Source organism: Megalops cyprinoides, chromosome 7, assembly GCF_013368585.1.
Source record: "Megalops cyprinoides isolate fMegCyp1 chromosome 7, fMegCyp1.pri, whole genome shotgun sequence".
Lineage (NCBI taxonomy): Eukaryota > Metazoa > Chordata > Actinopteri > Elopiformes > Megalopidae > Megalops > Megalops cyprinoides.
Genome location: NC_050589.1, coordinates 13,980,570 through 14,124,748, shown reverse-complemented (window position 1 = coordinate 14,124,748; position 144,179 = coordinate 13,980,570). Strand labels below are relative to the sequence as shown.

General features: G+C 39.0%; 9 protein-coding genes and 1 long non-coding RNA gene across 13 annotated transcripts; 2 read left to right on the top strand and 8 right to left on the bottom strand.

Moving 5' to 3' along the window:
• The first annotated feature begins 1,945 nt into the window (after positions 1-1,945).
• oxtrl (oxytocin receptor like) lies at positions 1,946-13,406 on the top strand. Its single transcript, XM_036533222.1, has 2 exons — positions 1,946-2,867; positions 13,159-13,406. Exons 1-2 carry the CDS (start codon positions 1,946-1,948, stop codon positions 13,404-13,406), a joined length of 1,170 nt encoding a protein of 389 aa, XP_036389115.1.
• A 3,229-nt stretch (positions 13,407-16,635) lies between these two features.
• LOC118781251 (caveolin-3-like) lies at positions 16,636-19,840 on the bottom strand. The gene is made up of 2 exons (XM_036534198.1): positions 19,525-19,840; positions 16,636-17,354 (listed from the first exon to the last, which is right to left on the bottom strand). Exons 1-2 carry the CDS (start codon positions 19,633-19,635, stop codon positions 17,013-17,015), a joined length of 453 nt encoding a protein of 150 aa, XP_036390091.1. The 5' UTR covers positions 19,636-19,840; the 3' UTR covers positions 16,636-17,012.
• A 6,299-nt stretch (positions 19,841-26,139) lies between these two features.
• LOC118780088 (caveolin-2-like) lies at positions 26,140-28,339 on the bottom strand. The gene is made up of 3 exons (XM_036532399.1): positions 28,112-28,339; positions 26,791-26,978; positions 26,140-26,290 (listed from the first exon to the last, which is right to left on the bottom strand). The coding sequence occupies exons 1-3, from the start codon at positions 28,256-28,258 to the stop codon at positions 26,140-26,142; spliced, it is 486 nt and encodes a 161-aa protein (XP_036388292.1). The 5' UTR covers positions 28,259-28,339.
• Positions 28,340-41,625: 13,286 nt separating this feature from the next.
• On the bottom strand, positions 41,626-46,533 carry LOC118780955 (probable G-protein coupled receptor). Of its 3 annotated transcripts, none has more exons than XM_036533758.1 (3): positions 46,222-46,533; positions 45,924-46,033; positions 41,626-43,131 (listed from the first exon to the last, which is right to left on the bottom strand). In XM_036533758.1, exon 3 carries the CDS (start codon positions 43,029-43,031, stop codon positions 41,739-41,741), a length of 1,293 nt encoding a protein of 430 aa, XP_036389651.1. In that variant the 5' UTR covers positions 43,032-43,131; positions 45,924-46,033; positions 46,222-46,533; the 3' UTR covers positions 41,626-41,738. The 3 variants fall into 3 exon arrangements, with proteins under 3 accessions (XP_036389651.1, XP_036389652.1, XP_036389650.1); XM_036533759.1 differs by lacking the exon at positions 46,222-46,533 and adding an exon at positions 46,157-46,219; XM_036533757.1 differs by lacking the exon at positions 46,222-46,533 and having other exon boundaries at positions 45,919-46,203.
• On the bottom strand, positions 46,198-53,250 carry LOC118780343. The gene is made up of 6 exons (XM_036532787.1): positions 53,177-53,250; positions 52,133-52,312; positions 50,771-50,933; positions 50,350-50,510; positions 49,870-50,095; positions 46,198-46,463 (listed from the first exon to the last, which is right to left on the bottom strand). Exons 2-6 carry the CDS (start codon positions 52,298-52,300, stop codon positions 46,198-46,200), a joined length of 984 nt encoding a protein of 327 aa, XP_036388680.1. The 5' UTR covers positions 52,301-52,312; positions 53,177-53,250.
• Positions 53,251-54,744: 1,494 nt separating this feature from the next.
• Positions 54,745-62,756, bottom strand: LOC118780808 (serine/threonine-protein kinase Nek4-like). The gene is made up of 16 exons (XM_036533508.1): positions 62,564-62,756; positions 61,716-61,982; positions 61,308-61,505; positions 61,059-61,166; positions 60,553-60,707; positions 60,281-60,413; positions 59,635-60,165; positions 59,455-59,511; positions 58,623-58,763; positions 57,820-57,978; positions 57,333-57,399; positions 57,118-57,233; positions 56,413-56,507; positions 56,026-56,237; positions 55,556-55,689; positions 54,745-55,442 (listed from the first exon to the last, which is right to left on the bottom strand). Exons 1-16 carry the CDS (start codon positions 62,648-62,650, stop codon positions 55,335-55,337), a joined length of 2,568 nt encoding a protein of 855 aa, XP_036389401.1. The 5' UTR covers positions 62,651-62,756; the 3' UTR covers positions 54,745-55,334.
• A 1,483-nt stretch (positions 62,757-64,239) lies between these two features.
• On the top strand, positions 64,240-99,741 carry camk1a (calcium/calmodulin-dependent protein kinase Ia). 2 transcript variants are annotated; one of them, XM_036533083.1, is made up of 12 exons: positions 64,240-64,315; positions 68,274-68,388; positions 88,519-88,650; positions 92,069-92,143; positions 93,719-93,857; positions 94,703-94,829; positions 95,419-95,494; positions 96,056-96,168; positions 96,515-96,593; positions 97,784-97,871; positions 98,648-98,795; positions 98,885-99,741. In XM_036533083.1, exons 2-12 carry the CDS (start codon positions 68,303-68,305, stop codon positions 98,986-98,988), a joined length of 1,167 nt encoding a protein of 388 aa, XP_036388976.1. In that variant the 5' UTR covers positions 64,240-64,315; positions 68,274-68,302; the 3' UTR covers positions 98,989-99,741. The 2 variants fall into 2 exon arrangements, with proteins under 2 accessions (XP_036388976.1, XP_036388977.1); XM_036533084.1 differs by lacking the exons at positions 64,240-64,315; positions 68,274-68,388 and adding an exon at positions 87,792-87,842.
• Positions 99,742-110,752: 11,011 nt separating this feature from the next.
• LOC118781425 (coiled-coil domain-containing protein 3-like) lies at positions 110,753-118,654 on the bottom strand. The gene is made up of 3 exons (XM_036534468.1): positions 118,233-118,654; positions 114,456-114,630; positions 110,753-111,079 (listed from the first exon to the last, which is right to left on the bottom strand). Exons 1-3 carry the CDS (start codon positions 118,622-118,624, stop codon positions 110,783-110,785), a joined length of 864 nt encoding a protein of 287 aa, XP_036390361.1. The 5' UTR covers positions 118,625-118,654; the 3' UTR covers positions 110,753-110,782.
• Positions 118,655-130,302: 11,648 nt separating this feature from the next.
• On the bottom strand, positions 130,303-135,781 carry LOC118780342 (protein FAM3A-like). The gene is made up of 7 exons (XM_036532786.1): positions 135,733-135,781; positions 134,750-134,876; positions 134,167-134,225; positions 131,943-131,993; positions 130,867-130,951; positions 130,570-130,696; positions 130,303-130,389 (listed from the first exon to the last, which is right to left on the bottom strand). Exons 1-7 carry the CDS (start codon positions 135,779-135,781, stop codon positions 130,303-130,305), a joined length of 585 nt encoding a protein of 194 aa, XP_036388679.1.
• A 226-nt stretch (positions 135,782-136,007) lies between these two features.
• LOC118780221 lies at positions 136,008-137,246 on the bottom strand. The gene is made up of 3 exons (XR_005005075.1): positions 137,183-137,246; positions 136,194-136,242; positions 136,008-136,084 (listed from the first exon to the last, which is right to left on the bottom strand). It is a non-coding gene; the product is annotated as an uncharacterized LOC118780221 (long non-coding RNA).
• Between the last annotated feature and the right edge of the window lie 6,933 nt (positions 137,247-144,179).

Here is a 144,179-nt window from a genome sequence, read left to right as displayed (position 1 = left end):
CAAATCGTGCTTTTTGTTCGCTTTGGCCAGTATTTGTTTGACTATAGTTGCTGGACGATGACCAATAGCCTATATCAATATATAAATAAATAAATATTTCAGGAGATTCTGTGTTCCACGTGAATTGTGGAACACATTGTACGGGATACAGAGACCTCCACTCGTCTTTTAAAATTCCTCATCTAAAGTGCAGTGCAGTGCAGTTTTAATCGTGTGTGCTGGGTTTAAAATGAAGGAACAGCAAAACAGTATCATGATTTGCCGATATGACGTATCGCTGATATTACGAATGCTTATGTGAATAGGCTATAAAGAGCATTGAGATGTGGGTGCGTTTTTAGAGCTTGGAAGCAAAGCAAAACAGCTGTGATAATTACACGTTAGTATCATTAACTAAGGGGTAACTAAACAAGTGAATATATTCAGCTGGGTTCGGTGCGCAGTGCGTTGGTAGGCTAATAATTCTGCTTCACGAAATGTTGAAGTTCATATAAATGTTTATAAACTAACAGTGCATGTTTTATATCCAATCATTTATTCTCACTGAGAAAGGTGTTTAGCGTTTCTGGGAAAGCGTCTGCGGATATGTATTCACATCACTAATTTGTACCCTACAAAAACATACTACATGAGACAAACGGAGATAAATTAGCCTATAGGATGAGACACACTATGACGTCCACCAAGATACACCTTTATTCAATTAGTTACATTAGTATCTGCGAACCTACAGAGCCATATCCCAGCTTCGCTAAATATTAATTTGTCCTTGGTTTCTTCGTTAGCCTATACTTAAACAGTGCTTTCCCTGTTATGGATACATAATGACTAAATAGAATTTGTCACATAAATCAGATTATATATTGAAATATACCTAAGACCTGAAATTTGCAGGGGGGTCTGTGAAGGCTGTGAGGGCCATACCTCACTACAGAACAAACTGTATGCTTTAGGTGGAAGCGAAACTTATTTTCTGTTAAACTTATTTTCTGTTAAACTTATTTTCTGACGCGCTACCACTCGTTTGGGTTTAGTAAGGCGAATAGAGCCACCTTGCGGCTGAAATGTGTAAATCTTTCCTAATCTTTTGCGAAGATATACACGCCGAATGAACATCGAGATTCTGGGAATAAAATGCGAGAGAGGGAGGGTGGTGGTTTCCTTAGCTTGCTGGACTTGAGCCTAAGTGCTGCCTGAGACGTTTAGACGCAGCACTATCTATAAAAAGATATACATCTTATTTGTAAAATCCCTTCCTAAAACGAGAGAACCTTACAATGCAGAATTTAAAGACACAAACATGGAATTACTTACTGTGAAGCGAATTGCAGGTATGGTTCTTCTTCTTCTTCTTCTTATTATTATTATTATTATTATTATTATTATTATTATTATTGCTACTACTACTAGCAGTAGTACTGGTATTAGTACTACTACTATTTTTGTTGACATTTTGTTTACTTGATAGCAAATTGCACTTTAAATTTCGTTCAGATTTTCGATGTAATTCGAGTGTTACGTTCATACAGTTTCCATTGTTTTCGGCAACATACTATTATTTATGCTAGTTTTTTTTTTCTTTTGGTTTTGTATTATTCATCATTTTGCTTTACATTAATGGACTTCCATAAACTGGGCGACAAAAAAAGCATTGAATATGTGTACATTTCTTTCTTCTAGTCTTTCTGGTTGATCTGAGTGGGTGAAAGAAGACACACTTTCCTGGACAATCGGAATTAACTAGGTGATTGACATTATCCTACCATGTAAATTTCCAAAAATTATCCGACGGCTCTCTAAGTAATTACACAAAGACCAAAGGATGACAGTAAACCATTTGAATATGCTCACCAACGTTTGCGGGTGTATGAAGAATATCAGTTAAAGAAACAATACCGTTTGCTACTGGAGGATTTATATAATACAAGGACAACTTTTGAACGGGATGGAGAGTCTTACGAAAGAGCAAGATTTCTGGGCAATTAATGAATCCTGGAGAAATTCGAGTCTTGGCAGCGAGACCGAAGGGACAAACCAGACAGTGAACCCCTTGAAGCGGAACGAAGAGGTGGCCAAAATCGAAGTTACCGTGCTCGTTCTGGTCTTATTACTCGCCCTGGCTGGCAATCTGTGTGTACTGCTCGCCATCCACACTTCCAAGCACAGCCAGTCACGGATGTATTATTTCATGAAACACCTAAGCATCGCAGATCTGGTTGTGGCGATATTTCAGGTTCTGCCTCAACTCATATGGGACATTACGTTCAGGTTTTACGGACCCGACTTTTTGTGCAGGCTGGTGAAATATCTTCAGGTCGTCGGGATGTTCGCCTCGACGTACATGCTCGTTTTAATGTCAATAGACAGATGCTTAGCGATATGCCAGCCACTTCGCGCTTTGCATCGAAGAAAAGACCGATTCTATGTAATTGCCTCGTGGGTGCTTAGCTTGCTGTTCAGCATCCCTCAAGTGTACATCTTTTCTTTGAAAGAAGTGGGGAACGGAGTTTATGATTGCTGGGGAGACTTTGTGCAGCCCTGGGGTGCCAAAGCGTATGTGACATGGATCAGTCTAACCATCTACATAATACCAGTGGCAATACTAAGTGTTTGTTATGGACTGATAAGCTTTAAAATTTGGCAAAACTTTAAGCTGAAAACCAGGAGGGAGCAGTGTATAACTCTCACCCCGAAGGTATCCAACGGCACTGCGTTGACTCGGGTGAGCAGTGTAAGACTCATCTCCAAAGCAAAGATAAGAACGGTTAAAATGACTTTTGTGATAGTCGTGGCTTATATCGTTTGCTGGACGCCCTTCTTCTTCGTACAGATGTGGTCAGCTTGGGACCCAGCGGCGCCCAGAGAAGGTAAACTTCTACGACAAATGAACACCCTCAATACACTAAAGCCTCACGGTGTGAACATGTGAAATAGTTGCTCGTCTGTATGCGCTACTCTAAACCAATATGAGTGCAACTGGTTGCGGCTCATTATTTATTTCTTTGTTTTGACAATTTGTATCTATATCAATCATTCCCAACAATGATATTTTGCAGCCGCCGTTGCATGGACCCAGTATCTACCAATGACAATTTGACGGATTGTGAGTGTACACTGAGGCATAGAGTAGACTTCAGTCTTCGTATAATCACTTTTGATGAATGATTCACGTATTATTCACGTTGGATCTTGTATTCAGATATAATAAAATCACTATCTCGTTAAAATTAGATGCGGATGAAGACTTGAAGACGTGCATCTTGGCACAACGCAAAACGCAATAAAACTGGTATTTGGTAGCGTCTATGTCCCAAACTAATTTTAACTAATAAGTATTTTTTTTACAATATACAATATTCTACTCGTAAAATATACAATATTCTTTTGCCTAGTTGTTTCGAACCTAAATCGACAGTAGTGCATCAAAATATAAATAAACTGTAAATACGTCGCTTTTAACTAAGGATCCGGAAATCGGTATTTTACATGAATGAAACGTTAATTTAAATAATTTGTGTTGTTTGTGCTTCACTACTTACCTTGGGTTGACGACGCAGGCAATCCATCAAGGTTTTGTGTCCTTCTGTAAAATAAGCATGAAAGGCACCTGCCGTATTACAGCTCACTTCAGCATTAGCCACTACACAAGAATGAGATCCATAGCCTACGCCTGGAGCAGCCCTGTTTGCGAGAGACAGGTTTAACCGCAGTACAGGGAAAAAATGGTACCTCCACCATCACAGTGTAGAATGGCGTGTCTGAGTAAATCCAAATAAAGATAGCACTAACAACCATGGTAATCAATGTTGACCCTGAGAATGGAAGTATTGAGAAAACTTGACATTTAGAATATCATTTTTTTCACATCCATACATTGATACTCTCTATCTTAACCCAGAGAATTTACACACTCCTGACATCTGATATCACACTTTAATCTGTCTGAGACAGAGGCATCAATTAGTTTGAGTATGAGTTGAGGTTAGTCAAGTTTCTTTAAAGTGAAGCTAACAAATTATTTTTGTACAATAATGTTTTTTTCTTATTAGTATCATGTTTGATAAGTTCACCTAATCAGTCATTATAGCAAGTGTGAGTGTGTGTGAAAAGCAACCATGTAATTCTGTATGGTATATTCTTATTCTTGTATACTTTCTCTCTTGCTTTTATTTTTGCCCTTTATGAAACCCTGTTTTGGAAATGCACAGCAGGCTTGCAGGAACACAGTGTGAGACAAATGCAGTCCTCTGATACATCACTCACCAATGAGGCTGTTTTTCCGCACTGCAAGTCACACAGTGTGCCTCTAAGTGAAGTGGGCACTCATTGGAGGATGGGCATAACTCTGCTGAAGTCGCCTGAGCAACTTGCAGACAACAAACGATCTGCAGGATGTTGACAGAGTGCTCTGATCATGGAACCCTGGCCAACCCACCCACTCATATCCTCAGCAGAACAAAGTCAATATATTACGCTAATGTGAGCTCGCGATCATTATCGGCAAATGACATAGCTGGTTTCATAACCCAGGCCATAGGGCTCAGCCTGCACTCAAAGCAAACGCTTTGCCAGCCGAGCCACTCAAGACCCCTTATTCGCTTTTCTAATAACACAACTGGCACCTTGCAGTAGCATTGGTGAATCAACAGTTTATTTTTTTTGTTACAGAATATCTGAATTTTCTTTCAACTGGGCTTGTGAGAGGTACTTTACGCAAGTGAATAAATATTCAGAACAGCTGTTTTTAGAGTGTTAACAAATTCCATACTCAAGGAAATGAAAAGGTTCATCTCTGAGACTATATAAACCCTTTTGAAAACTCAAAGATAATACACAGCCATTTAAATCCTTGTGTAATCTATAACATCAAAGTTTTTTCTCCGTGTAAAATTTTATGTGCTGGTTTTTTTGGGGAGTTTCATTTCCATGTAATAATAGAGTGTAATAGAGAACTCAGGGGTCTGTCGGTCATTGAAACCTCTCACAGCCAGCAGCTGAGAGATGATAATTCAGAAGATAACATGTATGTATGTATGTGTGTGTGTGTGTGTGTGTGTGTGTGTGTGTGTGTGTGTGTGTGTGTGTGTGTGAGCGTGTGTGTATAAACAAATAAACATGAGTGGCCCATACTTAAGAAATCTAAAAATGCTGGTTAAGAAATATGATCGCACTTCCTCAGTACTACCATATCATTAAATCAGAAGCAAGGTTTTAGTCTTGACAACTCAGAGGGTTTAGTTGTAACAAGCCTCATGTCTTGGACAAGAGGCCAGTGATGGATGGTACAGTGTGCCTAATCAAGGGCAGTGAATATCATCATTAAAGACCATAAAGCCAAGAGGTATGTTAGCCCTCAATGTTCCACTACCAGGAGAGACAGGCACTTACCACAGGTCCACTCATCTGAGGCTACAGAAAAATATAAATGCCATAATATTCTGCTTGGAATATCACACCTTTACACAAAAGTTGTACCTACATTATATGATATGTAAGCTTTGTAAGTGTCATCACTTTTAATAAAAATGTAATAATTGCAGCCTTTGATTTGCTTTAACTATATTTTTCTTTACTTTCATGCCCTCTGGTGAGGAGTTCATAGACTTTAATCCTTTAGTTTAGAAGGCTGTGCAGAATATGTGCTATTATGATAGTTTAACAGTCACATTTTATGCCTTCCAGGTTAACTAGCTGTAGTTTTGGTCTTATTAAAGAGGATCATTCTGTTTTCCTTTTGATCAGAATTGTGTTATTCTCTCTGGTCTGTTAAAGCTGTTAAAATGCTGCATGGCGATACATACAGTATACCACTTTGCTGGCTCTTGAGAACCATGCTCACTGTGTCATGGAAAAGCATTGCAGCATTAGTGTGTCTGAGCAATGGTACTTAAAATGAGTTTGTCTCGAGTCCCTCAGTTACCTCTTATACTGCGAAGATAAAGAGACCATTAGCATCATGGTTGGTGCAATGAGCACACTAATGCTGCCTAGGAGGGATGTTAGTGAGGGAGGTATTATCATGACAGCCCTCTTAAGAGTGATATGAAGTGGTTGAGGCAGCCCTTATCTCGCTGACAGAACTTCATCCATGCTAATGGAAGCCCTGTCTCAGAAACAGCCCACAGATAGGGACACACAGTGTCTGGTTTAAAGAGCGCTCGTCAATCTTCTTTGCTGCTGTAGTGGCATTGAGATTTCTGATTGTCAATTCTGTTACATAATTTAAAACGTATCCAGGGATCTCTACATAGATACAGAGGAGGAAAACCATTAAAAGTGAATGGTGTAGGAAAGCAATTTTTAAAAAGTGAATTATTGTGTTGTTTACTTGCAAGAAATGAGAATACCTCTCCAGCCAGTGCAGTCAGACTCGGTCACTGTTGCTGTGCTTTCTTAATTATCTCACTAAACCAGCAAAAATTTGTCATGCTAACATTTGAAAGTGAAAGACTAGTCATATAGTTTCTGAGGCAATGTGGAGCTACTGTATGTTAGATAATATCTTATATATTTCATTTTAACTTTAGTCACATTGTTAATGAAATGAAAATTTATTTCATTTTCCTCTTAAAAACAATTACATTGTTAATTTAGTTTTATCCTACACATTTCTTCTATATTGTTGCATTATTATTATTTATATATAGTGATATATTATTATATAATTATATTTATTCACTTTTTTCTTATCTTGCATTGTACCAAGTACAGCACGGTTATTTTAATGTTAAGAACAAATTTATTTAGTGATGGTGATTTGAAAGATTAATTTGTTTGTTTTTTTTTACAATTTTATTTTTAACTGCCCTTTTATTGATAATCCCCTGTTACATCCTTATTTATGGGATCCAATGGGATGATCCTAAATTAAAGGACAAGAATCCTGTTTTTCTCACCATAATTCAAGAAGCAAGTTGGTGTGAAATGGTGTGAGAGTGGTACAAGGATACGCTGGTGGAAGTTGTGCCTTCCTGTCCTTGTCACAAACAGCCTTCTCTGGGTGTTTGGCATGGGCGGCAGTGTAGTGTAATGTTCAAACACCTGTGCATGTCTTCACCATCATTAGTGTGGATGCAGTATGCAAAATGTAGAAATGGGGAGCATATAAAATGTTACCCTTCCAGGATGAGCGGCACAATGCCCTAAACCAGTTTCTCAATGCTGATGTTTTGTCACTGAAGTACAATACTGAAGAGATACAAGTATGTTTCCTTTTCATGAGGCTCAGCTTCCTGTGCTTTAGAATTTCTTATAATCCATGTACAGCATACTACTGGTCTTTACTGTAAAGATATAGAAGGAAATAAAGTGTTGAATCAGATTAGGGATACTTTTTAATTTTAAGTAATTTCCTGAGAGAATTTTATGTAAGTGAACATTGTTACTCTCGATATGCACAGCAATTATTTGTATAATTTGACACACATACACCAGGAAATTACACCTTAGTAGGTGAAAACAACTTGACATTTACAGCTGTTGACATTTACAGCCACTGGCTGAGAGTAACTGGAGTGATTGCAGAAAACTTTCTTGCTCCAGGCCGGGAGGTTCCCGTTAAGCCTCCATGCAGGGCCGGCGGAAACACTGGGCACCAGATCACTAGGGGGCGCCGCACAATGACGAGCTTTACAAAAATTAAGAGCACGATCACTGAATAATCGATGGCTTTGCCAAGAGCAGGGAATTTTATGAACATTTTCATACTCTGAGCAGTGGTAATGGTCATCATAATGAGACGTTCAAAGCCTAGTGGTGCTGAATATAGAAGAATAGAAGAATGTGTGCCATTCACCCATTGACATGCTTAGGTACATCTACCAGGAAAATGTTTAGGATTTGTACCCAAATCTTAGCATTGCCCTGTGCTGACTGTTACCTGTGCCGGTAACCATGGTATCAGGAGAGAGGAGTTTTTCGCATCTCAAACTTGTAAAGAACTATCTGCGATTGACAATGTCACAAGATCGCTTGAATGGATTTGCCAAAATTTCTTTTGAGCACCAAAACTGTCGCAAATTGGATTACTCCAAGATAACTGAAGAGTTCGCAGCAGCCAAAGCAAGAAAGGTCCACTTAAATGATGTTAATATTATTAATTTGGTATTAATTCATTACACCTGTCTTAGTAGGGCTGTCACGATGAGCGCAATATTGTCGCAGTATTGGCAAGCGAACCACACAACCGCATGTGCACACGAGAAACTATTTCGGTTGAGCAAAAAAAAAAAGAAATTAAATAGTTTTTCATGAGCATGAGAAGCTTCGATAATTTTTTTCTCATGTCCCCTATTTTTTTTTTTTTTTTTTGCTCATGTCCCTTTAGGGGCTCCGTAGATATACCCTAAACAATTTGCTTTATTTATTTTCATTTGACAGTTTATAGCTAGCCTAGGCTATAGGCTAGGCTTAATCCCTTTTTTTCCATTAAGGAGAAAAGGCGTGTAGCCTACCTTGCATTCTTATTGTGCCTCATTGCCCTTCTGTGTTTTGCATTTAACAATAAACAAGTACCATAAAACTTCCAATAATAGCCCAGTCTCCAATAAACACAGGCCTCGTAAAATCGCCAGTGTGCACGACCCTTTCAGTGAAATAAACGCCTGCCTCAAGCAAACACCAGGGAAAATTATATTTATTTTTCGTGACTATAAAACGAAAGAGCAGCGGGTTAAAATGCTTACAGTAGTCCTATTTATTTTTTGTGGCTAAAAAACGAAATAACAAATATTTTTTTACATTAGGCTAAATGAGGTTGTTTTAGTGAATTCAATTTGCCTTATGCATGTTCATCTGTTCACGAATTAGATTAAATTCCTTCACTGCAACAGCCCTAGTCTTAAGTCAAAAACAGGGGTCAATATGTAATAAATTGGCAGCCTAGAGTGCTGGACTGTCTTCCCCCGACCCTTCCTCCATGTTCCAGATTAAGACAATGGTGGATTTAAACAAATTTCCGGATTTAACCCAGTGTTCCCAAGAGGAGGCCAAGCCTTCCTAGCTAGCTTGCTGCCTACGCACCATGACTCTTCTTTTAGCTGCACTGAATCAAACCGAATTGCCAGCTACAAATTTTCTTGATAGCACAAGAGACAGCAATTTTGTGTGATTTCTACCAGTAGAGGCAGAGGAATCATTGTAGGTATCTGATTAATGTGAAGTGGAATGGGTGTAATGATGTGGTGCTGGGGCTTAGGTTTCCATGGCACGTGCAGTTTGGGGCATAACGGCTGACTCCTGTGTTTTGAACTGAAAAATGAAGTGGGATTTCAGCTCCAGGAAACACATGGTCCCTGTTGCAGATCACTAGTCTGGCAATGGAAGAAACCATTGAAGCCATGAAGAAACTTCAAATTAGCCACTGGTAATAAAAGAAGATTCTTCACATTTGGTCCGGTTATCATCCTAATTCTTTGCAGCACTTTTCACCTTAGAGATGCGATTTTCCAATTTGTCCATTCATCATTCCATTTTTCCCCTTCTGAACCCTTTAAATGATGTTTTCTGCCTCAATAAATTGCAAAAGAGGCTGCGGTCCCTGTCAGACTGGAGCTATTTGTCAGCGTAATTCATGGTGGTTTCCTGATTTATTCATGTGCTGAAGAACACTAGACTTTATGCCGTCATTTTTGTGTGATTTATCCTCCAACTGTAAAACGATGCCATGAGCTCATCTTCTAAAGGTTACTCACCCGGGCCCTCACCTCCTCCCCCATGTGGTGGGTCTCTAGACTACGCATGACAATATGTTTAGGTTATACTTTAAGTTGTCTAGGATTGGAATAGGATAAGGGGTGTGAAAAAGATACGATCACATTTCTCCAAAGCAGAGATAAATGGAGGAGCTATTAAAACGTGCCTTCTCTTGTTTAACTGCTCATAAATTTAATAGCACTTTGTGCGTGTGCTCAAGTTACCATAATTTGGTCAAGACGTCATTGATTCAGACAAAGCTGAAGGAAGTGGTCATGCAACATACAAACAAGCAACATACACCGCACTGAATTTTCAAAGCTTGAAATAAATATCCTACAACAGGTACAGAGATTAAAGTTGAAGTTCTTCATTTAATGGTAGTGTTGCTCAGATTTTGTCTAGTGCAGTGTAATGACAATTCCACTGGAGTGAAACAGAACATCCCTGAACAGTAATTTCCTGGCGCAGAGGATGGAGAACTAACATGGCTGACCATTTAACTTCCAGGCATCTTAAATCCAAATGTTTCTATTCGGGAATGATATGTACATATTTTTAGCACTGTGCTGAGTGAGGCATATAGGGAGAAGCATTGGAGGAAAACCCCCCAATGAACTTTGTAAAACTTTAGAAAATGTATAGATTTGAACACAGTTGGTTTATAGTGTGATAATGGTTTTAGTGCATCTTAGTTAGATTATATTTTGACGTGGGATGCAAAGGGAATTAACATTAATTTGTCCTTGTACACGCTATTTTTGAGGGGTTGATAACTCCTGATAAGTGAAACACTGAAACCTAAAGCATGTATTTGAAGTATGTAGTAGGGAAAAACATTATCGATTTGTGAATATCTTATTTGGTTGTCATTCTGGAAAAATAAACTCAAAGTCAAGTCAAACAGTCTACATCCTGTTCATACTAAAGTAGTCTTTATGTTTTCCATATGATATTTTGCCCATATGATATGTATTTTTACAAATATTGAATCTGTTTAAAGTGGCTGTTTATTTTTATTTATTTCTTGAGCAGTTATACAATAATTGTAACCCACTGCAAAAGCATGTGGTGTATTGTTGAACTTCCCTGATGTGTATTTTTCCAATTACATAGGAACATGGAATGCTCTTCTTGGAATGCTCTACATACATAGGAAATGGAATGCTCTTCTTCAACCCTCTAGAAAAGTGATATGGGATATATGTTATTAGCGGAAATCTAATCCCTTGGAGTTTCAGTGAATGAGATGAGCCAGGAACTGTTTTTAGTGCAGTTTATCACACATGTATGTGTAGAGACTTAAGTAGAACAACACTCTCTCCTTTTGTTCACAAAAAGTATGAGTTGTTTCATCCAGAGTCCCTTATATGGGGATATTCCAGAAAGTGAGATTTGCCAATAATTGTGATCTGTTAAGAGAGAATTTGAAGAAGTAATTATCTTGAAAGAAACATGTTTTATTGACAAGCATGCGCTCTATCAGCAGTTTTTTCTGCTTTCTTTCCTTTGCTGCCGCCAAAGTATTGCTTTTTTGAGAATACATGAAGTTACTCATTGTACACTCTCATAATTGTTTCTTATGAAAATATTGAAAAGTAAGAGGTGCCCTGATTTGATTCAGTGTTGGAATCAAATATTTTTGTGATCAACAGGTGATAGCTTACTAAATGCTATGTGAATACGCCTGTTTTCAGGTCAACAGTTTCAGGCTACAGTTTAGGATTTCTTAAACCACCTTTCTGAAATACCCCCCAGCTCAACTCTTCCCATGTCTCATTGTTATCTGTTTATACTAGATGTAGCTGGGCATCTGACCATTAAATAACATTAAATACCTCTTAACTTGATGTCCACACCTCTTCTACACAACAGAGGCAACTGTCAGAGGCCCAGAAGTGAAAACAGCTTTCTTTTTAGAGTGCATTTCCCTTTCAGCCTCATCAATCTCACTTTAAATGCTGTGAGGTAAATTACAGCCATCTTAAGGAGCTTCTAAAAGCTGCAAGGGGACATGGAAGAAAGAAAATATTAGGAATCTGTAAGAAGAGGTTAAATGCAGGACAGAAGATAATTCTATTAATCCTGAACTAATTTTCAAAATGCCCTTTCACTACCAGCGGCTAGTCCACAGTGTAAATGTCAGCCCAACACCATAATGCAATGTGTTTTATGTGATATATCCCAGCAACCCACTGAAGCATTCAAATTGTGCTCTTGTTTGTGTGTGTGTGTGTGTGTGTGTGTGTGTGAGAGAGAGAGAGAGAGAGAGAGAGAGAGAGAGAGAGAGAGAGAGAGAGAGAGAGAGAATGTGTGTATGATTCAGTAAAACTTGTCACAACTGGAGAACAGCTTTTTAAATGTACAGATGAGGAAGATTTTTCTGGGTTCTGAAAATAACAAAAATAATTACAACACACGAATGCCTGCCAAATTATAAAAAATAAATGATGATCATCTCTAGTACTGTGTAACACAGAAGTCAGGGTTGTGAAAGTAATAATAATGTCCAACTACTGGCAGTACAAAATCATTGATGGTTGAACTAGATGAACAAATATATGTGTGTTTATTGCACTGGTAATCATCACTGAGCTTATTAACATCATTAACATTTAACTTGTTTAAAGATAATTCACTTGTTATTTTAAATGTTATGTTATGATAATGTTGTAAACAGCTTAATGTTAACTTGAAATGTATAGAAGAAGCACACCAGGCTGGGGTGCAGCCATGGTGAGGCTAGACTTGAGGGGAGGGGCAGAACTGTGCAAAGAGTTCCAAGAAGGCCATCTATTGAAATAAACTCACAGTGAAATTAGGAAACATAAAGTAAAAGACTAGCTTCTTCTCCAGACAGCTCTCATATCAGATTGGCGGAGGTTCGCTGGAATTGAGTTTATGGCCAGAGAGCGGAGGCTGGAAAAGTAGGGAGGTTCTCCTTGCGAGGACAGAGGAGAGAGGAGCACACAGGAGCTGTGATGGTTGCTCTCTGCTGCTCTGCCTGCTCCTGAGCTCCTCACGATGAGCCTCACATGGACGCAGCTGTGTTGCAGGTACTTGAGCTCAGGTGCTCCCCTCATCAGGCTCCTGGGGTGCTCTCCAAGGTCCTGTTGTGGTGGTGGTGCTGAAGTGGCTGCATTGGTGGATTTTTAAAATATCCGTCCCTCCCAGCACCACACAGACAATATGACAAACAGCAACTTCATTATCTTTTGAGCCACATTTATTTCAGTATAAAAAGGGGTCCATAAAAAAGCCACACCAGTGGCTTGGTCTGTTCAAAGTTTTCTCAAAGGCAGCTTTGCATAATGAATTGAAGAGGTACCATACCAATCCAGAGCTAGTTTGTTAGTGTGGTCCCTGGCATGAATGGTGACCAGAGGGTCAATCCGTCTTACCTGAGCTGGCTTTGAGGACACCTCCCAGACGTGCAAAGGGCTAAAGTCTTTCTCTCTCTTCTAGCAATGGCCTTCATCATTGCCATGCTACTGGCCAGCCTGAACAGCTGCTGCAACCCGTGGATCTACATGTTCTTCGCAGGGCATCTTTTCCGCGATCTGATGCAGTGCTTTGTGTGCTGCTCCGCTCGCTACCTGAAGTCCTCTCAGTGCAACTGCAAGCGCGAGACTAGCCGCCGGAGCAACTCCTCCACGTACGTCATCAAAAGCACTAGCAGTCAGAAGAGCGTCACACAGACCTCCATAACGTGAATCCAGCTCACTAAAGACTATTGCACTGCATTTTTTTTTTTCAGATAGTGAAATTAGACTTGTTAAATAGTACACAGATAAATAGTATCTACTGAGAGAGTGAGAGTGAGAAAGAGAGGAGTAGAGATGAAGGGATATCATTTTATGTACAAAGAGAAAAAAATATATACATATTTCATGTAATACACTGCCTACATACACTGATGAGCCAAAAGATTATGACCACTCACAGGTGAACCGAATAACGTTGAGCATCTCCAAGCAAGGGCACATGTCAAGGTCTGGGTAGATTAGATGGTAAACCAACAATCAGTTCTCATAGTCAACTTGTTGGAAGCAGGAGAAATGGGCAGGAGTAAAGACCTGAGCAACTTTGACAAGGGCCAAATTGTTATGGCCAGACGACTGGGTCAGAGCATCTCTGAAACGGCAAGGCTTGTAGGGTGCTCCCAGTCAGCAGTGGTGAGTACCTACCAAAAGTGGTCCAAGGAGGGACAAACCACAAACCTGTGACAGGGTGTTGGGCGCCCAAGGCTCATCAGTGTGCGAGGGCAACGAAGGCTATCCCGTCTAGTCCGAAACCGACAGAAGATCTACTATGGCACAAGTCACAACACACAGTGCATCGCACCCTGCTGCGTATGGGGCTGTGTAGCCGCAGACCGATCAGAGTGATCATGATGATCCCTGTCCACCGTTGAAAGCGCCTACAATGGGCACGCAAGTGTCGGAACTGGACCTTGGAGCAGTGGAAGAGAAGCACCTGGTCCGATGAGTCCTGTTTTCTTTTAGATCATGTGGATGGCCAAGTACATGTGCACCGTTTACCTGGGGAACTGATGACACCAGGATGTGCTGTGGGAAGACAACAAGCCGGTGGAGGGAGTGTGATGCTCTGGGCAATGTTCTGCTGGAAAACCCTGGGTCCGGCCATTCATGTGGATGTCAATTTGACACATGCCACCTACCTAAACATTGTTGCAGACCAGGTACCTCCCTCCATGGCAAAGGTATTCCCTGATGGCAGTGGCCTCTTTCAGCAGGATAATGCCTCCTGCCACACTGCACACATTGTTCGGGAATGGTTTGAGGAACATGATAAAGTGTTCAAGATGTTGCCCTGGCCTCCAAATTCTCCAGATCTCAATCCGATTGAGCATCTGTGGGATGTGCTGGACCAACAAGTCCAATCCACAGCGGCTCCACGACGCAACTTACAGGACTTGAAGGATCTGCTGCTAATGTTTTGGTGCCAGATACCACAGGACACCTTCAGGGGTCTTGTAGAGTCCATGCCTTGGCGGGTCGGCGCTGTTTTGGCAACACACGGAGGCCCAACAACATATTAGGCAGGTGGTCATAATGTTTTGGCCCATCAGTGTATTTTCCTTTAAAATAGAACTCTAATATAAACACAAATCAACAGTAGATGAGTTATTTATGTATAGATTCTTTAATGTTTCAAGAAATGGAGTGCAGAAGCAGCACTATAGACTAAGACTGGACTCTTGGTGTGGGGAACAGAGAATGTATGTTATGAGCACGCAAAGCACGTGGCCTTACAGCCTCTACAGTGCCCTGCACCTGATGGAGTCTGCAGATCATTTGATTGATATTTGCCTGATGCACTATGTGGCAGTTTGTGCCAGACTGAGGCCACCACTCAAGATAGTGCTGTACAACAGCAAACGCTGACGAATCTCTTGATTTCAGTTAAAGAATGAGCATTCTTTATTTGTTTGTGTCTCTATTTCACACATGCAGTTTCTTGTTTCGTATTATTCTAGTATGTTGTTGAACCTAAGTGTTAACAGCAGGCTAGACTCTAAGATTTTAATGGTTGCACATTTGATGTAATGGTTCGACACTTATTTTACAGAGGAAAGGCTCCTGAAGAAAAAGACACACAGAGCTCGCCCTATTTGTCTCTCTTAGAAGTAATTTCTGGAGTGTAATTCAGATTGAATACTTCTGTCTGTGTCTATGTTTTCATAGCATTTAAGAAACTGAAATCTGACCTCTCTCCTCAAGTATGAAAGCATAACATGCCACAGTGACATAAGTCGCTGGCCTTTGTTATACACAGCTATGCTCATAAATGTTGAGAAACACTACACGTAGAATAGATTTAAGATTGGTGATTTGACTTTGAACAGGAGGATGGTGTCAGGGTTACATCCATAATTTAAAAGAATTTAAAAACTGTATAAATGTCCCAGGTATTTTTCGAATGTATCAACTTTGAATTCTGTAATGATAATGCATACAAGAAAGAGTATTTTTGTCTCTGTTTTTCCTGCTAAAAAATCACTATATCAATTATTGGACCAGGAAACCTTCATACAGTAATGATGGTGATTTTGCTGATTTTCTTCAACTTTCAGTGTTGTGATTTGCATTGTGTCTATATGGTAAATAGAATTTTCAGTAAATATTCATTAAATACTTTTTTCATTTAGTGGTATACACTTCAAACGAATTTGACTGGTAATTTATTAAAATAAATTCTTCTCTCTGAGATGTTGTAAGAGTGTATATGTGTGTATGTCTCTGTTTTAGAGATTAGAAGTGTGCCAACTTGTTTGCCGCTTACAATGACCAGGCAGTGGAGAGCGTTCAGTTGAACGACATCATGATCACTCTTGGTACCCTCTAGTGGTCAAAATCGATACTGTGGAGAAAAAGAATAGAGAATACTGAATTTGTTTTTAGATTTGTTTTTCCTCTTGAACAGGGCTTTTTTAAATATTGCTGTTTATGTTGTTCATCTATTATGGACCAAAGTTTGAAACATTGAGCTAGCTGTTACTAAATTTAGTGAGATCCATTTGGAAGTATGGTTTTTCTTATGGATGTACATACAGCACCTGATCATAGCTTGTTGATTCCTTAATCTGTGTTTATTTCCATACACTTTTCTGGTTTTATATTGATATTTCTTGTGGTGTTTTCTCTTTAGCAGCCTTTAGCTGATCTCACTGTAGTCCCACAGATATTTCATTGTATGTGCTTTTTCTGTCAACACTCCCATGTCACTTACACAGATCATGTGAGTAAATGAATGAATAAATGAAAGATAGTAGTACCAATTCAATTGATAAGTCTTTAATTCTTCTACATGAACATAATACATGACATATTGCTATTATCAAATTTGAACAAAAACATTAGTTTGTACACACTTCGTACATTTGTACACGTTTACTTCAAGAAAAATTTAAAATGCGCCTCTAGTTAACTGGGGGAAATTCTTTTCTTCCATGTATATCTCAAAAACAGACTCCCTTAAACTTTCCTGGTATCTGTTGTCCTTTCACTAATGTATAGACACATGGTTTGGCAGAGCAGTCAGTTACCAGTTTCAGGACTTCACCTTTTGAATTACTGAGCAGAGCCAGGTCAATGAGGCAGAGCCCTGTCATTTGAGGGACCTGGTATTTTTCTTTGATTGAGAAATAACATCAAATCTCTGGTGTTCCTCTCACAAAGCCCCCGGTTGTGCTGAATGTTCCACGGCCATTGCAGGGCGGGCACAGATCTGGATTGGGGCAGTTAATTGGGGGCATGTGATATGGGGGGAGGGGGGTTGGGATTCCCCCAGAAATTTTACACCTCTTTGCGCAGGGCCACCCGAATGCTGCCGAAGATCTTCCCTAGTGCCTCGAAGAGAGGGTCGCAGAAGGTGTGGATGCAGAGGGAGTAGATGCGGCTGAGGCACTGCGTCTCGATCAGGTAACTCTTTATGCAGGGCATGACGGCCCAGATGTGGCAGAAGGAGATGAGTGCGAACAGGAAGCCCCACAGCAGGGCGACCGGGATGCCGAAGATGGCCGACAGCACGCGGTAGCACCAGTACTTGGAGACGGTGAAGGTGGTGTAGCTGGCCTTCCACACTCCGTCCAAGCTGTGGGTCCCGTCTGGCTCGGCAATCACATCCTCAAAGTCCACCTTGGCAGGTTGGGGGGTTGTGGGTGGGGGGGAGTCACAGCGTAAGCAGGTGGCACGTTGACGTGTCAGTCGTGTTACAAATAGCATCATTAATGTGTATTATCAGTACACCGGATGATAAATCATTGCTAATGCTATTGTACTCTGGTTTTTACAAACAAGGACTTCAGTAATGGCCCCAATAAAACATTAAAACTCACAACACAACACAAACACAAACTCAATAAGCACAAACTCTGAACCTGCGCTACCTGGCAGTTTGAGGCACATTTGCAATATGTAAATATAGTACAGTACTATGGTGCCTTGTCTTTCAGTTTGCTCATGATTCCAGGTTACTCAATTCATGTGTAGAGACTACTCTAAAAACCTAAAGAAATGTTTGTCAGCAGTAAGATGCAAACTGTTCAACAAGCTATCCACCCTGGAATGAGAGATACAGCCCATGCTCCTTAATCTCTAGATCTAATAACACTTAGATTCCTCTCTCTCAGAGGTAGGACCACATTGTAGAGAGTAATGAAAGCTACAGTGCAAAGTTTTATTGTGTGGCTATCCTAGGGAAGTTGACTTGGTAGTAGTGGTCGTAGGTAAATAGTCATCCTTATGAAAAAAAATAATGTTTGTCAATACATTGTTAAATACAGAATCAAAAATATAATGTATTGTTAAATATATGTTGAAATATATGCCCAGGCTCCTGAGTGGTGTGAGTTACGTGTGGTCTGAGAGTGTGTTTCAAACACAGGATGAGTTTTAGAGCCCAAATCCACACCAGCCATGTCATTTGATGACAATGACCAGCAGCTGACATTGATGCAACAGATTTGGCTGGGCACAGGGGCGGTGGGTCAGCCACGGTCCATTCATTGCTCCAGTGTCAGCAACCTGGGACTCATGTTAATATCAGTGACTTAATCAGGAGGATCCACCTGTCCTCTTGCATTATTTGCCTCCTGTTGAGCTATGGGACTTTTAGTGTGAAAAAGAGCTGCAAGAGGCCTCTTGTGTGTATCAGAGAATTGTACATATCTTGCCTCACACTCCTACATGGGTTAAGTGGTTGCTGCTGCAGTGATGACAAGATTAAATGCATGATTGGAAACTATGAAAAAGTTGGATGAAAAATGAAAGAAATACTGTATATATACAGTATATTAATTATTTTATTACTTTTATACAATTTAATGCATTGCTGCAATCAGCTATTATGGTAGTTAGTGTTGAGAGTAAGTAAAAGCATCAGACAACAATGTTCCTTAATTGTTATATTAATGTAAGTAATTACATTAGCAATTTTCATCACTCATTGCTATTAGTCATTACTCTTTATAAGTAAGAATAATGAATGCGATGTGATACAGTATGTTCCTCCACCAAACCAAAATACAGAAATATTCAAATATTCTGTGCAGTTTCAGTCAATGAACTCTGGCCAGACTATCTCATACTCCATTGTATTTACTGGCAATGTGTAATCATTACAGCAATATGATGGATAATATATATTGCACCATTAAAACATTTGCAATGTTTGTTTCTTCTAGATAAATGCATATACAGTTCCTCTTGTAGTTCACTAAGACCTCATAAAAATACAACAGTCAAAATCATTTTTCAGAATTATTTACATTTTTAGATTCCTGGCCTTGAAATAACAGCTAACTAAATTGCTGCACTCAGTCATGTTTTATGTACTGTATAAATTATCTGTGGTGGTAAATTACATCTGCCAGCAAGTATTCAATACTTAATAGAAGAGTCACTCAAATTTTCAGGCAATCAGAACTGTTACCATAACAGTTTTATATGTACTGCTATGTATCACAATATTTGCATTTCAACCTTCATCTTGCAGAATCACATCCCAGAATAACTTATAAATTCCCCTAATTAATGCTAGGCAATAGTCAGAAATCAAACAAACCCCTCTGAAAACCGACACACCCTCTCCCCTCTTCCAGAAATAAAACGTCTATCTCTTGCTGTGGCAGCAGAGTTGGCCTTTGACTATTTTAGGAACTGTGCAACAGGACACAAGTTATTGCAATGTACAGGATGCATGATACTGGTTTGCAAGCCCTGTCTTTGATCTACAGAGTTGTTGAGTTAGTGGATCCGTGTGTTGGAAATGTTTGAGGAGGGTGTGCACATGGCTGTAATGCTGTACCTTGACCACGTCCTCATTTATCTGTTTTGGGTCCCTGTTGATCAGGTCGATCTCCTTGGTGTTGCTGTCTCTCAGGATCTTCTCCTCGTTCGTGTTGTACTGATCCGCCATGACGGTGCGGTGGTCCCGGTCCCGGTGCTGGGGCAGAGGGTTAGGGGTACGCGGTGTGATGGGGGAACTTTAGCGGAGTGGGACACAATGTAGAGTGGGACGCTGAGCAGCAGTCCTACAGGTCTGATCCTTTGCCGTCAGTGATGTCACTCCTGGAATGCTGGTGGGCAGCTGCCACAGCTGACAGCCGGAGCCCTCCAGTCGAATTGGGCATGGCTAGCACTCGCACACCCCCACACACATGCACGCACGCACACACACATTCCCCGTCCCCGCTGGCCCATCCCACGCACGGCTCATAACTCACACCGAGACCAAAAGTGTTCCTTAAGGGGGAAACCAAGGCCGTGTTAGATTTCACACAGGACCGCCATCTCAACCAGCTGTAATTGTATATGACTTTTCTTACTCTATTTTGTACATGACCCAGAATGGGTGCACCTATACAGAACCTTCCCAGTGCTCTCCAGATCACTCAGACTGCCCTGCAATATTGTGGTACTCAAATAACACAAAGCTCCAATAAATTTAATGTAAAGCGCTTAGTACTAACTGTGGTAAATAATATTTTCTGGATGTACAATTGTAAAGTGTAAACATACAAGCATACTGCACCTGCAATTTCTTTCTCAGTCATCTGAAATTGAATCATGTCCTTTTTGAGCCAAGGCCAGTGACGCAAATATCATGTTTTTGAAAGCTGTTATTGTCTGTTGGTGACTTTGCTGTTGTTGCAGTAGTTTAATTTTATTGTTTTTCACTGCACAGACAGTAACTGCAGGATAATGAGTTCAGCTGAATTAAATGGAAATTTTACAAGGTGACAAGGGATGTATTTAAACAGATTCAAAAACATGTGGCTTTCACACCCATGCATAACTGTTTACGGTGCAAAACTGAATATATTGGGTGTAAATTTCAGCACCAGCTCGATGACCATATGTACAGAGAATTTTCCTTAACACCAAATCCTGCATGAGTCACACTATAGAGGAAAATAAAGACACCCAGTGCCAGGATATAGAGATGAACTCCTTTATATCCTTTCCTGCCTAAACCTGAACTGACTAAGAGCATTCAGTAGCTTACATACATGAAAATTTACCTACCAGATTTATCCTTTTTGATAAAACATAGTGAACTTAGTGAATAAAGGTCTGTACAAAAATAAATAAATAAATAATAAAATCTCACAATATGTAACATTCAACAGCCTAACAAAAGTATAATATAGTATAAGGCAGTACTTGCTGGGAAAACAGTGAATAAATTCTGCACAACAAATGAAAATGGGAAAATTCAGCTCAACAGTTCAACAAAACAAACAGCCCTTTCAGCCTAAGGAAGGGAACTTATGCAAATATAAGCTTTTCCTGTCTAAATAAATCAGTAAATACATTAATCTTCCAGTCAAGCTCAATATGCCTGGTAGTCTGAAAACGTTAATTCTCTTTCTGTCTGTGGCATTCATCCAAAATGAGCCCAGGTTTTAGACAGGAGAGTATTCAAAACCTGACACCCAGAAACACTAAGCCCAACCAAATTCAAACCTGAATGCTATAAGGTGATTATAGGCCAGAACCGGCCTGAACCCGACGTGTTTCAATGGGTCCTGTTGGATTTGGGTCAGGTTTCACAAATTTGGTTGGTATGAATGCTAAAGCAGTTCAGACTGCAGCAGTCATTATAAAGTGTAATGAGTCATCAAGGTTCAGTTTCAGTTACTCTTCCACATATTACCATTCTTGTTTTTATTCATCATAGTAACTAAGGGATGGCTTTTCATTAAGAAAGGTAAGGGAAGGCTCCAGAAAGCCATGCTGGAATGCAGATGGCCAACCTGACATCTTGAGTTAGCTCCTCAGCCAGCTAATTTTCACCAATCACAGCCTGCTGTGTGGTAAGCGTAGTAAAATGGACTGTATTAATGATCTGTGCAGTGCTGGGATGATTTGTTACCGCTGGCTGAGAAGATATATCAGCAAACTCCAACAGGCTTTGTGAATGCATTGCAGTCCAATCACTTCAGTGTGGTTCTTGGCATACAGTGTGAGAACAAATACATACATTTAAAATAGGGAGGCAAAGAGCTATTACAACCTAGTGAGATTTTTCATCTTTACCCTGCTTTCATTAATTATATTAGATAGAATATATGTTCAATGTGCAGCCAATCCATTGTATACATAATTCACGTGTATTACAAAAGGAAAATCTACGTAACGATGCATTAACAGTGTGTTCTAAGGAGAGCTATGTATAAAATGAATCTATTCCATTGTGACCATTTCAGTGACTCCTTGGTATTTTAATGCTTTTTCTTTATTCTCACCCTCTTTGGAAAAAGCCATTACACATTACAGCTCTGAACTTGTATGTACTGTGCATGCACAGAGTATGTAATCATCCGATAGGCTGGCACAGTGACGGCTATTTTTCACACTACAGGTCCCATAGTGCAGCAGGACAGCAAACACCAGATGGAGAACAGGCACACCACTGTGACATCATCTGAGTGCTCAAGAGTTGTAGGATGCAGAACTGGGTCTGAGCTGCAACACTCAGTCTGCATTCACAATTAACGCATTAGCCAATTGACCCACCCACAATTCTATCGGTGAAGAAATAAAGCGCATCTTGAGTGTCCCCATCTGCCCTTTTACTATTTGTATGAAGAATCCATCACCGGGATTGATTGTAATAGATTATTTCCCTGAAGGTCTCAAAAGGAACGAGAAGGGCAGTCTAAATGATGAGTGCTGAAAAGCATTTTTGGCAAGAGATCCAGAGCTTCAGATTCGTCTTCACGGAGTGTGAAAGAAAGCGGCAAGATGGAGAGAAGCAGAAGGGTCAGGCAATGCATTACAAAGAGCTGGGAGGTTTGCAGCCCATCTAACGTTGACATTTCAAATGAATTAACTTTAGAGATTGGTAATGCTTCAGGATAGTAATGATTTTTGCCATTATTACATCATTTACATTATCATATACTGACTCTTCCTTCATATTGCAGCTGAATATGGTTGTGAATTATCCCTGGCATGTATACAGCCTAGTGCAAACACAATATGGCTGCCACCATAGTTGCAGGGCAGACCCTCACTGGAAGCGAGTGGCCAAGCCTATTGCCATACTTTTTAGGAAACTAGGTGGCAGCAAGTTGTGTGTCTGATTGGGTGGTTTCCTAGTGATGCTGTGACATGTATCACTTCCATAATTCCATGTTCCTTGTTATTGGCAACTGGATAAGCAGTAAATACGGCAAGTGGCATTGAGTCAATGCACAACCGACACAACCCTGTCAATGAGGGTGTCCATCCACAGTACATTCAAGCGTGTAGACCAATTCATATCCTCAGTTAAGTAGTCACCAAAAAAAGGCTGCAAAACATTTTCAGTTCAGAAGTCTGTACCTGTTTTCTTCTAATGGGAGGAGAGGGGTGCATGTACCACAGAATTATGCAACATCAAAAGCCTGTTGCTAAATTTCACTCCTTTATAACTTGATCCTAGCCAAAAACACTACCCATTCGCTCACACTCTCTCTCTAACCAGATTGTTGGGTATCTCTGTGGGGTATATACAGTAAGGCAAGTTAGCCAAGGTTGCATTTTATGGTAGTAGCCACCATGATGGCTTGGTAAGGTAATGCAATGCTAGTCTGACTCTCTGCAGAGCGAGTGCCTGATACAGGTCAGAGTGTACACGGGTGGGTGGGGACCAAACTAATTAGAGAAGCATTCACAGTGTGCTATTAGAAGGGATGGATTCTTGCCCTGTGGGAAGATAGAAATAGCATAGGGCAAAACATCTCAGACATGGTTGTGACTCCTGTTTAAATCAATGCTGGTGCAGACCCTTCCCACATTCTTGTAGACAGAAGTTTGAGACAAAACCACTTTTGTAAGAATTTGTTAGGCTACTCATGGAAACATGGAATGCTTTCTGACATCTGCCACCTCATGACTCACTAAAACAGCTCTTGGCAATCTGAACACATTACACATTCTTACTTAGAGCCTTCTAATGTCTGTTTCATTTTAACAACCTAATTGTTTACAATTTCGAACTAATATATCTTTCTACCCCATTTGTTCTGCAATTTGTTCTACTATGTGACCAAAGTATGAATGATTTAATGACACTTGGAAAAAGAAAAATGCTAATATCCACAGTATTAGAATATCTATAGGCTGGTTTTGTTTAAACCAGAAAAATTAGGCTCTAAAAGTGCTATTGTAGTGACAGCTATAGAGATATTTTTCAGGTCAGCCATTTGGCTCCCTCTCTTTTCCTTCAGAGTTTTTACCCATTTGCTCTCAAACATCAGGCAGACAGACTGACAACTGTGCCTCCTGCCTGACTCACACAAGGCCACAAATTGCATCCATCTGGCTGTCCCCCATGTCCCCAGTTGGCCACAAGTTATACATAGACTATACTAAGAGATCCAAAGTATTGTTGCTCTGAGGGAACAAGAAAACCTCCCTTAGTGTTAGATGTAAGTCCTTTTGGAAGGACGCACACACACACACACACACACACACAGCTATGAAAAACTAATACAATCAAGTCTAACATCCAAAACATGTGGAAAACATTTCAAAATACATGACATACAATTCAAAACATACAACTTTATGCCTTTCATACACAGTTTGTAATTGCTTTCATATACCTTAGAATAACCAGGATGGTACTGTATATGCAAGATGTACAAGATGTCCTACAATATTACAAACTCTAAATGAGGATGACTATTTTTTTCATATTCTATGTTTTGACAAATATTAATAACACAATCCTTATGTGAAATTGTTTACTATTTACTTCTTCTTGGTGATGTACCCTCACCCCAACAAAAACTGCAGCAAGCCTAAGTAACATCATTTATACTGTTTTTAAACTGTCTCAGAAAATGTGAAAATACAGTACTTGTCTTCAGAACCATTTCCTATTCATCCAGTCCTTAGTAACTATTGTGACGTGTCTTGCTTCCCTGTCATGGTTTGATTGCAATGAGATAAACAACGAGACAATGACTTAAATCCAATTGACAGGTTGAGCTAAAGGTCATGGCCCCAGTCAGCAAGCCTTTATCAAAAGATCAGCTGTACTTCCTTACATTATCTCGAAATGTAGTTAACTGTGAAAGGACATCAGACGCCTACCCTGTTCCAACCCCATCTGTCTTCTGTGGTAAACAACTAACAACAAGGCAGTTCAACTGCTAGATGGTAGCAATATGGAAAATGGCCTGCAAAAATCCATCTGTATAAACAATTAAACACACCCTCTGTCAGCCACAAAGGAACCTCTTTACTAAATGTTTAATAACAAATGTTAGCTTGAACAAAGTGGAAGAACTGATTATTTACCCATCTTTGTCTTTATCCCACTTTCCTCCAGAACCAGTGAACCAAACTATTGACACAATGACTTCAGTTCAGGATCAGTGATGTTCATGCACATAGATTTAAGCCTTGGACCTGAGGTCTGCCCTTTTCTTGAAGATACACTGAGCAGGCCTAAAATGCATCTTGAAAAAAATGTTTGCTGCTGCTGCTGCTGGATTTCATTCTTTTGCTCGGAGTTCCGTGACTTACTTGTGTACGTGCTGTACATGTGCAAATGAGAGCAGTATAACATTTGTCTCCCAATGCTTCTTTCTATTTTAAGGGATGTAAATCGCTTAAACTGTAAATTGCTGTCTTTGAAATGGCCTTTATATTGCTTGTTGCTGTGTCTGTTTATACTGTTTGTACCTGTAATGACTGCAAGATTGTTCTGTGCCAGTATTTAAATTGCAAAGTCTCTTTAAAGTAGGCTCTAGTTTCTTCAGATTGTATCTAGTCCTTTTAAATTGAACCCAGTCCCTGTAAATGGGATGTAACAGTACTCTTAAACTCTGACTGTGCTATTGTGCCATATCTTAAGTCATCTTATGCTTGTGTAGTTTGTGTATTGATTTCTAGTGCATTGCTCTTTAGTCCTCTGTATTAATGAGACTTTAGTTAAAGAGATTTGCCTCGGGTTCTGATGTTTGGTAATTCCCTGCTCATCCCTATTCGGGCAAAAGCAACTTGTGTGGCATTAGTGGTAATGAGTTCTCCCTCTCATTCAAGAGGAGTGGTGTAGTCCGATCACAATACTCCTCTCTGTGGATTGTTGGGTGTCATTGCATCTCCTCACATAGCCAATGGTGACGCAGAAAAAAACACATCTCCATAATGTTTTCCTCTGTGCAGTTCTCAAGTTTTGAAACATGTAGTCAGTTAAGGTATGTTTACTTTCATTTCTCATGCATTTGGGTAAGATCATGTGTAGGTTTTTGTACTATACCCAAGTATAGCAACAGTATCAAGTTCCTGCACTGCAGCAATCGGTTGCTGACCCCACCCTCCTGTAGGAGTGAGCTTTCCTCCAGATGTGATATCAGTTCACGGGTCTCCCAAAATCCGAGGACTCCCTTGGAAAGTGGAACTGCTTCTGGTGCTGTCATTGTCACTCCCGTGTCAAGTAGATGCCAATGGCTGCACAGCACTTCCCAAAGCTCCTGAAGAATGGTGAGACTGCAATGTCCAGTACACTGCTCCAGAGAGTCTGCAGCCACTGTGTGTTTATTAGGAGGATATGGGCACATGGCATGATTAGCCTTGAGAAGGAACAGAAAAGAGTGTTTGAAGCATTCAGGGAGTAACACACAGAGCCCACAATTTAAACCGTGATAGTTCACACATAGCATCGAGAGCAACAGAGATTACAGGGTCTACTCATCTTCAACAGCCACATATATTATGTGATGTTTTGTTTCACAAAACATTTCAACACAAAACTTTGCATTCAAATAGAAAAGGGTCTTATGAAAACAAAAATAACAAAGTTCCTTGTGACACATGCTTTTCAATTATGCATCGCCCAGCAGCATCCAAGCCCCCAGGTTCTGCATTTACCCTATTTATTTTTCTACTTTGAGATTAGAGAAAATGATGAAACCCTATATTTCCACTTTTGAGCTCCATCATGCCTCCATCCCTCCATTGCGGAACACCATGTTCCTCACCATGTCAGGTGCATAACCAAAGAGGATCACTATTCAGATGTCCATTTACAAATCTTACTGAAGATGTGTCAGTCATGCTACAGTACGCATACCATATATGGAGGCAGGTCAGGATTGCAAAAAGTATCCCACTGATCAGAGACACAGGAACAGCAATCAGTGTGGTGATGATCCTGTAGAACCACACCCTGGAGACCTCAAACAGGGCGTGGCTGCAGATCCAAACCTTGTCAGTGCTCCGCACTGACTGTGGTTCAGCAATCACATCCTCAAAGGTGACCTGGAGGACGAGCAAGATGAATGAGAATTAATAACAAATCACAAACAAATGTAGGTGGCAGTGTAGCATAGTGGTTAAGGAGCAGGACTCGTGACCGAAAAGGTAATTGGTTTGATTCCCTACTGGGGCACTGCTGTTGTACCCTTGGGCACTTGGGTACTTAACCCACAATTGCCTCAGTAAATAGCCAGCTGTATAAATGGACAACATTGTAATAACCTGTAATGGAGGTTTTACATACTGATTCTGTAGTGCAGTGTAGACTGTTTGGATAATTATCCAGCCTTCACCTGCCCTTCTAGGTCTGAGAATTGTTGGTTATTCAAACAAAGGCTAAAGCTGCTGGACAGTATCCCACCATGATCAGTGCTGAAGAGGTCCAGTGTAATCATATTACAGGCTTCTGCTCAGTGTTGACTTGGAAATGAGACTAGAGCACCATGTAAACAGTCTACTATGTGTATTTTAAACTGGTGCACTGACAGAGAAGCTGCCTGGGAACAGAAATGATACACAGCAGGCTGTGTATTTCTACTGCAAACTTGTCCAGAGATGACATTGACAGTGTGGGTCTGGGCAGATCGGGGCTGCCAGACCCTGCTGCTGAGGACTTGCAGGTTCTGTTTAAGTCTACATACTGGGAGCGGTGCCAGCCTAAAGACAGTCCATTATTAAATCTAAGGTGGCATGCATCTAGAAAGTAGTTTTGTCATTTACAGAGAGACCTGTGAAATCTGCAGGGATGCAGCAGTCCAGTTGCACAGCTGACATTACTGTGAACTAAAAAAAGTACAAAACAACAAGAAAAATGAAGAGGAGTCTACAGAAAGCAGCACTTTACAATGTGCAATAAACTGCTCTTTACAACATCTCCACTAGGGAGCAGTAAAGCCTCACAAACCACAGGTGGTCTTAAATTTTTATTTTATCAAATAAATGACTAAAATGCACTAAATGATTTTTTCACATACTATTACCATACTGTGATTGACACAGTGATTAATCAGAAGATGTTCCCAGTTAAGAATGTCTTCCTCCAGCAATAAAAATTCAGTACTGTGGCCACTTTGGTTCCAAAAAGAGTGAACTGCTGCTTCACTCTGGTATATGCTGCAGCTGTGCATGCAAATTACCTTGAGGCATTCATTGATTCCTCGGGGGTCTCTCTCATTCAGCAGGGGCCTAGTGTCACTCTGTGTGGAGATGACATCGTCCTCCAAATGGGCCTCCACATCTCCCAGGTCCACCTGGGTGTCCGCTGGTGTATCCCCCCTGGTCATGGTGTCAGTCTATGCAGAATAGGAGCCTGAAACAAAGAGCCAGCATGCAGAAAGACCAACCCAGACTCCCCCTGCAAGCACAGAGCTCAGTCTGGCTCTATAGATAGAGCTTCTCACTTGGTGTTGCACTGGGATATATTAGGAAAGTGACTATGTCCCCTGGAATCTCCAAGCGGGAATGGATCGCCCCCACGTTGATAGACAGACAGTTCAATAAAGAGGTTATTAATACCAGGGTGAGAGATGTCCCTGAATAAATACTGCCCACTGTGAGGCCTGTTCATAATATGAGGAAGAAATAGGACATTTATGTGGAGAAACAATAAACCTGGCAAAAGGCCAGGTTATCAGTTATAGCATTTTAGGAAATGGAAATATTAGGCATTCACAATGATATAGTCTCATTATGATATAGTCTCATCTTTGAGTAGTTAAATAAGTGTATAAAGGGCTCAAGCAGCAAGCATAGGTCATTCAGACAGTGTCATCACATGCTCAGAATGTTGCACCAACTTTTACAGCACTTCTTACAGCAAGGGTATGGCAGCGTTGTGCATTAGGTAGGATTGCATTCATCTGCAGTTACTTCCGACTGGAAGCAGTCAGACAAAGACTAAACTCAAAGAGGACACAGTGGAAATTTCCATAGCTCTACATCACCCTCCTGTGGCCACATTTGAAACTCCATGCTCATTATTTCTCATTTTAGAAGGAACTTTTTCAGTACTCATGAAACATGATCCATTCAATGTGTTGATAGATAGCTGTGTTAAGTATGTTTCACTGCTGTAAACACAGCCTTGGTAACCACTGGATACTGCCTGTCATTCAAGTCTGCACTGCACTCCCCAGGGTAATATCCAACAGCAGCTTGTTTTAGCTTAGAGAGATGTTATTTCCAAAGCCGACATATAATTTTAAAATATACTAAGTTCTTATTTTTAATATAATTTCTGTTTCAACACTCCTCATTGCTGATATATGTTGCTGGTATATGTTGATGGTGAAAGACAAACAAGGTGCATTGTAATTTTCAACTCCATGTACTAATGTTCACAAGAGCAAGTGAGCGTATGGACACCATGAGTGCTGAAGGTGAATGGATACCTAGACAAATGAGAGCATTTTAAGCCTCCAGTAATCACAAGGGGAAAGGTACCAGAGTGATTGTTATGCCATTCACACTGAAAAGGAAAATTCAACTCACTATGCCAAAAAACAGTGGGTAGGTATGAGTGGCATGGACACATAGGAGTTTAAAAGAAAGCGAAAGAAGCTCCCCCTGCCAAAAGCTCTACTCTAGTAAGGTGCTTTGTGATTGCACCCAGCGTGGCAGAGATAACAGGCAGAAGTGTGCCGTTGTGCTGGTCCCCCCTGAGGTTTAATAATATGGAGAATGTCACCCAGGCCACTGTACCTTTCCCCTTACATGCTCCAGCACAGCACATTTCACAACATGCTTTTAGGAAAATCTGTTTTCCCCCAACCTTTGGACCCATTAACAGATCATCCTCTGACTGCTATTAATAGCTGGTGACAGCCTTGACCGTCTTCGTTGTGAGCTGTTTTAAAGCACTGGAAAGAAATAATCCATTCAGAAATAGGCCTGCACTGTTACCCGACGCAAGATGTTTAATGTTTGCATTTCAATGTTCATATCATTATTCAACATAGAACAGCAATAACTTTCATCGACCAAAGTATACTAATAAATTAGAAATGTGGGGCTCTGTGGTGAATGTGTTATTGCAATGGTTTTAAGCGGCATTGCCACTCACTTGAACCCAGCTCCTCTGGAAAAGTAATGACTTGGCATGATGCAACATTAGGAACACTAACTCTGAAATCCACTCATCACTGAGGACCTCCATGCAGTGAAATGGTGTCATCCATAAGCAGTGTAAACTAAACACTTATTTTAGATATGACACTTAATGTGTGATATAGATATAACATGAAAAATAAAAATATGTAAGAAATAAACACCCACTGCAGTGTAAAAAGTTTTATTATGATTGTATTGTTTCCTGCCTTACACATTTTAGAAATAAAATGGGTGCTGGAAAGATCATAGACTCAACCTGTAGTTTACGCATAAGGACTAGGTGGCACCTGCTTATTTCCCAATTCCCCTCTGTCAGGCAGAAGCCAGCACACTGACATGCTCATCACATAGCCAATATGCTCATTAGATAGACAAATGCTTTGCCATGTGCAGTTTTCTTGTTGATGGCAGTATGCATCACAGTACACCTTACTTTCCCATAGCTCTGGCCCCATGTAATTTCCACAGCCTGTTGTATGACTGCAAATGAAACCAGTTGAAAAGGAGGCAAGATAGGGATCAAGCTATTTCTTGCACTTTTTTTCGACCACACGCCATTGGTGTCCCTGATACCTGGACATGAGCGCTCAAGGCTGGATGACGTCAGGGAGACATCCGGTTGTGATGACAACACAGCTCATTGCTCCTGTCCTAGCAGGAGACAGAGGCACGCTAATGACTTCCTCTCAAAGGCAGGCGGTGAGGGTAGATGTGCTATGTGCGTTAGAATAGTTGGGATACAGAGGAGTCAGGGCCTGAACCAAAGCTCTCCCCCACACCTGTCCCGCTCCACCTGCCTCCACAGTCACCGCCTGCAAGGGAATATGAGGATTATTTACGCGGAGCAATGTGTTTTTGCTTGGGTCAGGCTAACATCCTCCTGATGTTCAGTGCTGCTCAGTGAGCTTTCATAACATCCCCACCCCCTCACTGCAGTTGGAACATTGGGAAGATAATGCGCTTTAACCTTGTGGAAAAGGGCCATTATGGGCACCCACCCGCTAATTGTTGTATAACCAGATTCCCTTCAAAAAAGGTATAGTGCAGAGGGTGGGCAGAGCATGGAACACTGGGGATGTAACAATCAGTCTTTGCTAATGTGGCATTGGCATATCATTAATATCAAAGAAGTTAAGCACACAAACTGTCACTGAGATCTATTAGGTTACTACTATCTGTCTAAAAGCAGCAGGTATGCAATTTTTTTTTTTAATCAGGAAAATGACAGCACCACTGTCACTGTCCTCAATCCCTACCCCACCGGCTTACAGTAAGTGGATGTTGGCAGTAATATACAGAGCTCGGTTCACCAGCCACACCTGGCTATCCAGCTGTTTCCGTGGTTACAGCACCAGGGCTTACAAACAATACTTTCTTTCTATAATCCTCTATTACCATGCTCAATGGACTGTCCTATGATTTAGCTGATCTGGGTACATTATTCTTATTATAACAATATATTTATTATATACTATAATAGGCATTTTTACAGTGGTTTACCTACTGAACTCCATGGGTCTGTTTCTGTTTAAATAAAGCAATGGTCAGCATTTTTGTAGAAATATCCAGACTGTTATATTTTTAATCATTTAATTTTAATGCTACTGTATTAGCACTTCCTTGACTCCATTCAGCCACTATCAACATCTAGCTCTGTTGTGATCAGAAACTCACACTTTTGCTATGAGTCCCTCATTGCATCACATGTGCCCATCCAGACAGGCTCTATTCAGTGACAGAGTGGTAGAGTTTATTCGGTGTTTGAAATGTCCTTTCTTGTGTTTTTGATTAGTCTGGGCTTTTTAAAATAATTATGACTCTGAATAGCAAATGTGAAGCATCCCTCTTGTGCTCCAAATAAGCTTGTGTCCCCAAGTGACTGCAGTTTTTTTTTCTTTTGGTTCTATTTTTAATGCATGAATTTGATGGCCGCTGGATGAGAGCACCTGGTGGTGGAGGTTGCCAGATTTACTCAAGCTGTTCTCAAATTTCATATTGACTTGCGGGGTGGAGAAGTGATGTTCATTTTGGTTTTGTACATATTAATTTGGCTGTTTCTTGCAGTTGACTAATTAAGTACAGAATGTCACTTGTTAGTTTTAACTTGACTTTTTTGAGCCATGAACATATTTTCTTTTCTATAGTCAGTGGTAACCTGGAATTGAGCATATTAGGTCTATTATCTGTAGCAGTGCATGGCCTCACCTAATTCTCTAATCCAAACCTTGCAATGTTTTGAGACAAAGGATACATTATTAGTGTAAGTACAAACTTGGTGCAAAACACCTCATGATTAATGTGCAGTAAAATCATTTTGTCCATCTCACAAAACACATACAGACTTTCATGCACTATTGCGCTGGAGTAAATTAGAGGAAGTTCAAGTGAAACACTGTCTGATCCACGTTTACAGCTACTTGAAAAAAACAGGACAGTATTTACTATGCTGTGACCACCATAGCTGAGCTCACTGCATTTGAGCACAGCAGGTATAATAGCAATAACATTATAGAGGTAGTTGTTATGGGCTATCAACACATTAGGCACCAGAGATTTGTACATTTGGTTCTGATAAGATGCCCAAGTTAATTCCACACAGCCACAACAGCTCTCTAAATTGTTAGTGTGAGTCACAAGGTATTGTGCGACATCTAAATTTATTTCACAGCCATGAAACACCCACCTAAACTTCTTTCAACATTTAATTTCAAAATGCTGTGCCATAATGGCAGTATACTGACATATGTATGTCCATATGTAGATGCGTTAAAAGTAGAGAACAAACAGTTGAACCACAGATAGTTATCTACTGTTGCAGAGGTGAATAAAGTTTTTGCCTTTATTCACTTTTTCATGAAAGGTTAGAGATTGACCTTGACATTTCTGTTATCCTGTTGTGATTGCGACGAGTCACTGAGAGCAAAGTACAAAGGTCACGTGCGCCAGGCAAACAATGTAAAAGCGCAGAGGAGGCAAAAACAAAGACAACGTTACGTGAATTCATCACGGTGAGCAAAACACAGTCACAGGCAACGTTAATGATTACAAATGATCGGTTAAAAAAAAACAAAAATACCAAAAGATTCCGTGCTCTGAAAGCTAACTGTAACAAGAAATGTTTCTGAAACTGTCGAACGGTGGTAACTGAGCCGTTGAAAAATTTCAACCCTTTCAAAATGGTATACATGGTAAACAGAGGCAGCCCTGGTTTGTTTTGGCCTTGTTCTTCTGCTGTGGAAACTTGTGTCTTTCAGAGGGAGTGTTGGACAATATGAACATATATAATAAGGCAGATGAACTAATGAAGTAAATTCATTTACTATATACGGTAAACTTAATTGAACTTAATTAAAAAACACGACACATAGGGAACATACGAGAGACAGTTTTTTGTTTCAGCCATTGTTGATAATGCAAGAATTACCCCTCGTCCCTAATGCAAACCTTAGGGTTAGACACAAAAATAATCTGAAGCCAATGGATTACACTACAAAAATAAGGACCAATAAGGTAAATTCACATCTTCACTATGCCTTTCTCATGGAGTCCACTGATGGTAATTCTGATAATCTGTGTGTCCATTGCAATGCTTCCTAACACACTTCAACATTAGAAATTAGAAGTTACCCGGGATGCTACTTTAACAAAAATACTAATATGGGGTTTTCTGTGTTTAATGGATAGGCATATCACCTAAATATATCATGACATATTATTTCACTGATTAATTTGATACTACTATAACATAAATGTACAAAATGAGTGACAATAAAACTAATTTTAACAAAACTTTTTGCACAGTTGTTCCATGGTGATGCACGCCAGAATATACATATTTCAGAGGAATTTGCATGTCTTTTAACAGCCACTACTTCAAATTCCATGAAATGGAATAGCGCATTTAAACATTTTAGGCATTTTAACAGTTTACGCATTAAGTTAACTATTTTGGTACAGACCGAATTTCACAAAACTTTGAACCAAATTTTAGGAAATTGCATCCTTCAATTTGGACAGAATTTGCTGGGGAGGAGTGATTTTGAAAAAAAATTTTTAATAAAGCTTAACCAAAGTAGTCAATGTGTTCAGATAAGCCACTTGTCTCCTTTCTAGCCTTACATAATGCAGCTTACATGCAGCTCATCCTAAATCCTGCCTGGCCGAAGGGGCATGGCCTGCACACCGCTTTGACAGTGAACACAGCCCCTCAGTCTGTGCAAAACACTTTCTACCTACCTGGAGTTCAGGTGTTCAGGTGGCTAACAACAGGCCTTCACAGTAAACACATTTATACATTTGTAATTGCAGCCAATAGTAAGCACACTACTAAGGATACACGTGTTGTAGGGACTATATTAACAGGAAATTGATAATAATGCTTATGTCATCATATGCGAACTGACCACTCCAGGTAGAAATTGTAATCTGGGTCCACACTTGTTTACCAGTGTATTTACTATACAGCTATTCAGGAACTGCCTACTTAAGGCATACATACTTTTTAACATACATACATACAGAGTCATACTTTTTTAATCACATAAATGTTTGCAGTTATTTTTGGTGCGATCATTTCATACTGTAATGATCTTACAGGTTAGTTTGTCATGCTCTATTTTGTTATAGCATTTAAAATACCAAAGTACCTCCTCTGAGCTTTCAAATAAAAAATGGAACATTAATTACAATTGTCTCTTACAAACCACAGGGACCAATTCTGTAGAAAACTGGAGTTACAGAGAGTGATCCTTCAAAGACAGGCCTAAATTCCCATTATGTACAGATGAGGTTACAAATGAATAAACTACTGCCGACACGACTACAACAGACATATTTACTTGCATTGTAAGATGCATGTAGATGTACAGCCAACATGAGTATAGAGTAAAGAACTGTACAGAAAGCAGACAACAGTAATATTAACAATTCAACACAGCCCCATTGTGATAGCAACACTGTCACCTTGTCTTCCCATAACAATGTAGCTCCTCATAGTGACCACAGGTGGGGCTATAGAGATATAAACACATATTTCTACACCCATTTGTGAGTAGAATGATTTTTTTCAAGTTTAAATTAATTTACACCACCATTCACATTAAAAATGCAATTTTTGCTCTTAGTCATAAAAAAAGAATAAGCATTTGTTCTAATTAAATGTCAAACCTTCAAGACAAAAGACTGATGTTAGTGAAATGGTACAAAGTTCATTATTTGAATGATTTCACATCCAGAAATGATGAACCTGCAATACCCCTACACAGCGAACCAAAGATGATGAAAAAGGTCATACATCTGGCATTAACGTTACATTTGCCTAGCAGATGCTTGTATCCACAGCAACTGAGAGAACTTACATTTTTTTTCCATGCAATCCATATGCAACTAGATATTTTGTGGAAATTTGGGTTAAGATATGAAAAATATCTGCTGCCATGAAGAGACAGGTAGTGGCACAAGTAGCACAGACGGCAAACAATGGAGATGCAGCTCCAGCCTGGGCTAGTCTGCATCTCAATATCCGCACACCCAGAGCTTTTTTACTGATCCCTCCCTCACCTCTACACAGGCAGGAGATGTACCACAGAGGATAAAGAGGTGATGGAGCCAATGTTGCATCTGTGTTCTTTTATTGCCACACTTGGTCCCTTCTTTGTGTTGCATGATCCTTCTTCTAATATTTAAGAGTGTACAACTGCCTTCTAGCGATTCTTCACTGGAAGGCTCAGGAGGAATCAATTTTTTTTTTGTTCACTTTAGCTGTTAACTTCTTAATTTAGCTACTAATAGTTATTTAGCTCAGAGTTTTTTTTTTTTTCAAAAATGTGTTATTCAGGCCCAATAAGTATGCCAGCTGCATAGGTTCTGCAGGTGCGGACCGTTACTTTGACTACAGACATACTGTGGAAACAGCATAGATATATTAATTTAGGCTGGAAGTGGTTTGCTCTGATAACTTGAAAAGGGACACAACTGACTGCATAGGAAAGTCCCCCTTTTCACCTAAGCAAATATAAGTAGGAGAACAATTGTTCAACTGCCACACATTCATGTTTGTCCCTGACTCCTTGTGCCATTATGGAGCAGCTCCCACAAAATGATGCATATTCCATAGCTGGAACATGTTTCATGATGTTCTGTTGATGTTTGGTTATTTAATATATTTTACTTAATTATATAAGTCTCAGTTAAGCTTGATTTACAAGCATTAGTCAAATATCACAGGGTATGTTTTATGAATTGTGGACCTTAAGATAGAAAGGGATCAGAAGTGATTTAGCATTGCACATCAACTGGTTTATAGGCTATGTATGTGTGTGCATGTGCATGTGCATGTGTGCGTGTGTGTGTTACAATAGATCCTTAATCCAAGCGCATATGAGTTTCCTTCCTATTTCATACCAGAGGACTGTAAATCCTCAGATGTACCATTAATCCATATATATTTGTGTGTGTGAGTGTGCATGAGTGAGTGTCTGGGTGATTATATGTATGTAGAGTATGTGTGTGGATTCCACATAAATAAGCTATTGCTGTTTTCAATATGTCCTGTGTCTGTACCTTACCCTATCCTATTCTATTCTGAGGTCTGAATTCTAAGTTAAGTGTCACAGAAGCTATTGACATATCATCTTTACACACCTCCATAATTCACTGTCTTTTAAAATACTGCAAAAGGATGCTGGGGATCGGTGAGGTACTTTGTGAAGGCTTTATGATTGTTTGTCTTGGATGATCCATCTCAGTAAATGCTTTCCTGTGTGTGATCATTCATCCTAGTGTTCCTGTAAACCAGACACACAGGCCTATAAAATGACACTGTGTTATCACTCGTTTAGGGTTTAACAACGGCATCCTTTGAATATGCCTGCTATAAATGTCCTTACCTTGTTATTCTGATGGCTCCTATGCTGCTAGTACACATGAGTGGAACTGAGATGCAAATAAGCCAGTGATGTATTTTCAAGGCATGCTCAAAAGCCCAGTTCTCTCAGATTCTGACACTAAATCCAAAGATCCCACTGAAAACCTACCGTTGCTATGCAAGAAGTCCATTTCTTGTGTAACTGCATTCCTACAAAAAGTAGGACAGATAGGATGAAGGAGCTGAATTATTTCACTTTTTCAATTTAGAAATCTATCTATTTTCTTGTCGTTTTGCTTATTTATCAAAATCCAGCGGTTGTAAGGCAGCATTCTCTCCCTGCCGTAGCTGGGTCAGAGCATTTAGAATATCTGCTCAGTGTTTTTTGGTCTATTTTTGTTATGTCTCAGGTCTGGGTCAGCTTTAAATCTGCATGATCCCCTCTCACCAGCCTGGCTGTCGTCAAATCAAATCAGTGCTTTCAGAAATGAGTTACCCTTAAGAGGAGTCCCCAAGGCAGTACAACAAATACACAGAGGAATCGCCTTTCACTTTCAAATCAGAAATAATAATTGCACTACTATAAGGGTACCTCCTTAATAACTACACATTGCAACAAATTAACTTCTCACTATCTCAAGCGTATGCTAAAACTGTATGCCCCATTCTTAAAAAAAACCAAAAACCACATAAATGACTACTCGACCATCCATTTATGCCTATTGACGTATCTGCACTATGTTCGAACTTCCCGGCCGCCCGAATCCCAACTTTGTTGTGTATCTACTGCACAGGCTCTACCATGGTATCTCTCCTGGGCTTGCTTCAGTGCCCACCTACACAGTTATTTGCCAATCTGCAATCTGCCCTTTCTGAACCAGAATTACAGCCTCCTACTGCTTATGGAAACAGCCAGGTTTTATAATCTGCCCATTTACTTCTAGCTCCTTTTTTCTTTCTGCGTCAATCCTCTTTGTGTAAAAAGCACCTGATAATAGACTTTGCTGCCCCTCACAATAGTTTCACACCTAGCATAAAGAGTTTAATTCTCATTTCCAAATACTCATTGAATTAATCCACTGTTGACCATACTATTTCTCTGAAAAGATATGTGAGTGGCTGGTTAAGGCAGATATCACCAGCAATTTCAAGGTTATGCCACTTCACCCAGGCTACTGGCATTTGTTCAGCCTTAGATGGAATCCACCTTTTGGATGACTTTCTCTGAAGCTTGATCACATTATTACCATCTGGACAGCTTGCCTAGCCTTCGCTCGCTGCTCTAAATGCAAATTACTGCCATTCCTTGGTCACCTCAACTTCGTCATGTGGATCCCCGCAAGGGAGGTCCTTCATTTCCTATCTCCTCTCCATAGCTTCCTCCATTACTACCTGGTCAGACTTGGTCACCCTCAATTCCTTCGATATGGAGGACTTCTTCCTCTGACAGTTCCACCTAACGTGTCTGTCCCAGATGGCCCCTGCTGCTCCATCAGTAGGATTTGGCAGTTTCAAGGCCGTTGGTTCATTTCCCCCTGGCCCAGCGAGATTTCCACCCTCTAAAGGACCATCACTTATTCAGCACTATGTGAACCATGGCTGGACTGGCCATCTGGTCATCTCCATCCATGCAGACCGGTGGGCCGATGTGCCTTTTGGGCCGACACAACTGTCTTTTTTTTTTTGTCTGACCAGCCCATAAAACAGGTAGATCGGCCCATTGGTTTTTTTCTTAATTGACACTAGGCTGACCCAATCACATCTTTAAACACCTCCGCCTTTTGGCTCAGTGCCTGCGTCATTAAACAGCACATCTGCAAAAAAAAAAAAAATGGGAGAGAAAACACAAGGGAGGCGTGGAGAAATTGTGGGCCAAAAAAAGACAGGTCCTTCAGGCAGATGCTGCCAAATGTGGTAAAATAACTGACATGTTTGCTGCAGGACCTTCTTCAGCACCCACGGCCGATGATGGCGGTGGCGGGCACAGTGAGGAAGATGAGGAGAGGGAGAGAGATGAGGGCGAGAGTGGAGTGAGTGTAGAACTTGCGGTAAGCTGCTTACCATAAGCAGAAGCTAACAATGGGCTGGCTGCCTGGCTCAACAATATGTCATGAGAGATGATGATGATTAGCATTAGGCTATGCTACTCTGGAGTCCAGGAACCCATTAAGATCCCCTTGATAACATTGAGCAAAAAAGAGCTGGTGGTGAACAAACTAGCTGGTGTTTGCAAAGTTATGTTGATAACATTACATTAAAACAAATTCTGCACGCTTTGCTTTACTTCAGTTTGGCTAGCTTGTTACTTTTATGAATGCAGGTGTAGATTGCTAGCTAGCTAGCCAGTTATAACATCAATGTTACCTTGTAAGGAGGTCACAGCGGTTAGCTAACACATTGTGCACGCTGGCTAAGACAATTAGTAAACAACATTTTGCAACGCCACGTTTTGAAGGTAATTGTCTGGTATCAGCTGAACAGGTTAATTGGTTTAATGTAATTGTCTTTGTCTATGTGAGCCAGCCATTGGTTAATTGGTGTCACCTGCCAATTAAGGGCAAGGAAAATTCAGGTGTGTGACTGGAGGAGGCTGACATTTGTTGGATTTGGGTTTTGGCTGTGTGCTCAAGGTTGATTCCTTTTGTTAGTGGATGTTAAAAACAAATTATGTGTTGTTTTTTTTTTCAAGTTTTCTTTTCTTCTGTTTCATTTTTGGTGAGAAGTGTTGGCCAGTTTCTCCACACCACCATTCCCAAACAAAGCAAATGTCAGCCATCAAAGTATATGCTAGTGGCATCCATTTTTTTTTTTTTTTTACAAATTGCTTACTGCAGCACCCTCTCCGACCCTCAGATAAACATACTTCTCAAAGGCCTTCTGCATCAAGAACCACACTCACCACCCTCCCTACAGCCCATCATAATTGAAATATTAAACACTTGCCTTGCACTTCTGTGATCTAGGTATCAATCACCATGTATCAATAAAACATTAGAAACACTATTTCAGCTAGCCTTTTTGGGATTTCTCCACTGCTCAGAATTCACAGCCCTCTCCATCCATGCATCTCTGGCTTGACAATAGCTTAACTCTCTGATCAGCCCGTATGAACACCTTGTTCATACGTATGTTCCACTCTGATCCCCTATTTATTACAGACACAGGACATATCGCCACCTGCAACTGATTCTAAAACATCTTATAATACTCCTTAAATCTGGTTATCCTCTCATTTACAATTGGATTTGCCACAATGCCCCTGACACAAGGTATTCCAGACCACACCATTAAGCAATTAGGCAGGTGGAACTCCGGTACTTACCACACTTACATCCATTTGCTCAAACATACAATCTGCAAAGCACATACAGCACCTCTTGAACAGACAGCCTTCCTCCTCAGCTGTTTACTTTTCACACCAATCCCTCTGTTCCTCTTCTACCTGTCCATTTACACTTGGCCACTAACTCCTCACGACACAGTAAAATCAGATCAATATGCCCTCATCCACAGAGTAAAGCAATATCTCTATCTCTGTTAACCATTATTTTTTTCTTCTTTTTTTTCAGCAGGCAGGCAGTGCACCTTTGGCTCGGTGACTCCTTTCATAGAATTTTTATGTTTTCCCATTAACAGTGGCTGACCCACCTTAACTCAAATTTTCCACAGAACGATATGAGACACCTACATTGTTTTGCTTATTTTGGTGCAATATTTTAAAAGCATTGAACCATACAGGAGAAATTTATTGCACCATGCAGAATAAATCAATCATTTATAAACTGTATATTTATCCACTCTGCTTGATTTGAAAGAGCTATATAGTATTTCAGAAACATATTTGAAAATAGATAAAAGTATATTAAAGTTATTTTTAAACTGTGCAAATATCTGTCTCAGTGCAACTACTGGTGAAGAATATTCTGCTTGTACATAAATATATTTAATAACAGCAGGGGTATTTTACATTAAAATCCAATTTTACCAACAATAGGACAAACTAAAAACATGTATTGTCTTCAGAGTCATCATTTAATATAATATATGTATCAAACAACATGCAACACATCTAACAACACTTGAAATGTAGTGCACTGCACACAATTATGGCAACATGTATTTTCTGAAGGTTGTTCAGCAGTTGTAAAGTATAAGATGCATTTTGCACATCTTAAAATACTGGTTTAGACCACTCTCATATTTTCATAAAAGACGAGTAGCAAAAGCATTACCAGCGGTAGCAGCACTAATCGTGGTAGGAGTAGTAGAAGCAGAAGCTGATGAGGAGCAGGAGAATAATGAAAATAATAATACAAGTGCTTTTGATTATAATATCAATATAGTATCAAAATGTTGCGCAGTTACAGGGCCAGACTAAATATACGAATCGAAAAAAAACATGCTCAAACATCATGAACTGAATTGTGAACCAGCATCTTTAACCAGAAACCAACACTATTACCATATGAGATGTACTGTAATGCATAATTAGCAGGCAGGTCAAATTTCAGACTTTTCTAAATGATAAGTAAGCTTCACAAAACAGGTTGTTTTAGAGAACAGCAGCCATTTGAAATGTTAACAATACACTAACAAGTATAATATATGTATAATATTAGTTGAACAAATAAATGAACATTTTACATTAAGTCTTTTCACTATGCTAAATATGGCTTTTTGAGGACAGCATTGCTGTTATGAGGTTTTGAACACAGAATTCACAGTGACTTGGTTCCTGTCCCAGGGCGGAACACAAATGTATTACAGAGCCATCTAATTCCATGTGAATTTTAACTGAATTCCTCTGGAATCTGCCCAGGAATTCTGAGACCAGTGACTTTTTGGTCCACTGTGTTCCGGGGGCTGGAGTTGATGCAGCTGGACTGGGTCTCAGCTGTGTAGCTGGTCCTCTGCAGAAACTGGAGGAAGTTCTCGTGGGGACAGCCATCGTGGCTGGAGGCCGGTGGCTCCATGGGCCGGGCACCATAGCACCTCCGCAGCTTGCATAGTTCCTCTCGGATCTGCCGGTTCAGAAGCCCGTAGAAGAAGGGGTTTACAGCGAAGGAGGAAAAGGCCAGCCAGGTGACGGTACCCTCCACGTCTTCAGGACTCCTGAGTGAGGCATTCAGGGAGAGGTGCAGGTGGAAAGAGAAGTAAGGCAACCAGCAGAGCAAGAACTGGCCCACGATGACGACAAGGGTCAAGGCGGCCTTGCCACCCCCGAAGATCCGCTCCGGGGACAGCCGCTGCGGGACGTTGCGTGTTGTGGTGATGATGGTGGTCTGGCTGTTGATGGAGTCTGAGCGACGCTTGGGCTTGGCAGCCCAGGCAGGGAGAGGACCATGCTGACGGGCGGCCATTCGGGCCACCCTGTATACCCTACAGTACACAGCAAAGATCACCAGGGCTGGGAGGCAGAAGCACACCACGGTGAACACAATGGCAAACACCTTCCTGTAGTCACTGTGACTCCAGTGTAGGGAGCAGTGGGCTGCACTGATGGAACTTTTGTTACCATACGCTGGCCAGCCAAACAAGGTGACCAGGGCCAGTGAGACAGACTTGACCCATATGAGGACCATCACAGCGATGGCCAGATTGAGTGTCATTTTCACCTCGTACCTCATGGGGTGCACAATGTAGTAGTACCTCTCGATGCTGATCGCAGTGATGGTGAAGATGGAGGCACAGATGAGGAACACATTCAGGAAGATGTAGACCTGACATTCTAGCACAGTGAAAGCTACTGTTCCAAAATAGGGTGAGCTGGTCACAATGCCCAGAGGCATCAGCAGTACAGCGCAGAGCAGGTCCACCACACACAGGTGACCGACAAACGAAAACTTTCTCAGGTGCGGGGCTTTGACGATGACCACCATCACGGCCGTGTTGGCCAGGAGAGCCACCAAGTTCAGAGTCACCATGAAGATCATCCCCACCAGGTCTTTGAGGCGGGATTGTGAGTTGGGCAGGACACCCAGCTGCATGCTGGGAGCTGTAGGCATAGGCTCCCAGAGACTGGATGTGTCATTCAGTGCTGTGCGGTTAGTTACAGGACTCAACATTGAAGCAGACTCTGCCATAATTCACAGAGAATGCTGGAAAACTCGCATTGGAAACTCCCCCATTTGTCTTCTCTTGTAGTCTCTTTTTGGATGTCAGGAATAATACTCCAGAATATTCCTGTGGACAAGAAAGAATGTGTTCTTCTTAGAACAGACAAGTTAACTAGCTTCTTTATATGACATTTTCTTTATTTTGTAAGCATGTTGCCAAGAAATCACCCTCCCACATTCTGTGCTTAGACATTAGAAGCCAAAAACACTTGCACAAATCATAATTCACTGTTAACATTTGCAAGCTGAGACCCAAGCATTTAATTTGGTCCATGACTATAACTTTAGTCTCAGAGACTGAATATTGAGATTTTGTAAGGGAAAACAAATAAGTTTAACAATCTCATGAGACAGCTGTTCTTTAAAATGAAGATCTAAAAATGGCATAAAGACATTTATGAGCACTTGAAGTTTTTCTATCACGTAGGACTATGTTTTCTCAAAGTAAGCCATTATCCCATTTATTATCACCCACTTCTTGTAGCATGTATGCAATTGCGTTTTTGCTTCTACTCGCTTTCCAGTTTTATGATTGCATGGAGGACCATAGTTCTGACTCCAAGGGCCATCCAAACCATCCCAATCACCACATGATGCGTACTGTCTCTCTAAGAACAATGCCTTTTGTAATTTTGTATTTAAAATGTTCAGCTGGAATTTGAAATCAATTAATCTTGGTCTTGGTATGACCAACCACACACATTCCATAAGCTCTGTTAAAAGCTCTTTTAATCCTTTCTCCTTAATAGTAAAGTGCCTAATAGTATAGTGCTATTTCTATTATTTCACAACATGTTGTGTATGCTGAACATTAAGTTTTATATATATATGTGTGTGTGTGTGTGTGTATAAAACATATAATGTAATGGCTGAAGCCAGTCCAAAGCAGGATTGCCCATCCATTTCCCAGAATTCTATGACTATGCATGTTTTTGTTAATGTTCTAAATCCATGCACTGCCACACGCTGCTAATGTTTTTGTGCTGTAATCTTCTTTGGTGGACAGCCTTTGACATCTAATGTTTGCTAATGAGGCTGAGCGCAGGGCATGATGCCACAGGAAGAAGTGGTGTACTCTCCGTGTTACATAAGCTTGTCCTCATTTTCATAGAGTGAATTACCTGCTGTGGCACCACGTTTCCGATAGTGCATTTAAAAAATTGACATTTTTCATAGTTTGTGAAACTGATTTAAATCTCCAATCTTTCAAATTACAGAGAAATACACTGACACTGTAAGTATATTTGTACTGAACATTAGTAAAGTGGCTTTCAAATAAAAGTTAGTAGAAACTGTATGTTTTTTTCTGTTGTAATCAACACACAAAAATAATCACAATAAGCCTTCAATATATAGTGTACTGTATTATTTTCAAATTGTATGCTGATGCTGACTGCTTTAAAACAATACTTTAAGATATCACGCATGATATGCTAAATGGAAACTTAGATTTTTCTCTCATTCAAACACCCCAGTGAAGGTTCTTGTTTAAATATCCCATCCACTCTTCAATCTGCCTGGCATGGACCATTAACTTATCTAAGACTGATATACCCAAGTAAATACTTTTCCTTAGTAAAAAAGTAAGAGACAGTACCAGGCCTTCAGAGGCGAGGTTTTCATAGAACCCTATATTATAAGGCTCTCATATACTCTAGATCAAAGCCTTTTTATAATCTCTGTAATTTAGTTTTGCAAATTGGGTAACAAATTCTGCTGAATTCTTCACCAACTTGGTTCTTGTTGAAACCCACTACCTCTACATCTACAATATTTTCTAGAAAATGACAGGTTTCCTCCAGTTTTTGACATTTTGTAAGGTTGTCCACAAAGCAGATATGCCATGCACTGCTAATAAGCTTCTTTTCTGTTCTTATATTCATTGAGACAACGGAAAACCCAGATCAAGTACTTTACAGAACAGCACTGGCATTCTGGCCTGGAGAAATGCAATAGCTCAGTTTTAATTGCTTTCATCGTTTTATTTCATTGAAATCTCATGCACGCAGATGCACCTAGTGGTGAAAGTGAATTGGTGAGTGTATTTCTCTGTGTGCTCCCTACTCTGTGCTGGTAAGGATGGGTTAGGGTTAATGAGTATACTATTTACTCAACCCACCCAGCTGTGGGCTGTGAGTGGTTATTATGACAGCGGATGTTCAAGGGGAAGCAGTGTGTGCTTCAATGTATGCTTTTATAGGGAGAGGTCACTACCCTTTTTCACAGTGCATTGGATTTACGTGCAATAAGTTTTGTTTCGTGTTTCACATGTGAACCATCATGGCTGCCACTTCTTTCAGTTGTTCTTTTCCTATTTCTCTTCTGATCCCTTACTCTTCACTCCCAGACATAAACTTAGTATCGTTCCAATATCAAGTGTTTAGACAGGACACACTTTTAATTGTTTAAGTGTCAATTATTAGATTATAGTCTTACTAAATTAATGAAAAATGCTAAATACTAGTTAAATATAGTGTAATGACAATGTATTAAAAGAATAAAAAAGGAAAAAACATATAAAAATACAGATTTTAAAGCAAATTGAACACCATTATATCTAAAATATCTTTTGGTACTTTTTTCTTCTTTCATGACCAGAATGGACATTCCATTTCATTCAAAACCAGACACCTTATTTTTTATTCAAATGGATAATTCTTCACTTGTACTCCTAACATATCCACATATTAGTTATCACGGGTGTCCTACTGTATTGCTGTGTGTACAACAATTCAGTGCAAGAATTTTAGTTGATTACTTGAAGAACTAATAAATATGCAAAATACTGTGCCTACTGTGCACCTTCTGTTGATTGCTCATAGTAGTAATACAATTTCAAATGTTTGCTTCATACCTCACCTCAGATTGAATATCTCCAGACATCAAATTCCATTGGCGTGATGATTGTTTGTGATTTCCCAGGTTTCCTGTTCTCTGATGTCCTCCCCAGCTAACCAGTGGTCAAATACCTTGTGCATGGAACATTCGTAGTATTTTTTAATAAAAGACCTACATAAATAAAGCAATCTTATTTGGATCACTTCCAAATACTTCCAAATTAGTGAAGCAGTGTTATCCTCTCATTCTCTCACCAAACACGTGCAAAGATAACAGGTAAATCCTCAAAATCCCATTAGACTGTCACTTCCACACTGACCCCTGGGAGCAGGTGGCAACGCCTCAGGACTGGCTCTGCTCTGCGGGAAGCTGGCAGCTGTTCTTTGCACATCTGCTCCGAACTGTGGGTGTCCAGCCTGTGCAGGTGTTCCTGAGAATGGCCGAGGAGAGAGCCCCTCCGTCCCTGACCAATGCCACCGTATCCACAGAAGTGAGAGTTCCGCTCTGGAGACTGGCAAGATTGTGTGGGTGCCGGAGCACGTTTGGCCGCGGTGCCAGTCACTGGTTAGGTTAGAGTGGACGATCCGTGGAGATGCTTTCCAAGCCCCCTCCCTCCTTTCCTCTCCCTCCTGTGCAGTGTATGGCTGTGACTGTCACACATTGTACGCTTTGCTTTTTTCTTCGAATACACACACACTCTTCTGTCCCTCCACAGCTGGCCTCCCCTGGGTCCTAACATCCCAACACTCACAAACACATTTCACAAGCTGCTCTGTTCCCACTGGGACAGATGTTAGGAGGGGGAAGTTTGTGCGTCGATGAACGACGACAGCACATGGACGCGAGAGGGCAAATGTGTACAGAAATACGTCATTTCAGGTGCACACTGACATTAAGTCATTATATCGAAAATGTTATTTTCTCTGTATATAACTTGTACATATAATGTTTCCAGTCTCCGAAGACTGAACTCAAGAAAGACAACAGATAATAATCTTTGTGCAAACCTTCAAGAAGTTTAAAAAATCTCTTTAAAAGCAGTAGGATAGGTGTGATATGCATCGATGCTCTAATATTTAGTGATAAGGACTTGTGATATTCTGAAAAGTTTCCAGAAACGAAGCTGGATATACACGCAATGGAAGATGTTAACACATTTGGAAATGCAACAGTTCACCTCAGTTGGCAGCAGCTGGACAAGAACAAGGCTGGACACATACTACTGCAGTGGCAATCCCAGAGAGAATATTGAGTCTATAAAAGATTTTCTTGACTATGCATAATTTCCAAAGCTTTGTGTGTCATAAGTTGTCCTTTAAGCTTTAATATCTAATGTACATCCAACATATTTGACAGATTGGTTCTGGGGAACATAGTATGAAAATGCAGATTAAGTCATCTGTCATTATTTGAATAGTGAAGGAGTAGTTTTGTTGAACTTAAATTGGTACAGTGACATCTGCTGGTTGAAAAATAGTTCTACATGTACCACACAATTATTTATTTAACTTACATGGTAAAGCTTAAGTTCTTTCAGTTGTCGGTTACCTTAATAAATGTTTTTACACCAAAGGTCATGGTACATTGGTGTGTGCATATGGCAAATTTATCCCCAGCCTCAGCACAATTTACAACATGTGTATATTAATACCTTGGCAGTTATGAATTTGGATATTACTGACTATTGAAGTAGTAGTTGTTTTCCATAGAACTACATGGGATTTAATGTTTTATTGTATCTTCAGTAAACACAGAGCCAGCTAAACAGAGACTGGCCTTAAAAATACTTCTTTGTTATTAAATCGGAATATTCCAACTTAGACTTGGGACAGGTTTTGGACAAGATTCCTTTTTAAAGTACCACTTGGGACCATATTTCCAATGCTGTGAGATAATGCATGCCACAAGCATAGTCTGGAAATGGCCAAATGCCTACTCATAACACAGAGAAGGTGAAACAACATAACTGAAGTCACACTCATTTTCATTAAAAGAAAACTAAAACATAAGAGCAGGGGGATTATTGCATTGGGCTATATTTCATAAATTGAAATTCCCATGCTCTTTTGGACATGAGTGGGTTTTCTCAGGAATTAGTCGATACAGAAAATTTGTCCTGCACTTGAAGGCATACTCCAGGCTCGGCGCCAGGAGAAAATACAGAGGGGTGCAACTGAAATCCAAGGGGGTGCACAAAAAGTCATAAATACTATGTAGTCAATGGGTTATAAGGAGACAACTGGGGGTGCACTGAGGTCCATCTAGGGGTGCAACGCACCCCCTAAGCACCCCAATAGTGCTGGGCCTGGCATACTCTGTGGTTGTTAATTCTGTTAATGATACAGCCACAGGTTGGGTTACGGTCTGTGAACTACTAAGAAAAAAGTGGGTGCTTTACATCAAAGGACTTCCTACTGAACTGAAATGTTCAGATATGCAGTATAATTTAGAAAACAATGGTCTCCAAGGAACCCCACCTCCATCAACATCATTAAGTGATGACAATCAGAAGTAAACAATTACCTATTGAAGTATGCAGAAGCAGTGTGAGATCCTACTGTGTGGATGATTAGCTAATTAAACTTTGTTCTTCAGAAACCCTTATTCAGGATGGCTTAGACCAGCCTAAGCAAAATTCTTGATGTTAATGTGTTTTAAAAATTCCTTTCAAAGGTAGGAGGGTAAGTAAGCTACAAATTGTAAAATCAGAGAGCATTATGCTTATGATTTATTTTAGACAAGCAAGCAATACTACAGATCTACAAAAACGTCTTCCTTTTACACTTCTGGTTTGTTTCATGTTTACTCTTTCTCAAGGCTCTTTGTAATTACTTCATCACGACTGGAAAAAGAGTATTTTGCTTGGCTCACTTCCCCCTAAGCAAGAAAAGGATGACAGATTTATACAACAGCTTCATGCCAGAAAGATTCTTAGGTCACTATTTTGAACTGACCAAACTAAAGCAGACTGTAGTGTATACTTCCCACTCCACCATTTAAATGCCATTTTTTCAGCTTCTCCATAGCAAACACTGAATTGTTTAACGATATTCCATACCTGATCAATGACAGACAAACAGTAATTCACAACCTCATCTTCAAGACCACTGACAACCACTAAAGGGGGTATTGCTATATATGACAAACACAAAGTCTGGATGAAGCATTACTTTATTCCAGTTGTCAGTTGACAAAACACACAATAAGATATTCCATATATCTATATCTATCTATCTATCTATCTATAAATATATATACCTAACAGTCATATACAATACAGTACACGTATATCATTAAGAATATAACTAGTGTTCCGAAGAATTTCCTGTCACACTCAAACTGTATTAGTAAAAGGCCATTTGCACGTTTTCACTTTGGAAAAACCTATAAAAAGGAAACAGACATACAATAAAAGTTCAATCTGTCCACACTTGGTGTTTATCATTGTGTTCTATATGTACCCACCAACTTAATTCACTGTGTTTCTGTACAGCACAGTATAGACAATTGTTAAAACACACATAAATAAAATGTATTCTCAGATCACAGACAAGTTGTTGAATCTGAAAGTTAAATACTTTGATTTGATGAAATCTAAAAAAAATCTTACCTACAATGTTCAAAAGTGGTTCAGTCTCTTCTTCATCATTTTATCTTCATTATTTAATTTGGTTCTGATTGCAGCTCGGATAAGGCTTGACTCTACACCAAATTTAATTTTCACATGTTCTGAAAAAAAAACATATTTTAAAGGGTCACACTAGAAATCATGGATGGTTGTTGTATTCCATATGACTGTGAATTTATATCAACCAAACAGTATGTCAACACCAGATCCAATGCTTACTGATGAATTCTTTTTGATTTTAGGAGGAGAAAATGTACAAAAATATAAACCTCGCAAGGGCCACCCAAAGTATGTTACAGTAGCTACTAGATTTAAAACAATATGGAGAAACTTAATTACCTATGATATTTGCTAACAGCTCCGATGGTAGGGGTGGCTTTTGAAAATCTTCTTTTGAATTCGAGGACTTTCTCCCCTGAAGTGAATGGGTGGCCAGAGTTTCTCGATTGAACACCAGCATCAACAATGCAGAAGTATATTTTTTGAAGTCTGTTGTCTCTGAAATTCGATTATATTGACTCTTCAGAACTTTTAGACCTCCTGGTAGTTCTGTGAATGTATCATCCTTTCAAAGAAACCATAAACACAGAAAACATTCATAAAGAAAATACAGGAAAAACCTCAATGGACATTTGAATTAACTGTTAGAAAGGAAACGCTGAACTAAATTCAATTACCTGTTTTAGGTAACATGTTTTATCTTAGCATCATATAATAATTATGGTTAAAGTATACTTCAAGTAGGCATATTATTAATAATTTAATTCACAGAAAAAATACATGCATGTCACTTAGTACATGGGCAAGTCAAGGACTTACCTGGGCACAATTTTCAGGTACTCCACTGAGGGCCTGCTCCATTACACACATGGGGTCCCCGCTTCCGGTCTGATCATCTTCACACTCTTGTCGGGCACGGTCCAGGACAGCCCTGAGCTCACAGACTGAGTCTCTCATTTGGGCCATAAGATTATTCATCTCTGTCAAAAACAGCAAAAATAATTAATAATGTTTACATACTGTGTAGTAGTGCAGGGCAGGGTTAAAAAACTGGAATACAGGTTCAATGTTTTTGTTGCAAGGTAGTTACCTCAACTAATATTGTAAGGATTAAGCTGTATAAAAAGGTTACAGAATGTATAAAATGTAGCTGAATGATGAGCTGTCGATGGATGTATATGTTAAACACATTTTGTAATCTCGTTAACAACGTTTGACAATCAGGGTTTGCCACTGACACCTTTACACTCTTTTAATTCCTTCTCGGCCATCATTCGGCAGTGTCGTTCATATTTGAGTTCGGCCTGTAACTTCTCAATTTTCATCAAAAGAGTTAAAGTGTCAGTTCTAAAGTCATGACTGTAAGCTATTTCCTCTTCATCCTCATAGTGAATCAGCTCATTCTGTGAACGACAAAAAATATACAATTATAGTTAATTCAACAATTACTGTATGAGAAAACATCATAAAGATACTTGTTACTGTACATACATTGAATATAGTTCCTTACATTGAAAATAAGGGGCAGGTAAATAAAGATTAACCTGTTTACATATTTAACCTATTGTTACATTATATTTATCATTATCACGTAGTTGCACAATCACAGTGCATAAGTATTGCAAAGATGGAAAGAAGAATCTGGCCTAATTTTGCTTACATTTTCCTCAGCAGACACTCTAACCCAGAGTAATTTACATAGGTAACAATTTTGTGTTATCCATTTATATACAGCTGGAAATTTACAGAAGTAATTCATGTTGATAGTAATTGTCCATTTGGTAATCTGATCAGCAGCCTTTGGGTCAAATACATTATATCTGAAAGGTTTTGGTCCACATCTGATTACATAATCATCAATGTGACTGAAAATTATAGGGAAACACACACAAGTCTGGAGTAATGACTCAGGAACCAGTTTAGTACAGTGAATTTTGGCTTTAAAACCACTGTAGTACCAAACCTGATTTACCAAAGCCAAATGAGTAAATTCAAAAATAAGTCAAATGCATTGCACATTGCATAATGTAAATAATGTAAAGAAAAGCATAACATTATATTGAAATCTAAGAATACTATATTTAGGCATTATTTGCTTCTTTGGTTCAATACATGGAAAACCTGCTCTTGTAAAAGAAAATATGAGATGCTTAAGAAATGATTAATGATTATTAATGATTATACGAAACTGACATGAAATGTCTAAAAAATAAGCAACACGTCAAAATGAAATGCGTTACTGCAAATAAAATACAGCCCAAACATAATACGGCTAGGGGGACAAATGCAAGAACAAAAGTGATTTCACTCCTAAATCACTCATAGGCTATATTATTTATGTCTCTGAATTCTGATAGGGGGGGTAAAAATCCAATAAAATACTGTTTCCAGTTAATTTCAAAGGACTTCGAAGACTAGAAGATCCACAAGTCTTGGACAACCTAGTTTAAATGTTGCATCTCCTAGAACTGCTCCTAACACCGCATATTGTGATGAGGTCATAACGATATTGAATAGGGGGATAATTTGCCCCAGTACTGTCCAAATGACACAGATATTGGAAGACATAAGAGATAAAACCGAACTTTCACTTCACTCTCACCTCCGGGGGCAGGTAATGTTCTTCCGCTGTGGTTTTGCCGTTCAGTGGTGCCATTCCTTTCAAAGCCTCTTCGCTAGACCAGTATGTATGCTCTGTCGTTTCAGGCTCTTCCTTAATCCTTTTCCCCTTGACCGCGATGGATGGATCTGCCATCCTCTTTGGCGGCATATTTTCCAGTCACTAAGTAAAGACCAAAGTAGTAGAACGCTGTTTATTTATTTAGCAAATTAGTTTATCTATCCATTTACCAAATCGAAAACAAAACCAATGACAGATTATCGCTGACATTTTCTCATAATGATGCTTTTCCGGCTATGTTACAACTCAGTAATGTGTAGCTTGCCTTAGCCTGGCCAAAACTGCATTCAGAAGTCCTTCTACAGATATTTTCCTGCAACACAGCAACATCTCTCGAATTGCTATAGACAACAACGAACGCATGTAAAAATCATTTAGTTTCCCATGCTTTTTTTAAAAGTCGCTAAACAAAATTCTTCGAAAAAAGAATGTTTTGGCATCTTTAATGCATCAGCGTAACTGCATTAAGACAATACACTCAAGCGATGACTTCATCCTGCTGCTCCACTGCATAGTACTGCATTGCTACTGTATCCCACAGAACAGTGTCCGTTCGATCCTGCGTGACATTCTACAGCGTTTATCAATGCGTTCTTCATAAAGTTAGGATTATAACGTTGATACACAAGAGCTGCTATATATCCACCATGAAGTAAATGAACGTTCAGCTACTTCTGAACCCACCTTTAGCAAAAAGCTAAAAAGATGCTGCTTTGCTGGTGTAGCCAAAGCGAACGTCGGACAGACGGCCCGGTGCTACAGCTGCACTATTTGTATTGTAAAATTTGTATTGTAAAATGCTCTGCCCTTGTTATCTAGCTAGCAAGAATAGTCGGCAACCCAGTTTTCTTTATACACTGTTTGCAAAATTTTCGGCTTCCGATGTCTTTGATAAGCATCAGAACTTTCCTAGATGCAATGGCCTGGAAATGTTAATGATAAGGATGATGACGATATATTGTTCACCTCCACCGATGTGTTCGTTCTGTTGAGTATCGACTTATTTCAGGTAATTCCTCCCGTAGTGCAAATTAAATTAGGTTTACAAGGAGAACGTGTCTGCTTTGAACATACGCTGCTCATCGATGTAAACGTCAAAGTAATCTTAAAGGCGAATGGGATCTAAGATGAGGAATGCCGTTTACCTGAATGCACGCATGTTGATCACTGTAGTTCTCATCGTTTGATTACTTTACGACAGAACGCTTATTAGGCTATTGCCTAAATCATAACTGTTTGCCCCTGAAGGAATAGCACACGTCGCATTATAGCAAACAATTAAAACTGTTAGTCCCGACCACTATGGTAAAGTTTCAGTAAAATCACGTATTTAAATTCCAACAAACTGTAGAATTGCAGCAATTGAAACGAACTCACTTAGCTCTTACCGGTTAAGCAAAGCCTGATGCTATTGAATATCCATAAACCAGCATACAACTGTCTGCAGGGTATAACACAGAATGCCATTCGCATACTGTTATACATCTGGAAAACTGTTTTTAAACATGAAAAAGGACATACCACGTGCTATTCACGTATAAACTAAAAATATCAATATCGATCTTTAACAGTCCAACCACTAATATTAAAATTAGAAGCAATAAAAATGTACTACTTTAACAATTTATTTACGACTTCAAGTTAGTTTTCAGTTTATCATGTTTGTATCTCACATCGGCTTTACCATAAATATTGGAAGAACTTTTAAACTGAAATTATGCCTTACCTTTAAATATATGAATCATATATAATTAATTATAGCATAAACAATATCAAGAATTACTGGTGGTAATTAGAGTACACACGACCGTTGAAGTTGGCAGAAACATCCATCAAAATTCTCCAAACCCGTTTAAAATTCAGCCTTGACATACACAGATGACACTTTTCCACAAAATGTAAACTGAGTGAAGATTTTTTACTAATATATAAGTTGTTTTCCCCAAATATACTCCAACCATCTATTGTACATAAAGAACATAATAAACATTTTTGACACATTTAAGAGTTTATGTAGTGTACTGTTGTAATACCAGAAAATGGAATGTGTGTAAGATAGCTGAGGTTAAAGATCAGTACTCTGAATTTTTTTCCCCTTTCTCCATGTTTGGAATTTGTAATCTGTAATTTACCCTATTCAAAAGGGGGTGATTTTTCTTGCATCCCCAGAGTACTTTATCTAATATTGTGACCTTTGTCAGTTACAGCTTTTTTTTTAACATTTATCCATACAGGCCCTTCTTTGGCCTGGGGATTCAGCATGTCACTCAAGTGCTTCTTCAGTAATAACACCTAGATACTGTTCAATGTTGTGTCCCAAACAGACACAGACAAACACAAATCAAACAATATAGCTGCTAAATAGCCAGTGTACTGTTTACTTGAAAATGTCAGAGATACTTTGCCAAGTATATTAAAACTTTTTTTTATAGTTTACCCTTACTAACCTGATTTCTGAGGAAACAGCCTTAAAATGATTCTTAGAAGGCAAATCCTCACAAAATTAAAAAAAAAAAAAAAGGTTTTCAGGGCACTCTCAGAAAAGGCGTGTAAAATGGGCAGTGATATGTAGGGGTTAATATTAGCAAACATTCCCACCAGGCGAATTCACAAAGGACTACTTACTGAGGTGAGTCTTTAAGAGTGGGATATCAGACAAACTAGTGCTGTGAATAGGGCTATTAAAATAATTATGACATATAAAAGGTCATTTTCTGGCTGCAGTTGGAAAAACCAAACTTGGGAATGGAAGTATCACCCCCTCACTCACTGACTGACTGACCAGTCAACTGAGTGTGGCTCCACCTAGTAACATTTTCATTGGCTTTCAACCACTAGAGGGCAAAAGGGCCAACATGAGCACTGTGGTTTCAGGTATTGAACAATTTACATTCAGTTCATTTTGCATATTTACTTTGTATAAAACTGTGTACCCTTTCAACTGTATACTCAAGTATAGAAGCATAGAAACCATATTTACATAAACAAAATTAAATATTTTGGGAAGTCAAACTGCTTCTTCATTTACAAAATTACAGCTCATTATTTTCACAGTTCTGTTGAGTTTGCAGTTGCATACTTGAAGGCACAACCGTTGCCAGCACCATAGCTTACGATGCATGAATTAGACACTCAAGTCTCTGAAGGCAACATCCTCAAAGAATTTCAGCTGTCGCACCATCACGGCATATGCCTTGTACTTCTCCTCTCCCATTTCATCTCGAAGTTGCCGCTGGAAAAATAAGTAAGAAATTACTGATAAATTATTGTTACACACCTAAGACACATATCACATTGAATTCTGGGGGTAAACAATCTACTAACATGCTGCCAGTGTTTACTTGCCTCTCGCATTATCTCGTCATCTTCTTCCATAATATCCAGAACTTTGTCTAAAAGCTTCACTCCCAGTCCCTGCACCACATCAGTCCGTAAGTGTTCAATTGCTCTCCTGATCTTTGCAGGGCCAGAGGGAGAGCCTGGAGAAAAGACAGACCAATAAAACAAGAGAACTACCTTCTGTTAATAATTACCCTTTCAACCTTTCCTGCCAAACTGCACAGGGCAGTGATAAAATTGTATTCAGCTACAGTGTTGAGGAATTTCAGGGATATTGGGTGGTACTTTGAAGCGTATGCATATGCGTAGAAAAGTGTAAACTTTTTTGGCAAACAGAATTTTAATAGTTCAAGTCCCAAGTAGGACTGCTGTTCCCACTGTTGAGAAAGATATGACAAATTTCCTAGAAAAGAGCCACTGCTGGGCACATTAAAACATAGATACATAAGCTGGCATAAGGCAACTAAGTGACAGACCTGAAGGGAACTCGCTCATGTGGAATCCATCCGGCTCCTCTTTAGCTTTGCCATGCAGTATCAGGGTGTCCCTATACTTCCTGTTCAGCCTAAATTCAGACAGTGCTTTGGAGCCAGAGCAGTCAGATCCACATGCTTTGTCTCTGGAATCCATTCGCAATGTCTGTGTCATCAGCTGAACAAGATCTTGCATTTCACCAGATTCGTTCTTCCTGAACACAAACAAGCCATCTTATTTTTTCAGAGTTTGTGAAGTTGCAATGAAATGAATGCTGTTTATATGCAATAACAATTATGTTAGGTATTAGACGGGATGATACAAAAAGTTAATTACTGTATGTATGTGGACATCTTGATAATACTGTCATGTTCAAGGGAAGGCTTTACCCGTCTTTGCAGTCCCCCTCCGAACGGTCCGTGGAACTGGTGGAGGAGCCGCAGTCATCGTCAACTGACTGTCGTCGTGATGACCCACCCTGCTGCTGAAAGATTAGAAAACTCACAGTGACACATCAATAAGCGCAGATCACTATTCTCTTTAAGGTATGAACTATTATCTTAGGTATGAACCATTTAGCAGCCCTTTCTTAGGGAAGGAATACATCTTACACCAGCAAATTGGTAACTCTGAATGGAGCCCTGTGTGGTTTTTTTCTGTCCTCCTCCAACAGTACTATTTTTCCCAGCACCCTCCAACAATGTTTCTATGCTGTGCCATCTCAAAAGAAACGGAAAGGGGATCTGAATTACAACGCAGGCTACTGCTCACAGCAAAGTAAATACTGTACCATTGTACTGGGGCAGACAAGGATGCATTGTGCAGACTGGAAGTATAAAAGTGGCAGTGTGGCACAGTGCTAAGGAACAGGGGTCATAACCAAAAGACTGCTGGTTCGATTCCCTGCTGGGGCACTGCTGCTGTACCCTTGGGCAAGGTACTTAACCCAGAACTGCATCAAGATCCAGCTATATAAATGGATAACATGTAAAAACTGTAACCTATGTAAGACGCCCTGGACAAGAGCACCCACTAAATGCCAATAATGTAATGTACAAGTGTTCACTGCATAGATTAAAGAGGGGCAGAATTACCGTATTTGATTTGATGGCAATATCAGACGTCGAGCGGCTGACTGCAGCATTCTGGTAGCTCGACTGTGTCCTGTCTGCACTAACATCACATGATGTTCTTCTTGACGCGGGGACAACTTCAAAGAGAACAGAATCTGTTACCTTTGCTGACTCTATCATATTTTTCTTTAGGTTTTCATGATGAATGGTTTCACATTAGGACTTGCAGGTGTCACCTGGGTAGGTGAAGTCTTCCTGGGACTGCTTCAGTCGCCTTCTCTCTCGGGCAGAAAGGGGACGTTCCTGGGGAAAAAAAAAAAAAAAAAAAAAAACAGTAAGTCCAATGTGTTGACTTAAATCATTGTGTGCTAAGAACATCTACATTTTCCTTCAAATCCAACTACTTAAAGAATTGTACAATGCATATACATATCCAGTATTCCTTTCACAGATGCTGTGCAATCATTGTATTGGATAAATCACAACCATGCACCCAACCAAGCTCTTTCTGAAAGAGTATTAATGCAGATATTTCAGCTTTGAAGATTCTATTCATGATTAGGTTCTCCACTGACTAGTCCATACCACTGATGTCATTCGCTATCTGATTGCTACCTCCATTTAACAATGTAAAGATGAAGGTACACTTATAAAATAAAGGAAAGAAACAACTCACTTCAACACACCAGTGAGTCCACTGAGACAACAGTGAACAGTGCTCACCTGTGAAACTGTAATGGCACTGTCCCCTGAGCTGTTAATACAAGATGGGGAGGATATTATTGCCTTAGACTTCTCTGCATGTAACTCCAGGTTCTTCTTTTTCACTTTATCAGTTTCACTGGGTGGGGATGGCAGAGGCCTGGGATGGACAGTTTGATACTGGGGAAAGAGATGATACTCCCATCAGTAATCACAAAAATGGTATTTCTATCACAAAACACAGACAGCCCTCCCAACAGAAATCAAAGAGATGACAGACTGCATAGAAAGACATTAGCTAAAAATCCTATAGGGTGACTTCACCACCAAACATACAGCATTATCAGCTGTGCCAAGGTTTAAATGCAGTGACAGGAGTCTTATTCGCTAAAGAAAAGCACCATAATGGGTCCGAATCATTAAATTTCATTGTGCAATTTGATTTGAAAATAGATGAGCTAAAATGGTTACACCTGGGCTTAATATGTTTCCAAAATTCTATATTTACATTATTATGACTATATTTATTTGACTTTTTTAAAGACTGAAGGCACATTAGTGTACTGTGCCACAATTAAATGTACCACAGTAAATATCTATGGTCCTTGGACAGCTCATAGAAAATTAACCAACGCATCATGGAACACAGACATAAATATACTACGCATTCTAAGTCAGTATGTAACTACACTAAAAACATGACAAGCATTTCAATAACATGCGATAAGAATTAATCTTGACATATTCAAGAAGGATAGCATCACAGTTGCAGATGATGGACCACAATCATGCACTGATGACGTCACCTCCCGCACTTTACTCACACTGCCATGGTTCTCCTGTGCCCTTTGCCTGTTCCTTTGCCTGCGCTGGCGGGATATGGAGGGTTCTGCAGATGAGGACGGGGGCTGCAAATGGGCGATATCCTGCTCTGGCAGGGGGGGAGTGTCATGGCTTGGGGGCTCCTACAATAAAAAAAAACAAAACAACAGTATTATCTCCTGATTATTTCAAACATCACCTCCGCCAGCTGTGCCAGATGTATGATCCAGAAAGAACCAATGAGGATATTTAAGAAAGAAAAAATGGTAACAATACCAATTACATTAAATTAGGTTAACTGTCTCACACATTCTCCCTGTTGAATGCCTACCTGACTACTAGCTGCTTTCAAAGAGGCTCATATCACAGCTTTGCTTAAGAAACCAAATGCCAAATCTCCCCTCACCCATAACTCACTAAATCTGTTAATTAGACAGTATTCCACCGTGCCATTTCCTCTTGTTACAAAAGATCTAGCTGACCCCAACTAATAATGTTTACTTAATCAAGGTTAACCACTCAACCGAAACTACTTTTCTCTTTTTAACTTATGCTGTCTAATCTGCAAACACAGCCTCCATGTCCTCTGTTCTGACCCGCTCTAGATCAATCTACTGCCTTTATCAAAGTTGAACACTAGGTCATCCTATTGATGCTGCCCTCGGTACTACCCATAAGGGAATTTCATCTTACCTGTCTGGATGTCCCATCAGATGGGCTGGAGACTCAGTGACTCAGTGACTGGGGACCAGTGCTTGGTCCCATTCAGTTCGTCCTTTACATTCATCCATCTTTCATATATGCACTAAACTACACGTTACACAAAAGTCTTACCTGTATTACAACAGGAACAAAAGGCTCAAGTAGCTTTTCTGTGGAGTCCAAGCTCTCCTGGAATGATGAGGCAATTAGGTGATAAGCTGGGAAAGAAAACTAAAAAACTCTTAAAGCTTGATTTATTGTTTTAACTGTAAATGTGGAAAAAAAATTACAGGAAAAAGAATCTATTTTCACCTTTAGTGGTGGAGTTTGTTTTAAGGTGTCCGCTTCCTGAAGCAGTTTAATGGTGCTGTCTTTGTCTTCAGCATCTACTAGATTAGCCTGTCCTTCTGTTGACGCTGGCGTCTCATCCTTCACTGCTCGAAGCTCAGGCTCAGGGTGAGAGTCCTCCATCACAGGTCCATTCAGCAGCATCTTGTCTTCTTCAGCGCTGATTACAATGCCCAACACCTGCTTCCTCTGGTATGCCTCTGAACAAACAGGGTTTGCTTTTCTGCTCTTCCTCTCCTCTGTGTGCCTGATGTCAAAATCGCTGTGCCCTGGGTCCAGATCAGGGAGAGATGGCACCTTTGCTTTACTGTGTTTTCTCTCCTTTTTTGCTGGCAAGATGTCGATATCAATATTGTTGACGGTTGCTACAGACACTTCAGTACTATTCAGATTGTCCTGTGTGGGGGATTTTGGGGGTGACTGTTTGGGGGAAAGAACGGGTTCCTGTGCTGCATGGTCGTTGCTCTTCTGCTGCTGCGAATGGTTTTTTTCCTTCTGTGAGGGAACAGCAACACCGATAAGACTGGTTAGAAAACAAACATTGCGAAATTTCCCCTGCCTCTCTGAATTGAATGTTGTTCTGTTAGCTTTTGACCTCTCTCCATCTCACCGTCTTTTCTCTCTTATATATATCTACAGAGGGCTGCGGGGGGCAATCAGGTCTGGAATTTGCCTGTGATCCAGAAACAGCAGCAGTCCCAGGTCTGCTATTAGGAACTTTCTTCTTTGATTTGGCTGTTTTCCTGGTAGAGAAAATAACAGATGCATTAACCACCGCTATCTACACAGCGGTGACTGGCAGTAAGGAGAACAGTATTGGAATAAGACAGGAGCCCCATCATGGCAGAAAGTAACAAAGTTACAGAGGTAATGGATACATACTCCTTTGTGGCCTCCAAAAAAATGGCGATCTGGCGTTTGATATAGGGCTGCCGAAGGATGTGTTTGACATCCGGACGATCCTCTGGTTTCTTACTGAGCATGCTCTTTATGAGCTCCCCAAGCTGTGGATTATACTTGCTGGGCATCTGCGGTGGCTGAGAGCAATACAAAGCAATAACGCTGTCAATGAATGAGTTTGCACACTACGGAAACAGCTGCTCTGCTTATTCACTGACGTGAACCAACTCTCGCTCCACACCTTGGATGCATTCACAAATATTGTGCTCCACGGATTTTGCGGTGTTTCCTTCCAATCCACACTCACCCACTGGACAAATGATCACATTCTGCACAAAATCTGTCCAGTCCCTTAGTATCCCACTTCCAGTAAATAACCTTCAAGGCACTTTGTACCCACGCTTAGCTAATTTATTTTAAGTAAAAAGGTAACATTGTCATTTTCTAACCTGTACTATTAAAAAATCAAATAATGACTGACAACTCACCTTTCCTTCAACTATACGATACACCAAAGAGTTCATGTCCTTTGCATTAAAGGCATGCTTCAGAGTGGCCATTTCATACACACAGCAGCCCAAGGCCCAGACATCAGACTGTATATAGAAAGATGACTTAATTGAATAAGAAAACATGTTTGTGCAGCTGTAATCCAACATTCATATGCATTAGTGATAATCTAAGTAACAGAGATATTGCAGTATGCTCATACACATGCTTAACTTTGGAAAAAATACCTTATAGTTGTATGGTTTGTTGGAGAAAAGCTCAGGGCTCATGTAATAAGGCGTCCCAATGAGGGTGCTAGCCATGTCGTTTTGGTTTTCCAGCACTCGAGCAATCCCAAGGTCTCCAACCTTGATTATGTTGGTTTTGGTCAGGAAGATGTTCTGAGTTTTCAAATCCCGGTGCAAGATGTGCTTTTCATGTAAATACTACAAAACAAGCATGGAAATGCAATATTAAATAACTCTCTTTACAATGCCTTCAATTTAACTGCTCTCCCTTATTCAGCCAGAATTAGTAAGAAGGGAACTGGAGGTCCAGCACAAATTGCAGCAGCTGCAGGAACACAGTTGATCAGCACAGCTACTGAGAGTTATAACATTTCAAGAAGCTATTGTTTGACGCTTCTCTGCTGCTACCTGTAAGGCCATGGCGATCTGGACAAACCACTCCACCACCTGCCTCTCAAGGAGAAGCTCGCCCTTTTGCTGTCTCAGTCTGTGGTAGAGGTCACCCCCCTCACAGAAGCCCATCACGATGTAGAGTTGACAGTCCTCCCCCTCCCACGACTCTCTGTATGTGACAATATTCGGATGACGCAGTTGGGATAGCAGCTGCGCTTCTTGCTCCGCGGCACGGCGCTCCCGCTTCGAGGATGTTCTCAAGTTCAACTTCTTTATGACATACTGAAATCAAAAAAATATATATATACTGAATTAGACACTTGATACTATTTCGTATGAAATAAACAGGGTGTTGCCTCCCATAAGGAGAATGTAAATATAGCTAATTAGCGGTAGGTCTCAACAATAATTAGTCAATATAATTACACCACAACCACACTGTCTACAGTTAGACACGCTGAAACTGCATTTTGGTGTCATAGCCGCTTAGGTTTGCTAATCATACAGGTTTGCATCCGTATCGCCATCCTTGACTTGCACATTGCTAGCCAACAAGCTGGTTTGTCAAAGCAAAATTTGTCCATATCTTTTTTCCACAACAATTCAGAGTGCGACCTTAGGACAGGCACAGAAAATAATTATCGAATAACTATAGCTGCTAACTTAAATTACCTAGAGTAACTACATAGCTACGTTTGAAAACTTGATTCGCCAGCTAATGTTACAATAGATAGCTAGCTAACCTAGCTAACATTAGCAGTAGTACAAGCACAACAGCCAACTGCCATCCACAGACAATGCTGGCATTGTTTGGGTAATGTGCCAGATTCACCTCGCCTGCTGACGTTAACTTTTAACGTTACCTGCTTCCCTTCGGTTTTGTGTCTGACCAGAGTCACTTCTCCGTAGCTGCCTTTGCCAACGACTTTGATGAAAGTATAACTCTCCATGATTCTTCATTAGGCCATCTGTACTCATAAAATTCAATATAGCAAAGTGTTGTTTGGAAACCCGAAAACTGTATGCTATTTCATTATATTATCTGGGAGTTGTAAAACCGACCACCTCCAACGCTATAAGAGGACAAGCAGGAAATCATCATCTGTGGCTTTGCCGTCACTAAGCAACGGGGCTGTTTCACCATCGACTATTTTTGGCCAGAGACGACATGGAGTTTGCTACGACCACTTTAATTTTCCACAGCGTCATCTAGGGTCCAAGGACAGAATCCCACTCAACGGGAGAAAGGTAGCGAACATTGTGTCAACCAGTACTCAGCCTAACTAACGAACAAGAAGTCACCAAAGCCATAAATAAACTCGCTGAGTATTAGCAATCAGAGCTAACAGGAATAGCCCTCTGTCTGATGTGTTGTTGTGGTCTGTAAAAAAAAAAAAAAAAAAAAAAAAAAGAATTTAAGATTACCAACAGGAGGCGTTATTAGTCAGCAGATCGGTAGAAACTACTGGTAGCTTCATTAATGTAGTCAATTAAGCAACTCTAGGGAGTTGATTCAGAAAGCCACAAAAAAATTATTTTCCTATAAGCATATTTATATTATATTAAGCAGTAGACAGAGTTGTCAAAAGTGAACCACGTTGTAATCAGTATTTTGCTCATTGCTGTCACTAGGAAATTAGACTCGCCCATCAATTGACATTCATGGCGTATTACATTAAAAATAGGTCTAATATCCACCAGTTTGATGTACTTTCATTAGCGTCTTTGTTTGCAACGTTTTAATTACCATTACATTTATTTGAAAGGCGACTGACCTACCTTGTCTGTAAACCAATGTGACACAATTAATGACACACAAATAGGCTACTATATTAACCATCTTCCCCACTATTCGATCCTGGAACATTATTATGCTAATATTACATATTTGTTTTCTTCCTAAATAAATATTGATTATTTTCCTGTCAACGTTATTGTACCCTTTCCTGCTGTTATATTAGCTAGCGTAGAAATGATAAAACGTAAAGGTTTCTGTTTCCTTTAAATATAAATATGATATACATACATACACACATACATGCATACATACATAGGCCTACATGAAAAGGACAATAACTAAGTAAAGCGATTCTTGCAAGTATTTATTTAGCAAAAAAAAAAAAAAACACTCTGTCAACTCCATCACAAACTCACACGCACATGGACACTAATTCCAATTCCACAAACAATAATTTCAACAAACTTATTTGTGTCTATAAAACATTAGCACTGGTCGACCTACCACCTTCATATAGGCTACCAAGAAAACTGCAATGAAAACCTTTTACATTTTCATACAATTTAACATTGTCTAACATAGAACGAGGAAAAAGAACTGCCCTAACAATATGGATAGCATAACCTAACCTAACCAAGCTAACCCTAATATAGAGACCAAAATTATCATACATATCTATTTACCTGAACGTCACAAGGAAGTCTGCGGTGGGTTAGGACTGTTTGAACCTCGCCCCTTTGTATGGCAGCCAACCCTCCTCTCATGGCTTGTTGACGTCAGGAAAGTGTTGGTCGCTAGTGATCCAGCGGTCTGCGCTGCGAACGGGAGCCAAGTAGCGGAGACGGCGAGAAGGATCTCTGAGCTTTAGTGACTGCAGGTATGATATTTTAGCATTTTGTGCCAGTTGTGTTTTGTGTTGTAACGGTATATACGTTTATAGCTTTAAACCCAAGACGAGGATACATGTGTATAATGATCGGCTTCCCCGTAGAGCATCATAGTTACCGCTAGCTACATTCGTTGCATGTATGTTGATCAAGACAATCATGTTTATGGGCATTTTACTGTGGACGTTAATGCGCACACACGCACTTATTCAAATAGCTGGTTTGCCATCAAGCCTTTACTCACTACAGTACGTTGCCAGTAGAGAAAAAAACCTTTACATTCATGATGGTTCAACAAAATATGTGCTTTGGCCTTTAATACGAACAATCTATAGAAATGCACTTATCTTACTAGCTAACTATAATTTAGCGTAATATATACGAAGAACTACGTGGAAATGTTAGGTAAATTATAACGGAAATGGGTAGCTTCTAACATTAGTTGATTTAAGTAATTGTCTCTTGAGTTCTCAAATCGAAGTCTGTTTTCCCAATTTAGCAAAAGTTGTGTTTTCATTTGGATTATTTGGTAGTGGACATGTTAGTATACCTGCTCAGTAGCGTAGTGGTGTAGGCTAATAGGTTTTAAACAGGTAGTCTATGGCTGCACGCTGGGTTCACGATGTGTGAAATATTCAGACTCGTAGTGAATCAATGGCTTCCTTTCCATTATATAGTATAGACAAATTATGGGACCTCATAGATGGGCAGGTTTTCCTTTTGGGCTGTTCTCTCTAACGTCCTCTGTGGGCAGAGATTCTTGAGCGGGAGGTGTTTTAGACAACACGTTCACTTTCTGCTAACTCAAACTGACCCGGCAGCTTGACAATTAGTGACCCTATATGAAAACTGTTTTCAGGGCGTCACACACACAGTATTTGCTTCCAATTCTGGGCGCGTGCTTCGCGTCGGCTTTTATCATATCAGCCATGTGCTTGTCTGACACATCAAAGAAATTGAACAGTAGACAGTAGCAGTCATTTCTGACAGCACTTTAAAATATCCTTGGCCAAGCATCTAGCATATTACCGCTGTATATTTTGTCTTTTTGATGAAGGCACAACATTAATACAAAAAAGAAAATATGATAAAACATTCCATTAATGAGGCCATGATTGCTCGGAAGTTCTGAAAGAATTCTGCTCATCCTTGAATATTGCTAACCGTGGATGTAAGCTGTAAAAGATTTGTGGTGACATTTTTAGTTCGCATGTGAGTAGCATGCAGACTTTTTATGTCTTGGGACATAAATTGTATGTCTTCTATTACATGTTATGAGGATTTTATGTCTTGTAAACTTTTTAAATAAATAAACATAGGCTGTACTAAACTTGCGAATCAGCCACTAAAATATGGTGGTGCTAGCCAATGTAGATGTACAAGACAATTAGGGCCAATACAACCGTTCAATGAGTTTAATTCACTTGATGTTACACATGTATGAGCGCACACATGCAATCATGTACTTATTAATTGAATTAGCTTTCAAACCTGTAAACATAGCTTAGGTGTGGAGATACACCTCTTCTTTAGTTAATTTTCACTTAAAATGTCATTTTCAAGAACGAATCCAGGCCTAAGTGCAGCATTCTTTTGCGGTAATTATGAATGTTGTCTCCATCCCTTATGAACTCAGAAAAATGGAAATATAACAGTTTGTATATTGATACTTTTTATCCAAATTATTGGTATTAAATAATTTGCATATTTAAATTAAATTCCTCTTGTTTAGGATGGCAATGGTATGGTTTATTTCATGCTTTAAGAGGCTCCCAGAAAATGTACCTTAAGCCTAAATCCAGAGGAAATGTTCTGGTGTCCAGGGAAAAGATATACTATACCCTAAATATCAGACATTTTGTGTATTTTATATACTTTTAATTTTTATTTTATAGACTTCCTTATCTGCTTAGTTTGTGCCTTGTCTGGTTAGAATTGTTATCGGTAGCCAGAAGTGTCACTTTGTATAAACATTAGCGGAGATGGTCACCTGACAATAGACCTGAACTTCCTGTGTTAACATGTGTGTAAAAACGGAAGCTTTCACAGAGTCTACTGTTAGGTAGCTGCTCAGAGAGCGAAGACGCATGCTGAAGCACCATGTCTTGCATCATTGTTGTCCCTCAGGGAGATGGAGCTCTGTCCTCAGTGCTCTGTATATAAACAGCAGCAGTGTCACTGCACTATTTCAACTGCAGCTCAACCTGCCTCCTGCTGCAGCCTTTTGGGAGATGCATGCATGCACTTACCACTGAGGAAGTGACTAAAATAAACACTGTCCCTGTAGCCTTTAATGCTGGGGTGCAATTTGGTTCTGCAGTTGCCATGATAATTCCTGTTTGGTTTCCGTGGAAACGAGCACAGTGCCAATGCCATACAAAAAGGAGAGTGAAAGAGAGAGACCCCAAGAAGAGATTTTTACTTAAGGGAATGGCAGTGATTGGCATGGTAACCTTCACTGACACAGGCCAGTCTTTAAATAATCTGGAAGTTTCTTCCACGTGAGATTTTTTGCACAATCTGACCTGACGTTGTCTGGGCATCGTAATGTCAGATGGGTAGATAAGTTGTAATCAGTTGCTACTGTTGTAAATCAATCTACATGTAGTGCTGAAGGTGCAGCAGTGAATGTAGATGAAATTAGAAAATGGCTGTCTTTTGTTTTTATTAGATTTCTGTGCACAGTGCAGTTCTTTCTGCAATGGTAAAGGGAGTTGGAAGTGAACGTTCTGACAGCACAGTGCTGTTCAATATGCTTTCCAACTGCTATAGTGAACACACCATCAATGCATTCCCAGTTACATGTCATATGGAAATGTTGATTGAAGAACCAATGCTGATTGAATCCAGGCTTTAGTTAGGAAGGCCACATTGATGAAATGGAAAATGTTCAGCCTTCTTTTCTGTCATGACCATGCCAAGACTTGCACAGCACTGGATAGGAGCTGATAAAAAATAAAGCTCTGATCATGTTTAATATTTCTATTATTTTAGGGCCCAAAGAATATATTACTTGCAAAGTAAAGCAAGTGGTATGGCTTCTCTGGACATCAAGGACAGAGTGTTCCAAACTTTTTAAAACTCTAATGAAGGCAATTTTTTTTGGTCATTTTTTTTTAACAACTGAAGATTTAGCAAGCAGGGTCAGATTGGGAGGATGATAGCAGGTTCCATGGGTATTTCCTTTTGTATAATGACACAGAATGTCAATCAGTGATTGTCATTTTTTATGAAAAAAATGCATTCAACTGATGTATTGGTAAGAGGAACAAACTGTCCAGTATGACTGGGGTAGGTAATGAAATATTTTAATCAGATGGAGCAAATTTGTCACCAAGAATTCATTTTTACTGTTAAAATGATCCTATCCTAACCCTTCATTTTGTCCTGTAGATAATTTTTCCTGTTAGAAATTTCATTTTATTTCATATAGGAATGGAATGGTACACTTGACAGGAAAATAAACACATGTAAACCTTTCTATTAAAATGTTTATAACCAACATTCTCCTGTTGAAAGACACCATGTCCATTCATAGTTCATTTTTCTTCACTTTCTTTTAAGAGGTTTCCTCTCAGGTCTGGCTCATAAATCATTAAAACTATGTTAATCAATCAGTTAGTCAGTCACAATGAGGTTGTGCAAATCAATCAGACAGTGGCATAGAAGTTATATTTAGAAGTGTAGTGTAAAAAGTGTGCGGTTTGGGAAATATATTCCTTTTAATGTCATATGCATTAGCATAAATGTTTTTTTATGGTATAATTGCTTTACTGTACCAGTGGTATCATTGATAGAGAATTGCTGTCACTGTAGATATACACTTATTTTTTTCAGTAACTGGAACAAGTGTTTTTCGAGGTCATTCTTTAAGTCAGGTGACAGCAGAATGTTTGCTTTTATGTGGATGCTCTTGTTCAGTGATCTGCCTGTTCCTCCCCTGTCCAGATTTCACACTGGAACAACATTACAAGAAGATGCCTTTGGGTGAAGATGGAAATGGCTGGAAAAAGAAAACATCAGATATTAAAGAGAACTATGACTTCAAGGAAGTCCTGGGCACGTAAGTAGCACTGATGCTTAATATACTGAGAAATCTATGAAGTTATTATGGCACAGTGGAGCTCTTGTCATAGTGCATATCCCTTTTGGAGTACAGCATAAAATATCAAAGAAGAATCCTAGGAGAATAATACTGAAACAAAAAATTGTGCTTAGACTGACCAAAAAGACAAACCCAAGTACATTACATGAGTCCCTCATGAGTAATATAATGTGTCTGTAATACTTTGTTCTGTTGTCTGTTCTTTTGAAGCAAAGCATTTAATATTTGGCATTGTAATCGTGGCTATTGGTGGTGTTTCTTCTCATGGCATGGGGCCAGTTTGTTCAAATCAAAGTGTTTATTGGCATGTAAGCATCCAAAAGGAAAAAAATAGAGATTTGTCCTATCATGGTGTAAATGAAGCCAGGTGCATTTTCATCTGTGCATGCACCTATCTCCTCTCAAAATGTCATGTATTCCTCTTCCTGATTGAAACTGAAGCATGCACTTTTTCAATAGTCAGAGGTCTTTATTTTCAGGCTGTACCAACAAATTGTTCTCTGACAGTTCTTAGCGGTCCTGATTGACGAACAGCTATAAGTTCAATTGCCAGTTGCATCCAGCAGTTTTCACTGGGACTGAGAGACAAGTCACCTCCAGCAGTTTTGATTTGGCTCAGTTGACCAATCACCTCCATCCTCCAGACAGGAGGCCCTGGTAGTCTTTCTTCTCCCTGTGGTCCATACCAGCTTATAGTGACTGATCTTCCCTCTGCAGTCAGAATAACACAGTAGCGACTGCTCTTCCTCACACCTTATTGACAGCTTTTTCAGATCCTTCAGTTTGGTAGGTGTTTCCCCACTTGTGCGAGTTTACTCCACAGTTTGCTGTGGGTACAAGCTTGTGAAGAAGAAGGGAAAATTTGTCTATTTTAGTCACATACGTAGCAATTTCAAGCTGAGTTGAGATTAGAATGGATGTGTGTGCCTCACCCCTAGGAAACAATTCAATTTCCACTTTATTTGACTAGTGTGCATGAATTACAACAGAATTTTTGTAATTTATAATATAATATTACAACAAATTTTTTCCATAATGAGTATGTACTAGAAATAATTCACAAACACATAGAACAAAGGTCCAAGCTTATTTTTATGATGATTTATTACTTTTTCATTACAAATTACAGCTAACTTAAATGATTTATTTGTTCAATGCAAGACATTCAGGGCCTCACAAGAGTGACAAGTCTGTCAGGGAAAAAAAAACCTTAAAAAGATTAGTCTCTAAATTGACTCACTGCACTTCGAAAGGTACATTTTAAGAACTGACAGGAGCAGTCTGCTGTTGAATTCCCTGCAAGATGAAAGCATTCCTCAATGATGTCATGGATTGTGTTTTATGTGTGGACTCTGAAAGCGAGACTTGGCAAAGCTTAAGAGAGCGGAGGGTCCAGGAGATCCGGCTATCTCTAAACAGCACCAAACACTACACACGACCTGTGATCACCGTAAAGAAGTTATTGTGTACCGTTCATCCACAGACACAGTGGGCCTTCCCTCTTAGAAAATCATGGAAGAAATGAGCTGGAGATCTTGGGCAGAAGAGCAGCTCTGTAGCTCTTGACCTTGCAGTACAAAAGGTTTTTAAAAACCACTACTACGTAGTCTTCATCATCTCCTCCAGGTCTTTCTATACAGGTCTGCACACATTGGCCAGACAGAAGAACCAACAAACCCAGAGTAGCTATATGCCCACCAACTCCACTTTCCCCCCTACACTGCAGACAGTAAGTTATAGATGGCAGACAACCCACAGATGACCCCTGGTGCACTGCAAGTAATGGAAAACCACTCTGTCACACCCATAGACCACACTGTAGTGTTGTTTTAAAGCAGTAACATGTATAGATACCAAAGCAAAAACATATTTCGCATACAGTAAGTATTATTCACAGGGGCTTCCCCTTGGCATGTCCGTGTGCTGTATTGTCTCCTCAATATGCAGCGAGGTGTAAACAAATTCAAATATTCAGTGAGGGCATTCACAGCTGAATCTCAGAGAGATCATTGGCAGTGTAATCATTCACAGCAAGAGACCAGGCAGTAAATTATGCGAAAAGTTACAGAAAAGCAGAACACTGGCACAGAGATGCACTATATCCATGAAAGGTACCGCAGGGAACAGAAGAAAATGAAATTGCACTTCAATGGATACTGTGGTGGCCCCCTCTGCTTAAAACAAGAATAAATCAACTGGGACTGGAGCCAAGAATCTATGTCCTACAGTAGAACCTGAGAAAAAATGGAGACAGTGTATGGAAACAAATCACATATTCCTCTGCTGAGTCTATTTTTAATAGTTTGGTTTCATCTGCTTTTATAGCTACTGATGGCTCAATGAAAGATTTATTGTCAAACTTAAAGTATTCAAACCAAAGAGGCACGTAAAAAGTAAACATAAAAAGTTAAATATTTTATTGCGTGCGTGGTGTTGAGTTCTTGAAAATATTTGCACAGCAGTGTGGCATGTTTGTGGGTCGTGTGGGTCTTTATTTTACAGTATTTTTCACTCCATTTTCAGCCAGGGATGACAAGTAGGATTTGAGAACAACAGTTATGCCGGTTAAATTTTGCATGCAACACAATAACCTTTTGTTTTCTTGGGATCGTTACTTAGGAATTTTTTCAAATGGAAGCAGAATCATCCGTTCCTGTTGTCTTGAAAGCTGATATTGACAGTCTGCATTAGCACAAAGTTCAAACATACTAAAAGAAAAGAAGACAAAAAAATCCAAAGGAATTCAAAGCAACTGGGATATATTGAATGAAATGCAGCACAGTGAAACTGACCTACATGTCAGCAAGTTTACAGTTAATGGTTAATAATGATGTTGAAGACATGTTACTGTATCACATGTGGTCCTATAGTAGGTACAGTAGATAAACACTATTCCTTTCTAAAGGGGTTGGCTGTAACAAAAACTTCTGTTGCACTTGGATTTTTGTAGTACATTTTGACAGATTTTTATATGATTTTATTTGTCCGACAAAGTTATGAAGATTTTTTTTCCCCAAGGATGACAGTAATAGTGTATGTGTTTTTTCACTGGGATAGAAATCACATCACCATGTCCTTTTGCACTTACTACAGCCATTAGAAAATCCTGAGTTAGTGTGCTTGGTCATCTTGAAATTTGCAGTCATGTATCTCAGGGTAACCATTCAGAATTGTGATCCTGAGGTACATGTGTTGTAAACTGACAACATATGTACCTCAGGATCACAACCATTTGGCAATCTTGCTTTTGAGACAATGTTGTGGTCTTGATCCTGAAGATGATGATCTTAGATTATGAAGATTATGATCAGATGATTCCATTAATGAGCTGCTGGATGTCATATTTTCTATTTTAATTGAATGGCCTTTAGGTGCATGCATGCAGGGGTATTAGTAGTAATCTAACTAGGCATAGCAGAAAAGGGATTAAGGCCAATGTGTTGATCAAAAGCTCCTTACATTTTAAAGAAGATTTCCAAATTGGTTAATCTGTAAATTCTTCCAGTAAAAGTTGCTTCATTTATTTGGAAAAAGGTCTCCTGTAGGCTAATCCCTTTATTGATGCCAGGTTTAAAAATGGGAGGGAGGAAGGGAGAGAGAGTTAGAAACATTTTCACCAGTGGATTCTCACTCGTGAGGGCACTATGAATCAAGTTGCAACACAATACAGCCAGGCTATTGCATGACTCAGGGAAACCAGGGTTGTAACACATGATTTATAAAATCAGGAAATTATACTGTGTCATGGCTTCAGTACTTGACAACAATTTTGGACCCATTCTCAAAACTGTAGGACACATAAAGTCAGTGACTGTTTCTGTCACTTTGCCCTGCTATTTCACTCAATTCTTCCTGCTTCCATATTTTGTTGTGGTAGCTCTTTTATGGAACGATTAAATAAACCCTCATGCTTAAAGCATAATTCAGTACATTGTTCTTTACCTTTGCTATAGGAGACATCTACAAAGAAAAGCTGTTTTTGTACCAAGCAATAAAATAAGATAATCTGAAATTCTTTTGTGGTTCTGTAAACATCAGCAGTCAAAATCACACTGAAACCCAGAACTGGATCAGTGTGCATTTCGAATTAAATCTTTGAGGAATCATAGCATCCATATAAAAATATGCATGACTTTATGCATTCAGCATAGCCACTTGAACATGCCTCAGTGCTCATATTGAGATAATTGTGATAAATGACTTGTTGCAAGGAGTCTAAAATCAAGCATCCGCTCACTTCTGCTTAATTCACTGAAATTAAGTAATGTAGCACAGTGATTTGAATTGGAGAAATCTGAGGGAAGGCTTTCTGTCTGAGTTATTTTAGTAAACTTCACTTGAATCCACACTAAATTGTTAGGTGATAGAAACTGTTTTACAGTTTAGTGTTTCCTTAATAAATTTGTCATCTTCTGCCAGGAATGAGGAAAATAATTTTGAGATGAGAAAGGACATTTTGAATTCTGCAGAATCAGAAAATGAAGAAATGTTCTCTGGCCCAGAAAATATATTACGAAATCAGACTACTATATGACTTAGGGTAAACCTGCCTAGAATGTATTTACATTCTACATAATGGTTTACATTCTTCCCAAAGACAATACATTATTGGAGTTTTGACTCAATTTACTTGTTTTGTCCATTATCTTTATTAAATGATTAGTTCCATTGTTCCTGCTGGTCAGTTTGCATTCCAGTTGTCACGGTGCTGTCACAAATATACCAAGGGCAAATGGAATTTTCTTCCATTGTTTTAATATCATTGTGCATTGACAAACATATATAGTAACTGATCTATTTCATGTCTCTAACAGCAATGTTAAGTTGCCAAAGATGGAAATGTTTGCCATCTCTTTGGAGAAGGAAGTAGTCTATATGTTGTAGTAAGCCAGTAACTGAAATCTATTGTGAAATGTTAATATTAAATAAAAAAAGATGTGTCAAAAACCAGGTCAGCCAGTTCGCAAGCTTGTTCCCTGACTAGCTAGTGAATCCAACAGCACCATAGAGTTGATTCCAGGAAAGTTACTCCAAGTAATGTAACAAGCTAGGTAGTCAGCAACTTTCATTGGCAGCTTCATGTAATCAATTCACCTTGTTAGTTCCGGTCACTCTTTTTAATTTATGTAAAATAGCTGAGTAGAATTCAGCTATTATGGATTCATTTTATAAAGGCAATATGACACTCAAATCTGTGGTACATCATGAATATTAGCATGACAAGAACTTCAATATCTTGAGAAAGGAATGAAAAGAAAGATTTTCTTAAGTGTGATGAAACTCACAATCAGAAAGATTTTCTTGCATATTTAGCTCCTTCTCTGTGAAAATTATTGTTGCCTTGTAGTTTAAAATATGCACATTGTACTATTGAATTTTTGGCCTCTAATTTATGCAGACAAATTAAGTCAAGACTCTTAATTAAATTGCTAATGTAGTCTTATTTTCATTTAATAATAATTTGTTTTTGAAAATTTGAATGCAAAATTGAAAGTAACACAATTAGCAAAAGAAACATTTGCATGAGTGCTGTTATGCCTCATACAGCCGTTGGCATACAGTCAAAAACAGCATCAAAGTCTCTCACAATTCTGCTATTGACCAATTGCAAGCAACACCTTATCGGTTACCCTGACTAGATCACATTTACATTTTCATCATTTAACAGACACTCTTATCCAGAACAACTTACAACGTGAGCCTTTTAGGTAACAATGTTGCAGGCAAAAGCAAGGATTAAAACAACTCACACTTCAGCCTGTGAAAAAAGGGAAAAAAAATGACAAAGTGACCATTTTATTTAATTGCAGTAATGCATCATTTCCTAACTATGCTGTCACTAAAATGTATGATATCAAACTGATCACCCAGTTTGCACTGGATCATTTGAAACAGCAAAAGCAATATACTTGCTACAGTGAGTCTGAAAAGCTGATTGTAGAGCCAGCATGGAGCTGGTTAGGAGAGGGGCACTGGAAAGTATAAGGCTAAATGGTAACATACGCAGCCAGGTAATTATCAGTGGTCCAGGAACAGTGGCTCCTGAGAATATATCATCTTTGTGAGATACAAAGATACAAAGATAAGCAACTTGTCAAGTAAAAAACTTGTAATGTGAGGGCTGTGTATGCACTGCATAACCATATCAGCATTGCAAAACTGATAATAATAATAATCAGTAATAATAGTCAGTCACTCAGTAATAATAATACTTGGGCTGTTTAGCTGAACTGTTTAGTAGTAGTAGTAGTAGTTATTGGAATCTGATCTGCACTCTCACATTCACACACAGACACAGACACACACTCCAGTATCACACTGATAAGGGACAGCCTCACATGGTATTTGCCAAAGATACAAAGACTAATGTTTGTGCTGCAAAGCACTGTTTACACTCTGTAAGTTAATCACAATTCCTTAAAGTAATTAACAATTTATAAGGTCCACATGCCAGCACCACGAGCAGTGTTGATCCTGTTTTCCTTTGAATGCCTCATCATGGGGAGTGAAATCATTTGTACGTCGCTTTGGATAAAAGCATCTGCTAAATAAATAAATGTAAATGTAAATGGTGATGGACAGCAGCTCCCGGAAGGCAGACAAGTTAAGATTCCTTTAATGTGTTTTTACTACTTGTACTAAAAAATAGAGCTCTGACGTGTTTTGATAACACTCTGAGGTGCGTTTTTTTGGAAAAGGAAAGTCGAAATGCGTCAGTGCTCTGGTTGTAAGTGCTGGATGAAATAAAGGCAAATTAAGAAGTCTGAAGTTGTGTGTTTGTTGGGAGCCACTGTCCACCACCATGATTTGTGGCATCGATCATACCTGTAGCAACTTTGTAACAACTTGCTTTAGGATTGCTCTTCTTAGACAGGAGTTGGTAATCCACATCCTGTTTCTGTCGGTGATGAAACGGTGTGTTTCACATATTTATATGAATATGCTGTGGACTTTGAGTGTATCAAAGATTGTTTTTGTTTGGTAGTCCTTAGAACATTCAGTGGAGATTAATGTTTTCTGTGTGCTTGGCTGTAATTAAAGTAGAAAAGATTAATGGTGCACATGGCAAGGCACATACAACCACAGAGATCAAAGTAAGTTTTCTTTCCCCCATTTCTAAGTGCACACACAGCACAGCCCTGAAAAGAAACAGCATTTTCACTAACGTCCCTGTCAGGCTGAGCTTTACAGCTAACAAGAAAGGATGAAAGAAGACCCATCCTAGACTTTCTTGGCCAAGAATAGCTGACATATTTTTATGTTTTGCTGCAGGTAAAGACTGGTCTCCCATGTATTTTCACACCAAAGTATAAGGTCCATCATGAAACAGGATCTGATGTATTGATCTGGTGTGCTGGAAAGCATTAAAACTAGGCCATTTGTTTGTGTTATGCTGCTAGAGATGAGCAAGGCAGAAGGCGACTGCTCAAAGTAATTCAATACAATGTGTTTATTTTATGAGCTAGGACTATTTTTTACACTCTTATTACAAAAGGAGGTCAAGGGGACCATGCTGATATTCTCCAGAAGCAAAAATTCTGCAACACACCCACTTTTGTCTTGCAGTAACGAAGTTCTTGAATTAGGTTCCTTGACAAACGAAAGAATCTCATAAAGAGTCATTCTTTCCTAAAATGACCTAAATGGGCAGGTGTGTTTTGAGATTTGTGTTTGTTTGGTCATATTTTTTTCTTCTCTTGGGGCATGTCTTCAGAATGGCTTCGGGTAAGGGATCATTAATTTTGTTTTGTCAGTTTATTTTTGTTCGTCTTATGTCAGAATTTTCTGAAAAGACTAATGTCATCCAGCTCTTTCTCATATAAATAATTATCTTGAATGTATGTCTTTTTCCACATTAAAGAATATTGATTTATTATGATTTACAAGATTAGTAAAGGTAGTTATGTTAGATTTTCACATACAGAGATTGTTTATCAAACTATGTCATTTGGTCACTCCAGTGAATCTAACCAAATAACCTAAACTAGCTCCTCTCTGTTTCATCTTGGTAGTCAATAGTTGAGCACCATATCATGAGAGTGAAAGTATGTGGAAGAGGTTTAGGGCCTCATGTTTAAACGGAATGTGATCAATTGCCTCCGCCATAGCTTGAGTAGTTCACGTCAAAAGCAGTGAAGATAATGACTGTATAAAACATTTTCTAAGGATTTGTTTATAGTTTTATGTGTTTATGTGATAGCAGCTGTGTGTACAAGAACACTATAACTGTTGAGTTGAATTTAATGAATGAATTCAGACTACATGGTCAACATGGTAACCACATGGTTAGTGTACCTGCTTGTATCTGTCCAGGCCCATGGAAAGAGACTGTCCAGCGCTCCCAGTTTGTCTGTGGTGCGGGGTGGGAAGCACTCAAATTATCGGAAATCAATGGGCTGATGGATGGGCTGCCCGCTGGTGATGTTTGACGGTGGCACACTGATGCATGTTCTGGCTCTAGTAGAAGTGATTGATACTGATATTTATGCTCTGAAAAAAAGCGTAAATAATAATAAATAATATGTTTCATATTTATGACTGCAGCAAACATCAAAGTGAAAGGAAACAGTTTGGTGGCCTTGCATAAAAAGTTGAACTTTACTCATTAGTGGGAGACTATATTCTTTTCTGGGTTTGCAGAATTATTTAAAATAACCTCAAAAAAATTTGCTCATCTGACCCTCAGACTCTTTCCTGGAAAGAAATGAAAACATGAGACTCATGTCATCTGCATATCTCTGATGCAACTTCCATCTGGTTGCACCCAGTCCCCATAACAATCACCCTTTTTTGATTCAACAAAAGCTGAAAATGACTGTACTGTAAGTCTGTGTACATCCACTGACTGTGCATCCTCTGAAAATCCACTGACAGTTTGTTACAAATATTCCTGTAAGGGTTTTCTCTCTCCTTAGCTCAATTAGTGAGAGTATGCGCTTGTAATTTTGCTCTGCACACCTTTCTCCTCATGTTTTGGCCAGCGGGTACATAACGCTGCTCCTCAGAGCTTTACGTTTTTGCAGAGGCTTCTGCGTCAGGGTGGTTTGGATGTCTGCGGCACGACAGAGGGTATAACAGCCCTTCAGCTCCTGAATAAGATGTAGGGCAGGGGCGTAGAAAGAGGACATCTATTAGCACATCTTTAGCACATCTATTTTCAGTCCTGCTAATTTATTGGACCGTGGCTGTCAAATAATTGTAAGAAATATTCATCCCTGCGTATTGATATGCCTTAATTTCGGCTGTGGTGGCACACTGCACCTTGAGCTACTGTCCTAGTAATAAATCTGCTCTGTCCTGTGCCTGCCAGTCTTAGCTCAGGCAGAAGGCTGTGATTTACAATAGTGGCACCCCCCCTATTCCCAATGATTGCTTCATTCTCTGTCAGTCTCTTTCTGCCTCCTCCCCTGCTGCTGAATTACCCCATGCCTCTGCTTTTTTGTAAAGGCTCTGTTATTGTTAGATTCAGCCATTAAAAATAAAAACAATGCATTTCAGTGTGTTTCATCAGTCTCTCCCTCATTTGGTTTTCTCCATGTTGGATGCATCACTTGTATGTGCATTGACATTAGTAGCATGTCACATGCTTGCAATTTTCTGTAACAGACAAGAACACTGTTAAAAACACTTAATAATCTGACATTCTGGCCCATCTTTAAGTCGCCAGAGTCGGAGATGACACAAACCAATATAAAATGTAACTTTAATCATGCTCAGGGGATGAGCTGCTGTGTCTTACCTGGGCTTTGATTATGAAATTTTCTGTTATGAAATGATTTCTAGTCTGCCAGACTGCTCCAGGGTTACTGCTGGTGGCTTTTAGCTCTGAGGTTTGTGACGATCTGTATCTTGTCAGTTGTTGTTTCTGTAGTTGTTGTTTCTTTAGTTTTTAAGATTATATTTCGCTTTCTCTTTTTTATTTTGGTTGTGTTGCTGAATAACAAGGTTGTGCTCCATGTTGTGTATTCACTGTAGTTGTACTTCGTGATAATAACTGGAATTATAGCTTGGGCTCTTGTGTAAGTTTCTCGATTAATGGCTCATGTTGTGTTCTGTTACTGGAACATGGGTTGTGTTGTGATGTTATTGGAGTCTTGGTTTATGTTGTTTATTGGAGCTATTGGTTTTGTTACTGCAATTGTATGTCATTTTGGGAGGGAGTCAGTAGTGTGAATGTTTTCATTTGTTTACTGAGACACACAGGCAGCTCCTTGTGTTTTGGTAACAGTATGATCCTGAGGGACTCTGGTGGTTTACCTGTTGAGAGGGGTTACCGAGAAAACTTGCTGTGTCTGTGGCGTGGAACAGCTGCAAAGGCTAGATTGGAGAAATAGCATGGCTGCAAGCACAGTACAGGAAGCTAACAGCACCCTTTTAATCAATGGGAAATATGTATCCCTTCTCTGGACTGGGTAACATTCCAGGCATTGTTTGTGTCCTTTTTAACAGTGATTACAAATTACCGTACGGCTGCTCATTCTCAAGAAGTGACTTACCCTGTGGCCTGGGTCAGGGAGCGGGTGCATGTCATGGGAAAACTGCCTGACCATGTGCTCCCCAAGTCCTATGGGAGAGTCCAACGGCTAGAGAGAGGAAAAAGGGGGGAACATGACAATATGGTCATGATACTCTGCCACCTGCCAGGGCTCTGGAAAGTCTGGAATTGTATGGAAAAAAAATTTACAATTTCCAGACTAGGAAAAGTCTGGAAAAAGTATGTAAAAGTCTGGGAAAACATTTGTGATTTCATACCATTGCTGGATTCCGGCAACAGTTTCAATAAGAATTCAGTATGTTATCAGCATTTTGTTCATTATTTTAGGATGCAGTTAACATGAATATGGATCTGTGACTCTGTAGCAAATTAGTCGTATGGTATAATCTAGACTTTTTTAACAGAGCATTTGAAACCTTCAGTGGGCACTGAGGCAAAAGGTCTTTGAAGGAGGGAAGTCAGTCTAGAAAGGGGTAATTATATTGTGAATATATAACACAGATAAAACACATTTATCTGCACTAGAAAAATAAAAAATGTCTACAGTAGTTTGATTAATGAAACCAATAATGTGAGTCAAAGGGTACAAGTTTTAAATCTCAATTCTCTGCCTTCGATCAGAGCTGAGATTTCTCTTTTAGGTGAACATTTCCTTGAGTGAACATAGTTGTCAAACTATGTCAAAGTTGTCAAAGCACAAGCTGGATAACTCGGCTGACCAGGTCTGAAAATTGAGGTCTGGAAATTTGAAATGGGAAATGTTCAGGAACCCTGCTTTTGCCTACAGATTCAGGTACAGTAAAAGATGCGATTTTGGGAGTGTCCCTAGGTTTTGAGGGATGTCTCCCACATTACAGTAGAAATCACATGGCAATGTGACAGTAGCCAAACCAAACTTGGGATATTACAGTTAGGAGAAATATGTATTGCAACAGCAGGGGGAACATAGAAGACAGTTCTGATTATAGCAGGCTGCAGCGTTGTTGGGTTTTTTTTTTTTTTAATCCAACAATCTCCCAGTGGCGTGGAAGCCCTGTCAAAGTGGTGAACATACAGAGAACTGCACCCCTATGTATATATGGTATCATACTGTTTTTTACCTAAAAAAAACATTAATGAGTTCAAGGATACAGGACATCAAGGAAGTAATTATATACTAGACAACTCACACTATCCCAAATGTTGTCTTACCGAGACTGCAGTGATCATACACACTGAATGTTAATGCCGTAGTGCAGGTAAACCTGTCCTGTCCTTTTACTGAACTTGTGAGTACTGTTGGAGGGAGAGTAAACTCTATGCTAGTAGTATCAATAATAAATGCTCATGCTTAAATGCTTAATCTAAATGGAAAGGTTGCTGTCATTTTATTTTTTTAAACATCATGATGGATTTTTACTTTACTCTTCAACTGTTGTGTTTGTAAAACCTATTAGAGGTCATGTCTTTTGAATATTATTTCATTTGAAGGGGCTTTTCAATGTTCTGTCCATGTGGGTCTGTAGTTAATGGGGTATTTGGTGGTAAGTCTCTGTGAAGTTCAGAGGCCTGAGAACCCATTAGGAAATAATTGGGCCCAGTTCAATGATCTAGCCCAGTTCATCAGCCAGCACTGGGAGATTGTGTGGACAACTCGGGCTGGCACTGGCAACCTGCACCATGGAAGCCTGGGATTTTCCACCCGGCCAGCTGGGATTCCTTCACCTTCCCCACCTCAACATCTCAACAAAGATCGTGTCTACACACACAAGGGTACAAGCCTAATGTGTTTTCTGACATTTATACAGTATCTGAACCTGGAACAAATGACAGTATTGATATTTACCTGGGATGTTTATTCCTCTTTCCCAAGGGAAGGGGATACTGACATCCTCAAAGGACCATGATGGTGATTACTTGATTACCGTGATCATGATGGGAGTAATAGGGACTCTAATGAGAAAGTAATGGGCTGGCCTGGCTGTTGTCCTGCCAGTGTTTTACTTCATTTGTGTTCTGTTAGGTGCACACGGAAGCACAAGAGATATTGATTTATTCCAGTTCATCCTAATTCACATGCAGATCTTTCTTAAAAATATTTTAGCTTTGTACTGTATTAAAATTCTGATGGCCTCTTTACTACTAAATAAGTCATTGGTTGAATTGTTTATTTTAGGGCAACAGTTTTGCGTTGCTTTAGTACGTATTGAGCTGTCTGCAAGTCATCAATTCACAACAAACAGACAGCTCAACCCTGTTACAAAGCATCAATAAATGTATAAATTGGCTTTAAATGTATTTCTTGGATTTTTCAGACCATTCATGCATCTGAAATACTTTGGGTAAAGGGGTTAGATCTGTGCAAGCCTATAATGTTTTGCAATGCTTTTTAGCCTGGAGCTAGCTGTTTCAGTTATTGTTTGCCCAGTGACATTTGTTTTCAATTTGATGGATCAATATGGAATATGGAAACGTTTGTCCCAGCCCTACTTACAGTGCATGTGTGTGCCGTCATCTTTTCCCCTCTGCTGCTTTTACACCAACAGCTTCATCAGAAGTGGCCATGTGCTGACCCACTTCCATAGGCCTCGTTTCAATACAGCGCAATCCTGGTGTTTGTTGTTCAGCTTGATCTCTTAGTCTGTGCTACTCCTGTAATAATCATTCACTTCCAGTCTGTACTAGTGACACCAAACACCCCCCCTTCCTCATACACACGCATAATCACCTTAGAGTCTGTAGTCACACTGAGACCCCCCGCATTGCACCTTCAGTCTCTCTGAGGCACACTGATAGACACCCCCCCCTCCCCTTTTCCCCTCCGTATCTCCCTGCAGCGTCTCCTAGGAAAACCGAGCAACAGGACTGGTCTTAATTAAAGACTGTCTCATGGCAACAGACGAACTCTCACTGTCAGGTCAAGACCTTCCATCCACAGCAGAAACTGAGAAAGCATTTATTCATGAACAGTCTGCCTCTCAGGAAAATAATATGCAGTGGAATTCAGAATGTTAAAAAGTACTTTTCCAGTTTGACATTTTAAATTGATTAAAAAATGGCCTTCCTCAGAATATGAAAAGACAGAATCCATACACTTTATGAAAAGCTCTATTTTAATGATTTTGGATGGAGTTTCTTTTTTTTATAAATGGTTTGTTTGACCTTCTTTTGGGTGCTGTTCTGGTATTTTAGGTGTGATCTCGTACCACTTCAACATGTGAATGCCCAAGAAAAATGTTTTTTGGATATTCTCTATTTTGGTACAGCTATTTTTTGTGAAGCAAAGCACTCTGGAAAATTTAAGCCTAGATTGAAAGTGGGCCCTTCAGTTTGGATTTGCTTTTAGCACAGAGAGCAAAGCCCCATTTCTGCATCCAGTGTTTTTTTTTCTGAAGGAAGTCTAGGCCCACATTTTCAATGGACTGTCCTAGGGGATCAGTTCTAAGCCTGTCAAGGCAGCAGGCTAGAGAAAACACACTCCCTCATCTAACCCCACACTGTGTCCTCACTTCACTTCTCAGGCTAGAACTCTCATATTGTTATCTCATATATTATACAGTTATCTCATGTCATATCTCACACTTCAATATGGGGGACTTTCAATTAGTACCAAGATGTGTGTGTGTTAGGAGACCAGACTCCTAACCAGAGCATTGTGGGTTGAAGACCAGATTATTCACTCAGAGCACTTCACGTTTATATTTGGGTTGTGAATGTAAATGGGTTGAGCAGTCTGTCAGATGTAAGTAATACAGACCTTTGACAAGTGCATCTAAGTACATAAATAATGTAAAGGGTACATTAGTTTGTGCACTCTGGGAGGTTTTGCATTTGTATGAGGAAGGAGGAATACAGGGTATGGTAGAAAGCAAATGAAGGTGCAGAATAGGGCATGCCTAACTTCTCTGTCTCTCTCTCTCTTTCTCTTTTTTTCTCTCTATAGCACTCCTCTATGAGGAGTAAGGTTTACTCAGCTGGGAACTTCCATGTTAAACCCTATTTTAAGTCACCCCAGGGCCATGGCATCAACTGAAAGCCTTCTCCAGATTATGAATGCACAAGAGGTCATTTCTCTGATTGGTGACGGCAGTGTCTTCTTCTGCTTATCTTTCTTAATTGAGGCTGCAATTTCACGTGCAAATTCTTCCATAATCACCCGGTGTTCCTTTTATTGTTCTGTTTTTCCAGCAGTCAAGATAAGTGGAGGACACAATTGCTTCCACACTGGGTAAAAATGAAAACAGGATACCAGAGCTGACCATAAATTGTAGAATTTTTAGTGGCCTTGAAAAAGCAAGCTCTGATAATGTGTTAATCATGTGAACAATGTAATCTTCACATTGGTGTTGCTTGCTCCCTGATAATGGCATTTACTCTCCAAACTTTTTGCTCATTTTATCCATAGGACTCATGGACCCATAGGACTTTTCTGCTTCCTGGTGACAAGGGGATATAGAAAAGATCACATTCATATGTCCATTCATAAGCCTGAATTAGTGTAATAAACTCACAGTTATCAGTATTTGCCACCAAGTTTAATATATTCAATTCAAATGGAAAAAAAGTTTAATATATTCAATTCAAATGGGAAAAAACTCTACACTTTCGAGCAACTTCTGCCTACATCTCCTTCAAGTGGCACATCCTCTGATTTGAGGAGAAGGACTGAACTCTAAGGCTTTTCTTCCCTTCTGGTGTTATTTCTAGTCCTTTTGATGCTCAGTGTAGTCATTAGAAGTCAAACTAGAGACCTTGAACATGAGTGTCTGAGTCTAATCAACAGAAACTTTCATTTTTTACATGGAGTCAGTGATTGAATGAAGATGCCAGCCAAATAAGAACATGACCAGCTGAGTAGAAGGCTTTTCTTTTAAGATAACGTGTTATTTTAGAGATCTGTTGAGATTCGTTTAACGTCATTTTCCAGTGAATGCAACTACTTTGTGAGAACTGAAGTCTGTGTTTCCCTTTGTAAAACTTTAGCAGACAAGTTGGCTCTGTTTGATGACTTTTTCATTCCCTTGGTTTGTTTCATGCAGTTTTTTCAGGGCCATGGGTAAATAATGACTCATTCAACAGTTTTATCGGCTGGACATTAAAAGCTTTAACCCAAATAAATAGTAATGCCAACACAGACTTTAGTGAAGAGTAGCATTAACCTTCATCTGTGCTGCACTCTTCTGCCAAGTTCTGTGATATCTTGGCTCCAACTCAAGTCTGCTGAATCCTGCTTTATTCCATAGAAAATGTAGGTCTCCAGCGTCTAATTTTATGATGGTGTAGAAATGTGACATGAAATTGTGCCTGTAATTAGTAGGCTACATGGGAGAATATCATACAACTACAACAAAATCAGTAGGCTTGTGAAGTTTTCCTGCTTCTATCTGATTGTCTGTGTGTAGATATAAATTGAGTTAGTTAATTTTGCTCTAAAAGGCGGCCAGGGTGCACTGTTGACAGCACAACCCATGTAAAATGTTTGTCTTGTGTGGCCAGTATCTTCTGTGTATCTCCTCTGCTCAATCAAGTGTGTATGAACAAACCAACAGTGAAGAAAGGCACCGAGTGTATTCCGTGCTAACGACTGTGATCATTTACAAAGCACATCTTATTCAGGACTCATTCAAATGGCAGAAGGCCTTCCTAGAGACCTGCGTCTCCTGATACGAGCATCCTAATGAGAGCAGCTTAGCAAATGCAGCCCTGTTTGTTCAGTGATAACCATCTGATCCCCTGTAGCACTGTTATGACTGCACATGCCTTTGTTTCCCCAGGTCTTCGGGATCCACAAGAGATTAAACCTAAAAATTGTTTTTAATCTGCTTTAAGGCACCTAAAGAACACCTAAACCATTCACAAGATAATAGGTATTATAATTTAAAGCTAACTGCCATCATTTAAACTGCAAAGTTGGTAATTGGAGCCTGACATTACATTTTCTGTAAAAAGATAATTATGTTTGGAAAGGAAACTCAGGGAAGTGTTTGGTTTCAATCACAAATTTTATGTCCCATACAAGGTAGATGATTTCTTTTGTAAATACTTACATTGTAATTCCAAACAAACCCTTTCCTTGAATTTTATTCACATAAAACAACCCAAACAGGAACTTCTGTGGGAACCTCATCGTTATAAAAGATTTATCCCAAAGCACTTATGCACTTAGTCATCCTGGCTTAAACTGGGACAACGCAATATAGGGTCTATGGACAAATATTTGCAACGAAAACCAGTTTTATACCAGTGATTATTCTCAGTAAAGAGCAAGTATCTTTAGTATGTGGGGTTATATGGACATATTTGTAAATGGAACCAGTGTTATTCATCACTTGACAGTTGATTCAACCCTGGAATCCGGGACTTTAATTTAATTAATGAACAAACATCTCCCCTTAAGAATGTGGAGTTTATGGACCCTGGCCTACTGGAAAGGGAGAGGATTGTGTTCTGTACCATCCGAGTAGGAACTTTGTTTGCACTGCACATAATTTAGGAATCACAGATAGCCTGGCGTCCGTCCACATGTGATGTTTAGTGCCTTTGTTTCACCCGATCAAGGTGAGCTCCAGCAGTGTTTCCCGAGACGTTACTGGAGATCCTCACATTTTTATCACACAGCATCCACATGGCCTTCCACTATCTAATCAGATGGTGTGGCAAATGGAAGCAAGAGAATTCTACTAGTGATGAAACTGTGTGCCCACATGGACCATTGATGTGGTCCTGTAAAAGTATGACAAGAGGAATGGAGCAGGGCCCATCTTAGTGTAGTGGCTCTGATGCAGAAAGTCTGGGATGTCTCCCCTAGGGGGCCATCCTTGCTACTGTAGGCAGTGGGGGTAGGAGGAGGGGTGCTCCCCCTGCAACAGATGCACCAAAGTTTTTAGCTCAGCTAGCTCTGGAAAGGGGATGAATCCTTAATCACCTCATGAAGAATCCTTAACCAGCTTATTATCACCACACGATCTCCAGTAGTCTGAATTACAGCTGCTAAAAGCCCAATCCAACAGTTATACTCATATAGCATTAACTCTATCTTTACACTTTCCTTTTTTGTGCTACTTTGCTCCACAATGACCTTATTCCTCATTTATTCATTAATTAATTTCATGTTTGTCATTGTCTGCTTGTTTTAGTTGTCCTTGTTTTTGTACGTGTTTGTCTGCTCTGTGTTAAACTCATTTTATTAACTACATTATTGCCTCCTCTCTAATAGGGCTCTAATAGACTTCAGAGACCTCATTTTATAGAATTTCATTTTCATTTCCAAATGACTGGCTGTCTCTCAAGGGATGGTGATATTCCCTACCCTACATAAGTGACACCTTGTTTAAGGATAGGTATGTCTCCTACAGAGCTAGTGTTTAGTTCAGGTGACTTGATGGCAGAATTTCTTAACTGGGGGGATTGTGGAGCTGCACATTGTTTTGCATTGTATTTTAAAGTATACATTGCCAATATTGTTGTGATATTTATGGAGCAAACACATAAGGCATCTTTCTCAACCTAAAATGTTTACGACTGTGTTTGTGTTTTGGTGGTAGGATGGATTTTGCATGAGTGTGCATGTGTGTACTGCGCTCAGGGATCTTATCAGGGAATATGCTCTCCTTTGGCACCATGGTTACCAGCAGCAGCCGCAGGTGGGGGCTGTCACAGCACATGGTTTTCTGTACGAAGCTCTCCACTCATATCCTCTTTTAGGTACAGATCAACACTACAGTGCAGTGTGAGGCCGAACCACGGTGATTTTGACAGACATACTGTGACCTTCACTCCCTTTGCTGAAACGAATTATGAAAACTGATGATAGCTTGTACCGTTCTGCTAATCCACAATATCCCTCCCCACACACACAGAGATACATAGAGCTGGGGAGCATTTATAAAGCTGTGATGTGGATGAGGCTGCATTAACAAGTGGTTGGCAAGACTCCAAACTGCTAAGTGTGTGCTTTGGGTTTTTTGGGTTATAAATAGCATCAGTCGCTTTCTTTTTTGTACTGTAAAACAAGACAAATCTATCCTTTCACTTGTGTCCTACTATTCCAGACTCACAAGCCACCCCTAACTTCCACTGATAGAATTTAATGACTTTCACAAGACTGCAAGTCTTGACGACCCTCAGCATGGTCTTAACATGATATTTTATTTTATTTCTATTTATCCTTTATTTAACCAGGAAGTTCCCATTGAGATACAATATCTCTTCTGCCAGGGAGTCCTGGTCAAGATGGGCAGCAAAGTTAATTACCAAGAGAGATAAATACTGGTTTGGTTTACCAGATAGTTTCTCTGAAAATCTAACTGTTTTGTCATTTATATTAGATTGTGCACTGACCACTGCTCATTACTGCTGCTGGGAAAACTGACCACTGCCTCATATATTGACCCAGAACACTCATCTCTCCTCCTGACTGTATTTTACTCACACACCCTAATACTGACTGCTGCTGTTAACAAGATAACTGGCTCCATGCCATGTGGCCATGGTCCTGTCTACTTCTTCACACTGCAATTAAGAACTTTGTCTGCTGCTGTACACAAAAGCCCAGTTCCTGACTGTAACTTGACAGAGCTGCTCTGGCACTGTGCCTGCCTCTAGTCTACTCACTTATCTGCCCTCTATAGATAAGAAGGGCTGCTTACCCAAGAATATGCTGTATTAGGACAGGGGAGGACCAGGGCCAGCTGGTGTGAATTCCATTGTCCCCTGATCATTCTTTGTCTTTCTCTCTTTCCCACTCTCACCTGTTTTTGTACCTTACCCTGCTCCTTTCACTTTCTGCCCCCTTTTGCTTTCTAGCTCTTTAAATCTTTCCCATCTGTGTCACTCCTTCCTCTTCCATTCTGTGTTTTAGAGCTCAACCTTTCTCGTTCAGTTGAGACTACCTGTCCCATCCATTCTGCGGCCATAATGCTCTGCCTTTCTCAGTCAGGTGGGATGACCTTCAGATGCTACCGAGTATAACATCTAACTTCTCTCTGTATATGTCTGTCTGTCTATCTATGTATCTATAAAAACTGAAGCACTTGTTTATTGTTATAGTATTATTCACTTGGATATATTCTTTGCTCTAAGCAACTTAAATGAATGAGGTGATTAACTGCACCAGTGTGCTGCATTGATCTCAACACATAAATTGGATTTTTGAATCCCGAAAACATCAGTGATCTTAGCTGCATATAAAAGGTGTTCTGCGGTTACAGTACACTTTGTTGTGACCATATGACATGATCTATGGTTGTGCTCTGTACTGTTGTGAGATTCCAGATCAAGTTGTAATGGCGTGTGTCATTGATTAATCGATTGATAGTCTAGAATCAAGAATAAATGAAATGAGATTGACTTCCTGCAATATTCCAAGCGCTCACTAATTATGCTGTTTTCTTTCTCTATGCTTGCATGTGTGCTTGTGTAAGGTGGAAGTGTTGTCACAGTTGTGTTATGTCCTGTATTAACATTGCAGACCAAGCATCTCTCACTGGGTACTGTATTCAGTTTATTTGTGGCTTTCTCTTCAGTCAGTGTGTTATACAAAAGTGACATTTTACATGCTCCCCATCTCTGCTTAAGCAGGAGAATTTATTAACTTCTTTCTCTTGTCTTTTCAGAGGGGCTTTTTCTGAGGTGGTCTTGGCTGAGGAAAAGAGGACCCAGAGGCTCGTAGCAATCAAGTGCATCCCCAAGAAGGCCCTAGAGGGAAAGGAGACAAGCATTGAGAATGAGATCGCTGTCCTCCACAAGTGAGTGACAACCAGGGGTCCCTGGGTCTGTCAAAGCTGACACAGAAGGGACGTTTCCTGTCACATGTCACTCTTACAAATATTGCCGCTAACAATGTAAGAGTGCACATGTGCACTTACCCGGGCGTGTGCATGTGCCTGCACACGCACACACACACACACACACACACACACAGAAAATGTAATCTGTCTTGCTTCTAATTCCTTCAGGTGGAAAATTCTTCCATCTGAGTGCACTTTATATTTAAAAAAAGACCAACAGTAAGGGTTACATCTCTCAACTGCAATCTTTTTTTTTTTTGTGAAAATAACAATAATAATGGTAATTATGGCAGTGATAACATTAATATATGTCATAATAATTTCTGGAATTCTGTGCCAGAAATGCAGGAACTAAAGGAGATAATTCTATTTTTAGTGTGGCTGTTGCCAGGGTTACAACAGATAATGTGGAGTTCCCTACAGCACTATGGTGAAGGAACTGAGAGAGACAGATCTACTGTCGTGCAATGTTCTTTAGACTCATAGTGCTGTTGTGTCCTTTTCTGGGGAAATGAGTGACCGAACAAATTTCCACAGCAGAGTTACACATGCAAAATTTCCCACAATTCTCTGCTTCTCTCTTTCTGGGGTAGATTTATTGTACTTTCTGTCAGTTCCTCATATAATCCATGTTATTTGCAATTGGATCATAACTGGAATCAAATAATAACCAAAACAGAGTTAAAATGTAGAGAGATTTTTAACTGTTCAATCATTTGTGTCCATTTCTTATTAGTTTGTGTTTTTTTTTCTTTAATTTCATAATGAATGTTTATAACATATTGGCGCATTGGTAAACACCACCAAGAAAAACAGGTCTGAGCCAGTCTAGTTACATCAAAGCAGAAATATAGAAAGAACTTGCTGGTAAATGTTCGCTTAATTTTCATAATTGGGCATTAGACAGTTTCAAATATGATTATATTGAATGTTATACATATTACAGTTTGTTTAAATATGAGGCACAGATGAATTACGTAATGAATAATAAAGTTTTTTTTTTTTCCTGTGGCATAAGGCCTTCAGTCTGATTGAAGAAGCAGTCAGCACACATCCAGTTTGACAATGAGAAATAATGTGGATAACTTTTCAACATGATAATTACAATGCATGAGACAACCATTATACTTAACAATACTATATGACAAGCATGATCTATTTGAATATTTATTTTAAAATTTATTTTTAAAGCAAAAGTAAATTAACATAATGGGAAGAGATTAATCAACTAATGTCAAAAAATTAAAAGTACTGAAAAGTGTTATTCTAGTGTTCTAAACTATGTGTATAGCTGAAATTTCACAGAGCAGAGTTACTTAGCTAACCTAATTTTCTCATTGCTGCATTACAACAACATGATAACTGTGACAGAGTTACAATATAGATACAATGTCCTTTGAAACATCTAGATGGTCCATTCCACTCACTGTGCCCACCATATAAGCAGATCCACATATATTTGAGGGTGTCGTGTATATACAGATATATAAATATGATAGTATGTGTGTGTAAAATATTTTTATGCTTGTTGTATTTGGCTGTTGTATAAAGGCTCATCTCACTGATGGACAGCGATGGCATGCCCACGCACGCATTCATGTCTGCATGCAAGAACGAAGCATAAATCAGCCTTAAATCTTACTCCGAGCTATTAGCCAGACATTGCTGGGCTCTACTCATTAGTTATGCTTACTCAGCCATTTATATTGAAAAGTGCAATTAACTTCAGGCATAATTAAATTTAAAAGATTTTAATTATTTATTTTTTATAAAAACCTCACTCTTGTGCAATGGACCTCAGTCAGTAATGAAGTAATGCATTACTTCCAAGAAGCAAGTCAGTAGACGTCAAATCAGCAACCAGCCACGTATCCACCCTATATACATACAAAACTCATTCTTTGTATATATACAAAAGCACAACATTAAACAAAAACACTAAGTTACACAGAGATACTTACAAATGATAAGCCCGTCTTGAAGTCAGGAGATTTGCAAAATCTCAACACAAGTTGGGTGATGTAACCTCACACAAACTGCACAAGCATACTAACCTACCCAGTGTTATTCAGACTGAGAGAACAATTTTTTCAAGTCTGCTGACTTGTCCACTACGTTTGTACAGATGCTCCTGCACCTCCACAAGCAGCTGGAACTGTTATATCATCTCAGTAGAGGTGCATCAGTAGCAATAACTGATACCGTCTTCAGGAGAGGATAATGATGTCCTTCCCAATGGAGCACACGTATCAATGAGGTGTTAGCAATGCAAGCCCCCAGTGCAATAGTAAAGTGTTTTCCAGTAGAAGTTAGCAATGGGCTAATTTATTTGGATGTATTGACTCTTGTGAGAGAGAGGGCAGGCCATTAGAGCAGCAATGGGGCACTGGCCAGAGATTCAATACCTAGTGCCTTACAAGGTACATTCTAGCAGAGCTGTTTAGTTTTTCAGAGATACCCAGAGATACCCTGAAAGGATATGTAGTGGAGAGGGGCCCCTGTCTGTTAAACAACTCTGAATCCATCTCTCTCTCTCTCTCTCTCTCTCTCTCTCTCTCTCTCTCTCTCTATCTCTCTTTTATTTGATTGATAGGATTTAATTAAAGTGGAGTAACAGCTGACATGGAGCAGCATTTTAATGCCTTGCTTGTTATATTCTAAGATAAACTGTTCTCTGGAGCATCCCTGTAGCCTGGTTATAAATATTTAATCACTGCTTAGGCTCTACAGACATCTTTATAGTCGACTGAAATTGAGGGTTTTTCCCTCAGAAGGGAGAGGCAGTGCCCAACTCCATTATCTGAGAAACTGTTTGAATTTACTGGGATTGAATTCAATGGACTGGACTGTCTTGTGTGTGAGGTGGGTATGATTTTTGATCAGAGGAGACAGAACAATTAGGATCTGAGGTCAGTCAAGGAAGGTCAGGTTTAGGTTCCTTAAGATGTATGAATATTTTGTTGCCACCAGGAACCTCTCATAATCACATCTGTTCAGTATAATCTGGTCAGGAAATTCTGTTGCTTGCTTAACTGAAGTAAAGCAGAGGGGGGGGGGAGTTTTCCTCCAGTGGTGCACGCTGTCCATCATCTTTGCATGTATTAGCTCTGCCACCTGGTGGCCAGAGGACAACAGTGCATTGTTATGAACATGCACAGTACACAATGTACTATCTTCCCACTTGAATATTCCATGCCACTCTAAGTCATTTATATGAAAGGTTGCCATACCAGTGTGCATTTTGCTCCTGATTTCCTCCGTGTTTTATCTCAGTCGAACACTCTGACTGAGTTCGTCTTCCAAAGAGGACACATTTTGATCCTTGTGCCATGTTTGCTCTTTGTGTGTTCATTGTATCTTTCTCTTTTTCTTCCAGGATCAAACACACAAATATTGTTTCCCTGGAAGACATCTTTGAGAGTACATCCCACTTATATCTCGTCATGCAGCTGTAAGTGCTGTTTGTAGTCTCTCTCTTCTGCCTCCTCTGTGCAAAGCTCCTACAACCTATAAACTTTCACAAGTTCTAGCGTCCAAAGACATCCATGATGGGCTACCTGCTAAACAGCAGTAGGCCTCAGATTTTCTTTCTCTGTTGTTAGAAAGGAAACCTGTATTTATATGTTTTACATTGTTTTAAAAGTAAATTTAAAAATACATTATCCTGTGTTGTAAAATTTAGCAAATGTAGAAAATAATGTACTGACTCCAGAATCTGAAGCCTTGGGGGCTGAATGTAATGGGAGGATGTTCAAACATTCTGCATCCTGTGACCTGCTGGGTTTTCTCATTCATAATACAGTGTCGGCAACTGTGTGACTGAGACAGGAACTCCCCATGGGGACAAATTCTGTGTGGCTGAGGAAGGCACATGGGGGAGTGGGTTTTCATGTTTGTATATGCACACATGTTTGTCTGAGAGAAAGAAAGAGAGAAAGAGTAGATTTAAGATGACTGATTAATGGTTAGTGTGTGTTCTGTGACCGGTAAAGAGGGATGACTGATGCTTTTGTTTGATCTGCATTGGTGGATTGGTACTGATTTTAGCTTTGGTGCAAGTTCTAGAGCTGGTTCAGCTCACCTCCCATTGGAAAGGTAAAGCTAAAGAAAGCTTTCCTGTGCTATGTGCTCCAGTATGTCACCTGGCACTTAAAACATCCCAAAGAAGACAGAGCAGAACCAACTATGAATTCATTACTTATCAACAAAGAGATACCAATGCTCTTTATTTCCCCCTCTTCAACAGAGATGCATTCCACAGAGGGGCGTTTACAATGAAAAGTGTACTCCTTTGAAACAATGTGAGCTGAATGAGTAAAGTCCAATTCACAATGCAGACACAAGCAACATGTTGGTCACACAGTATTTGCATTGCTGCATTGATTTAGAAACCAGTTATTTGAATAAAGTAGCATACATCATCTACAGGCTGGTTACACAGCACTGCTGCAGCTCATGATAAAAGTGTATGTGGCATGTGAAAGTGAAGTGTCTGTGCAAATAATATTCCGTGTCACGTATCCACAATGAAGAGTTAGTGCTCTGAGACAGGAAGCAATGAAGGATGAGAGGAGTCCGCCTCGGCAGAATTCTATATGATATGAGAGACATATAAGATATGATGTGTTCAAAGTAAGGCTGTTTTCAGCCTGAGCTGGTGTCCTTACCCAGGGTGGCTTACAAAAAACGCTGACTTTCCTTTTTATAAAGCCTAACCACTATTCCACACTATACATTTTCAGTGTATACTGTCCTTACTAAGGGGGTTCAGACATTGCTCCATTCTGTACAGCATTTGGGTGAAGATGGTTTGTATTTGCATTGTCATATGTTTTGTACAGGTAGACAGTGCACAAGGATGTTTAAATGCTCCCACCCCTTACTAGCTTTCTTTACAAAATCCTAACATAAATGTCAGCTCCAATTAGATTTAGCTATGTATTAAAATGATATTTTAACTTCAATTCTTGATTATTTTATCAAACAATAGCTCAAGTTGAGCTTTACATGCATGTATCTTTTGCAGTGTGTCTGGTGGGGAGCTCTTTGACAGGATCGTGGAGAAGGGATTCTACACAGAGAAAGATGCCAGTAAACTTATCCGGCAGATCTTGGATGCTGTTAAGTACCTCCATGACATGGGCATTGTACATCGGGACCTGAAGGTGAGGATGAAGGGACGGTGAAGTCTGCAGTCACAGGTGTATCATGTGCATGTCCATCTCAGGTTTTGGAAGGCAGTGCATTTCCTGATATGTTTCCCGCTTATTCCTGACATAATTGGTTCTAATAGTAATCCTCAGCATAAATGTTGACTGTACGTCTGTATTTCACAAAATGCATTGCTTTAAAATATTTTGGAGGGCATTTCAAAACCACAACCTTCAACTAAGGAGGTTTGAATAGACATTAATGTATATAACTGAGGAAATAATTGGGATATTTATGTACATAAGAGCACAGAATGCAGCAAAAGCAGGCACATATACAGACAGGAATTGAGTTTGACACTTCTGGCCTAAGGTGTCATGAATTCGTCACACTCAAATCACATTGGACTGAGGCTAGAGTTCACTGCCAGGTAGCAAAAACAATCAAAGTCAAGCTAAGCACAGAAAAAGCTCCTGTGTATTCCTATTATTTTTCCAAGTAATTTATGAAAATCACATCATGGTCTTGTGCCAAGTGCTACATGTTTTCTCAGTGCTTTCTGTATAGGTTAGGCTCATTATAGTCTTCTCTTGATAATTTGTTAAAATAAATTCTCTGAGGTGTAAAATGGTTGATCCTAGTCAATTAACTAAGGAAGTTATCTGTAGAGTGTTATACCAAGAGTAATTAAATCTGTACTTCAGGCTTTTCATGGCTTAGTCATAATGAAAATTTTGGGGGTGTGTACAGGCTATTCATTTTCCTGTCCTTATACCACATCTACAGTATGGACTAATTTCTTAAAGCTGGTCATGTGACCTGTAACACATCATGTGACCCATCTGTGCTGTGTGTGCAGCCTGAGAACCTGCTGTACTACAGTATGGAGGAGGACTCCAAGATCATGATCAGCGACTTTGGGCTGTCCAAAATTGAGGAGACAGGGAGTGTGATGTCCACAGCGTGCGGTACACCTGGATACGTGGGTAGGGAGATGGCACCCGAAGCTATTCTGTGGCTTTTTACAATTTACATAAAATATGTACATAAAATGACTCACAAAAGTGGTCATCATTAATATAGAAGATATTAGGATATGCACAGTGATTTCACATACTGCTTATGACAAAATATTCCTTATATTCACAATTTAATATTTTCAATTGTATTACTTTATGTAAGTGTTTAAAATGCCTTTTTTGATCCTGAGAAACAATATATCAGATTCAAAAACCCAGCAGAATAAAATTTCAGGCAAAACATTAAATAGAAATATTTTAATGCCTAACAATGTACTAGGGCTTTATCATTCATGTATTCATAAAATATGAAAGTGAAATGTGGTAACAGTCTAGCACAATTCAAATATGATATTTATATCAAGATCATATGATTTGCTGTTGCATGCCTTGAAAGCTCATGTGTCTTTTCAAGTGTGACAGATTCCATCGATAGTCTTTCCAAAACTCTTGCCAGATGTGTGATGTTATTCCAACCACTTCAAACATTGACATGAAAAATATGAGGTGGGTGAATTGAGAAATGAAAACAATGCTGAATGGTTGTGCTTGGCAGCTCCTGAAGTCCTGGCCCAGAAGCCCTACAGCAAGGCTGTGGACTGCTGGTCTATAGGAGTGATCTCCTACATTCTGTGAGTGTCGTATGTATAGCGGTCTTATGATAAGACAGAATAACTCTGCGTGCTTCATCTCTCCCAATGTGCCAGTGTCTGTTCCCATGCACTTTCACTTAGATAAGGGTGTCTGCTACTGCTAGTACTACTGACTGTTATGGTTTATTGCAGTATTATTGCCATTACTGTCACCGCCATTATGAGCACTGCCACTATCATTAACTGCACTTCTGCTCGTACTTAAACCATCACAAGTACTGCTGCTGCTGCTACTACTACTGCTTCATAACTGACTACCACCACTACGACCATCATTACTGTGACTACCAATGCTACCACCACTATCAATGATAATGATGATGATACTGAAAACTTAGCTGGGTTGCATATGCATGTGCTTTTTATGTACAGTATGTTTAACATGCATCATGAAAACAGTTTCTCTCCTTGACTATGACCCCCGTTGAGAATTATGTTGGTTTCCCTTCATGCCTAATGTTCCTTATTCCCCCACGTACAGTTTATGGTGGTATATTCCGTGTGTCACTCTCTCTAATGATGTCATGTCCCCTTGTGCAGTTTATGTGGATATCCTCCATTCTACGATGAAAACGATGCCAAGCTCTTCGAGCAGATCCTTAAAGCAGAGTATGAGTTTGATTCACCATATTGGGACGATATTTCCGATTCAGGTAGCTCTCTTCATTTCTCTTATTGTGGCAAGAGGATTGTTTATATGTGTGTGGGTGTGTCACATATGCTTCTTTCCTCTTTGTAACAGTGATCATCACCAAGTATGAGGCAGACAGGCTGTTGCTTTAGATTATTTACATTGAATGTAATTCAATGTAAATAATCTATTTAATCTAACTCATTGTGTTGTGAATTCCTCGAGACTACTTCGATTGTACTGAAAGAAGTTTACCGTGCTTCATAATAAATAAGACATGTGATGTTGAAATGCCGTAATCCCTCTGAGTTCCTTAGAGGGGCAACACAGGGCACATTTTGAATGGTAAACAGCTGTTCTGTTTGTAGCCAAAGACTTCATTGTTCACTTGATGGAGAAAGACCCCAGGAAGAGGTACACGTGTGAGCAGGCGCTGCAACACCCCTGGTATGGAACAGCTCCTCCTCTACCTCACACCCAACTCAATTCCACTAAAATCGGGGGGTGTCATACTGACATCCTGAAGGACCGGGTTAATGCTGGATAACCTCTACTACCTCTACTATGTCTACTAACCTTTAGTTACCAAAATCTTTCATTCCAATTGATTTATAAATTTCTGTAATTCCGACATTACAACTGATGGTGATAAAATTTATTCAAGAATGAAAAATGAATATTTTTAGCAGAAGGTAAGGGTAGATCTATTATGCTAACTGTGTAAGGCTGGGGTATCTGAAGGCTGGGGCATTTGTTTCAAGTGCAGGCTGAGCTCTATGGATCAGGTTTGTTCCACCAGGGATATGGGGATGGGTAGGTCAGCCAAGGGTTTTGTCCATCCTGTTGTTCACTAGTAACCCCTGCTGATCAGTCAGGTGTCCACGGTCTGCCTGTATAAAGCTGAGCATGTAGTGTCTTCCTCCAACTCATGTCTGTGCAAGTTTGGCATCAGGAGTGCGGTGTGTAAAGAAGAGGTGGTGACATCATGTGTGTCGGAAAGAGCAAGTTTGCTTGCGCCCTCCTGGATTGTCAGTGGGTTTCTATGACAAAAATCCAAATTGGGTATTGCAAAAAAAATGTGTAAAGCAGGGGAGTTGTTGGGAAAAAACTAGGAGATATATATTTCTGGTTGGACTGTGTTGCAGACAAGTATTTACATTGTAGGTTTTGACATCCAACTAAAATATTGAAAACCATGGCTGGGTTTCTGCAGAAATAATCAAAACAGCTCCCTCATAGGTACAACAGAGAAAATGTGCTGGATTGCTGGGTTTAAGGATGAGTGATGCAACAGCTTTGGTTGTATTAAACCTAACAGCACAAACATCTCATTCCAGGAGACTACTAAGCTTGTCAAAAATGTAACAATTGACAATGTACTGTATAGCCCTCAACTTCCTCATTCACACCCACCCCCTCCCTGCCTGGAATTACATTAAAGGCCCAAAAAAGTGCTCATTTATTAACTGAAATGACAGCATAAGTGCACACTGGAACAAGACATACACATACAGACATACATACACCCTTCATGGGACATCAGTCCTTTTCAGCTTTCACACTCTGTCATAAGAAATCAAAGAGCCTTTCTTGTGAAGACATTTATTCCCGGTGACTCTGGTTTCTCTCTCACATAGGATATCTGGAGACACCGCACTGGATAAAAACATCCATGAGTCTGTCAGCGCCCAGATCAGGAAGAACTTTGCCAAAAGCAAATGGAAGGTGAGCACCTGTCTCTCGTCCTTCTCTTGGTCTTTATCTTTTTCAGAAATGATCACAAAGGAGTGGCTTGTGTAAGCAATAGTAGTGAATGAATGCAGTAGTGCTATCTGTCACACGGGTGTTGTAGGAGATGATATTAGCAGTACTCAGCACATTCCAATGATCTGAACACACATATATTTCAGAGGAGAGAGTAACTTTGTAATCAAAAAGGTCATGAAACTAGAAGTCAAACAAACAGAACTATGAAATGAAGTGAACTCTGTCGTCTGTGAGGTGAGAGTGTGTGTCTTGTGTCTGTAGTTGTGTTCCTGTTTATGTGCACTGTGACTTGTGTGTGTGTGTGTGTGTGTGTGTGTGTGTGTTTGTGTGTCTGTGTGATGTGTTTCCTTGTGTTTTTTGTACATGTGTGTATGTAATCTGTGATGTGTCAATGTGTATAGGTGTGTTTTTTGAAAGGTATGTGTACCTTTTGTGATGCTTGTTTGCATTTCCTGTCATGTTTGCATGTGTGTATGAATGTGTTTTGTGAATTCTTGTAGGTGGGTGTGTCTGTGTTATGTTATTATTGTGTGTGTATGTGTGTGCGTGTGTATGTGTGTGTGTGTATTTGTGCGGTGTGTATTCTTTGTGTCTTTGTATGCATGTGTGCATGCATTCATGCATGTGTGTGTATGCGTGTGTGTATGCGTGTATGTGTGTGTGTTTCACATGTGTGTACATGCAGAGGATGCCTCTGTGCTGTGCCTCACCCTGTTTATTATATGTTGACACAGCAAGCATTCAATGCCACAGCAGTGGTCAGGCACATGAGAAGGTTGCAGCTAGGTACCAGTCAAGAGGGCCCCAGCCAGATCACGCCCACCAGCCCCTGCCAGGGTGACCTGCTGCTGCACGAGGAAGAGGAAGAGGAAGAAGAGAATGGTGAGTGTGACACATTAAAGCAACCCGTTCCCAGCACTGTACATACCTTCCCCCAGCAAACAATAGATTGCTCTGCGTACTCTCTTCAGAGTCACACTGTGAAGGCGGCTGTTCCCAGAATGCCGAGGGCTGTGAGGAGCAGGATGGCCTTCAGAACTGCACCTACTGTTGTCACCCAGCCAGCCGTGCCTGAGCAGGATCTTTTCTCCATGGCAGTGACTGAGAGCTGACTGGAGAGCTGACAACTGACTGGAGCCCTGAACCCCCAGTCTGGCCAGGAATACAGAGTTATTCCAGCAGCTCCCAGCAGGTGGTGCTGCTGTGTACAGAATCATAGGTGATGAGGGACATTGTGCCAGTGGAGTAAAAACACAATATAAGTGTTCACACAGAAGTGAACGGGTAGGAGCAGGCCCAGATGCATCTTGGGTAATACCGTGAAAGACAGGCATGGACAGGGTCTCATGTGTTTGTTTTCCTCTAAACATCTTTTTATTCAAGTGTCCATATCCCTCTTAACATAAAAATCATACTCAAAACACACCTATTTATATGAACTCATTGAAGAGGCTATTGTTTCTGTGTATACAGAATATAAAGGGACAGAGCTGTCCCACTTCTTTGTCACTTTTTCTTTTTCTGTGGAAGAAAACATCAATAGATGGTTAGTTTACTTTGATAAGCATTTAAGTACTCTCACCGCAGTGATGGTGCATAGTGATGGTGGTGGTATTAATGGTAATATATGCAGAGCTCATATTTGTAACGACTGTGCGTAGTCAGACATTGTCACTGGAAACCTCTAAACTACATTTCAGAACACTCCTTACACTTTTCATCTGGTGTATAAATACATTTTGCCATGGGACTTGTGACTAGATTGACTAGATTCACTTAATGACTTTTGTATCTATTATTCTGTCTCTTAAGGCATTAGGGTAATACATGCCCCATTTATATTACAATAAGTTAATGGCATCCTTGCAGAGCTTTTTTAAAATACATTGAGCTAAAATTGTAACAAAACTATATGGTGCCTTGAGGATACTTTTATGCTTGCTGAATGTTTCCCTTTTTCTGATTAAGGTATTCATTGTTGCATCTACATATTATAAATATACTGTATTCATAGTCAAAGATATTTTTTTAATTAATGTCAGTTGCAGTTTTGTTTAGATCAGTTAGATGTTTCCATATTATCTGTAGATAAGTGTATCTTCAAATGCAAAGCAACGTTTTTTATCAATCACTTATGTAATGGAGGGTTTAATCGACATTATAGCTCACTATCGAAAATTATTTACTTATTCCAGCCAAGGATTGTGTAATGACTATGATTTCTGCATATCTGCTCCAAACAAAGGAAAATATGTTAGTAATCAGCTATGAGAAGATTGATTGAGCAGCTCTTTATACAGATCTTATGCAAAGATGCATAAAGTTACATACATTCACAGTAATAGGAATCCATGAGCTAACTCTGCTTTAACTCTAGTATTATTTAACCCATAGTCTTCACCATAATCATAACTTAACCTGCCACCGAGTCAATCTTTGTTAAAAGTTAAAAATTTTGTTAAACAGCAGCACCAACTTAATAATATTATGCAACTTTACAGAGAACTTCTGATTCTTTCCTGTCACACCACGCAGTGATCACTTAATATAAGTCCATTTTTAAGGTCCATAAATATGGGATTTAATTGTATCTTCAAAATTTTAATTTCATTATAGTAATTCAGCATTATGGCCACTTGTATTTTATATGTTTCTCGCAAGCACCATTGCACATGTACAGAAATGACTTCAATTAAAGAAAGAGCAAAAATGTTTACATCTCATTGTCTCATTTCATAATGTTGCTCTTGACGCCCCAATCATTTTCCTTTTACTTGTGTTCACCATATTGGTATTTCCCCTGACAGCTTTGGCCTCCATTCACTCCAACCTTGGTGAGGAGCAAATGGAAGAATGTGATAACAGCTTGGGTTTAAGAAAATCTAATGCAAATCGGAGGCTCCTCTGTTCAACTTGCAGAGAACAGTGTCGGCTGCAGGGTCTGTCTTAAATATGGGAACAACCTACTTAATTCCTTTTTAGTCACACACCAGCCACATGCTAAGAACTTGACCCCACATGTTGCCATTGTCTCATTTTATAGTGAATTCTAAAAATGTAATTGCATTGATTCTAATGGACCGGTTCTCTAGTTATGGGATACTGGTATCAATCTGAAAAGTAGGACATATAGGATGGCAGTTTCTAATGGTGGAGTTTAAGGCCTCAGGGGTCAGGTGATCTCTGCATTCTTTCTGTAACTACTGTTCTTGTTAACATGGATTCTTATCCATGAGCATGTGGCCTGTAGTGGGTGCTCAGCCCATGTGTCTTTCATATAGTTTTCACATATGGAGAAGTATAGTTTTCAACTATGAGTATGTCTCTGAACAGCGTGAAGGAAATTGCACTTCTCCACACTCACCTACACATTTGTGTACTTTTAGCATTCAAACACCCTTTGTCATCTATATTGGACCATCCTAAACACCCTGTGTCATCTTTCATAGACAAAAGGTATGAAAGGTACACACTCACTCTCTCTGCCCCCCACTCCCCACTACACACACACACACACACACACACACACCAGGATAAGGCAGGAATGTATAGCTGTAATGGCACTGTTACTTAAGACTGAATCCATGAACTGTCTGTCTCTGCCATCACTATACCACATTTGGACTAAGTAGGTTTTGCAGTGTTATTTGGCATGATTGTCTTAAGTACAATCTTGAGATTGTCTAGAGATCAAAGGGCCTGGGCTCAGTAAGGGTACAGGGCCCGTGCTGAACCATCCTGGTTTGGGAGTTGTGAAAGAGGTGTGTACTCATTCATGGCCTGGACTCTTTATCCTGTGTCAGACTGGGTCCGGAAGGGCTCCGGAATCCAGCATCTGCATGTGTCCCATGGGACAACACAAAATGGGGGGAAACAAAGCAAAAGTTTGTATGTTATGGCTGCTTATTACATGAAGTAAACCCAAGATTTTTTCCACATCACTTTATTTTGTATAGAACTCCAACCATCAGGTTGTGATCCTTGCTTTTGCCTGAGTATGTGGTAGCATGTAGTGGCTATGAGGCAAGGGTTGGGGGGTGGGCTGCCATCTTCTGGCCCCAAATTTATTTCAGTGGAAGGACAGAACAGGATATCTCTCCCACCACTATTGTAATGCTATGATTTTAATGATCACCTTCTTCCTGCCCATTACACATGCCCTAATTTAGACAGTGTGCATCTGTGCCATCACCTGATACAGGTCACAAATTCACACTGATCTCCTGAACACATTTTGCACTCATTTCCCGAATACCTCACAATACCAATCTACAAGTGCTGGTCACATAGCCTGCCAGACAACATATACATTGATTCAGATTTACTTTAAGTTATTGCCAGTCTTTCCCAAAAAGTGGTTATGTGTACATATCATCCTCCTTTATTCCAGCAGTTAATGCTGGTGTGAAACTAAATTTTTTTGCACTATGTATTTTTTGCAGCAGGCAGTAGACTTAGACTCCATAGTATAGACACATTGATAAAAAAAAATGTATACTGCCACACAAGTTATTATCGAAATGAAATTGATTTGGGGTCTGATGGCCGTTCCTTTCTCTTCTCTTTGTCATCTGAGCCCATTTTGCTGAACCTGCAAGTAAAATCAGATTTTCTGATCTCCTTTTGCTTTATGCTTTGTCCCTGTTACAGAAAAAGAAGTATTGATCTCATGTTGCATGACCTGTTGACTATGTGTAAATGAATAATGAAAACATATGTATATAAAATATATATATACACATATAATTATGTTCTGTTGTCAAAAAAAAATGTGAAGTGAGGCATTTTCACATGATACAGGCAAGCTGTACATGGTCATTTGAACTGATTCAAAGGACACATCTGTCATGTGATAGCTTGCCTTAATGAAATGCTGATACTATGTTTTGCATAAAATATTGGTTGGGGACAATACTTTGCTGTATATTATAGTTGAAGTATATTAAGTTGTAGTTCGGTTCTAAGTTACGTGGTTGTTCTAGCACTGTTTCATAATTTAACCTCACCTCTTCTCCACAATGCATACTGTAAAGTGACACTGAAATGTCAACACATGTAACAGGTTCCGGGAAGCACAGACAATGTTGCTGGCTGAACCCAAGTCTCATATTGTGCAAAATAGAGCATTTCAGGTTGTTGCCTGTAGGGGTCTGACTTCAGCCAAATACTCCTCAAAAATGATCTTCAAAATGTCCTTTAGTTGGGGTAAGGTTAAAAAAAAGTATTTGTGGACTAGAGCATGGCAAAAATATGAGTATCGATGGAAGAGGAGTGAAATTGAGAGACTGCCCTCATGACATCATACCTTTGTAGCATGACAAAAATCAAATGAAGCAATTTCACGTAGCTAGTCATCTCTCATGCTTTTTGGTTTGCCCTAAACTTTTGTGAGCAAATTTAAACAACAGATTAACTGATTTAAACAACAGATTAAGTTTAGTGATTTCAGATGATTATTATTATTATTATTATTATTATTATATTATTATAACAAATAATAATGCTTGCTTATATTCATAAGTAAAGGTTCAGGATCAAATAGCCCTGTATGTACAATAGTTTTCTCTTGCCCACAGTATAGTAAGAAGATCACTCATGTAATTGCATTGTAGCTCGACTACCAGATCTTGCCATCCCTTCACCAGCATCATATGCAAAGCAGCGAGAGGAAAGCTAAGCAATGCTTTGTAAAAGAAGCAGCTCACACCACCCCAGATTCCTTTTTCCTTAGTAGATAGCAGTGCAATATTACTTAAACAGTTGGTTCAGGATGAATTGAAGAAAATCAGTGCTGTTGTCACGTCTGAATGTGAAAGGATTAGAATATCAGACACACAGAATTATACAATATCAGAAATACTGTTCTGCAGGTGAGTGAATGGACACTCTGGAACAGTAGTGCAGAATTCAATCATTATTTTAATAACACTTGCCCTACACTATCATAAGTGTAACACCATACCTTTTTATGTGCATTTGCACATGCAAGATAGTTGTTCTGGCTTCATGATATAAAATAAAAAAAATATTTATGCAAATGTATTTGAAGGGCTTACTTGATAAAAGTTAATAGTCTATTACTAATTATTTTTGATCTGGCAGTGGTTAAACTTAAGTTTGGCTAAGAGCTTGGTTTGAACGGTCTTTGCTTTAAAAGTGTTTCTGTTGTTTCCCTTTGAGTTTTGCTAGCTAAAATTACTGAGATAAGGTCAGTACATGTATGTATGTTATTTAAATACACACACAGATATAACTATATATATTGAATATCTTTTTTGTAAAAGCTGTTTTGAGCTACTAATGTATGGATGCAATGCATCGTGGGTTATTGAATATTATCATGGAGTACTGGTCAATATTAAAGCCAATGATTTATTTGTACCTTGAAGATTTGGTAGCGGCCAATAAAATAAAACTTCCTTGTCTATGCATTGTGCCTTCTGTCTTATTTTCAAGTTGCCATTTTTGCCAGATTTTTTATTTTTATTTTTATCATTGCATACATAATACAGTAACAAAATGCAAAACAGAAAAAAGTGACATACCCCACCACCTCTCTCCTCAAACTGTGGTGGTTGCCCATTCCTGAGGGATAACATGAAATGAGGAACTAAATAAAGTAATAGGGTAGATACTATAACAACATATGAGCAAATAATAAAACATATTAAAAATTTAATAAGAGTGACTTTACTTGGGGCAATACTTCAAGTCTCCAAAGTTCTCCAGTTGGATTCATTTGTATATTCATATAGTACAATATAACTGTATATAAGGTTCCAAATTGCAGTCAGGACCTTCTAAGAGGGGTCATATATACCCTGTAGAATATATAATATAATATACAAGTGGAAGTTGAAGTTTCTGTAACTGCATCCCTCAGGGAACTTCATATGCCCATAATGCCAAGCGAAAATGTAAATAAAGAAAGAGGATGCTGGAAGATCATATTGTAACTCCAGACCCTGACAGACACAGACCTCATATTCATTAAAATATCTGCTAGATGATGTATGTCATTGTCTTTCCATTGTGGAAAAGAAAAAGGAGCATGTGCAAAGGGGAGATTGTGGTTATGAAAGATCAGGATGTGATAATGTTAGTTCATCCAAGATGCAGTGAGTCTTTCCACTAAACATCAAGTTGCAATTAGGTGGGATATTATTAGGCCGAATTATACTGTTTATTGTCTATATTGGAATGGCACTGTAAATTTAATCCTGCAAGCTATATGGAGAGGCAAGGATTCCTCAAGATGCCAGGATACAGGGGTATCAAGGTCAAAGCAGACAGAGAGCAGTCTGAAAGTGAATGAAAAAGAACTTAAATTTCACTGAAATATTACATTTCTAAATTAATTTGGCAAAATGCTCTCACAGTGTGTGCCGTTGCCTTAGACACAGAGAGGAATTTAATATGCCAACAGTGTGCCAGAAAGTGTAACAACAGCCTTGTTACAGTAATGTGTAGATGTCTGGAATTTCTCCCTACATGTCCATTTTTGTGTACTAGCATCAAATTATACTGCACCATACTATTGATCTTATTTTTTTACTGACTCATTTTTTTACTGACTCATGAAACATTGACATGTTTCCTTTATGAAAAAGTATGAAAGTGGTAAAAAATAAAATCTGTAATTGAATCAAATATGTTAACAAGTGTCAAAATAGACCACATATTTAAAAAAAATAAATCATGAAAAGAAAGGCCAACTACTTTTCCCATCTTGAAAGAGTAACAGAACAGATGGGAGTCATTTTGCTTCTTGGTGTTCCACAAAGGTATTTTTTATTTTCCTTGACAACATATGTCCAGATGGGAGTTTTGGAGGACATTTCCCCAGACAGTGAGGTTTTAACCTGGCTACTATAAGCATATATTAAATATGAGGGTATATTTTAAGATGAGTTCCACATTGGGGAAGTTGGGGCATTGTGGTGTGTGTGTGTATGTGTGTATGATTTTATAATTTGCTTTTAATCACGTTCTCAACGGTACACAGATAAGGGAAAGGAATGGTTACTGAATGTGATAATGTGGTAAGCAAACCATGTATGGTGAGAATTCTAATCAAGAAATCTCATATGTTGTATTGGAAAGAAATGTGTTGTTAGAGTTAGCAGGAACTGAAAAGGTTGGAAAGCTGCGGTATCAGAAATGCCAGCAGCACAGGAAAATCCTCACTTCGGAGGAAATTGTTTTGAGTTTAATACATTTGCTTTTTTTCCAAAGGTTTTTGGCAGTATCATTCCGGGGTACTGCAAAATCCAAATGAAATGCATATTTTTAAAGTCATAAAAAAGAGATTTCAGGGAGAACCTGAGATGGAAAGTTATAACAGTGCTGCTAAAATTGAGGCTTGTTGGACAGATATGAAAAGGAATAAACTGAGGGAAGGACTTCAACAGCACCTGCCAATGGGCTGTTTTCCATATACTCACACCTGGTTTCTATCAAGTCAGGTCAATTTCCATTATCCACCTGAGCCATTCTTTTTTTTTTTTTTGGCTTGATTTGACCAGTGAACTCATTATTGAACAGGGGTGTCCACTGGAGAAGCACAGGCTTCTGGTTTGTGTACTAATGTAGGTCTTAATTGAACCTTAGTTTGGAATAGAACTCAATTTGTCTGTTCAAGGTGTCACTCAATTGCTCATTGAGAAGCACCTGTAAAACCTCAGGACCAAAACAGACATCAATTATATTGACTAATTAAATGCTCAGCAGACAGGAAGATAAAAAGGGGGCTTATTTAGAGTTAGAATGAGAGGGAGAGAGATGAGTTACTGCAATCAGTATACACTTTCCTTCTCCCTTCAATCAACACAGTTTTTTACATCACGGCAAAAGATCAAATACATGGTTGGAGGGACTGTAATACCATGACTCCACAGATCCCAAGTTTATTGAGGGTGTGGCATCACTAACACTTACTGGATATACAGGGCACAGTCATTCATAAAGCATATCACTGTCTATGTTTCCATTACACTAACTGTACATGCATTCAGCCTGCCAACTAATTTCATCAAACAGAAATTAGAAAATTGATGCTTTTAAAGTTAAATGTGAAACACACCTTCCACTGAGCTGGTTGGTCTATTTGCACAATGTCTCTTAAGTTGACTGTAGTTCCTATAAAGATAATGTAACCATTGGCTTTCCCATTTTATATACTGTATAAATATATTAACGTTCAGTCTCAAACCTGTAGCCAAATACTTCACAATCTGTGTACACAATTTCCCCCGCAATACCTCTGTTCTGCCATTGAGAGGAAATTTGTGGTTGGCATTTTTAATTTATTCCCATTTTAATGCTTCATCAATGGAATCTGGCCTCTTCTGATTGACAGTTTCCTGTCTAATGGCTATAACAGTGCGAAATAAGTACTGTTTTCCGGAACCGTTCCTTTGAGCATTTACAAGCACAAGAGGCATGAGGAAGGCTATTGGTCCTGGAGGGGGTCATGACCATCCCAGATTGGTCATGGTTGGAGAAAGCGAATCTCACCTCAATGTCACTTGCAGCCTGGCCTGTGAAATGAGAATTTATGTACCTTCAAGGTTCCATAAATAAGATGAAATGGTAACCAATAGAAATGAGGTACTGGGAGAGTAATCTGGTCTTTGTTAGCGCTCTCTATGAGGCCATGTTGAGCTGGACAATGAGGTCAACACCATCTGTCTCAGGTAAAACCTGTACCATTCCTCCATGTATGCACCATTCTCCTTCTACAGTAGTTTAACATGGCATGACTCCAGCAGAAACTGTTACCAATCAAGAAAAATAGGAATTTTTGAAAACAGTGGAAATCATAATTTCTAAATTATAGCCTCCTTTACATTCTTGATTGAAAAAAAATAAATATATAAGCTTTCCAGGACATAAAGATTTTGGAAATGTTTTATTTCCTATCCTGAGTTGCGCTGGTGTATCAACCATAAATGACATTTATGGTTTGGCCCTATTGCCTGACTTCTGCCACATGGCATTTTGCGACCAAAGAGCAGTTTTATCCACAAGGTAACACCGGAAAACCTCAAATGTTCCTTATGAAAGTACAGGTTGAATTTAAAAGATTATGGGTATGCACAGACCTTTGCCCCTCTGCCCAGGCTCAACTGCATAGTGTCTATGGGACTGCCATCAGATCAGTACCCATCTGAAACTGCCACCTGATCTTGACCAATCTGAAGCTGCTCACCAGAGCTTGACTCACGTAACAAGGCTTTTTCTTGACTCACCTCAAAAGTGTTCATTGATAAAATTAGTAAATTGGCAATGGTCTACAGAGTGCATGGCTTTGGCAGAGAGACACTGGCAGCAGCAGATATTCCCCAGCCCTGAAGTTCTTTGGAGCTGCAGGGGGAGCAAACAACAGAGCTGGGAAGATGAAGTGTACCATACTTTCTACCATAATTCCAAGTTTGAAAGTACACAATGTTTTCATTATAAGAGCATGATCATGATGCAAAAGAGATGATGATTCCACAGAATGCTATAAAGAAATATCACTCTCAACTTTACAGCCATTAATAAATAAAAAAAAACTTTCCTGCACGTTGAAGGAATCATTGTCTTTTTTTCACAAACAAATAGCAGAGCTGACTGAAGCCTCAAACACTCTGGTATACAGTTGGATAGCATCTGAGCCTTCAGAAAACCCATAGTACATCCTAATCAAGAGCAGTGTAGTAAGGAGAACCTAATTAAGAACTTTTATATGTACCAGTTGTTTAATGAAGACATAGACACCCACATGGGAACAGAAGGGGATGGTAGTTAATGGCTTCATTTTTCTGAATATATAATACCAGTATCCACTGAACATCCACAGGCTTTGGCACTTTGGTACTACATCCCCCTCTGATCTTTGTGACTGTATCTGAAAGGAACTTGAATCACCAGTTTTTCTAGGTGTCAATCAGGCAACTAGTTGAAAGGCCTCCCAAAAGGCCTGAGCACTGTGGTTGTAAGGGACCAGAAGTAGACACCACTGACCTGCAGATAGGACAATGATATATGTTAAGAAACTTCAAAGAATGCTTTCACACACTGTGCCTGGGTGGCCATTTCCAGTGTGTCAACCTATTTAAAACGGCTGTACTGCTTTACTTCAAAGCAACAGGTCCATTTAACAGGAAAACCTGTAATTCTTTCAGATAAGTTGCTAGGTTCTCAGGTTCTCTAAAGGTTGACCTAAATTATATTAACGTCAATTTGAGTACAAAAACATACAGCTTCAAAAATATAATGATCCTCGCAGACCTAGGAGATGTAGTAGATGAATTGTTTTGCATCTGTTTTGCAGCTTGTCTGTGTGTATTTTGAAGAGGCAGCGTGAGTATATCATCTCTCTCTAGGCTGTCTTTGTTGGACTATGACACATTCTTGTGAGGTACTACTCATGTGATGTAGTGCTTTTTAGTTGGGGTGAGGTTTCTTGCCCTTCCCCCTACCCACCCACCTTGAAGGTCACAGGCACCAACAGGTCATGTACTGCAGGGGCAGTAAAATGGTCCTCACTCTTATCACCTCATAACCTCATTATAATGCAGTGTTCTTGTGAAACCAGTAAAGCAAATGTATTGTAAAGACATCATAATGCTCAAAACACACATTAAATGAAACATAAGACATGGAGAGTAGACACAGACAACTTGAACCAGCTCCATTATTCTGGTGAAGACAGGGACATAAAAGGTGAACTGGTGTTCCAAACTCACATACCCTACTGCCACACAGCAGGGGTCCACGAAGTATGTCAATGTGATCTGTGAGATGTTGCTTTAAGTCTCCGACAAGGGGAGGCAAGGCAAGACTGGCGGAGACCCGCACAAGTGTGTACTTTACACTTGTACTGCACAAGGATGATTCTGATACATCAGGGCTTAACATGTGAAAAGGTTTCCAGGCTTGGATGACAAGATGATCAGAAAAGCTGAGACTTGAAAAGGTAATTAAAATGGCTTAACCCCAAGAAATAATCAAAGTGAAAGTTTTATTTTGATGTTTAACATGGCACTTTTAGGAACATTGTATGAAGCTCTGTGCTGTAAGGTTGATATTGGTTTAAACTGATGCTTTACATATGCTGACTGAAAGAAGGTCTACAGCTACAATTTGAAATCTCACCATATGTTGTCTTTCAACACAAAGGTTCCAGACATTAAACAGGCAAAAAATGAGGATGTTACACTAACTCTTACTCCACTGATTACTCCAGTGGTGGCTTTGTTGCATTTTTGAGTGCACAGTACTTTGTTTTCAAATACACACCTAAGCTTTCATTAAATACTGTACGAGCACATGTATCAAGTGATCTAAAAATGGAGAATAAATGAAGCACAGACCTATTCTATCAGATTTGTATGAATTGTGAAAATTCTCTCTACTGGCCACTCCTTCTGGTGGTAAGCATGAGATACATAAGTGCTGGCTGATTACAACCTGCATTTCATAATAACAGGAAAGACTGATTCTCAGTCAGAGGTGGGCACTAATTTCAATAGTGGCTGGAAACCACACTTTTATAGTTTCTGAATGAAAGAAAGCATTGATTTGACATTTCTGGAATATTGGGGAATTGTAAACTCTTCTTAAAGTGTGCTATAAATGGAAAATATATGCCATGGCTCCTTTATAGTGGGATTTATCATTTAAAAATAAAATCTTTACACTGTCTGTCTCCACAGCTCATTCTATGATACTTGATATGCCTTAAGTCTCACTACAGTACGGTATATAGTTACGGGTCACTGCTCCTGGTGTTTGCGCCATATGTTGGATTATGTCTGCACATCTTATCCAGGGACAGCAGGTAAGTGATGAGCGACCTTTGCCCCACTTTCCCCAAGAAAGTGTCAGCTCTTTGGCCTCTTGTCGAGGACCTTTTTTGGGGGCTTCCTCTGGTCCTGGGTGGTGTCCTGCTGTGGGTGGGGGCCCTGGCCAGCATCGGCAGGCTCAGGTTCATGCAGCTGTTTCAAATGCGGGTTCCTCTCCTTGGTCTCACGCTTGGCCTGCCTAAGCAGACGTTTCATGCTTTTCACCTTGTCCCGCAGGTGGCTGTTGGCTTTTTCCAAGGAGCGCACCTTCTGGGAGAGGGTCTTCACCCGTTCCTCCTCTTCAAACAGGGCCTTCTGCACTGTTGAGCACAGCAGCTGAAGGACAGAGAAGAACATTGGGCATGGGAATTTTTACATTTTACATTTACATTTTTACCCTGTCTTATTTTTGGGTCAATGTATAGCCTGACATACTGCACTGCAGACTTTGAGCAATAAAAAACATGTATTGACATGGTCAGTGTATTGCTCTCCCTAATATGAGTACAACATGTTGTTTAGTGCACAATGTTTAATTATTGTGTGTTATTAAGTGGTTTATATGATTGTAATCTTTATCATGCTCCTGATTTGTGCTGCTATAATCTCCCTCTGAGTAAAGTTTTTAATCCAAATGCAGTCATGTACATCCCACTTTTGTTCTATCATGACAGAATTCTTCAATGCCTGTTCATCTTAGATTGAGTACAGAACTTACTGTAAACAATTTACTGAGGCAAAAGTAAAAACGTGCTGTAGATTTATGCTTTTATGCTTTTCCATAAATGATCTCAAAGGACTGGGGTGTCTGTTTATCTTATTCTGCTTTTGGATAAAATCAAGAGCATGATTTTCCCAGAAAATGTTATCTTTTCATTCTGAAAAGATAAGCAAACATGTTTAAAAACATTCTGGATAATTAGCAGAACAATGAAAAACACAACTGAAATACACAGTAAACCCAGAAATACTGTATAATATAAATGCTGCAGTAATAAAGTAATAAAGGCTGACTCTATTACTTACATGGAACACAGATTTATGATTCAGATAATTTGTACCGAAGAGACTAAACTTGCTGAGTTCATACGTAAAAGATGTTGCTTTTTGTTCTAATCATTCTTTTTTGGTTAAAATATAAATGAGACATATAATATTAAGGACTGAGCTAGGTTTTGGGATTAATACTTTTCTGATTGATTAATGAGTTTAATAATAATTAATCAATAGTGATTATTGGTCAAATAATTGGTCAAATATTGGTCATAATGGCATTACAAAAGTTACAAACTTTTTTTAACTTGGTGCCTCTGCGGTCATAGTTGGCTGAATTGTACCTGTGTAAGTGTGTGATTGGAATAAAACTGGATCTCTTACATTAGACATTATTTCACTTCTATGTTTGTGTGCTAAATGGCCTGAAGCCCTTGATTTCTCATTGTTCTAAAAGTCTAAGTGAAGATCATCTAAAGGAAAGAACTGCTGATGATACCATGGATAGAGGACAGAGAAGCTACCTCCCTCCTTTGATTGTTATCTGATGTTATTTTTAATTTTGTTTATTCACTGGATTGCATGTGTCCCTGTCCTTAGGGAAAGAAAGACACACATTCCTGTCTTCGGGTAAAGACACGTGAGTTTTATGATGTAATATTATCCCTGATTGTCAGGTCCTGACAGGTTGGCTCAAGAAATCCTTGAGGGTCTCAGATTTATGTAAGATGAGTTCAAAGAGTTTCAGTCCCTATGAGGGCTCGACACTTCAAAGGCTAGATCGTTTCACCTCGGGTTGATCTGACCAGTGTGATCTGTGTACCTCTGTGGATTACAAATAAACATTGTCAATAGTGCAGATATTTCTGTTATAAAGTCCTGTAGTGCTTGCATAAAATTCTGTCTTCAACAGCTCCATAGTAGAAAATGTTCATTTTATGATAATTTTACTTGATACTTGATGGTGATTTTCAAAAAACTGCTGCGTATGTTCTAGGAATTACTGGCTGGGAAGTGTAATTCAAGGCTGCACTGTTACAACATCAGTAACATCTCTTTAATACCTGAAACATTTCATAATAAGATATGAGTTGATACACAGACGTTTAGACAAGGTAAGTGCACACACTTCAGTCTGTTCTTGTTGGAAAGCTGTGAAATAACAGCTCAATGTTGCATATGCAGTATGTGATGTTTCATGTACTATGATAATGATGTGAGGCTTGTGTTAGTAAAGCCTGAAATAATAAATGCTTGAAATAATGACTTCTACCATTTTAAATGCCAGCTTTGGATCCTTGTCTGAATATTAGCTGGATAAAATAGTACACTGAAAAATAAACTAACTTTTGGTTCACCAATGCTACATAAGAAATTATATCCACAAGGAGCGACACAGAGGGGAAAAAGTTAAGTTTCAATGAGGAGATGTTAGAGTACTAGATGTTTCGTAAATTATGGCTCCAATCACAAAGAGCAGTGACACCTGAAATGTTGTTGGAAAACTACTGAAACAGGTGACATACGTTCACGCTGTGATGGTTGTCAGGAACTGAAGGGTTAATGTCATATGTCTAATACTGGCCCTTTGTGTGAAATCTAAAGAGAGAGTAGCATAGTCATAAAAAGAGAAGTAATTACATTAAGAAATACCCTTAAATGACAGTGCAATTTAATGGTGGCAGTTTTAAATGATTAATAACGTTTCCCAAATGAGCTGTGCATTTCCAGCAATGGAACTATGTCATTGTGATAAGTAAGCAAAATGCAATAAAAAACACAAAACAGGGAATTCTTTAAATAGTCTTTGAAGAGTCTGTGGTTATGCTCACAAACAAACACTGTCTATAGAAGGCTTCCTTGGTCATTTGTAAAGTGACCCTCCACAAAGCTGTTGTAATGGAAAGTAATGAAGGTCTGAAGCAATGCCCCCACACATCTCACCCAAAGCTATCAGACTAGATAATAAATTTGCATGCTGGCCTCACAACTGCTCTCCCACAAATCACTGTGTTTGTGCAGGACCGGTTCAGATGAATAGATAATGTGGCGGTTTTAAGAGTCCCCAAGCAGGGGGGCTGGCAGTAAAAGCAGACTGACCTATTTATCTTTGTGATCTTCTTACCAGCTCTCACTGCCAGTACAGGCTTACCTATGCAAAGATAAGTGGCAGTTCTGTTTGACTAAAGCTTGTTAAAAGCAATGGGTCGAATGTACAAAAATTTAAAACTTGGCTTAACAATTTGACAGCAGCAAAGAACATGACTACTCATGGTATTAGTTTCCTACCCATTAATCATGAATGTAATGGCATCTGATTTATTTTCATGATACTGTGGAAGAACTGTCCAAAAGTGGGTTTAGTATGACTGAAATAGTTTTGTTAGAGACCTGACAGACAGCAGGGATGGATAGTGTTGAGCATGTAGCAATAGAAATAGATACATATCTCTATATTGATTGTGTATGTTGTGTGGTGTATGAGGGTGCCATCAGGGTCTTAACAGGAAGGAGGAGTCATGGTGAGAGTGAGACTGGAGGTCTGATTTTGTGCATGTTTTTGTTCAAACTCTGCATGTAGTGTTGAAAATAAACAGCCTGTTCACCAGAAAAAGCTTGGAAGTGTGATGTCTGCTCTGCTGGAAAGGGGCTTGAGTGAATCAACATGGAGGTTCTTGCTGGTGGTTGGCTTGGTGTGTTGAGTTGAATTTGTCTTTACCCGGCTGTCCTCCTGAGCTTCCCACTCTGGGGTGTAGGTGTGGACCTGGGTTTCAGCTGTGCAGTTGGCAAACTGGAAGAGGCTGGCGAACATGCGATGGTTCTCTGGCGTGTCTGGGAAAATGGGGTCCTGAAAGTTCACGCCGTGAGGGATGATGTTGTAGTTCTCATCCATCCTTAGAGAAGAAAGAGTCGTCCCATTACACACATACCTCGCTAATCTGTGCAACATGTCACTGAATGCCCATGTCGTCACACTTAGGACACTTGGGATCCAGATGTCTGGCTTTCACACGATACAATACCTATGGTAAATATAACAATGGATATGTGTCATATCAATATTTATTGTCTTGATACAATTCTTCAAATTTTACCTGAAATGTTACCATAAAAGACATTTTTCCAATATTACAGGATTCATGGACTCTTTTCCTCAATGTTTTCTGTATGATGCAGCTGATAACAGCAGAGCAGACACCCATGTGTATGTTTCACCGTATGTTTGATGTTTACTGATTGTATTTTTCCATTGAGCCACTTTTATTAAAGTTGTATAGAAAAAGTTCTAAGTTGTGTCTTACAAATAAAATTTAGAATGCCCCTATGCACCAGAAGATTTGTTTTTTAAACATGCACACACATGTTATACGTTCACTTGAAAGTAAACAAAGTTGATAAATATGGATTGTTCTTAACCTCCATGCTCATGAGCGGTCCTAGCAGTTTGCATGTACAAATGCCCCCAATTAACCATACATGGTTATATGGTTAAATATACATCCCTTTAAAGGCCACATAGAAATATACTATAGCACTGAAACTAAGTCTTTTACAGTCATGTTGTTATTATGAAGGCAGAATTATATATGCAGCTGATGATGCCTTCATAAAATACTTTTCCAGAACATATCTCAGTTTGGCAGGTGCTCAGGCCGCTGAGCTCTGGTGAGGTTTGTGCCACAGTTGTTATTTTTGGAGGTTATTACTGAAACTGGAACATGGGAGAAATTCCATGGCTCCAAATTAGATCTGTAATGGCTTTTGTCAGGGTCTTGAAAACTGGTTTCTGCAAAAACACATTTGCAAAAGTGCCCAGTAAAAGACAATCATATAGAGCTGGTAATTCAACCCATATGCCACTTGAGAAAAACAGATCCTCTGTCCTGACATGCACTGTGTTTTTGGCTTGTCGCACTGTCATCCACTGTGCATGTGTGTGTGTGTATGCATGCATGTGGTTGAGCGTGTTTGTGGGTGTGTGTTTTCTGATTCTCACAAATAATCATGCCTATGAATCTCAGAAATCAGATGGATTACTTTAACTCCCCCTAAATATAGTATGTCTTCAGCGCTTGGGATGTGCTCTGTTAGCCAAACAACCACTCTGATTTGGTCACATTCAACCAAAGGCCAGACCTTTTTACATTTAAGGGTTAAAACACCAAAACACCAATCTCTCCCAGTCCTCTGACCTCTGAAAACTGGCATCTACACTGAATCACAACACACTGTGTGTAGGTTCTTTCAACTTTTCAATTTTAGTCAAACTTCCTGCCTTTAAGTGACTGAGAGGATGAAAGGCCCCAACATTCAGTTTGAAGAACGCCTCCTTTCTCAGGAGTGCTTGCAGAGAAGTTGTTTTGACAATGACATACTGCTACACTTAGTGTTTCCACAAAGCTTATTTTCTTCTTCTATGTATGATTTTACTCTCCCAAACTGAAGTGAAACCAGCTGCCCAGTTGATTCTGTTCAAGTCAAAAAGAGCAAAACTACCCCCCATGAATACCATAACTCCAGTCACAGTTCTACAGGCAGCTTTTGTTTGCACTGAATCCTAACTAGCACCCTCTGCTGTGAGGACTGCCATTAAGGCAAATGTGTCACTTTGGCTTATTCATTTTAGTTTGCAGCTGTGGATACTGACTTTTCACATGTCACAAATTCCACTTCAAAAGCAGTGGTGCTCCACCTTCCAATCCATCATGGATTCCATTTTGGGAAATTCCATTGTTCTAATCAGTGTACCGTGGTCAATGGGATGTAAGCTCATTGTGTGCCCACCTCTGGACACCTATCTACCTGTAATGGGTGGCATCAATTTTTTTGTTCAGATTATTCCTTTAAATGTAGTGGTAAAGTAATGGATAAATTCCATAAATAAAACATGTAATTATAACGCATGCCGTAACATGTAAGTGTTTAAGTGCTTGTAATGAGTCCTAATAGGTTATTAGTAAAAGTGCAGAGATACTCAGATAACAGAGACCTTGCTTCCTGAAATTGCACCCTTGCACCCACACCCATCCATGGGAACTGAAGGCAAAGGCTTTGGAGTGTATACTATTCTACAGTACAGCTACAGTAAAGCAACAGTTCACACAAAGAGTTAAACAATTAGACCTTGTTTTCCTGTCACAAACACTCCGGTATTCAAGGTTAGGCATTTTTTTTATTGTTTATCTTGGAACAACGAGAAGCCTGGCCTATATTTGATCCCATATTTGACAGAAAATGGTAAGCAAACTCCTGGAAGGTATTCAGTATGTGCTTACGGATTCAAAACAACTGATGAAGCTGTACAGTGAAACCAGGAGGCAGCCGCCTGCTGCATCACTAGACTTCTTTTGAAATGATTAAAATACTGCCCTCCAGCAAATAGTGTAATGAGGTATCATTCAATCACAGCTTTGTACTACTTTTACAGTAATGTTAAAACAACTGAGGCATTCATCATATTCCATTGCAGGGTGTGCATGTGTGTGTGTGTGTGTGTGTGTGTGTGTGTGTGTACAATCATTAAACAATGGCAGGTGTGTTGCATTAAGAAGGATACACATCCCTGTAAAATGCACGTACAGAGAATGAAAGATACTGCTATGTCATTATAGTGCTGGCTCAATTATAGACCAGCACCACCTGTTTTTAGGGTTAAACTTTTCCATTTTATAAAAACACTACACAATCAATCTGTGAATGGCCCTTCTCATAATGCCGCAATTTTACTGAAAAAAAAAATGCTGTTAAATTCCAAGTAAGGAAAAGTGCATATAACATTACAGTAACATTCCAGTACTTGCCATGAAAGGCAAACTATTCACCAGATCACCAGTAACCCCATGCATGTTCACATTGCAGCTCCTCTGACTCCAAACATAAGATCACAGCTGGTTTGGGTTAGTCTTGTTCCTGGGTTGATTTCTCTGCCAGTTGGGTCACTGGTGTTCTAAACAGAAAATGATTCTTCTGCATCCCAGTTAACATCAATGAGAATGGACTGCCCTTACCAAGAAATTAGTCTAAAACACTGCTGTGCTACACATGAGGAAGAGAAGAACGTTAAAATAAGTAAAAAGGCAACCAACAGAACAAAAAAATAAATAAATTGTAAAGACAGTTGCAGTTCATTCCGAACCAAGTGAAAAGGAAACAGATATTCATTTGAAGCATAATCACTCTAGGTAGATGTAGACTAATTCTTATCCTACACACATTGAGTTGCACCTTAACTTTTTATTGGTTCACTCAATTGGCTGGGCCTACATGATAGTTACGTGACAAATACGTATCATCCCCGATATACAGGCGCTACTATATTGCACGGTGAACTTTGCTCCCCTGAGGTTTCTTGTGCAAAGTTGTCTCCGCATAGGTTATTCTAAGATTTATACGCCGAGCAAAAGCTAGCAATTTAACACAAACGAGAGCAACTGACTAAATCAATAACCGAGAATTTCCAATGTCAAAAATGTTGCATTTGCAGTATGTCGCTTACCTCAGAAAAAAGTAATAGGCATTGCCCTCCATCACACTGTAGGAATAACAGGGGAAGTAACCCAGTCCGGTGACGTTGAACCTGGAGCCGGCAGGGACCTCCAGCATGCTACCCCACGCCTGGTCGCACAGTAGCTCGATTTCGGCAGAATAGAAGAGCTTTGTGTCGTACTGCCATGGTAGGTAGTTGTATAGGCTGTAGAAGTCTTTGTGGAGCCCGAGCACCTTAGCGAAAACTATGATCTCCGCAAGTTCGGCTCTGCACGACTCAGTCTGTGGTCTCCAGTCGTGGGGTAACTGACACCCCAAAATGCCTCGCAGACAGGTCGCTAGTATTATTGCAAAAATAGCTCCCATGGCAGAGGAACTTGCCAAAACCGATAAACGCATCATTCTCGTTTACTGTTTGTAAGTAATTAAGCCCCTTTTAGTTATGAAAAAGTCCCGGATTAACACACAAAACAGTTAGAAATAGGCACCCAATGAGTAGCGACACTGCACGCGCAGTTTGCATTTCTCCATTCTATTAGCAAATGAAATCTTGACCAAATAGTAACCCATCACTATGTAACAAGTTGGTGGAGTTCATTCTTTGCTTCTTTTTGGTGAGTTTTTAGTCCAACCCATCCTGCCCGTGCAGTGTCTTGGTAGTAAAAGTAGTCGACGCCTTTACATTGCAGAGATGTCTCATGCGGAGACACTGGCCTGGACTGTTTTGGAATGTGGCGTTGGGTTGCTTGAATTTTCCGACACACTTGAAACATAATGCCCAGACGGTTCGGACGCACCACATAGTGCTCTCTCTCTCACTCACTCACTCACTCACTCACTCTCTCTCTCTCTCTCTCTCTGTGTGTGTAACACACAGGCACACAGCATACTGCATTTAGCATTAAATATTTAAAGAATTCGTGCGACTAATGAGCGCCTCCTCAACATAAATTATGCTTGGGAAAGGGTTGCATTTTAAGTTCTGAAGTCTGACTGGTATGTGTAATATGTTTGTATTTTTCATATCACATTTCATATTTATATATTCCATATTGTGTTTATGTATTTTCATATTTAATAGTTAACACAACATCAAGTTCCTTGCAGCCTTTTTGCTAGGTTTCCTGGTCAGAGTTTCATTAATTTACACATATACTGCCTAAACAACAATTGTGTGCTGACCAAAAATAAGGTGACACCATTTTCCCCAAATGACTGTTGTTATATTTAATTATTTTATACATAAAATGAAATATGAATCTAATTTCTTAATAATTTCTAAGGTAAGGACATTACCTTTAAAAATACGGAAATATGAAAAAGTACATACAAAACTAGCAGGTAGTGGGCAAGGGCATTTCTGGTAGCGCATTTTGGACACACTCCACTGCCATTTAAGTGACTCAGCAGAAGCAGTGGCCCTTGGAAATCTCGTCGAAATTATAATTCTGACAGTGGTGATTTATACAGTTTTAAAATGACTGAGTCTCTGACACAGTTTTTAAATCACACCATCTCCCGCTATAAATGTCAAACACTGTTTGAAATGGAGAGAGTGCAGAGAGATAACGAATTGCTTTCGTTTGTTATCGAAGTGCATTCCACCCATAAGAGGGCCGCCCTAAATTTCAGTACAACACCAGAGGTTCAGTGGAGTCTCTATTTAATTTCAGGGGCCTCTCACTACACAGCCTATAATTGTAGATATACCAGGTGTCCCAAGGGAAGAGGATCTTTAAATTCCCACGCCTACCTTCTGTGCCTTGTAGACCAGTATGCAGACAATGAAGTACTTTTTGCTGAGAAATGACATGTAGGCATGACAGTACTTGAGCAATGAATGGGCAAACTGGTGTAATCTTCAGTATCAGTTATTACCGTTGGCAGCAGGAAGGTTTATAGAAAACAATACCTCCACTATGCAAATATTTTTAATAATAAGGACATCTTAAATTGGAATAAAAATGAGATTTACTCAAATACAACTAGATAGGGTATGTAATGGAACAGAAGAAAAAGCAGTGTGTATATTGGTTTCATGTCCATCATACATACTGTAGCTCTGATTAATTCTTTGGGTTTTAATAGCTGGTTTTGCATGTGGATCTGAAATGTGCCTTGGCTTTTATAAGTAAACTAACAGATTCCAGTTGCTTATGCTGTTTGCACCCTGCTGCTTTATGTCATGGACCACATGGGATCAGCATGGTCTTCGAAGTTTTGATTATCTAGGTATTTCATAAACATTCCATATGTTTGAAGTCAGTTTTCTTTTTTGCAGCAATATTTAAGCAATACAGTTATTGCTCACATATTTGTATAAACAAACATCCATGTAAAGAATGATAGAATATCTACATGGTATACCATTGTCTGACCATGGTATCCTCTGCACTCCCTCATATGTTTGAGGGTGTCATGTATGTATAAATATGATATATGTGTGTAATTTTGAATGCTTTTTTCAAACTGGCGTTGCATTGTGACAATCTCTGCATTACTGCGAAGTCAGTGCTCGTTGGAGGACAGGCACTACTTTAGTGCCTTGATCTGAGCAACTTGCAGGCACTTGAGGAATTTCAGGGTTCCTGAGAGTGGTGAGAGGATGGGACCCTGTCAGAACTACACACCTCTATCCTTGGCAGAACCTAGCCAGCTTGTCACCTGATGACATGGGTGGGATTAAACCTGAACTGTAGATTTTATCTTGCACTCCAGGTGAGCTCTTAACCACTGAACTGCTAAGGAACCCTTAATTCAATATTGAACTCTCTTCCCACTATGTATATATCCTATAAAGTAATGTAATTTGACTGCAATGTCATTCAGAAATTAGGGGTCTAATGTATTGGGGCCATGTCCACATTTGAAAACAGCAGGAGATTGTTTTGTCAGTATAATGTCAGTCTTCATGACTACTTGCAATGAAAAAGAATAGTTAATTAATTATAGTTAATGAACACTATTTGATGGTAAACATACTGTTACCAACAATAAAAAGCAATAAGCCTCATACATGTACATGTATGATACGCATACAGTATGCTAGATGTATTTAGCTGTTCTGCCCTCTAGTGGTAGGTATGATGTCAGTTACCATATACATTATAAGTTGCATAACACCATCTGTATAATGATAAAATGATGAAAGGTTTCCCTTGTTAAGGCTTGAAATTGTTATTAATCAGCAATGTCTCAAACATAGTGTATAAAGAATATTGCATATGTTTCACTGGAATGCAAAGTATCTGTGCAGTCTGTGATCAGTCATCATAGATTGCAACTTTACATTATATTGTACTACTTCATTTAGCAGATGCTCTTCCCCAGAGCAACTTACAAATAAGTATTACAAGAGGTCAGTAAAATACAAAGTTAAGTGCTAGGGTAGTGTAGAGTTTTTTTTTTTTTTTTTGTAATGACATTAGCAATCAATAGGGTAGATAGACATAGATAGAGAGGAAGGAAGGCTACAGATACAGCTTGAACAGATGAGTTTTAAGTTTTTTCTTGAAGGTGTCCAGTGATCTCAGTGTCAAAGCACTTAGGATTCCCTTTTCCATTACACAAAAGCACAAGTGTGGTCTGTTTATATCTCATATTAGTACCCCGACATTCTGTTTAATGGGAACTCTAAATATGACACTGTGATGTCAAGGATGAGACAATCCATCCTATTATGTTTTGCTATAACAATATTTATTTTTGGAAGGAAGGATCATGTTCTGAACATGTGATATGTGGATCTGAGACAATGGGATTAAAATGTGGGCAAATTTTCTTTGGTACTGTCCTGGTGTCAGGTGACTGAAATATTGAGATGATTTTCTTATGACTTTTTCATTGAATGGATTATATGTCAGTGCATTACTATTTGCATATGTAAATATGTAAAAAAAATTCCAAGGAAAGTAAGGACAGACATAAAACACCCAGCTAAAGATGCATTAAATATTACATGTAATACTTCAAAGTATTAATCAAAATTCTTTGGTCTGAGGTCTTTCAATGCAAATACAGTTTGTACACAGTAGTATGTGTCCATGCTTATTGTATGCTGCAGTAGATAATATCAGATTACAAGAAAAAATATGCCAACAGGTGAGGTGTGACGTACAAAAGTCAGACTTTGACAGTTTCTTCCAGAAGGGGGCAGTCTTGCCATTTCTTGATCACAGAACATGGAAAATAACACTGGCTTTTAAAGACTAAAATATAATAATATGCAATATGTACAGAATTTTTTTACAAACAAAAAGAAGTTTTATTTAGCAAATAAAGTCTATACCCAGTACAATACAATCCTCCAAAAAGAGAAGTAAATGATTTATCTACATGTGGTTTTGAGGGATCTGGAAATGTTAAGATTTCCAGACTAAAGGACTCTTGTGGCCATTCTGGGAAAAGATTAAATCATGGTACCATTTTATTTGCATTCAAATAAAATGTTTTATGTTTTTTATTTGTCTATTGTCTGCCTTAGGTTGTAGGCTGTTTTCAAAAAGTTGTGTTGTGTCTTAGGAAGTACAATATCAGCCATTGTTTCAACACACTATATAAAATAATGTATAATGAAATGCTGTTTAATGGACCATAAGATAATTTGACGATTGCTAAAAATGGCTGCGTTTGCAGGTGAACGGACCATCTGTTTGTTGATTGGGCTGTGTGAAGAAGAACCTTCACCTGTTCCCCCCAAAACTGTCTGTTTGTTAAATTGTCACTTTGAATGTTTAAGGATTGTTGTCTTTCCATTTTAAGCTTTGTCAATATTTGAGCTTGTTTCTCTTCAAATGCTTCTATACAGGTAAATTTTTTAATTGTGCACTGTAATTGTCTTTGTCTGTGTGTGTGGTGTGGAGGTGTGTGGCTAGAGAGCAGGAGGCTTTTTGCTTTTCTTCTCCTCTTTCTTAATTCCCTTCAGTTCAGTGCAGTTCAGGGAGCCCTGAGTAACTGGGGAGGCCAGGAGGGAGAGCTGGTTGCAGGTGCAGCAGGAGAACAGTTTGTTGGGCCAGAGACGGATATTCCCAGTGACCAGTGAGAGGCCATGCTATAGCCCTTAATGAGGGAAAAGCCTGGGAGCCTGATGGGGCTGGATAGAGTCATGGGGACAGCTATTATTGCCCAGGATGTACGGGGGGGACTGGCTGTCTGCGGGGCTGGAGGGAAGAATTCCGAGGCGTCCAGTGGTCCTGTCTATTGGGACTTGATGGCTTTACCATTGCCTTCACCTTTCTCCCAATACTGGTCATTTGTTCAATGGTTAATTTATTAAATGGAACAATCTTTAAACATTTCCAATGCTGTCAATAACTGACCCCATTGATTAATGTCGTTCCATACAGGTTAATTGTTTAATTCTCTGTCTGTGAGCCAGCCCATTGGTTAATGAGCCACACCTGCCATTCAAAGTATATGAAATACATGTGTATGGCTGGAGAGTGGGCTCACTTGTCAGCTGACTGTACTCAGGTTTGTTTCATCTGTTTTTTTTTTAATTGTTTTTGAACATTTGTTCTTCCTGTTCATTTTTGTGAGAAGTGTCAGCCACCCAGCAAAAGAAAGTGAACTGTTGACAGTGCAAACAAAATGATGAAACCGGGGCAGAACCATCTTTTCGTGGTGGTAACACCCTCCAGGGTGAGGGTTCATATGTCCTATTCTGTCATTATCAATAGGAAACTGCTTGTGCTATACACGGTATGCAGAATATAAGGAAACACGCTTATTATAGTGACTGGTCTCCCTGATAGCTAAAAGTGAACATGTGGTGCAGTTGTCCTGTGTGTGGTGAGCTCAAGATTGGAGGAGAGACAGGAGGGTGGTGTTAAAGGGATCTTTGGGTATGAAATGCAACAGTAATTATATTCACTCTTGAGAAAGAAACAAAAGCAAATAAAAGTGGGAACAATGCAGCTAGTCACATTTCTGTGTTTGTCTAGGCCTCTAGGGCATGTAAATACAGTGCCAGAATCAGCCATCTGTATTATTAAATGGCTTCTAAGGTCCAATACAGGCAGTGGGGATTTTGTCCCCTAAGATATAATCACATTCCCATTTTAGGGAAAACATTTTTAGGTCCCAGGTAACTAATATGCTTAATAGGCATGGTCCTACTGTGGGTGCTGTATCAATGTGACAATTGTATGCAGAAGAGAAAATATTAAGGAATAATTTGATTGTCCCCTATAACTAGACTAGTGCATCATTTATTTGTGAGGAATATAAGAAGTATCTTACCTGACCCATTCAGATGCATCCCTGTTTCTCACATGGCGGCTCAAGGTTGGACTCTTTCTATGGACAGATTAAAACGAAGTCAAAAATCATTAATGACTCATTATAGGTGACCCATATAAGTTTATCCTTGTCTTCTTATTGTGAGACTGTGGGAGAAAGCCAAAAATCAAGACAGTGATAAACCATTAATCAATTACTGTAATGTTATTGTACATTTTATATTGCATGCTTACCAGTGCTTACAGAGCACTCAACAAATCACATGCAGTGCAACTGAACAACTCTTTCAGCTCCTAAAAATTATTCATATTTGTCCAAGTTGAATTCTAAAACAAATGATCATGACCCATCTTATCCCCAAAATGATTTCATTTTATAAGGTGGTCAAGAATGTTTAGTCAGATAACTATAAAAGTACTTGTACTCACAAGAGATACTGAACTGTAAGCCTATAATGGCCAACAATATGCATATATACAGGCATCCACACAGATCCACACACCCCACTCCTTACCAGACATCAGCTGTTCACCACTGCCTGATAATCCAAAGAGACATCAGACAATACTTTTAATTCATGGGCTGCATTCAGAGACCTTTGGTTGTCATCCATTTAACTGTGTGATGAGACATTGTGTTGCTGTTGGCAACTGCCTCTAGAGGCCTAGCAAGATCGGAGAGTCTGACAAGTCTGCGTCTGCCTACAGCTATCCCTGGCTTCATTTTTGGGTGTGTGGATGTCATTTGGTTTGGTGCAGGTGGTGTTGACAATGGATCAGATTTAGTTAGTTCCCATGGAGCAGTCTCAAGAGGCTGCATTTACAGAACTCGGATTTTGTGCTGCACATCCAGCGCGACCAACTGGAAAATAAGGATTTATATTCTGTTCAAAATGTAAGATACAACAAATCCTCCCCCAAAGTGGATTCCATACCAGAATGATAGTTTGGATGCTGCTCATGTTCGCAGTCGTTCCTGTACCTATGGATGGAGACCCAAACGTGATCATGTGATAAGATGACCGGTGGATATCAATACTCAATGTACAAGTGATTATATTTACACAGACTACTACAATACGTAGTATAACTGTAGTCATCAGGATACAAATTCATACCATTCTAAATATACTAACAAAACTATTAAAGTTCCCTTTTAGAGTAAGAATGGATTGCTTGAAAAATACCTATGAGGGCCATAAGACTCTTAAATTAAGCTTGCTCATTTTGCCAACTAGTAGGGTGCATTGATACTGTAATCCCTACCCTACAATATAGTGCAGATTCATATTCTGGAGAGTAGTTGTATAATTTGTCCTTTGACACACAATGCATTGCAGTTAAGCACTAATAATGATAGCATTACCACCACCATTGTACTTCAGCACAGTACATTCATGACAAAGAATTTACTGCAATAATTTTTCTCTGGTGTTGAACATAATCAGAGACAGTCATTCATACTATAACACACAGAGCAGAACGCAACACACTAGAACACTCTGCATGAAGGTTGAAGGTGAGGTTCCAACCTTTTGGGGGAGGCATTAAACTTTTGAAACCTTTTTGTAAAGAAGGAGGAAGCGAAAAACTTTCTCTACCTTCTTGCTGCTGGAATTTATTAGTTCCCAATCCTCGGCCTTGGGAGTGACATAAAAGAAACAACAACTAAAGCCTAATGTCACTCCTAAACATGTCCATTTCAGTATTTTCAAAACATTTGTGTAATTTGATTTTAAATTTAAAATACATTTAATTTCTTATTTAAGTTTCATAGAACGTGTACTGTTTTGAGAGCACATGAGCTTACAGGAGGACAGTGTAGCAGTGTGAGTGTTCACTTCTGCTGTGGAGGGCAATGTCACCCCTAAAATTAGGACAGCACTGTAATTATCTTGGTTAGCTAATCATGTCTCTTGGGGTATCCTGTGGAAGACAAGGACTGCACTTCTATATCAGAACCAGATTTAACTACATTCATTTTTAAGCAAGCTTCCACATAGACAATAGACTATTGTGTACATGTGCAATAAATCTCTGGCACAGATCATAGTTTTTGAATGCTAATGCTTTGGAATTTCATATAATGCCCCCACCTAGAGGAATACATTTTCTTTTCCCTTCCCACTCCATCTGTGGTAACAATTTTATATCCTCAAAAGAGAGAAGGAGAACTATGCAGCATGGCAATAGCTTCCCATGTGTGTAAGACATCTTTGCAGTCAGAGCAGAGAGAAGAATATAGAAGTGGATATGCAGATCTACAGGTGGATAATTTGACAGATACAGCAAAATAGATGGAGAGACAGGGATAAAGACAGAAAAATAGATTAACTCAGGCCATATGGTATTGTTTAAGAACAAGAGCCGCAGGAATATATCATCCTGCTCAGCTCATCTGATTGAATAAATTATCTCCAGTTATTTATTTTATATCAGCAATTATGCCCAAACATTTCCTTAAATACTACTTGCTTAAGGCTATTTTGAGAACAAATTAGATGAAGCTGCAACTCATATCATGAAACCTAAACTAACACTATTTCAAGAGTGCTCATTCTGTTTAGTATGCAGACTATGTGTGGCCAAGGGAATTTAAATAAGGACATATTGCTGCAAGCAAACAAACACCATCTGTTTTCAAGACTCCACAGTTGGTGCATGGGTAACATCCTGTCACACGCAAGGAAGGTGTAAAAAAAAGTTCATATTGAGTGTGCTATTTGAAAGAGCACAAGGGAGGCCAATGCTGGTGCAGCTAATGCTTTTACTTATAGCTGAATTAGGGCTTCAGTGCTTTCAACTCCACATGGAGTCACCTGATTCCTTTTCTCAACATCCTAATACAGCTACAATACCACAATGTATTCTACAATTTGGAAATGTTGCAAACGTCCATATCTATAACCTAGCTTGATTAGAGATTTTCCCAGCAATGAAATATATTTTTACAAAAGCACCTTTTATCTCTGAGTAATGGAGTACACTTTGAGGTACAGATTTGTTCAAGCGTATTCAACAGAAAGAAGAGAGTCAATTAAAAAACTCTTTCACTCTTAAAAAAGTGAGAAAAAAGTTCTAAAAGTGTGCACCTTTTACTTATGAGACAGGAAAGAAAAGAGAAACAAAATCTTGCTACTTGGTAGATCAGTAAGAATGTGTTAAACAATCTTGAGGTTTTGGGTTAACTTCACCAAGTGGGCCCATACCTTTGTTAAGACTTTGCTTCTCCTTCTGCCTTAAAAACAAAGGCATCATGGGACTCTGGAAGCTGTTCTAATGATCAGATGGTCATGAGTTCCAATTTCAACTGCTAATTTTCAGTTGTGTTATACCCTTATTCTAACAGTCATTATTAACACAACTGCTGACATTTATCAATTGCAGAATTACTCTGCCTTCAGATAGCAAGGTGCAGTAAATACTAAAATGGTGAATGTTTTTTTGTTTGCTTGTGTTGTCCGGCACAAAACTTCTTTAGTTCAGAATAAATAGTTTTGTTAATAAAATGGATATGTATACATATACATATGTATACTCACATAATATGATATGTATAATCATATTATGTGAGTGACCTGCAATATATTGTCCATGACAAACTGGCCCATTGAACCAGCATAACAATGACAATGAAGAAAAAGAAGAGGAAGGAAAAGATGTTTAAATTCAGATAAGTCAATACAGAACATTATTCCAGTGATATAATGGATCTGGTGCTGGAGAATGGCAAGGGATATTAGCACTGATGCACAATGGAGTTTCCTGCACCGCACTGAGGATCAGTGCTAAAATGAATAAAACTACATAGAACAGCAAGGGGACTGGTGCAGTCCTATGTTTCCCACCCTGTTTAACACATCATGATATTTCCTACTTACAGGCAGAGTAATCTCTTGCTAATAACATAGGCTAAAACTCTATAGGGCTATAGGGCTCAGCCTGTGGTTCAAATGAGCACCATAACCAATTGAGCCACTTTAAAGTTCTGAGATGTGACATCTTTAGAGGGCACTGAGGGTACAGAACACATCCAAAATGTGCTCTCTTTAGTTTTAATTACACTGTCTGAACAGCAGAGGGCATAACAAACAAGTAAACTGGTTCAGTATTGTCAAGCCATACTTCATGGCTTGCACTGGAAAGCAGTCTGCGGGCATCTGCTTTTAAAATCTAACTTTTGCCATTTACTTTATACATCTTTTTAACATGAGATTGCATAATTTTCTTAAAATAAGTCATTTTGTTTACAATGTTAACATCAAATTGTTAAAAAACGTTTTTTTTCCCAAACATTTATACCTTAGGAATAAACAAAGAATCATGTTCAGTCATCATTTTTTTCCATTCAAATTTTGCTCAAAATATCATGACAGTATTTGAACTGTGAGCTGAGTGGATTGTTATACACCTAGTAGGCTATTCTGGTTATCAATATCTAAACACATAATAATTGTAGCTTTATTAACTGTACTTTGCAGTTTGGTACAGGTTTACCATGATTCCTGTTAAATTTTTAGCTGCCAAGAGCCAAAAAATCAACAATATAATGTTCAAACAAAAGCTGTTTTCTGTGGGCGTAGTGATTCTTGTAGGACCAAAAACAGAGAAAGCACCATGGAAAAAGACATATAAAATGCAAATTTTAAAAGGGCCATGACAGACATGTATGCATAAGAGAGAGCTGGACCTGTGTCAAGCAGATGATGATTTCTTTAACACTAAAGTAGAGACCAATACAGAAATTGGAAAAATGATCATAGAAAATCATTCTTTGATGACTTTGTGTGTACTGTGGATGTGTTTTATAACTTCAGAACAAAGGACAACTGGACAGTGACATATTTTGTAGCCATGCCATGAGGTGGTGACACATTGTACAATTTGGAGTACACCAGCCTGCGATTTTCAAGAACTGTAATTTATGTGCTAGCTGTGCTAGCTTCAATAATAATCAAATTACGTAATTTCTCATAATCAAGTAAACTAGCTAGGTCATAGTTGTTCTGTAAGGCTTGTTAACAATGTTATAAGGTCACTTACTAGGGCCATGTTGGTGGGAATGGGGTGGTGAAACCGTGCTCTGCCAAAATACAAGCCATCACAGCCTTGCCTTTCCCATGTAACCAAAAGGAATTGCTATGTTTCCTTGATATGGGTAGCTTTTACAGGAAGTTTAAGGAAGAAATTTTCCTGTTGTCACAGAACCCTTTACCAAAAAAAAAAAAAATTATCATACTGTATTGCTAAAGACCAAAACAACGGGAGATATATCTGAGAAATATTTTTCTCAGTTTTATTTCTATTTTAAAGACCTTGCGTTGACCAAGACATATTAATTTTTCATTTTAATATTCACAAAAATATAACCATTCTGATGACGCCATTTTAATGTACAAAAAAGTTGGTTTGCATTAATGGCAGACTAACATACGCCACTGAAATTTGACACAGTGAGGTGATCCTCCATCCATCCATCCATCCATCCATGAGCTGTGTACTCCTTCATTTGGACCAAAGTGTGTATCTGTTGATTCCCTGCAAGTCTTGTCTATCTATCATGTTTTTAACAGCATAACATCAAACAAAATAAAAAATTTAAATGGTCTGTTTCACCATACATTCAGAAAATAAATATCCCCTACCACCTGTTTCCATAAAGGTTTTCATGAGTTACGGGTGCACAGTGTGTGCACATTTGTGGAAATCTTGACATTTCTGGTTACTGTTTATGCCAATCCACTGTCTAGCAGGCTGCAGACATTGTTGATGTTCCATGAGTGATCTTCCGACTAATCAATCACCAGTCTGGTGACTGTCTGCGTTTTCCCTGACCTTCAGTCACAACGTCTTAGGGAAGCATCCACCCAACTCCAGCATCTCTGGCCAGCCGTCATAAATATTCTTCTCACGCTCATTCTTCATGTGCTGTAGGATCAAAGTACAACAAAAACTGTCCCTCAAACCGAAACACATGTCTCTGTCAGTAATACAGCCTTTTCCATTTACTGCTCTGCATGCTTCTGTTTCCCTGGAACTGTGACAGCCAGCAAAGAGAGCATCATCAAAATGTTATTTATTAAACCACTGAGAATGATATTGCCTTACCCTTTCAAAGGGACTTTTATCTGTAATTCCAGATGCTCCCGCAAAAACCCAGGTATCTCTGAATTTTAAAGACTTGATCATAGTGCTTCCTAGATTGGTGAATACATTCTGGGCTTCATCTGTCAGCCTGAGGAAGGACAGCAGTCATGTGACGACAGTAACTGAAATGTAATCATTCACAGCACGCAAATGAGCTTGAATTAACCAGTGCACTGTAGTTACTTCAGGCCCAGAGTAACATTGGCTAACCACAAACATAGCATTATCATTTAATACTGTGAAATATGAAACACTTACTTTGTTGCTGGATCATCATATGAAGCTACAAGAACAATCGTTCCAGGCTTAATGTCTTTTAGAAATTGCAGTAGGTCTTCCACTTCTAAATTAAGGGGGAAAGTCACATAGTTAATCCTTGTAAATCTGTTCAGATTTATGGAGGTCACAGCTCTCAAAATCCTTTAAAAATCTGGCAACAGTTATCTGAAATCCTGATTATTTCAAATGGAATTTACAAGAGCCTTTATTGGGCTTGGGCAGAAATTTGAGTGCCATGTAAGTAGTTTGAAGAGCTTTAAACTAATTCAAGCCCTCAAGTCAAATGGCTGGTAGTTAAGAGGCTTCAGACAGCGTATAAATGAGCTTAACTATAATAACCAACCATTTACAAGTATAATAGCATTTGATAGCTACACTTGGTTTATATGGTTTATAACAGTCATTTTGTTTTGTTTTTTCCACTTTGACAGTCCTTTTTTCATCTAAACAGTCAAGTGAACAACATCTTTCTGTATTTGTACTACATTAATGCCACAAACCCCAGCCTCCTATCTGTGCCACTTTATAAAAGAGTAATTACAATAATAATTATATAAATGAATTATATAAATAACTGCTGGTCATCTTCAACACCTGAGAGTATATTAAAATGAAACTGACATACTCCACCACACACTCAAGCCCCTGGAGTGGGAGGAAGTAGGTACTTGTTTACCGTTTCCTTTTTCAGTCAGTTCATGATATAATATATACAAAATGTACATGGATGCAGAGCTCAGAGTCTGCCAGTTGATTACAAATGATTACTTCCAGAAGAAGTGTGTCTTGATCAGAGAAGTCTTTGTTGTGTCTACTGTTGCTGTATTCCTCCGGAGTGAGATATTACTCCTATGTGGAAGTGATGGGCGAAAGAAGTACTCCATTGAAGTTGAAGTGAGTTACTGCTTCTGAATGTTACCGTTTCACATTTAATTTGCTGTTGACATTGTTTATCAGACACAATCCAAGATACACAGTAAATCAATGAGCTTTTGCCGTACATCCAATTCCACTGACCGAAGGACCACAACCAAAACAAATGAACCAAGCCTTACTTCCAGAGTACATGTTAAAGTAACCATTCTTCTCAGTTTTCCCGGTGACACCTGTACACCAAAAACAGGAAGAGAAATTTATGATTACTGACTACTGATTCTGTGTTTACTCATCATCTGATTTCTAAACTGCTCATTCTCATTACACCCCATCCCTGCTCGGTACTGTGTCTGGCATTATTACCCTTCAGTCCGTTATCTGGCTAACCTGATGTTTCCCTCTCATCTAATAGTTATCCGTATGGGAATTCCATTTATTCTGTCTACCTCTGTCTGCAGCATTAGAGACCATTTACCACTGGGGAGACTACATACTATGACGCTTATTAAGGCTGTGTAAACACACCTTTCAAATGCAGACTCAAATCCCTAATGCTGTTATCAAAAGGGCGTGTTGGTGGCAAACCTATATGACACAAAGCTTGTATGGGCTGGGATTACCTCTTTAATGAGGAGGAGGTGTGAAAAGGTGTGTTGTTGCACTCGCAGAATGCCCTCCACATTACCTTAAACCTTTACCCCAGCACCGAGGTGCATTGCTATTTACACACGTCAAGGTATAGAACTACAATACAGGTACACCTTGTTATGTGTTTTCATAGGGAGGATCAGCAGGACATAACAAAAAATGTGTGTATGAGTGTAACAGCAGACACCCTTTGAAAGTAACGTGAGCTTAGATTTCAATGTCATCTTATGTCTGCATGGCACACAGGGGACTTTTGCTGCACAGCTTCAATGGTTTGACAGCCTATGATAACATTATTAATCAAAACGACATCCACTGATTAGTTGCATGAATCAGAACAATGACTAGCTATTTAGCTAGCTGACTACCATTACATCGCTAGCATAAAGACATACCCATTCAATGCATTCTTTTTTTCCAACAGAATGAAGGGCAGCAGATCAATATACATATGCTAATGTAAAATAAAATCCCTGATTTAACCAGTACATTAGCCAGCAAACTCATATATGCCCCTTGCCAACCTATATATGCTGTTAAACCAATAAATGTTATGTGCTGAACTGTGTATAGACCATTGAACCAGTTTAAATGCCAGTAAACTGACCAGTTTGCCCAGTTTGCCAGTACACCATTAATGATGTCCAAAATACAAACATGCATGTCACTTCTGAATGCTCAAATGGAACTAGAGACAGAGTTCTCTGTTGTACAGAAATCCCAGCTTAGTTTGCTCTTGTTTGGTCAGTGTTCAAAGCTATTTAATCTATCTGGGAGTGTTCCTTACCCAACATGGCATGCAGTAGTATCATGCAAGACAAAACTGACAGTCACTTAGTAAATGCTAGCAGGCAACTCCAAGCTGTGCTGTAATGTCATTTTTTGCTGCTTTTCTACTTCTACAGAACTGTTCTACTTTAGCAAAACCTGACAACAAAACAATCTTACAATTTAATCTGAATATGGTATCTTTGTAAGAAATTGTAATATTTTGAGTTTAATACAGTATGAATTATATTTTAAGTTCTTTTACACCATGCATCAATTTTTACATCATGCATCAGTTATAGAACAACATTCTAAATTTTAGAATAATCTTGTCACTCCATGTAGCTAAAAATGTAATGTAGTTATTTGGCTGTTTTGTCTGAATGTAGTCTTGTTTTGTTGGTCTACTTGACTTCCAAATAATCCACACATTTTGACTTGGCATATTTTCCTCTGTCAATCATGAGGCGATACCTTGGCAAAGCCTGCAAAACAGGATGATCAAAGGACTCCTCTTTTTGAGAGAGGTGATTTGCTTTTGCACTAAGACTACCTTTCACTTGATAGAATTTTAAGACTATTTAAGTATTACTATGTTCAGCTTTCACGCCAATCCCCAATTCAAAATAGCAACTTCTATGCAGCTGTCATTTGTCACATGCTGGCAGTCCCAAAGCAGTAATGTTACGCTTTGTGTCTTGCATGAGATTTACTTGCTCTAGTTCTCCACTGTCTAAAGAGGGCCCTCTGTGTTCTGTGCCTCTAAGGAATACTGGCTGTAAGCAGCTGAATCTAAGGAGCTCACTGGATGGAACGTTCAGCAAAGAAAACTTCAGGGAAACATTTTTCAGAGTTAAGTGTAAAAAGTCCATCACACTCATTTTACACAGTATTATTAGCGCTTTTTATATCCTATTATGTAGCGCAAAATGCAACAGCACATCACATTCTCTGTAGTAACGCAGAGAAACACTATGCCAAACTCACCGTTTATGAGGGCAATATTCAGACCTGGTCCTATGTTGTTTAAAACACTGCTCATGATACTGTTGAGGAGAGAATTGAAATCACCACTCTGCGGACATGCACCAAGCACAATAATACAGCATAAATTCTAATCCGAACAAAATTCAAGCAGCTGCAGTAACTTGCACCCCTCTGGTATAGGTAATGTGACATTATTTTATCCCCAACATTTATAAATTGAATTATGATTATCTAGCATTAGTAACTATGTTCCTTGTCATTTGGAAATGTGGAAATTAAATAGTGTCAGGTGAAATAATAATTGTATATGTACAGTACATATATATGTTTTAGACTCTAAAATTTCAACAGAGCTGAGTATATACTGCCACCTACTGGATTCACTGTGTCATTATTTTTTCCTTCAAACTCGCACCTAAACCACTAGCATTCTACACTTATTCGTTTTCTTTTGGGGAGGTAAGTGGAAGCAAGTGATTGAAGTGGATAACCATAACTGCATTCCAAAATCTAAAGAACGAATACAGAAAAATTCATGTATTGACGTAAACAATAAAATAAATGTTATAGTTGTGATACTTACACATGATCCTCAAAACAGATCTTTGGGCCCACAACATTTGCTGCGCCACTCTTTATGTGAAATGCAAAATGGTCAACAGGGCACTCCCGGGGGAGTCCACACTTGAAAGTACGCACTTTAGCTGTATCTAATGCATTGGAAAAAATAAGAAGCTGATTAGGTTAAAAATACATACATCAGCTAATGGTGAAACATCACAATTAAAAACTTCCTCACTAAGATATGTAATAAATGATGAAGCATGCATGCTATAAGTAAAGAGAGGAGAGACAGGATTTTTTTTTAGTGGGCCTGAAATGATTGGCCACTTCAGCACAGTAAAACTACTGCAAGGTCATCAAAGGATATCTTATTCCTTGATGTAAAAAAAGACCATGCAAATGACAAACAACCACTGTCTGGAGCACTGATAAGAGTGCTTTTTTTCTGCCTTTTATTCTCTTTGTCTTCTACTTATCACACAGAAAATGTAATTACTATCGCAGTGTTAAAAGGTAAAATTAAAGTTGGGACTGGTTAAAACTAAATGAAAGAAGAAAAGTCATATCAAATATTTAGAGCACAAATATTACAGTTATTGTGACTTGCATCATCTAAATTTAAAAAACTGAAATGGCTTGGAATCACTTTGATTTTAATTAGGTTTGTATATTGACTCCATCATTAATTATTCCTAAGAAATAATTTACATGAAGCAGAGGTTCACATAATAGAAATGATATAAAAGTTGAAAATGAAAAGGAATAACTGAATAGTAATGTGTATAATATTGTTTGAATTAAAAATCTGATAAAACCAATGCCATAAAGGTATATTAATGATATTCATTCATTCAATGATAAATTACTTTTAAACTGCTAGCTGTCCTGAACCTGTATAGTGTCTGTATAGTATAAAACGTATAAATAAATTTGTTTGATGAACCAAATCTCTAACATAAAAAACTACCAATATGACCGGCCAGGGAGCCATGAGGAGCTTACCAGAGACAACCACTTCTGATTTTGGAAGTCCTAAAAAATGAGATTGCATTCGACTTGTATGAAAACTTCAAAAGACAGTACAGGTAATAACACAGAAGACTGAAAGACATAACAGTTCTGAGAAAGAGTAAAATATTCAGTTACGCTTAAAAGAATGTCATCTAATAATTGATAGTCAGTGACAGATATAACTACAGGTTAACATACTACTTCAATATTTCAATATTAGGGAAAATTACAATACCCAAAATGTCTCGGATCTTTCTGGCCCTCTTCCAAAAGTGTGGTGGGTTGGCAGCAATATACACCAAGAGGAGGAACATGGTCAGCACCATGGCAATTCGAATAACGTCTGCACACAAGAATGTAGATACAATCAATGAAACAAACACTGTGCAAAGATATGTGAAACTAAAATGCCAAAGTAACGCATAGCATTAAACAAACACTGAAAGTTTTACCTCTTGGCCTCATTCCAACTGTCTATAGAAAATGATTCTTCTTCCTGAACTGTGAGAGGAGAGAAACTTAAACATGGAAGCTTTTACTATGAGTACTGAGATGTGAGGGCATTCCACTCCGCTTACATTGCTGACTGCAATTATATTACTAACTGCACAGTTATATTCTATTCCAAACAAAGTTAGTCAGTTCCATATCAATTTAGTTAATTCAGGCAATGAACTGGAATTAAATTACTGGATTTAAAATTGTCTATTATTTTCTATGAAAAAATTAATTTCAAATGACCTGAACTGAGTCACAGGACACCAGAAACAGTCAAACTGAATAATTCTGTTATTATGTCAAAAATTGGAATTTGACAACTAACAGGTTTTCCATGCTGAATAGTAAAAGTAGTGGAAGGTAATCATAATTTTGTATTTTGTTTGATTACATACTGTTGGGGATAGTAATTTACAAAAGTGATCCCTCATGTCTATCTCTTCCTAAAACTTTGAATTACTTTTGAAATATAAGTATGTCTTATTTGAATTCTTTTAAGTGATTCATATTGAGCAATCATTCTGGTAAAAAAAATGGTAAACTTTTCTAAGAGTTTGGGACTGAATGAGATCATTTCACTTCATCTTAGACTTTTAAATTGTCATACATAATTTTTTTTTGGTAACAATACATAACACATCAGCACTTTCACACAACAAAATGTTATTGCATATTATGCATCTCAGCCATTCCTTCAAAAGATTTAAATATGAACAGGTTGACAGATATTTTGAACCAGTGAGGTTTTTGTTAGGCATGACTGAGAATCTATTAGTGGTGTACTCTATCTATTTGTGTTTCTTCCCAGAATCCAGTGTTTTTCAGGGCATAGTGGATGGCATGCACATGACATAAATTATATAATAAACCATACATTTAATTATATACAGAATTATACACATAAAGTATCTAATTAACTTTTGTATAAAAAACAGATCTTTACCTGTATTATTAGTCTCCCGTATGAGGATGCTCTGTAGTACGATGCTTTGTACATCTGATGACAGATGTGCTGTTCTCACCTTTGCCAGATCAGAGCCAGGTGAAAATGTTGACACATGCTGTCTGACGTCAACAAACCAGGATGTCCTGAACTTCCACTCCCCTCAAATACATGCTTCCATTATTCCATTTAGCTGGCATATTTCAAGAGGAAGAGCATGATCATTCACGCTACTAGAAAGCATACTGCTGTATGCTTTCAACCTGTTTGTTGCATTTGGCTAATCTTCACTGTTTGTTAAAAGAGATGCTAAAACAAAGAGGTATTAAAAGTAGAGGTGTCAGGCCAACAGCATGATGGAGAACTGTACGACACTGGGAACCGTATAAGTGTCTTGAAAAATAGTTTATAGATAAGTCAGCAGATCAAGAAAGAGTTGAAACATGAATCATGCATAGGATTCTACTTTTAATTTACTATTACTTTAACAGCACTAAGCTCCACACTGGATTATTGTAATCCAAAGAATTTAGTTATATTCACCTTGGTTTTCTTACTCTGCCTGTTTCCGATTCTTGAAGCACATTCAGAAAAGTTTGAATAATGATACCATCATTTGAGAAAGGAGTGGGTAAAACTTTATATAGTGGGACAAAGGTTGTGCCTTTCCCATCATCGGTGGGTGGGTGCAATGTGGATTGCACAAGCTTCTCTCTAATTACCTGGAACAGTTCCAGAAAACAGTAAAAAATTAACCTCTCCCTATTTGTTCTTATACTTGTATTCACAATTACTTGTGATTGGCCTTGCCACTACATGCCACCAAACCACCAAGGCAAATAAATAATGTAGGCTTTTACACACATACACAATGAATGCCAAACTCATGCTAGATATCAATGTACACACATGTCATGAATAAGAGCTTCCGCCTTTTGATAATTGTGACTGTGGAGATACAGGGACAATTATATTCCAAAGGTTGAGGCTAAAGATCTGTTTTTGTTGCTATTTCAAAGCCATGTCCGATCCATGTTGTAGTAACTCTCAAACACACTATAAAATAGAATCTTTTATTTGCAAAAACAGATTTAGAACTCCGGAAAAACACACATAATATATAACTACATATAATATATTAGCTATACAAATCTTGCACAAAAAACACTGATTTGATTTGACCGTATAGACAAAATAAATGCTAAATTGCACCCATTACAGAGGTAAATGAAACAGCAATATCATTTCTCCAGGTAACAAGTCAAATACTGACCAAAAGGTGTTCACAGTAAAATACCTGATATGTGTGGCAACCTAATGCATAGTTTTCTAAGTTATCCTCTTTTTGTATTCTGTGTTTATATTCAAAGTAATAAAGGAACACTTTGCACAGACATACAGGCATGTTGCATGTACACTAATAGCACTGCACTCAGCCACAGCTTGCACAATGACAGTCCCATTCCCCAAGAAGAAACACTCTCAGAATGAATTTTTATAGACCCTAGGCCAAACTGAGCAGTCCTTGAAACCTCAAGCTTAAATTGTGAAAATTCTATATGAGGGTTCAGTGGAGGTATGAATGTTTCTGAATAACACCTTATAACCTCAGTTTAATTAAAAGAAAGCGCTTAAGACTTTCAAAGGCTAACCCTGTATTTATAATATATTAAAAAGCAGGATGCGGTCGTATTTGCAAAATGTTTATCACCATCTTATGTGCGTCATTTTTGGCTCCATTACAATGGAGCTTTCTTGTCCTCCACCTCCCATCATGCAGTGGAAGATCACATGAACGGGGGAAAACACAGCAAAATTTATACAGTTCTATTCATTTTTAGAAAGGGGGACTAAGAAAGGCATAAAATACTTATAATAAGAATTTTTTTCATGTCGTGAATGATGTCTTAGGGCATGCCTATGTTACTATGACGCCCTCGTTGAGTATTGGAACGTACCTTATGATGGCAACAATGTCACTTCAACTGCTTATTTCAAGTAATGGAGACGGAATTTGGAATGCAAACATTTAGTGTTTACCAAATTACTTGTGTTCACATCTCCATGTTGTTCCCTGTGCAAAAAACTAAGGGCCCATGGTCTCAAGATAAACTGAGTGAGAATGTAAATTCTGCATTTGTTTATAATATAGGAATGACATCAATCCCATTTTCCATGATTTTTCACCAGTCATGGGCAGTAAAATATGTGCATCATACTGGGCTGCATGACATATTGTCAGAACGCATTCAGGAATAGAAAGGTGGTACGTGACTGTCCTGGACTCTTTTCCTGTTTACTTTCTGGACTTACTTCTTACTTTATGAACTGCTTAAATGATATATGAGGAAGATACACAGGGACACAAAAATCATTTGAAAGTAAAATCACACCTAGGAACCTTAAGTTCTAATATAACATCATATGCAACTTGTTACTAAATCAGGGAACATGCCCTTAGTATGTACTTTGCAGTTCAAACAAACATTCTCTTTGGAATTAGTTAAAAAAAAGACTTTGTGAACTAATTTCATTGAACTACTTTCAGTGAATTATTATGTATAATGGTAATATGGTAATACTTTGAGGGAGGGGGTGTTCTTGCTGTGTAGTTTAAACTAAAAATTCAAAAAAAGATTTTCATTTTCAGCAAGTGTTTCTTTTTCTCTGCCTACAAAATATATCTTCATTAATGTCAGTGATTACTGAATGCAGAGAGTTACATCAGTAACAATTACCTGTGTTATGTGAACTTAGGGAGAGAGTGCTAAGCGAACTGCCCACAAAATCGTAATGCTTGACCTTGGAAAAAAGGATTTACCCCAACTAGAAAGTACAAACATAAACATACCAGAGAAACCAGAAAGGCAAGTAACACTAGGATACCACAGAGATGGTCCAAAAAAGAGAGACACTCAAAATCAAGGCACCCATAAGAAGGCAGTTTGGGACATTGTTCTGATTCATTCCAAAAGATCCTATAGGAGAAAAAGACATAAAAGTAGACATAATAAAAATATTAGGCCTATCTGTGCTATTCGTACAAAAATCATGTTTTGCCATTCAGTAATTATCGCAATGGTGCTATTCCATGAAAGATGTACACAGTTAATGAAAACTGTGTTTCAGAGTAAACATGTTTTTGTGACTTAAGCCTTGACCTTGAACTTAACTCAAATAATTCAGCTCTAAGATGGTTTTATAAAATTGCTTTCCTTTTTAAGGAAGTTACAACTTCCTTAAAATATGAAATGTTTCAGTCGATAACATAATGGTAAAATGACAACCACAATCTAAAGGTAAACATTTTTGATATTTACCATTTTTGATATACACATAAAGCACAACAGCTCTTTACATGCGTCACCCGTTAAAGATGACAATGCTGGAAGGATGCCATGGGCACCACGCCACACCTCACCTCGTCAGACTCTTCTCCGTCCAGTTCGTGGTCTGTATTGCTGTCCTCAGTGACCTGCTCCTCCATCATTCTTAAGGCAGAGTATCTGTATGTAGCCTCACTGTATTCAACATTAGAAAGCAGTAAATCACGCTGCTATGGAAATGTTTATTTAATTTCAACTGAAATAATAACCGTTGAGAATGATGTTTGTAAAAATTATTTTATTTCAAAAAAATTATGGCTCAGTGCTGTCTTCCTGTGCTTCCTACGAGGTGGGGCGACAGTGTGGTGTAGTAGTATGGAACAGAGCTCGTAACAGAAATACTGCCGGTTCCATTCCCCGCTGGGGCACTGTTGCTGTACCCTTGGGCAAGGTACTTAACCCAGAATTGCCTCAGTAAATATCCTGATATAAATGGAAAGCATGTAAAATTGTAACCTATATAAGCTGCTCTGCATAAGACCATCTGCTAAATGACAATAATGTAATGTATATTGAGGTGACCTATTTGCTGGGGATGGAGTGTAAATCATTAAGGTCACCCATAAACTGCTGTAGTCAACCACAGGCAGGTGACTGTACCAGTACACAAAAGCCATTCATGAAACAATTGTGCTTTAAGAGCCTGCAGAGTGGTTTATTTTAAGCAGGCTCTGATCTCACATCACTAAATGTGTGAAATTCTTTCCTGTTTGATGAGAATCTTGCTGTAATAGCTCTGATGTACCTGTTGGCTTTCTGACAGCAAGATTTTTTTCTGTACTAAAATGTCCACACTAAAATCCTCATCCTACTTACAGATACTACACAGCAGAGAAAATTTCTTATATAGCAGAACACTAAGGCATTTGTATGCGTAGTTCATTTAACTTTTTGATTTGAATATGAACTGGTTGGGTCTCACTGGAAAAGGGAATTCTTGCAGCAATTCAGCTTGCAATGTGGAAGTTGAGTAGCTAGCTAGCAATTTTAGCTGTTCTTTTTCAAATAATTCTTCATACAAAATCTGCCAAGACCTAAAACTGAAAGCTAGTGTATGTGATATCTTATAGCAAGCTAAATCAAAAAAACTTACTCTCGAATTATTGCACACAAAAATTTGCTCAGTTATGTTCATTTACATTATCTAAAAAAATAGCGGAAGACGTTTTGGCAGTGACACTGAGCACAGATTAAATGTAATGCTACATTACTGACCTTTAAGATAGATCATCTAAACCCATTCAATGATCTTCTGGCACCTTTCATAAAATATGTATCAAGTACTTAATATCATTAAGTTCATAATGTATGAATGAGAATTTCAATAGCATTGTTGTCAATACACTGTTAATTTTAATTTTAAATAATATATATATATGGCAATCTTAAAATGGCTAGTTTTATGTAGGAGCAGCAGAAGGGGACACAAGGGGACACTATAGCTATTATATATCCCAAGAAAAAGCTTTGCTAACCCATAGCATCGCCAGCTTTAACATTATATAACTTTCCTAATGTTAAAAATAAAATATAAAAATATCAGAACAAATTTCATGAAACCTTTGTTTATGCAAAAAAAGGGGATTTTTCATGTACATAACCGATGACCCCATGTGGCTGCTTACTGTGTACATTGTGACCATAACTGTCATTCAGCTGCCTGCTATGCAATTTCCAATAATTTGAGCTGTTTTTTTAGAGAGTAGCTAGCTACTGCCCTGAAACATGACATGTGTAAAACATGGCTGTTTCAGTTTTGTGACACCAGAAATAGAAGCAGGGAAACTTGAGCCAGCAACCAAGTTAAATCCATAAATACAGTTCATTTCACAGTCAATGGGTTAATCAATATATTATTTTCATTCACTAAAAACATACACTGAAGAAATTTGAAGAAATGAATTCATAAATATTAAGAGGAGGGGTAGGTGATTATGACTTAAGTGGAGGTACAGTAGGTTATCAGGCAAAGGATTCAGTTGAAGAGATGTGCAAAACCAATCTCTGAATGATGTATATAGAGCAAAATTTAATACTTGAATGATAATAAGTATGTAAAATGATTTGGCTGCGCTCCCTAATGGATGTTATGTGTATGCTCTGTGTGAAGTGGAATTTTAATGACTGTATCACATGACTCACGCAAGAGCTAACGTGTTAAAAAAATCGAGTAATAGGACAGCATTGGAAGTTGATCGTTGTCTTTGTAATCACCTGAATTTTCTCCATTCCTGCCATTGCACTGATCCTTTTACAGTTTCAATGGCAGTAAAGTGGGTGTTTGCACAGATTAATAATGATCTACTTACAGTGTTGAGGTTTCCAGATAACGAGCTAGATATACTTACCTGCGGACAAAGCAATATTTTCTGATTATGAGACCTGCAGCTACAATCGCAAGCAATGACACGACGACCACAGCTGCTATAACTCCGGGATGTAGCCTTTCCTGCATAACACACAAAAACATTGGAGTTCATAACCTCGCTAGCTGGGTACTAGCCAGCGACCTGAATACGTCTTCATAGTAGTGTTAGTTAGCTACTGTGAGCTATATTTTGGGCAAACGATCGTCTCTAGAACAAACTGTTTTGAAACTCTCGAAAACTGCCTTAAACGTCTCACTAAGCTAACGTTAGCTAAATGTGTAATCAGGTTTGGGCAAGATTGTGAAACTACGAAGCTAGCTAGCGACTATGTTTTCTCTTTCTCTTGAAAGCTACCTATCAAGTGTTCACCTGTTGAGCTGTCTGTGGTGGTGGCTCGGAAGGGCTGTTGAGGCGTAAAACCATTCCAGTATCATGCTCAGATCGCGTACGCGTATGTCTCGACGAAGGGAAATTTAGTGCAAGGCTTCCACTGAACAAAAGGTATAATACAGAAAAGTGTAAACTTGAAACAGCGTATTCATGAATTGCCCGTTCCCCATTCAATGCCATAACTATTTACTTCCTGTTAGCGTAGCTGCCTGTACGGTTATCTAAACTGCTTTGTGATTGGACGAGGTGGGCACAACTTTAGAGCATTGTTCCGGATGGAAAGAAAGATGCGCCTCAGCGACAGAAGCGACGCAAGCCTGGATAGAGACGATAAGACACTCGTTTATCACTCGTGTGCGTAATTTATTTTATTTTTGCGTACAGGCGAATTCATGGTTGCTCACGTTTCAAAATTTGTTATTGTTACAAGATAGGCAAGATGTACATACATATTGTATTTAAGCCCACACAAATACACTTAAATATTAAGCAAACAGTTTTATTTCATTAATACAACAAATTGAAATAGTTACATGTCTTTATTAGATCTTAATGTTTTGTGTGTATATTGTGGTTGCCTTTCGATAGTATATTGCGTATAGGAGTCAGACCTCATAACAGGATACCCCTGTATATACAGTATATTAATGCCACGTTACTTGAAGTAACGGGGAAAACAGCTTTCAGTTGGTACAGTGCATCTTTAGAGTGTGTAAAGTAATGTGGGTTGTATGTTTGTTGTAAGTTGTACCTTCGTCTCATATAGATATCAATACTGTTAGGGGCAGAGCTATTTTTGCTAATGTTTACATGCTGATATAAAAAACATATGATGAGCACGTGTAATAGAAG

Coding starts and splice junctions, on each gene's coding strand:
- LOC118780343 (XM_036532787.1), bottom strand. CDS start 52,300: ATGCCGCCAAAGAGGATGGCAGATCCATCCATCGCGGTCAAGGGGAAA. Junction 50,934..52,132: donor AACATTACCTGCCCCCGGAG/GTGAGAGTGAAG, acceptor TGTCGTTCACAG/AATGAGCTGATTCACTATGA. Junction 50,096..50,349: donor TACCTGAAAATTGTGCCCAG/GTAAGTCCTTGA, acceptor TTTCTTTGAAAG/GATGATACATTCACAGAACT.
- LOC118781425 (XM_036534468.1), bottom strand. CDS start 118,624: ATGATGCGTTTATCGGTTTTGGCAAGTTCCTCTGCCATGGGAGCTATT. Junction 114,631..118,232: donor GCCTATTACTTTTTTCTGAG/GTAAGCGACATA, acceptor TTCTTCTCTAAG/GATGGATGAGAACTACAACA. Junction 111,080..114,455: donor AAGCTCAGGAGGACAGCCGG/GTAAAGACAAAT, acceptor TCTGTCCTTCAG/CTGCTGTGCTCAACAGTGCA.
- camk1a (XM_036533083.1), top strand. CDS start 68,303: ATGCCTTTGGGTGAAGATGGAAATGGCTGGAAAAAGAAAACATCAGAT. Junction 68,389..88,518: donor TTCAAGGAAGTCCTGGGCAC/GTAAGTAGCACT, acceptor TTGTCTTTTCAG/AGGGGCTTTTTCTGAGGTGG. Junction 93,858..94,702: donor TTGTACATCGGGACCTGAAG/GTGAGGATGAAG, acceptor CTGTGTGTGCAG/CCTGAGAACCTGCTGTACTA.
- LOC118781251 (XM_036534198.1), bottom strand. CDS start 19,635: ATGGCGGATCAGTACAACACGAACGAGGAGAAGATCCTGAGAGACAGC. Junction 17,355..19,524: donor TAAATGAGGACGTGGTCAAG/GTACAGCATTAC, acceptor CAACCTGCCAAG/GTGGACTTTGAGGATGTGAT.
- LOC118780088 (XM_036532399.1), bottom strand. CDS start 28,258: ATGACCAGGGGGGATACACCAGCGGACACCCAGGTGGACCTGGGAGAT. Junction 26,979..28,111: donor GAATCAATGAATGCCTCAAG/GTAATTTGCATG, acceptor CTCGTCCTCCAG/GTCACCTTTGAGGATGTGAT. Junction 26,291..26,790: donor CTGACCTGCCTCCATATATG/GTATGCGTACTG, acceptor TTCCTTCTCAAG/GCTAATCATGCCATGTGCCC.
- LOC118780342 (XM_036532786.1), bottom strand. CDS start 135,781: ATGCAATCTCATTTTTTAGGACTTCCAAAATCAGAAGTGGTTGTCTCT. Junction 134,226..134,749: donor ATCTGTTTTGAGGATCATGT/GTAAGTATCACA, acceptor TCTCCTCAACAG/TATCATGAGCAGTGTTTTAA. Junction 130,697..130,866: donor TATGATGATCCAGCAACAAA/GTAAGTGTTTCA, acceptor GTCCTTCCTCAG/GCTGACAGATGAAGCCCAGA.
- oxtrl (XM_036533222.1), top strand. CDS start 1,946: ATGGAGAGTCTTACGAAAGAGCAAGATTTCTGGGCAATTAATGAATCC. Junction 2,868..13,158: donor CCCAGCGGCGCCCAGAGAAG/GTAAACTTCTAC, acceptor TCTCTCTTCTAG/CAATGGCCTTCATCATTGCC.
- LOC118780808 (XM_036533508.1), bottom strand. CDS start 62,650: ATGGAGAGTTATACTTTCATCAAAGTCGTTGGCAAAGGCAGCTACGGA. Junction 55,690..56,025: donor CATGAGCGAGTTCCCTTCAG/GTCTGTCACTTA, acceptor TCTTTTCTCCAG/GCTCTCCCTCTGGCCCTGCA. Junction 55,443..55,555: donor ATGACGAGATAATGCGAGAG/GCAAGTAAACAC, acceptor TTATTTTTCCAG/CGGCAACTTCGAGATGAAAT.
- LOC118780955 (XM_036533758.1), bottom strand. CDS start 43,031: ATGGCAGAGTCTGCTTCAATGTTGAGTCCTGTAACTAACCGCACAGCA.